At 42.7% G+C, this 144,179-nt stretch overlaps 1 protein-coding gene and 1 pseudogene across 4 annotated transcripts; both read right to left on the reverse strand.

The window, feature by feature from the left end:
* Positions 1 to 47,671: 47,671 nt before the first annotated feature.
* On the reverse strand, positions 47,672 to 102,498 carry LRATD1 (LRAT domain containing 1). Of its 4 annotated transcripts, none has more exons than XR_016395518.1 (3): positions 102,336 to 102,498; positions 100,183 to 101,371; positions 47,672 to 98,476 (listed from the first exon to the last, which is right to left on the reverse strand). XR_016395518.1 is itself a non-coding variant. In XM_022554166.3 (2 exons), exon 2 carries the CDS (start codon positions 101,333 to 101,335, stop codon positions 100,454 to 100,456), a length of 882 nt encoding a protein of 293 aa, XP_022409874.1. In that variant the 5' UTR covers positions 101,336 to 101,371; positions 102,336 to 102,498; the 3' UTR covers positions 99,301 to 100,453. The 4 variants fall into 4 exon arrangements, 2 of the variants coding, with proteins under 2 accessions (XP_022409874.1, XP_089779550.1); XR_016395517.1 differs by lacking the exon at positions 47,672 to 98,476 and adding an exon at positions 99,301 to 99,784; XM_022554166.3 differs by lacking the exon at positions 47,672 to 98,476 and having other exon boundaries at positions 99,301 to 101,371.
* Positions 102,499 to 140,448: 37,950 nt separating this feature from the next.
* On the reverse strand, positions 140,449 to 141,443 carry LOC149747807 (cytochrome c oxidase subunit 7B, mitochondrial pseudogene; annotated as a pseudogene).
* Between the last annotated feature and the right edge of the window lie 2,736 nt (positions 141,444 to 144,179).

The raw sequence follows: 144,179 nt of genomic DNA on the forward strand, positions 1-144,179 counted from the left end.
GCACGAGGACAAACATCACAAGTTAAAGTGCGTACGTGTGGGTGTGTGAAGGAGACAGGGTGTTGACACAGGAACACACGATAGATGCACAGCGCTGAGCACAGAACAAGCACCCGAATACTTGTACAGCTCCCTTCTTCCTCTCCCTTCTGGGTGGAATCTTTCAGGACTGCAAATACCAGATGCCCTGAAGATGCCTCCACTGCAAGAGCTGATACAGGAGAGATACAGACAGTAAACCCTGGCAGGGGCAGCAGACATGCCACTTGGCAGAGTTTCTCTTCGGCTCCAAAATTGGCCTTGTGTCTGACCCTAAGACTCCTGACTCCCTCTGAAATGGCCTTCAGCGACCTGTTGTTTGAGCACCATTGTCCATTCTTGGTGCCAACAGCAAGTTTCAAAGGTCTGTTATAGGCCCGACCCATCCCGCATTCTGGCTCTGCCAGTCCTATTTACTTCTCATCTCTGGCCCCTCCAAACGGTTATTCCCTTAGGAGAATCATCTTGGAGGAACTACCTAACTTCATTTGGCTTCAGTTTTTTCAAAAGCCCTTCCTGTTCTGATATCTGGGGCTACAATATCATTGCCATCCCTTGAAGGCTTTTCCACACACAGAGCTCCTTCTAGGAGCAGAGCAAATGATGGTACTTTGGACAGTGACCTGAGTCCCACGTCATCCTCTGGGAGGCCTCTTTGCTTCCTGCTGTAGAGTTCCTTCTAATCTCCCAGCCCATGGGTAAGGCTGGACTGTGCGCCTGGAAGCTTTCCCTCTACCTTATTGTTTACAAATCCTTTCAGGAACTCTCACAGTCCTGGCTTCAGTCATCCGTGATCAGAACATGCTGGGCTTCCCTGGTGGTGCAGTGGTTAAGAATCTGCCTGCCAGTGCAGGGGACAAGGGTTCGAGCCCTGGTCCGGGAAGATCCCACATGCCGCGGTGCAACTAAGCCCGTGCGCCACAACTACTGAACCTGTGCTCTAGATCCCTTGAGCCACAACTACTGAGCCCGTGAGCCACAACTACTGAAGCCTGCGTGCCTAGAGCCCGTGCTCCACAGCAAGAGAAGCCACCGCAATGAGGAGCCCGCACACCGCAATGAAGAGTAGCCCCTACTAGCCGCAACTAGAGAAAACCTGCGCGCAGCAACGAAGACCCAATGCAGCCAAAAATAAATAAATAAATTTATATATATAAAAAAAAAAGCATGTTGCTTTCCAAGAAGGAGTCTTTCCTTTAACGTTTACATGAAAATAAGTCAATGGGGGCTTCCCTGGTGGCGCAGTGGTTGAGAGTCCTCCTGCCGATGCAGGGGACACGGGTTCGTGTCCCGGTCCGGGAAGATCCCACATGCCGCGGAGCGGCTGGGTCCATGAGCCATGGCCACTGAGCCTGCGCGTCCGGAGCCTGTGCTCTGCAACGGGAGATGCCACAACAGTGAGAGGCCCGCGTAACGCAAAAAAAAAAAAAAAAAAAAAAAGTCAATGGATGTGGGGCAATTCTGAGACTTTCCCCTTGCCCTATGAAAAATAGTGTGTGACACAGATGAAAAATGACCTCTCCAACTAAGCCCACGTGGAAAATATTTGTTTCTCTCATCAGAGGCCAATCTACCAGCAGACAGATATAATGGTTTACGAATAATTCAGTTATGCTTCTCATGTGCCCATTAATATTGCTTGGAACAAATTTCCCCATATTACTGAGAAGAGAGTGCAACGGAAGGGAACACTCTGAAGGGAAATTGAGCATCCCAAGGCCCTCTGGCCATGGGATGGAGCCTGGATCCTGTGGAGACTTTGCATCCAGAAAAGTGACAGGTGTTTCTCACTCGTGTCAGGGTCAGAGCCACAGTGAATGTCCCTGTTCCTGTGTGTGGTCATGTCATCAACCAGTGATCAACTGACGTCTACTCCGCACTCTTCCCTTTGTAGGGCAGCCATGAAATTTCGAGCGTTGCCTCCATCCTCAGCTCCAGAAATGGGCTCTGATTTGCCTAATGAATCAGAGAAACCTTATTGCCTTGCCACGGTCATGGGTGTGGGCTTCCCAGGCCTAAATCAATCAACACACAGCTGTCTTCTGGCGATGGGGATTGGTTTTGTCACAGCCTCATGGTCCATTTCAGGTCAACGAGACGTGAGGGGAAATGTGTTGGGTAATTTGGGGTGTAACTTCCTACTCTCTCTGATCCCTTGAAAAAGACCACAGCCATTTTGCCTCTGTGAGCCTGAAAATGAACTGAAGCCATAGAGGAGGACACAGCTGCGCGACTAGGAGAGAAACAGCCCGAGGCACTGGCTTCAGGCAACCAGGTTTGCTCTACCTCTGGGCTTCCGATTATGTGACCCAAATCATTTATTCACAATTTATTGGTTTCTCTATGATTTGAAGCATTTAAAGCAAACGAACTGATGGAGGGAGGGCTTTATAGACTCAGTGGGTAAAGTGAACAGTGGGGCTGCCTGAGGACGTGGGAAAAGGCAAGGAGGGGTAACAGGAAGAGTGTGCTCTGGGAAATTGACAATTGCTCTAGTCTTTTCAGGAGGGACTGGACACTGGACATTGAGCTCCTTGAGGACTCCATGTTGTCAGCATCTATCCCTAGTGCCTAGCACAGTGCCTGAGTGTACTTTGTGGATAAATCAATCCATGAGTGAATAAATCAGTGAATGAATGGATCTTTTGTTGCTCCAGGCCATGCAGATTGGTAGGTACAGGAAGGGTTAGAAAAGGTGTCAGAGAGAGGCACTGGAGCAGTCATTTGCCAAGTTCAAGACTGAAGTGGCCAGCGTGAGATGACTCAGGTCCTCTCTGGTGACAGGATGAGCTGGACAGACTCTGAAGAAAGTGGGACACCATGACACCTGCGGTTAGAAGAGCAGCCTTGGAATTAATATTTGGAGAGGGGTACCTGTTAATCAAATTCATTTTAGAAGTGCTCTGTTAAGAGGCTTGCAGGCTTGACAGGATTACAGGTGTGCCTGGTAAATATGTTTTCCTGGAAGTGGTGGGATGGCTCAAGCCCTGTGGAGAGTGACAGTCCCATAAAATTACTCAGAAGCTGGTTCCAGGGGCTTGGGCCCAAAGACTCTCAGAGTAATTATAGTATCAACTGTATTATCGGTGCCAGCCAGGCCTCCTGAGAAGTTGAAAATCAATCTCTATCACTTTGCTTTTATTTCTTCACCAGCTGCAAGATAGAAATCAACTGGGGATAGCCTGGAATTTAACATGTGCTTATCTCTTTCGTGGGCATCATTGAAATCAGAGAGTTCAATTAAGTCCTCCAGTTGCCAATACAGAATTCCCCAGTTCCTGGAGAGAGGATTTGAGACCCTCCCCTTCCCTTCCACAACCCCTGGCGTTTCACTCCATTAATCATCCATTTTCTCCCCTGTTTCTGAGCCTCGTGCTCTGATTTACTTACAGCACAGAATCACACCCACATCTCTGTCTTAGCAAACACACTTCTGCTTCAACCACGTTTCTCTCTAGTTGGTGCCTCCTTTACGTCTCCACCAAAGTCCATGGAGATATTCTGGACCAAGGCTCTAGGTTTACAATCTCCAGTTCTGCACCTTCACTCTGATGCTGTCTGCACTTAACTCCTGGTTGCCAGGTACACTGGGGATTAACATGCTGACAATACTTGGATGGCCATGCAGCGATCATCAGACTCGGACCCTCTGCAGGACCACTTTCAGAGCAAATGGGGGAGAGTGTTAGGACCACACACATCATTTGACTCTCCCAGAAGAATAAGGATGAGGGATGCTCTAACAATGACAACAGTGGACATGTGGCCTGGAGAGGCAAACCACCTTGCTTACGGTCATACAGCATATTAGGACTTGAAACCAGGCCTCTTGACTCTAAATATTCATTGAGGATTCACTGTATACCAGGCAGCATTGTAAATATTTCACAACAGTAACTCTCATGAAAACTCTATAAAGTAGATACTACTACTCTTGTTCTCATTTTACAGATAATGAAGGTGAGGTACGGACTGGTGAGCTACTTGCCCAAGGCCACAGAGCTAGAAATAGCAGAGGTTAGATGGGACCCTAGAACCCGGTGCTTAACTCCTATGCCATGCTGCCTTTCCATTGTCTTGTCTTACTGTTTATGCCAGACTTTCCCAGCCAGGCTTTGTGACATGCTCCATGGTTAGAAGTAGTCCTGGATAATCTCCTTGGCTCCAGGGAGAGCTGGGGGTGGGGGGTGGGGGGCTTGGGGCAGCCATGGCTTCTAGACTGGTCCTCGATTGCTGGGAGCTGCCTTGACTCTTTACTCCAGTGGGTCACACAAAGGTAGTTTTCCATGTTCCACGTGACGTGCAATAATTTAATAAGTATTGTTCATGGAATGCAGTATTAACCTAAGCACTCTGCAAATATTTGTTGATTTATTCAGACAGCGTGTTAACGTGGTGTTGTGTGTAAATCTCAAAAATCTTAGAATAGCTGCTATAAAGTTTGCAGATGTACTGGGATGGGGTGGGGGTTGGGATAAGGGGAAGGAAGAGGTTCTGAAAGAGTATTCATTACACAGGAATCAGTGCTCATTTTCTATGTAAATACCTTCTCCTGAATTTCCCATAGGACTAACCCTACTCTTGGGGGAAAGCGGTGGGGGGGGGAGGGGTGGGATGAACTGGGAGATTGGGATTGACATATATACACCAATATGTATAAAATAGATAACTAATAAGAACCTGCTGAATTCAATAAATAAATAAAGACTGACCCTACTCTTACTTAATATTGTAAAATGTTCTCTTGAAATCAGTCACAATTAATTATACAGAATTCCCATATAAAATGAGATTGCTTCTGAAACAGAATTACTGCATACAGAAAAAGGTCAGATCATGTAGTTATTTTATAGTCTCGTGTTAGCTGTTTGCCCCCAAGACAGAGATTTTAACGATTAAGGGTATCACTAAAAGCACAAGTTGTTGCTAATTAATATAATACATAATCCCCTTAATTCCCCCACATTCTAGGCTACTATTACAGTTAAAAATACCACTTAATAGTACTTAAACCTTTAACAATACTGACAACACTACATTTGCGTGGAATCTGTAAAATATTCTCCTATCTAATATCTGAAATGAGGGTTTGGCATTAATAAGTATATCCTCAAATGTCCCTTGGAATCTTCAGTAATGTGAACCTCTCTATGAGCCTTTCCACGAAACGGCACTCCCCAGATACAGAGTTCAAGCTCATCCCCAGGGACGTTTCCACTGCACGCACTCCCAGAATTGTTTTGCCATCTACTGCGAGGGAATCACTCAGGCCAATTTGAGCAGCCTCCAGAGGAGGGCTTCTGGGGGGTCGTCAGGGAGAAAAGGGTTCCAGAGAGTCAGGGGCAGAGGAACAAAGCCAAGTGCTTCTGTCCCTCAAGGGTTCACACCATCAAGGGCTTTGCTTCTCTTAGAAGGTCTGCTGTTACATTGTGTAAGAGGATAATTCTCTGATGAGCTCTTCTTGGGTTTGTGGAGGGAGTACAGCCATGGGGTGGGTGTTGGTCGGGATATAGTTCAGTCTGATTATTGGCGGGTGTATCCATTTCTTATGGCTAAACAAAGTACCACAAATTTAGTGGCTTAAAGCAACACAAAATCACCATCTTTTAGTTCTGGAAACCAGAAGTCCGAAATGTGTCTCACTGGGCTCAAATCAAGGTGTCAGTAGGTCTGAGTTCCTTTATAGAGATAATAGGAGATAATCTTTTCCAGCTTTTAGAAGCTGCCCACATTCCTTGGCTCACGGCCCCTTGCTTTTCAAAGCCAGCAATTTGATGATCAAGTCTTTCTCACACGGTATCACTCTGACGTTGACGTTTATGCCTCTCTCTCCCATATTTAAGGACGCTTGTGATTACCTGGAGCCCACCTGGATAAACCAGGATGCTCTCCATATTTTGAGATCAGATGATTATCAACCTTAATTCCATCTGCTACCTTAATTTCCCTTTACCACATAGTATAATATATTCACAAGTCCCTGGAATGAGGACATGGTTATGGGCGTGGCCGTTATTCTGCCGACCACAATGGATGATGGGTCTGGCAGCTGCAGCTTGACTTTTCGACCATATGGACCTGATACCATTCAGTCTTTCGCTTGGGACAACTGGCATGGTTGCAAGAGCCATTGGCCGGCTTGTTGATCGTCCACTGATGTTCTTGATATATCCAGAGAATTCAAGAGAAAACTTTAATACTGAGTCCAATTTGAACCTCTACCGCATTTTCCACTAGCCATGTCCCTCTGGTGTCTTGGGGTAACTTAGAGATTAGTACTATTACTACCACCACTAATACTACTTTTTTTTCTTCTTCCTATCTCCTTTTTCTATTAGCACCTAACTTTTATCAAATGAATACTATGTACCAGGAACCCTCTTAACTTCTTTAACAGAATTATCTAATTCTCATAGCAATCCTATGAGCTGGGTTTTACTTCCCCATTTTATATATGAGGAAACGGAGGCAACAATGCATGTGCCAAGCCCAGGATTGATATTATCATTTAGGTCCACACCTCCATCCAAAGAGACTCGGGGTTAGGGAAGATTAACACATGAGCTTAAAAGGAAGGAACACAACCTAACTATCATGATTCCACTCACCCCTCCCAGAGTTCTGCTAAACTTGCAGAATCCATGGGGCTCTCCAGCTCTATAGCATGTATTCAGTGTACATCCTCAGCCAGTCAGGAAGGTCTGATCTGGGGTACCTATGTCTCTCCTAAATGGGACTTCGCTTTTCATAGGTATGTAAAAGAAAGAATCCCAAATATTCAGTTGGATGGTATTACAATTCTCAGTAAGTCTCTAAGATCTACCTGGAATAAACTGTTGCAGGTGATGTGGACAAATATAGGCAAACTATCCCACAGAGTCATTTGAAGGGGCCTCCCTGAATTGAGCTGATTCAGAGTTCAGACTGAATAGTCATGCAAGGCCACCTGCCAAAATTTATGTTCTGTAATAGCAATATTATAGGTGCCCTGGACTCCTATCTCTAATGCATTTGGCTGAGAGTTATATAAATGTAGGCTTCTAAAGTTATATCAAACAGACAGTCCAGGTGGTAATGAAATGCTTTGGGTAAGTATAAGTTTATTTGCAAAAGGAAAATGACAAAGAATTGCTAAGGTTTGGAGGGATAATAACATACTTTATATTTAGCTAGTAACAGTCCTCCCGGAAGCTCCAATTTCTTAGACAAACATTACAGAGACACAGATCTTCCTGATGCCCTTGAAAGGTAAGTGGTAGGTAAAGATGTTTTGGTTCCTTTCTGGTGAAGTGAATCGTGGGGAGGCTGCCTGGTCCAGGGAAAACTGAGAAGGGGGAAGGACTGAGCACAGCGTAGGTTTCCCAACCTCAGAGCACTGGCACCTCATCCATTTGGTGAGATTATACCATTACTACTCTTAACAGTATTAATTATTTACCAGATCATGCAGGTCTCCAAACAGGAATGGGCTTGGAAAAAATAAATCATGTTGAACTCAGATACTTCTAGTTTTTCTACTTCTGAGTCTCTCTGGTTATATTTAGAGGGCTCTTAGGCACTGCTAGGGCTGCTGTAACAAAGTACCACAAACTCGATGCCTTAACACAACTGAAATGTATCCTCTCACAGTTTGGGAGTCTAGAATGTGAAATTAAAGTGTCTGTGCAGCCATTCTGACTCCAAAGGTTCTAGGGGAGGGTACTTCTTTGCCTCTTTCTAACTTCTGGCAGTTGTGAGCAATCCTTGGCATTCCTTGACTTGTAGATGCATCACTTCAATCTCTGCCTCTGTCTTCACATGGCATACTTGCTGTGTTTCTCTGTGTCCACATTTCTCTCTTCTTATGAGGACACTGCTCTTTGCGTTAGAGTCCACCTAATTCCAGTATAACCTCTTCTTGACTTGATTACATCATTACATCAAAGACCACAGTTCTAAATCAGGTCACCTTCATGGGTACTGGGGGTTGGGACTTCAACATGTCTTTTAAGGGGATACAATTTCTCCCTTCAGTGACTATCTGATCTACCGAGACTCCATCACTGCAAACTTCTCTATGTGACAGTTTGAGAGAGACACTGATTGTAATAAATGTGATAATCTTGATTTCTTTTGCTCAGTAACCCAAGTTAACACCCAGAGCCAGGTCAGGCCTTGGAGGATGTCAGCTTTGGAGCAAGACTCCAATATCCATGACAACATCTTCCTTCCCCTGGTGATGCATTCAGGGGCAATTTCGTGCCTAGACAGAGGAGAAGGTTTTAAAAAATGATGCTGGAAGAGTTAAAAGACTAAAAAGGAGGAAAAGAGAAAGAAGTCACTGCCCAAGAGCAGGCCCAGTTCTTGTGGGACAGATTCCCACCCCAGGTCTCTGTGTTGAATTGCTATGAACCAGCTTCCATCACCAGCCTGGCTGAGGAAGTGAGCAACATTTGAGATGGGCGTCCATCATCCCATCCCCTTCAGTATCAGCAAACCAGTCCTGTATCAAGTCAGATCACCAAAAGCTACAGGCTTCACTCTCGTTACTCTCACACCTGTAAACGTGTCTCCAGAGAAGGGCTATTTAAGAGAATGTCCTTTTCTTTTATTGGGGGGCTATATAAGAAATGACTGGCTAAAGCATAATTCTATATCTTCTATAAAAATGCTCTTGAAGAGAGCATCCCTTCCATAGTTCCATGTGCCTTTTCAAGGCTTTCTGTAACAACTGCGTCTTAAAAGTTGCTGCCAGAAAAAGGTTTGTCTTTCCTGTCACCCTGCTTTTCTCGTTAGCAGGGAATGAAAGCACTAACAATTTGGAGGTTTTATGGTTGTTTGATTTTTGCTTTTGTTGTCAGAAACCCACAAGTGTCTGAGTCTCTACTTTCTACCAGATGTAATGCTAGTTACTTTTGTATTGCCACTCACTTGTCAGAATAAAAGCATCATCTTATAAGAGGGCTGGGTGGAAGCAGGCCTCTGCTATTGTCCCTTCCCTGCCCAGGGGACCAGAACTTGACTCTACCAGCCAAGTAGGGACTCCCAAGTCCAGATACCTCAACAGAATGATACCCAGAGTGGCTCTTCAGTATTCTGAATGTTACATAGACTTGGTTGAAAGTGGGCAAACCCACATTGCGGAATGAGAAATACGTGCTGTTTCGGCACGTATATAATTACATGAATCATAAAGTATTTTTTAAAAGAGGTATAAATGATACATAAACAGGCCAGAAGGGTTTTGGCTAGATGTCCTCGTGACAACCAGTTGCCACGTGACCAGTCTTTTGCTATTTCTCCTCGTCTGTAAGGATTCCATGCAGCCCAGCAGTGTCCTACAATTTAATGCTTCCAATTGCTCTCAGAGGCAACACTGTCTCCACAAAAGCTGGGGTGTCTACATTTCAAGACAGCCTCTTATGATTATATACTTTGTGTAGGGGAGCCCACAGACAGTTGCCCAAAGGCTGCTGAAAGACAGCCCAGTGCCTGAGGCAGGACATAAATCTACACTCATCTACACTTACCTTCCCCCTTGTAAATCATAGAGGAAGCTTGTGTGTGTGTGTGTACGTGTATGTACATGTGCGCAGTCGGGAGCCGTTCTATTCCCCATGAGGAAGCATCTCCAGCATTTGCTGTGTACAAATTCATTACCCCCACCTCTGCTCACACATTCTGTAGCATGTAAACCAGATTTTACTCTGAAACATCAAAGGTCTGTAGAATTGAGTCAGTGAAGATGAAATAGAGCCTATTCATTCATTCATGCGTTCATTCATTCATTCACTCAACCATAATTCTGTTGAGCATGTGCTAGGCACCAAGCTCCATGTTAACCGTTAGGGTAAAATGCTGAACATAAGTAGACATTCAGTGGGGGTAACAGAACTTAATTTAAAAACTATGATTAATTAATCACACAAATATAAAACTGCAACTGTGACTAGTGCCATCAAGAAGAAAATGATGCTAGTAGGAGCCACCAAGCGGAGAAGTGACCTACAAAGTGAGTTAAAGGCTGGTGGGAAAGCAGCTCACTCACAAGACAGTATGTTTTGAGAGCCTTTAAGAGTGAGCCAGTCCATAAGCACACGGAGTGTGTTATAGTTTCAAAGAATGCCAGTGATGGAAGGGACCTGGTACCTGCCCTTCGTTTTACAGGTGGGAAGGCTGAGGCCAAAAAGGCCACCAACATAGAAAGTGTCACCCAATGCTTCTTATCCCCCTTCCTGATTTTTTTTTTCCCCTAAATCTTCCAACGTGTAGGTATACGTGTGTATATAAGTGTATACATATGTGTTACATATTTAGGTAAATGAACATACAACTTAGTTGATTGTTTATTATTATCTTTGTTTACATCCCCTGTCCTCCTCGAGGACAGAGATTTTTGTTTTTATCATGTGTTGCCTCTGACCTGCTTGGCTGTAGGGATGTTTGGCACATATGCAACTTTGTATGAAAGCACTGAACCCCGCTTGCAGTAGGTGTTTAATAACTGCCACTAAAGCGGTCACAGCTTTGCTGAGATCTTAAGAGCATGCCTGTGTTCTCTTCTTGGTTATCTGGTTATCCCAGTGCAGTGAGGGTTGAGACTTACCATGCTGAATACCTGAGCAAAGCTGCTCCCTTCACCTTTTGGTTTGAAAACCAGTTTAACCAGTTGTGTGTTTTTTTTTTTACACCTTTATTGGGGTATAATTGCTTTACAATGGTGTGTTAGTTTCTGCTTTATAACAAAGTGAATCAGGTATACATACACTTATGTTCCCATATCTCTTCCCTCTTGCATCTCCGTCCCTCCCACCCTCCCTATCCCACCCCTCCAGGCGGTCACAAAGCACCGAGCTGATCTCCCTGTGCTATGCGGCTGCTTCCCACTATCTATCTACCTTACGTTTGGTAGTGTATATATGTCCATGCCTCTCTCGCGCTTTGTCACAGCTCACCCTTCCCTCTCCCCATATCCTCAAGTCCGTTCTCTAGTAGGTCTGTGTCTGGGGTAAGACAGGAATAAAGACTAGTTGTGTTTTGAGTCTGGGAAAGAGGCGTCTCACCATCCTTGAGTCAGTAACTAGGAAACACAGCATCCGTGTGCGGGGTCCTCACACAAAGAAGCCTGAGGGGAACAGAATGGTCAGAACACAGAGCCGGTTCCCCAGTCAGGCCTGGTTCTGGGTATGGAGATGGGGGCCGGCTGTAGCTGGGGGTTCAGGATAATCAGGCAGTACTGGGCTTACATTTAGACATGTATTTGGCTGCAAGCTACAAAAACACAACCCTACAGTGGCATAAAAAATTCTCAGATGGCGTGAGGTCTAGACCTGGGACATTGCCCAGTGATGTCCTCAAAGGTGTAGGCTCCTTCTGTCTTTCTTCTCTGCCACCCCGATAATGTTGGCTTTTCTCCTCAGCCTGCTGCCACCTGGTCATGAACATCCCACTGCACCTCATGGCTCATGTCCATATTCCCAGCAGGAAGAAGAGAGAAGGGCAAATGAGTGAAAGGGCCAACTCAGACAAATCTGTCCCCCTGAGAAGGAAAGCAAAGCGTTTCCAGAAGGTCTACCCAGTAAACCTGTGGATACAGCTCACTGACCAGAATTTGTCCCATGGCCACCCCCAAAGCCATCAGTAACTGAGGGCAATGAGAAACCCACCAGCGGTGTAACTAATCATGATTGATGATTCATGATGGAGTAGGTCCACCCTCCTGGAGGTCATTAGGTCTCCTCAGTTATCTGAACAAATCATGACTCCGCTAAAATAAAAGGGCACAGGGAATGGACTTTTTGCAGACACTGACAGGGTCTGCCACCGTGCTCCAGGACCATCACCCCCCAGGGCCCTGTTTGTTCCAGTCTCTGCCCCTCACCTGGGTTCTTGCAAACTCTGGGGAGCCTTTGAGCAAACTTCTATTGCTTGTTGCACAGAAAGCACCCAACTGGGATCCCAGTTTGGATTTTCTCATCCTTCCCCATAACCTCTCATGATATTGGCTCAGACATCTGTTAGAGGTTCTCATTCTGAGTGTCTGCATTGGACCTGATGCCATCTATCATCAAAGCCAAGTTCCAATTTATAGCAATAATTCCACAGAGACAACCTGGGGCTATGGAGTGCCCATTCGACTGGGGTAGAAAGCAAACAGAGAAACCTGAATAAGACTTCCGCATTGACCCCTTGCTAGCTTTGTGATATTGTACAACCAGCATGCTCTCTGATCCTCAGTTTCTTCTCATCAAACGGGGACACTGTGAAGGACCAGATCGGGTAACAGGTTTGGATGTGCTTTGCCGAGTGAAAACACTGTCATACAGTTGAGACGGTATTTTACCTAAGCAAAGACTTCTTTCTGTTTTTGTCCTGCATTTCTGTTTTGAAAGTGGGGTGTTGTGGTGAGAAGGAGACTTGCAATTACAGCTTAAAGCGTATGAGAACAGAATGAAGGGATGAAGCAGAAAGAGTACTGGACTCGAAGTTAAGAAACCAGGGTTCCAGGCCTGCCTCTTGCTGACAGTGTGACCCTGAACGTCTCCCATGCCCTCTCTGGGTCTGTTTCCTCCTCTGCAGTGTACCTGCATCACGGATTTATGGTGATGAGTAAGGAAAGCTAACCAAACGAGGCACTCACGGGGGGCCTAGCACACAGTAGGTGCTCACTAAACATTTGTGGAGCTGATGCTTGTTGATAGATACAGTGAGCCAGTGCATGGTTGGCGACGGCTGACGAAGTTGGGTAAAGTCATTGCAGGATCAGGGCAGGAGAGCTCAGGAAAAACCATCTCACAGAGACCAGTCTTAGGCAGTGGGAGTAGAGGCTGCTTTGAAAGCCCACTCAGAAGTCTGTCCTGCCAGGGCTGTCTGTCCTGTGCATCCTGGCTGGGTTCTTTTAGTTCCCCAGCATTCTGTGTGGTTTGCTAAGGCTTCTCTCTCTCTGCCCAACTCAAGGTAACTCGGCAAGCATCAACAGTCTCTTTTTTCTGCTAGTGAATATGAAGTAAATATGAGAACAATAATATTAGATCCCTGCCTTAAAAGGATTGCCATCTAGAGGGATGGGGAAAAAGTAATCGGTGAGGCTCCATCCTCTGCCCTAAAAAAGGAGAGCACTTCTTCACTGCTGTCGTCGCTGTTTCTATAATAGTGCTTGGGACAGAGTATTCACTTGATAGATATTTGCTGAACAAGTCATTCTAGGTTTGAATTAGGTATTCACTTTAGCAGTCTCCAGATTTTCTCTTCTGCATTGGGAATGAACAAAAGGATGTTTTCCATTGGCAGTGGTGACCAGGCTTATTCAAGCATTAGATTATTGACATTTTAGACCTGAGCTAAATAACAATAATTATTTTAGAAGATCTGCTATTTTCCAGGTACTGGCCATATGCTTTACAAATATTCCCTCTTCCTCGCCTCACATAACCTAAGAGGTAGGCTATGACTCTCCTCCTTTCACAGGTGATGAAACTGAGGCAGTTAAAGTTCAAAGGCATTCATATCCCAAATCCTCTTCTCCCCAATGTGGTAATCTACTTGGTTTGGGGCAGTGATGATCTCACTCCGATGTTCGGGTAGAATTGTGTCCCTACAAGAACTTCAGCCTGCATTTCTTCCACTGGAATGAGTGTATGAGTGTAATTCTTTCAGTACCTCCTCAGTTCAATTAAACCAACCCAGTCTGCCTGATCCGCCACTTTTTGAAAAGCTTATGGGTGGTACAGTGTACAAGATTATCACAACAGCCACAAACCCACAAAATTTAGAGAATATTAGAAAAAAACGCAGCCCCCTCAGCTCTTATAGAAGCAATCTCAAGCAAGATTATGTTTCCAAAATGAAATAAACAATAAAACCCAGACGTACACAGCTTTTGCCAGTCAAAGACCAGAACAAAGATTTAGCAGTATCTAGAGGAAGAAAATTATTCAGAGACAACACAAACAACAAAACAGCGGCGTGTTTCAGTGAACTTGCCGGATGCCATCCTAGCTGTGTCAAGGGTCCAGAAATCAGCTTACATGTAGGGTAAATGCAAGAGGAAGAAGTGTTTCTTCAGGGTTTGAGGAGTAAAATATTTGGAGCAAAGCCTACGTGTTATAGACAGCCCGCTCTTTCAGAGAGTAACGTGGGGAATGGAGACATTCCTAACTTCCGGAAAAAATGCGGACATTTCCTTTGGTGGCACCCCTCCCCCATAATCAGGACTTAAATACTTACGTAAGGTCCTCTTGTACACACACCACCCCCCCACTTCAGGTTCATCCAACACCTTTAAATGTCTAAATGCCTAAATCCCCACTTTCTCTTTGAGTCCTGGGCTCCTCTGTCCCCAGTTCTGAATGCATGTGGGTTTGGCTGGGGACTACGCGCTGCCCTATTTTGAGCAGACATGCACGGGGGAGGGGCCAGGTTCTACCTCCCCCCTCCCCGCATTCTCCATGTTTGGCCCTTCTCTCTGTATTGCCCCGATCCCTCTGCAACCCAGCACCATACTGGCTACCGCTACTGCTGTTTCCCTCCCTAAAAGACTGCAGCTTCCTCTGGTAGGTTCTGCCTGGCCCTCACATTTGTCTCAGCAAAAGAGTTATATATATATCATTTGTAAAGTATACCTAGTTTTTCTAACGCATTCAAACAGTGCACATATATATCCTGGGGATGTTCTTGAGAGGCAGGTATAGTGAGTTCAATCCTACCTAAGAGGAGGGGAGGGGAAGGAGCTAAATCTTGTTATGGAGAAGTATACCTAACGATGCTTGACATTTTCTGCACGATCTTTCCCATCTTCTTAGCTAGATTTGTTCCATTGTTTCCACATCTACTTGACATAGCTCTCCTAGTATTAAAGGGTGGGTTTCCCAATTGTCCTTATTATGAACCTTCTTTTACAGCTCTCAGAGGCATCTCTTGACAGTACACTGGATGTGGGCTCCCTCTGCAGTGGAGTCGCCCCAGTGTGCTCCTCGTGTTCTTGTCTCCTATCAGGGGGAGAGTATCCCTCTGTCTTCCTATTCCATGCGGGAATGTTGACTCCCGGAGGCATTGTTAGAATAGCATTTACAGCTCCTTTTGTCATCCCCCTATACCTTGGCAAAGGGGGGAGAGTGATTTAGCTCATGGGTGGAATTTTGGGAGTCTGACATCTTTGGTCCATCTTTCTCATTTAAGCAAGTTTAAGGTGATAAATAACACCGCTCTCGATATCCAGGCCTCGTCCTTCCTTGAGGCACTGCCCTAATTGCAATGAATGTTAGTTTTTCCTCTGTTCTTCCATGTAACAAGCCTTTCGAGGGGGAGATTCTGTCCCTGCAAGGGACAGGAAGGAGGAAGGGGCAGAAATAAGGATGTCTGGATAGATCTCACTGCTCTGCCTTTGCCTGGGCAGGTAAGTTCAACTACTTAGAGGTGGCGAGGTGTTGTATGGGGATACATGGGATATAGCAAAAGCTACGTGTGGCCAAGATTAAAACTATGTTCTCCAACCCAGAGCCTCTAGCAATAACTCTAATATATATATACATTTAATCCTGAACTGATACATGTTTCAGCTGGAGCTCAGAAGAGAGAGGTGTGATTTATTTACCCCTTCAACTCCAAACAGCATTTCCTCTGCTGGGATCTCCCTGGATCTGAGTCTCCTATGCTGATAGAGTAATGGTTGAAAGGCCCCTTTCCTATCTTAAAAGAAATGCTGTCTAGACATATCTCTTCTTCCTTTTCATATCTGTTCAGCCAGGCTTTGAAGCTCATAACCTTTCTCCTAAGGAAATCCCTCTCTTCCTCCAGCTCAGTCAAGACGTCATTCTTCATTTTTCCTGTACTCTCCCATAGCAGTTCTTCTGAAGGAAACATCTAAAACCTTTTTTTTCTCCCCTTTATGAGCCAATACCATTTTTCCTTTAGTCCTTGATTAAATCTGATTTCTAGAGACTGAGCATTCCAAATATTTACTTCCACTGAGTTTTTTGTATCTTAGAAAACCCAGCGAGGTGTTTTATTCTCTTAAATGATAAAGTTCCCTGTAATATTTGGAATGCTCTTGGGTGAAAGCACTGCAAAATCCAACTTAATTTGGATTAAATAACTTCATTGCTTCGCATATCTGGAAGTCCAGAGGAAATACACGCTTCAGAATGAATACAACCAGGGGTTCCGGCTCTATTCTGCCTCTCTTGGTACCGCCCTTCACTTTGGGTTGGTTTCCTTCTCAGCCTGCTCTCAGCAGTTTGGCCCTCATGTACGACAATGTCTAGAAAATGAATGGATCATCATTTCTGGATATTTCACTTGAGCTAGTCCTTGAGTCAAGTCCACTGACAGATGTGCCCCGAGTCTCCCGGGAGTGGTGGGCAGAAGCATCCCTGCTGTGCTCTCTCACTGGAGGTGAGCTGGAGGCAAAAGGATAATCAGTGATATGCACTGCTTTTGACTTTATTTAAAATTTTGATGTTTTTGTCCATCGTGGATTTTTGCGTTCATTTTTATTTAAAGATATTGCAGCAAATATTATTTATGTTTATTACTGGGTTGTTTGGTGCCTCTTAAATTTTGTACCTGAAGCAAGTGCCTCACTTGCCTCAGGCTGGTGCAGGCCCTGATGGCTGCAGCTCAGCACAGCTGATGTGGCCTCAGTGCAACACTGATGGATTTCTAGGTGCAGTGGCTGGAGCCCTGGAGCAGGAGGCCTGCAAGATGCATTGTCGTAGTGATCATGCCCTCCTTGGTAGGAAGAGGTGACAGAACTGGAGAAAACACCCATTTGGGAGGACATTGTTGGTCATAAACAGCACGTCGGAAAGATACAGGAAGTGTTGGTGGTGTTTCATTTTGGATGAGCTGAGAGGCAGACATGCAAGAAGAGCCAGAGAAGAGAGGCTGGCAGGAGGTGCCCTGAGACATCTTTGAAAAGACCCCAAAGAAGAAGAAAGCAGTGAGCTGTATATTGCATTTAAATGGATTTAACTTTGAGGTTTTTAGGGAGTGTCATCACTAGAACAAGGTGCCTAAGTAAATAGAACCCATAGTTGAGGATTGGTCCCTCTTTGCAGGAAGTTACATTTGGCGGGGAGTAGACCAGTGGCCCTTGTCCATAGGCAGTAGATGACCCTGAAGATGACTTTTCTACTCCGAAACTCTAAAACTGACCTAATAGTTCTAAGTCAAGGTTGGATTAATAAGTGTTTTGAGAGTACAGCAAAGTTGACGCGTGTGTGACTCCAGATAAGAAAGCCATGACTTCTCTCTGGGAACAAGGGGAGGACAGACGCCACACTTCCTTCAAGAAACGTGATTCACCTCCTTCAGCTCCATAAGTGTAGGGATTGTTTCTCGCTTCTGATTAGTACCTGGTTACCAGCGTCCAGAACAGCAGAGGGTGGCGCACATTAGACAATCGATAAACGTTTGCTGAACGGACGTATGATTGAATGAACGTTTGAAATGCCTTTAAAATAGGCGAGGCAGAGGCAGCATTATGAGCAAAGGCACTGGAAGTGCAAGAACATCTACCCATGTGGGAAATAGTGGATAGGATAGCGCAGGCCAGAAGGAAAGAGAAGAGAAGGGAAGGCTGGGCCACATGGCAAAGGGCCCAGGAGGCCCAGGCTGAGGGGTCCTGCAGAGAATGGTGAAGGGCTTGGCTGGTCGGAGCCAGGTCCGTTGTCAGTGGTAGCATTCCACTGCCACATGCTGTTCACTTGGGATCCGGTGGGACTCTAGTGAAGTCAAGTCCACCCTTCCCAGGTCTGCAGAAGGAGATGCACACCTGCTGCCACGCCCTTTCCCTCTGATGCTTGATCTTAGCTCCTCACGCACCCTGGAGTGCTCAGCCTGTATACGCGTCTCTGTTGATTGAGCAATTGGCTGGATTCGACTGTTCGGATTAGAATTATAGAGTGGAACTTGACCCAGGAGCAGATGCATGTTTCTGGGTGATCATCTGTGTTTCTGAGTGATCTGTTCAGAGTTGAGCTTGTATTGGGAGGTGTCTCTACCCCTCAAGAGAAGGAAGAAAAGACTCAAACATTTCTAAAAATGTTCCCTCATTTTTTCAATTTGGAAATATAAAAGCAAAACAATTATTTTCTTTCTGTTTGAGAAACTAATATTGAAAGGAAGCCCAAAGCAAATAAGCCTCTTTGATCCGTGTTGTGTGAGGATCATTAGGTTTTCCCTTCACACTCATGGCGGAAGCTGCGGGTACCAAAGTCCCTGACGTTTCTTCTGAATCTTGTTTAACCCGCAGACCAGCCTCATCTCTCTGCTCCCCATAAGGCTGATACCTAACAATGTCCGGTTGGCAGTCGTTGTGCATGGTGTGCCTGGCCCTTTTATTTGGCTTCTCCATGGAGCACTTTTCAGATCACTTCCTTGGCTTTGTACACCAGCCTGTGGACACCCAATGTGCGACCTCCCATGTTCTTAGACATCTGGGACATGACGAGCTAGTTTGGTCCCCAGGATCCCTAGACTCTTCTCATCTGGGAAGAAAACGTAAAAAAATAAAATGGTCATAAATCTGAATTTCAAGATTAATAAATCAATAAATAAATTAATTAATTAACTTTTGTGCATGATACCAAAGTGCATCAGGTGGCATAAACAACGTTCCTGACAACCCCATTGGCTCTTAGAGCAGTTGTTTATCTCCTCTGAGTCTAGGTAAGATGATCCACGGCTCCTGTATGTCAGACAACCGGCAACAGGGCAGATACTGATTCCAATCCTTCCAGAGGCCATCAAGTATAGATGTTATTGCCTCCAGCTTATGAATGTGAAAACTGAGGTTCAGGGAAGTCTTGCCACTTGCCTCAGGTCACTCAGCTGGTGAAGAGTGGTTCTAGAATTCTAATCCAAGTGCGTTTGACTTCTGTGTCTGGCTCTTTGCTATCCTCTAGATTTCTTCCAGCTGAGTGACAATGAGGGGGTAATTTCTAGGAATATCATTGCTATGCGTCAGTTTAGGTACAGCCATCTTTTGATCTGATTACTCACTGGACATTGGAGCAGTGACCATCCCTGCCGGAGGAGCTCACTCAAATAGTGTCGGCATGGTTTCCACTAGAGCAGAGTAGCATCTGCTTCAACTTTATGGATGAGACCATTCAGTCGAGTTTTATAATTAATTCTAATTAGCGCTCCTGTGCTTGCTTATTCTTCTGTTCTTTTTAAACCTGCAGCTGAATTGGTATCTGAAAAGATTCAAAGCCTTCCTTAATAACTTGGAAAGAATCAAAGAAATTTCCAATTTGATCGTTGCTATTAAAACCCCACTAAAAAGGCAAAGCAGGGAACTATCCCTGGAGATCACGTGGAAAGATGTTTGTGTAATATAAACTAAGTCTACATGGTTTCTTGTGGCAAGGGATGATAGACTCACCATGAATTAAAACTATATGGCTCTGGCGTCTTTCAGAATGGACTTTATTTTTCCGTTTAAGAAGGTCACTTTTAGGATCATTCCAGGTACAGGAAATGATGTTTTTCCTTGGCCTTCATGTAACCAGTGGGTGTGTCACTTATACAAGCTGATCACTGTGTAATGTCTTGTGCTATTAAAAACTATATGCCCTTAAATATTTATAATGAGAAAAGTAGTATTCAGCATCTTACATGTATGTCTCTACATACATCCTCTAAATGAATTGAAGCATGTGTTGCACCCCTGCCACTGAAATTTACCTTCCCATTTCAGTTATTACATTTGTGGCCAAGGAATGATGGGTCCGCAAGGAGTATTGTGACCCAGATTCAGTTTCCATATGTTCACTGCTTCCCGGGGTTTTCATATCCATTCACTTGCTGACGATTCACATGTGTGTTCATATTCATATAAAATTAAAAGTCTCATTATTGAGATTTCAAGAATATATTAAAAGAAAGAGCACCTGACCGGACTTTGGATGACCTGAGTTCTAGTCCTGGCTTTGCTGCTGACTTGCTGGGGGCCTTGGGTAAGTCTCTTCTAGCTTCATTTTTGTCATCTGTGAAGTGAGGACTTGGGAATAGACAGCATATTTCCTGCAGAGCATAGGGAGGTTCAGGTTACACACCTGACAGGCTGGAGGAAAGACAGCTGCAGCAACTTGACGCAGTTTGGCCAATGAGATGTGCTGAACAAACCATAGGCAGATGTGATTTTCCTATTTGGGGTGAGGATGGTGGTTAGATTGTGCCTTGTGGCTGGGACTTACTCAGAAGGAAATGGATGATACCACTGTCAGTCATCCTGGAGCAAGAAATGCTGTGGTTCTTAGTACACAAGAAATGCTGTGGTTCTTAGTTCTTAGAGGGGAAGATTTTCTTATTAGTGTAGGTTGAATGTCTATGTCCTCCAAAATGCATTCATTGAAATCCTAGTGCCCAGTGTGATGATAGTAGGAGGTGGGACTTTGGGAAGTGATTAGGTCGTAGGGGTGGGGCCCTCATGAATGGGATTAGTACCCTTGTAAAAGGGCCCACAGAAGGCTCCCTCCCCTCTTCCACCGTGTACGTACACAGTGAGAAGACGGCTGTCTATGAAACGAAGGCAGGTCCTCATCAGATGCCAGATCGGTCTATGCATTGGTCTTGGATTTTGTAGCCTTCAGAACTGTGAGAGATAAATGTCTGTTGTTTATAAGCCACCAGTCTATGGCGTTCTGTTACAGCAGCTCAAAGAGACTAAGACATTTATCTATGTGAGCTCTAAACTCACAGATGTGGAGATGCCTAGAAAGAGTCTTGGATAAAGGTAGAGTTGACAAGAAGTGGGGCAGGAATTGGGTGGGGATTCTAAGGCTGGGTTTGTGTCAATGGGTTTTGGTTACAGTTTCTAGAAAGTACAGATTATCCTCTCTGTTCACTTAGATCCTGTGGTTTTCAATATGTTTTCTTGACATAACTTGGGTCTGAGCTCTACTGTGGGAAATTAAGGACATCAGTGTCCCCTCCCTATGACACAAGCTGGGGTGTCAGGGAGGCCGAAGCTGCTAGGACAGAAGTCAGCGGCTGCAGAGGAAGCAGCATGGAGACTAATCCAGGAGGCTGGGTGGAAGGACTGGAGGAACTTTCTTCAGGGCCCATGAGCTGCAATCCTCTAGGAAGCTCTGAGACCTAACAGGTGTGACAGCAGATGTGTGTCTGGGGAGGCTAGAGAGGTAAGCTCATCTTACCCACCCTGCTGAAGATCTTAGCTTCCATTTAGGAAATGGGAGGTGGCCAGAGTCTTTTGAGCCAGGTGGCAATATGTCATATTTATATATTATAAAGGAAACCGTGGAGGCAGTGTGGAGAGGTACTGGGCAAGAGAGATGGAAAGGGGTACAGTGTCACCCTTTGCATCCTATGCCAGGCTTCATAAATGCCAGGAACTCAGTTTGGGGCTTCAGATGTCTGGAGTAATTGGTCTGGTGATCGACACCAGGTCATCCAAAGCCCCTCCTCCCTCTAAACTCCTCAGCAGGGAACAGTTAGCTCATGACTCTAGGTTCGCATTTGACATACTGGTAACCGTCACTATTTGAAGCCTTCTAAAAGAAAGAGTGAAAATACAATCTGTGTGTGCGTGCGTATACGCACGCAAGCCTAGGTGCACACTGTCTGCCCATGTGTGGGCGCCCCCAAATGTGTGTGTGCTGATTGGATTTTACAGCCTGAAACCACAAATGCAGGATGAAGAAGGTGCCAGCCCAGGAGTCAGAATACCTGTGCTTTTATTCTTGCCCTGTGCCAATTAGCCATTCAACTCTGGGTAGATCACAGCTTACCTAGGACTCTCCTTCCTTCTCTGTCAAGTGAAAGTAGGGAGTGAACTAGACTTCTAAGAACCTTATCAGATATAACATTTTTATTTTATAAATAATTCCTTCCATCAGATCTTAGAGCCGGCACACAGTTTACAGGTATTGTGAATTGTTTAAATTCTGTGACATGCTATTTATTTTATGTAAGAAAAAAAATAACAGAAAAAGAGGGAAGACTATATGGGATTTGACTGTGGCAGTTTCATTTTTAAAAATGTTTTCAAAATGTCATGAACAGCACAAAATAATCTAAGCAAACAGCTTAGGTAAAAGGTAGACCTTTTACCATGGAAACCATGAGACAATACATATTGCGCTGTGGAACTGACAGTATGAACACGTAACACACTGTGGGAAAATTTCTGCCTCACAGAAGACTTGGAAGAAATAAGGTCATTTGGTATCGGCACATGAATAAGGAATGAAGGTCTGAATTCAGAAATAGGATATTACATTCACTTATATTAAAATAAAACAAAGTTTGATAAATGCTAGAGCAAAATATTTCAACAGCAGCAGTATTGAGATTCTGGACCAGATAGTTCTTCATTGTGGAGGCTGTCCTGTGCATTGTAGCGTGTTTAGCGATGTCCCTGTTGGCCACAAGCTCAATGCCTATGGCATCGCTTCCCCTCGTCCCCAAATTGTAGAAATTAAAAATATCTCTAAACATTATTGAATATTCCCGGGAGAACAAAACTACTCCCACTTGAGAATCACTGTCCTAGAGTCAAGATTTTTTTTTTTTTTTTTTTTTTTTGCGGCATGCGGGCCTCTCACTGTTGTGGCCTCTCCTGTTGTGGAGCACAGGCTCTGGATGCGCAGGCTCAGCAGCCATGGCTCACGGGCCCAGCCGCTCCGCGGCATGTGGGATCCTCCCGGACCGGGGCACGAACCCACGTCCCCTATATCGGCAGGCGGACTCTCAACCACTGCACCACCAGGGAAGCCCTAGAGTCAAGATTTTTAAAGAGTAAGTAAGCAGAGGATTTAGAGCCAGGCAGACCTGGGTTTGGTTCTTAGTTCTGCTGTTTACTAGCTGTTTAACCTCAGAAGAGCCACCTGTCCTTCGGAAGCTTTGGTTTTTTCATCCGCAAAATGGAGACAATATTGACAATCTCCCAGTGTAGCGTAAGGATCAAATTAGATAGGATAAAAAATTTAAAGGGTCTGGAATATAGGTGCCCAGTGTGGGAAAGCCATGCTAGTGATGAATAGGAAAAATGAGAATGCAAGCCCTGCTCTAGGTTAGGAAAAGGCACAAATCACAAGTAGTTGTTGGCATTTATATATGGATACAGGAACCAACATCGCAACACCAAAATGATCACTGCACCTTTAATCACAGTAAAGAAAGCAGAGGTGATATTTACTGTGTACCCACTAGGCCTCCAACACTATGCTAACCCCTTTATAGTCGTCACCTTCTTTGGTCTGTCAATACGTCTTTGTGGTATTCATTTAGGAGACCAGTTTTCAGATGAGATAATTGAGGTTCAGAGAGATAAAGTATCCCATCCAGAGTCTAATGTCAGATTTGTATAGTGTCAGAGCCCGTGATTTCACTTTCCCGAAAGATGAGATTGGAGGCCAGGGATACCATCAGTGAAATCATTATGTTTGAATAAGAGGAGCATTAACATGAATTTGAAAGGGGAGGACTTTGCCAGCGACGTATCTTGCTTGAACATAAATCGTTATAGCTAAATGAGTTTGTTTCAAGACACTGAGTTACAGGGACCATGACAAGTGTTCAGAGAGGTATGAGACACAGTGTTCAGAATACAGAGCCTGTTTTCCAGCACGGACTCGCTGCATGAGCAAAGTTAATGCCATACAGTTAATTTATTCTAATGTACAATTAAAAATCCAGCTAACTAGATTCTCCTTTGTCAGCTTTCTTCTGCAAAAGCTGTGTCTAAGAGAAATCTTTCTTCCGGTCCTCCCTGGCCCCAATCTTTCACGCCGGTAGAGGAGAGAACCCTGATTCATGGGTCAGAGAATTGGGTTGTATTGCTTTTGAAATATTGGTGCATGGTAGGAGTGGTTTCCAATTACAGCGGACTGAGTGCACAATCACAGCACTGTCCTATTTAAATAACTGCTGAATCGCCAGGGCTGCTTTCCTGTTTCTAGCTCCCTGAACAAGTAAATAATGGAAAGAGACAAAAAAAAAAAAAAGAAAAATCAGCATTTGTGATAAATAACCATACAACCTGGTGCTGGAGCCTCATTTCTTGATCATATTTCCGCCACCACCCCAGCCACTGTTTTCCTAATAGAACTCTGAAATACAAGCTGCCTTTGTATATAAAACTTAGAATCAAAACTTTTGTTTGCGCATTTAGGAATGCTTCCAGCAGCATGTTGCAGTGAGAGATAATACCGACTTTGGAGTCGGACAGACTTAGCGTCCAATCCCAGCTGTTAACAGGCAACATTGTCAGTGGAAGTGTTTGCTACTTTTTGGAGTTTGAATTGCATGGGATTTGAAGTCAGACCAACCTGGTCAGGGAACTGAATATCTGTGAGCATCTGTAAAATGGGTAGGTCATCATACAACTTGCAGGATAAGAATCAGGATAAAGTATATGAAATTGCTAGCATAGTTCCTACTATATAGCAGTCATTTAATAAAGGGACAACTATTGTTTCATAGTTATCATCAATTTCCTTATTAGACATAAACATATTATCTTTCAATTTATGTTATAAAATGTACAGAGCTGGTAAAATGCAAGTTATACTGATGGCAGATATACAGATGCGCTTCAAAAGCAGGAGAATTCTTTGTGGACCAGAGGTTGGCATTCTTTTAGGAATGACACATGGAGTTTGTGAGTTGTATTATGACACGTGGGTGACAGGGCTTGTTGGTACCCATCATCCAACACTTAATTACTTGGGGGAGATAGAGGAGATAGGAGGGCTGCGTGGGGGGTTGATGGGCATGGGAGCACAGGCTTGCTGCCCGCGTGCCCCAGAGTCACCGAGATAACGGGGATGCTTTTTGGTTTTTGGAGTATAGCTGATTAAACATGTATCCATTCTCCCCAAGACTCCCCTCCCAGCCAGGCTGCCACATAACATTGAACAGAGTTTCCTGTGCTATACCGTAGGTCCTTGCTGGATATCCATTTTAAATACAGCAGTGTGTACATGTCAATCCCAAACTCCCTAACTAAGGTAAATGTGCCTTTTTGTTTTATGGGGCTGCGCTGTGTGGCACGCGGGATCTTAGTTCCCTGACCAGGGATTGAACCCATGCCCCCTACGTTGAGAGTGTGGAGCCTTAACCACTGGACCGCCAGGGAAGTCCCATAAGGGGGATGCTCTTTGATGACACCTCCTCTGACTGACAGGCCCAGGGAGGCTGAGGCAGGTGTGCTGAGAAGGCAGGAGGATTTAACGAAAGGGTCGCAGAAATCCACTAGTAACCTGATTTAAAGGATTTGGTCCAGGCCAGGTGTTTGAATCCCTGCTACATCATGCCAGCAAGACATCTCCCAGCCTCTGCCTGGACATCTCAGTGGTGGTGAGGTCACTGCTTCCTCAAGTGATCAGTTGTAAACATCAGGGAAGAAGAGATTTCTTCTCTAGCTGGAGCCTGGCCACGTCTGCCTGTTTTGCATTCTTAGGTTCTTGTTCTGACCTCTGGGGTCACCCAAAGTCAGTCCATTTTCCCCTTCATGTGAGGCCTTCTAGATCTCGATGGCACCTGTCATTTCCCCTGCGTCTCACTCAGCATCCACAGTTGTCTGATGGCTTGTCAAGGCTGTGCTGGAAGTGAAACGTACTTGGAATTACAGTGAAGGGCTGGAGAAGCTGTAACGTTGGGTGGAACTGGATCTGGCTTAGAAACTGGTGATCTCTGTACTTCCCATATGCACCTGAGCACACAGAGATATGTCCTTGTTGGCAGAAAGAGCCTGGGAGGTGGACCTGCATGACCTTGCTCCTGTCACTTGAGCTGTCCATGCGTCACTTCCTATGAAACAGGGGTAGTAATATTTCCTAAATTTGCAAAGCACAAATGAAAAAATGTGTGTGAAAATACTGTGTACATGGCCAACCATCTGACACATGATAGTATATACCTAATGACAATGGCTGAAAACATTTCATGGTTATCTCCTTTTTCTTTAATTAGTCCCAGAGAAATTTCCCAGAAGTGTTGCTAACCCAAAGAGTCTCCTCAAATTTTTGCTTTTGCTCTGATATGTTTGTAAAAGGTGTCATGCTGGGTACTCGACCCCGCACACAGACCGCAGATGGCTTTGTCACTGCCCAGGCCAAATGTGGCGTGAAATCATTCAAGCTGGAATTTAGGTCAATCTCCTCCCTTAATGATGAAAAATCCCCACAGATTTTCCATTGGAAACACAAAGAGGGTATGTTTTCTTCCTGTCACTGGCATGGGCTCATTTTGCTAAATAGTGTTGCTAATTCATCTGTGACAGCTTTGATGTTGACCTGGAAATTGGCTACAGACCAGCACCAGGCTGTTATCACTTGGTCACCAAGAACTCCTTGACTGTGGAGGATAGAATGTTCTGCACAGTCCCATGCTCACACCCAGGTCTTATGCTGGGGGCCGGGGAACAGGGGGCAAAGTCCAGGAGTTCCCAGGTCAATGAGAGACACAGACACAATCACAGTAACCACGAAAGTGCTGGAAGAGAGCTTACACATGATCTGGGAAAGGAGTGACACCTCCCACCCCCAGCCAGGGCAGAGGTTTCTCCTCTCCCCCGGACCCCACCTCGATGATTTGTGTATGCCTCTGTCCCCTGTCACGGCATTTACCCTGTGGCATCTCTGAGTTGATCACATACTCCCGTCGCACAGTGCACCCTCAAAAGCCAGGTCTCCTGATTGGTCTTCTGTGAACAAGCATGGTTTCTGACATAGCAGTCGATAACTGTGCAGTGGATGACAATTGAGATTGAAGAAATAGTTCTTGAAGAAACTTCTGGAAGCTATATCTTAAAGAAATAGAATTTCTATGAGCTCAAAAGCATAGCGATGACATTCCAGGTGTGAGCACCTTGAGTAAAGGCTGGGAGATGGGAGAGCCTGACTCCTTGGGAAAGGCCTGGCTCAGGGGCTGGGATCCGTGCTCACCATCGTTTGTACTGATAGAACGCCTGTCCTGGGACGTTGGGCGTCATTCAGAGCTCGTCGATCAAGCTGAAACTCTTGGAAGATGTGTGTTGTCTGACGCCCTTATGAAGATGAATTCCCTGAGACTCGAAGTAAAGAAATTGCTAAAGTTCACAGAGCAAAGTGGCTAAACTGGGATTTGGGGTCCCTTGGCTCTGAAGGCCATTGCATCACATCACTGACAATAAGGCACCTGAGATGTATTTATTGAGGTTCACTGTCAACCTGAACTTCATACACTTCTCAACCTGCCTCCCTTAAACATACACATGCCCCACCCTGTGCTCTATTCTGAGGGAGTCTTTCTCTGGAAGCTGTTTTCCTCAGTCTCATCTTTATACAACATATTCTAATTGGAGATTGACTCAACAGAGAACCTCGGAAACCACTGACTTATGCTCTTTGTTTACACCTAGGGAAGTGAGGCGCCGTGTGGGTAGTGCCTGGCTGAGCGCCCCTGAAAGCAAGAAGGGCGAGGGTGAGTGAATCCAAGTTTCCTAATTGGGTTTATTCCAATTACCTCTGCATACAAAGGATTCCGGAGAATGTGTGGTTCCTCTTCAAAGCTGCTACCAAAGAGAGTTTAACAGATGGCAGGTATTTTTAATTGTAGAAATTAAGGACACTCTCCTTAGATGGGGAACCTCATTTTGGAAAATTGAGTTTGATGTTGACAAAATATCTGACTCCACTCATCTGTTACTACAGTTATTTACAAAGTACCCACGCCTGGTTTCCCCTAGATTCTGTCCTTCAGAGGCATGCAGGTATCAGATCAATCCTGTTCCAGTAGGTCCCAGGCCACACATGCAGAATAAACAACCAAATGAGTGAATAATTTTTGAATACCTCTCTCTGTGGGGGCATAAGATGCAGGGCCGTGGAGGCTGTATAAATCACCCAGGACCTCCTCTGGCCTCCAGGGCCACACTGCATCTACTGTGGGCCCGATACTGTGAAGGGCATTCTCATATTTGTTATCTAATTTAGCTAGCTGAGTGACCCTGAGAGATAGAGATTAGTTCCCCTATTTGCAGATGACTGCAATATGGCATTAAGGGTAACTAAGAGATGCGCATCTCATAGTGAAAAATCAAGCATCTGGTACCTTTTAGCAGTTTGAAACAGGTGAACAGAAGGTGAAAAGCATTAAGATGGAACAGAGAGTGTAAGAAAGAGTCGGCAGGGGGTTAATTCAACTTCAGTTGGAAATAGGACATCAGGCCACTTCTTAATGCTGCTGCTTCCTTTGGAATCACTGAGACTGTTGTTTCTGTTACCCTGTAATTGCTGATAAAGTTCAAGAGAGAGGTGGTGGTCTGTGTGGTAGGGGGACACAGGGAAGAGGAGTGTGGTGGGGCTGGTTGGGGGCATCACCCCAATGGATTTGACATCTGGCTCTGAGGCCCAGAACCTGGACTTTCTTGGTACAACCACGGACAGCTGACACTGTGGCCAAACCCTCACTGATGTCCTGAAAGAGTAGCATACAAACAGATGCCAATTTAACCCGATAATCAGAGATGTCCTTTTTCAAGTAAGAAGGTGACTGTATCCTTCATCCGGGGCACCGCTTCACCTAATATCAAGGTAATCTGGGAATTTGTAATTGGCAACAAGAGTGCTTGATGAGCTTGGAATTAAAGCAAAAGAAGGTGATCTATATAATCTAGGGCTTGGAAAGCTCTGGCTCGGAGGCTAAATCTGACCCACTGTCTGTTTTTGTCAATAAAGTTTTATTGAACACAGCCATGCCCGCTTATTTACAGGCGGCCCTGGCTGTTTTCATGTTAGAGCATCAGAGTTGAGTAGTTGCAAGAGAGACCACGTGGCCTGCAAAGGCTACCATATTTACTATCTTGCCCTTTACAGGTAAAGTTTGTCAACCCCTGATCTAGTCCACAGGAGACTTCATGCACCTTATTTCTTGTTTCCGTATCCTGTAATTCTATTTCTCCAGATCTCCCAAATCTCTCTTCCTCTCATTCACACAGCTTTACCTAAGAATCTTGGAGAGCTGCAAATGACGATCTCCAAATCAAAGAAACTTGGGCAAAAAAGGAGGGCTTGATTGACTCATACAGCACATTCAAGGCTGAGTTGGCTTTATAAACATCTAAAGTTAGAGACTCTTAAACCATAAACCACTTTTTTATTCTCCGAACCTCTGTTTTTGTTTTGTTTTGTTTTCTGTGTCACTTTTATTCTCGCCTGCTATAGAGAGGCTACTTCTCATTGGGAGGAGTGACTGTTGGCTGCTGTGGGTCTTCTTTTTTTAATTAATTTTTTATCGGCATATAGTTGATTTACAATGTTGTGTTACTTTCTGCTGTACAGCAAAGTGAGTTAGTTACACATGTGCATATATCCACTCTTTTTTAGATTCTCTTCCCACATAGGTCATTACAGAGTAGTGAACAGCGTTCCCTGTGCTATACAGTAGGTTCTTATTAGTTATCTGTTTTATATATAGTAGTGTGTATATGTCAATCCCAATTGCTTTGGGTCTTGATATGTGAAGGGGTTTCCTTCCCCAGCCCAAGGTTGAAAAGTCTTAGCAAAGCCTTCTGATCGGTCCAGCTTTGGTCATGCACCCATTCCTGGGACTGATCACTGTGGCCAATGGTGGAAGTTAGTGAGGAATCATCCTGGGTCCAGTTCGGCTCCTGTGGACGTGGTCTGGTAGCAGAAGAAGGAACACAGCAGATCCAGGGCCTGTGGACTGAGCAACTTCATCACACTGAGCATGACTCACAACCGATCTCCTCCAGCCTAGCCTTCTTCCTTCAAGCGCTTGGCACATCTCTTCACCCCAACTGCAAATAGTCTCCTCGTCTCAACCAGTCCGAGGCCTCCTGGGTACTGCAGCTGGGGGATTGCGAAATGCAATCTGATTGCGTCCCTAAACTTAAGCTTAACCCGCTGAGATCATTTCCACCCCCATCCCCTCCCACCATGGTCTAGAGACCAGAAGGAAAACCTCATGACCAGCTCTTGCTTACCAATTTCAGTCCTTCTCTTATCACTTCCTCACACACACCCTTCACTCCAGACATGTAGATCAGGTCCATATGTAGTTCCTTACACATGTCTGTGAATCACATGCTGCTCTCTGTGCCCAGAATATTCTGCCACCCTTATTCATCTAGTGAACTTCTGACTCCGAGCCTCCTCCTTAAATCCTTGGGATGCCCCAGTGGGGTGGATGCTGCCCTTCAGGCCTCCCACAGCCCTCTGTGCTTCGTGCTGTCGCGGGCTGACCACACTGCACCAGAGTTGCCAGAGTTGCACCAGAGTTTGTTGTTGTCTCCATTTACTGTGAGCTCCAGGACAGCAGGCCCATGCCGCGTGTCCCTGTGTGCTCACACGTGGCACCAGGACCGCTGTGGTTATTTGCTGCATGAAGCACTTCTGCTCCCCAGACTTCCCCAAGGAGATGTCCTCTAGTGACCAATGCCCCCATACACACCAATTTTCTTTTCTCAATTCTTCCTTCTGTGCTCACCATTTATTTAAAACGGCATATTCTTTCTTTCTCTCAAACCTCATCGAATAAGTTCAGGTCAAGTAGCAGCTACGCTGAACCTGGTCTTTTCTGTATTTCCTGGTTCTTGGAGCCAAACGTACCTCGTCTTCATTCCCAAGTACCATCTAGATTCCCAGCTTGACTGGGAAAATAATCTGTTATGGTTTGGTTTGATAAAAGAGATCCCAGTAGTTTGATACACACACACAGAAGTAGGTGTATATCCACGTAATTATGTAATGTGTGTACACACATTCTGTAGTGTACAGATGTCACTAATCCTCAGAAATTCCTCAGATCCAGATTGGATATTTCCCGGTGATTCTTTGGAGCCTATTACAAAGCCTAACAGAATTAGAGCCTGGGGACCCCCATTAAAGAGCTGTACATTCTACTTATTTAAACTCTATACGTTTCAAAATTTGAAGAGAATAAGATATGGAATCACAAGTCCAGGATTTGAGTCTTGGCTCTCCCCTTTCCGAGTAATTACAGAGAAATGTTACTTAATTGCCATGAGTCTTTATTTCTGCATTTATATAATAGTTACCTCTCACAGGTTAGTGACCAAATTTAAAAGACAACATAGAGGGAAGTGATTTATAAACTGTGAAATGCTATAACAATATCGGTTATTACAAATACAGAAATCTAAGAATTCAAACATGGAATATTTAACGTGGTCTCCACGGGAAATATCCCCAGCACAGTCTGATATTTCCCCCGACGAAGTATGGTGTGGAGCGTCACAGGTAACTTAATTACCTGGTGGATGACAGCTTTAGCAGTGCTTCACAACTGCCGTCTGAGGATTCTGGCAGGTTTCAGACCGAAACCAGACAGGAGCTAACAGATGTGTCTGCCTCTTCCGGGGTCCCATCACTGGGGACGTGCTGCTGCCGTTCTGCCTTTATCTCGGGTAGTTTGGCCTTGAAATGTGACTGTGCTTTTGTGAAACTCCCCCAATGGAAGCTTTATCATCTTTATTTTTCCTAAGGATGTCCATTTTCCTAGACAACACCATGCTGATCTGCGAGAACAAAGATTCTCTGTGGAGGATTATAGATGCTCTGTGAACAGGAGAGGTGGAGATGTGTTTCTTTTTTTAATATAAATTTATTTATTTACTTATTTATGTCTGCTTTGGGTCTTCGTTGCTGCATGCAGGCTTTCTTTGCGGCGAGCGGGGGCTACTCTTCATTGCAGTGCGCGGGCTTCTCATTGCGTTGGCTTCTCTTGTTACGGAGCAAAGGCTCTAGGTGCGTGGGCTTCAGTAATTGTGTCACACAGCCTTAGTAGTTGTGGCACACTGGCTCTAGAGTGCAGGCTCAGTAGTTGTGGTGCACAGGCTTAGTTGCTCCAAGGCACGCGGGGTCTTCCCGGCCCAGGGTTCAAGCCCGTGTCCCCTGCATTGGCAGGCGGATTCTCAACCACTGTGCCACCAGGGAAGCCCCGAGATGTGGGTTTCTAAGGACTGTGCACATCTCAGATGGAGCCACCTGACAGGTCCTAACAATGAAGGCAGCTGTTGACAACGAAAAGATCGTGCGACTAGTCATACTGTCTTGTCAGCGATGCTGGGATATTTGTGGAACAGCTCAGAAGACTTCCTTTCCCCCAGTTTGGAAGAAAACCAACTTAAGCACGGTTTGGAAGGAGATAACAGGAAGGAGGTGGTGAGCAAGGAGGTCAGAACTTACCAGATGTCTCTGGGTCTCAACATTTGCTCATTTGCCTTGATCATATCAGTATTTATAAATAACTTGTGTTTTTACTTCAGCTTTAGATAGCACTTTAAAATCTACTACACACAGGGTGATACTGGGAGCTAATGATGTGCAAGGTATTCTGGGAAATGTGCGTACTCTGCCCCCTGCAAATGAGAGTTTTTGCAAGTGACTGTTATTTCCCATTCTGAGCTCCAACAAGCACTAGGCAGTAGACCCAACACGCACATATGGTCTGTGCCCCATCAATATTAAAAATGCATTAGTCAGTCTAAGTTTTTCTTTTGTATTTTCTAAGACTTGTCAATCACCAATGATTAGATTCTATTTGTAGAGAAAGAACAGCTTTAAAGTGACAAAACCGGAACATTTCTTCAGATCCTGGGAAGGGCTGGCACTTAAAAAAAAAAAAAAACCAATGACAACATTTCAAGTGAGTTGTCTTGGATGTCTGTCAGATTTGGAGATGCACTGCTCTCCCTGAGTTTGTGCATCCCAGATGGAGTGGTTTCTGTAGGAAAAACAGTCATGGTTATATTCAGGAGAGCTTACTTGGCAAGAAAATTATGATTGAAGTGATGCTATTGTGACATAATGTAGGAGTTTATAATTGCAATTTGTTATGAAACAGTTGACTGAATCCCAAGGATGGGTATTTTAGTGCTCTGTGGAGAAAATGGAAAGAAAGGCGTTGGCAAGGAAGGCTGGGGAGCTCTGAGGAGTCCTGGCTCTTGGTATGTACCTTGGTGAAACCACAGCAGTCCCAGGTCTGCCCCTCAGTCTCATGGGTCTGGTAACTCAACCTTACCAGTGTCCCAGAGTTGACCATATTTGGGAAGTCCAGTTGATACTGAGTGAACTCAGGTATAGAAAGTGGGAACAGTGTAGTTACCAGGAGAAATAGAACTGTCAGACAGGCCAGTCCTTCTTTTTGACTTAATCAGCAAACTCCACAGGAAGGCCAGATTCCCAGCAAGCCTGGCATCAAGAGAAGGCAGACAGTTTCATGAATAGCGTGTAGGCTCATGCATCCACCTTTACCGCGCATAATGCTCATTGTCGTGATGACGGAATCATCCTTTAACTGTCCAACGGGCCACCTTTGGCCCTAGGGGACTGTGGACGGCCCATTCCAGTGTCCCCCTCAGCTGCTCTTCCTTCCCTGGCCTTCTGTTGTTGACATTCTTCCCAATACAATCCCTGCACCTTTCGTTCATTGTGATAACACTTCCAGTTACATTAATATTGGGACCGGGCCAATCATTTGGCATCTCTTCAGAGTGGTACTCCTCAGATATTTGCTCAGCACTTCTTTAGAGGAGAAGTTGAACTCTGTATAGGGGAGGGGCTGGGAGGCCTCCGTGGTTCCAGGCACCTCCTCTCTGGCCCAGCCTTGCCTTTCCCTCCCAGCCAACAGTGCTCAGTAGAAAATTGGATCTAATTTCCCGAAGAGGCAGCTTACAGGTCATCTCTCAATATTATTAGTTGTGTCTGGCTTAACATAGTAGTCCCTCTAACCATATACTCCTCTATGAAAGAGATTCTACTAGATGAATTTCAGTTTCTTTTAATACATGCATAGACACGCACTTTTTTTTTTTTTTGGCTGTGGCGGGTCTTCGTTGCTGCGCGCAGGCTTTCTCTAGTTGCGGCGAGCGGGGGCTACTCTTCGTTGCGGTGCGCAGGCTTCTCATTGCAGTGGCTTCTCTTGTTGCAAAGCATGGGCTCTAGGCACACGGGCTTCAGTAATTGTGGCACATGCGCTCAGTAGTTGTGGCTCGCGGGCTCTAGAGCGCAGGCTCAGTAGTTGTGGTGCATGGGCTTAGTTGCTCCGCGGCATGTGGGATCTTCCCGGAGCAGGGTTTGAACCTGTGTCCCCTGCGCTAGCAGGCGGATTCTTAACAGCTGCTCCACCAGGGAAGCCCTGACACACATTTTTTATCTAAGGATATTTCAGAACATTTTTGAATCTATGCTATAGGCAGCTACCTGCTGACTCGCTCCTGACTCCAACTCAATTCAGAGAGAATTCTTTGCCTAGCCTGGGAACCCTTTGCTCTATTTATGATTTAAAGTGAATAGACTTTGCATATCTCTAAAGCCTGGGGATTTATTTTACTTTTATTTAAAACAATCATTCCGACACTCATTTATCCATCCATGCAGCAAATATTAGCTGACCACCATCTAGGATGTGCGCAGCATGAGTTAAATATATAAAGAAGGATAACACACAGTCAGTTCCCCAAGAGCCATGTCTGTGGAGAGAGACAGGTGGTAAACAGGTCGTTGTAACTCAGTGTGGTGAGAGCAGCAGTGGAGAAATGCCGGGAAACTTGGGAAAACAGAGAAAGGCATCTCACCTGTGAGCCACAGGTGGGCTGGGCTTGGAGAAGCTTCCCAGGGGGGGTTGCTTGAGAAGTAGCATCTTAGAGTAGAAACCTGATCTTACCCATTATGAGCTGAATCCATAGTTTAATTCCAAAGGCAGCATGAGCTTTCTCTTTCCAGTTTTCACCTTGGGGTTTATCCCACTCTTGCCTAAGCACTTCCCATGCTAGAGTGAGAACCACACTGGGTGGCAGAACTCCTGGATCTAATAATAACCACTAGTAGATGTCCAGTACTTTACTGTTTATTAAACAAATCTATGTTCATTATCTCATTTGATTTTCCAAGTAAGCCTTATGGCAGTGATTCTTCGCTGCAGTGATTTTACTCACAGATCACATTTGGCATCGTCCGGAGACACTTTGGATTGTCCTTCGGGGCGCTGGGAGGTTATTACTGGCTTCTATTTGGCAGAGAGATGCTGCTAAACATCCTACACTATACAAGTTATCCCCACAACAAACATTTATCTGACTCAAAACGAGGTTGAGAAACCTTGCCTTGGGATTATCTCCATATTTGAAAAGAGAAACTGAGTTCTGAGGTCTAACTCTATCTATATTAGCTGTGTGATCTTTGGCAAACCATTTACTCATGAGCTCTAATTCTCCTACTCATAAAATGAATATCTATTTTTAGATTGAATGATCTATAAAATCTTTTCCAGATCTGAGGTCTGTGAGTCCATGGATTCAAATGTAGATTTCAACCAGCAAATAAGCAAACAGAATTTCCCTCCTGCAGAAGTTACCATTGTAGTATGCTGGTGCTCAATGCAGTGTTTTATCTGAACAATAAATAAAGGGTTCACTCAACTAGGCACTTGGGGGTGCCTTAAATGTATGTGGCTAGGGTGACTTTCCAAAAGGCACCTCTCTCTGCCTCCAGCTTCCCCCACCCCGCCCCTCTCCTCCCCACCAGCAGCAGAAAGTGTGAGTTCAAGTTACCCTTAGGTCCATCTAGAAATTTAACCAGGACAGAATAACCCACGGGATGACAATGTGGTTTCCAGAACTTGTTGAGATGGTTTAAGATTACCTGTGTCCTTCAGAACCCACCCCCTACCTCTTTCCACACAGATTTTCCAAACTCTCCATCCCCTGACCACCCGCATATCCCACTCTCAGAGACAGGTGACTATGCCATGGTGTTTTGGGAAAGAGGTGTGGAGAGTCGCCTCTTTGAAGTTAAGTCAGTTGCTAAAATACAGTGAAAATAAGAACCTCAGCTCATTGAATTCTTATTGGGTACTTTCTATAGAACAACCCTGAAAGATGAGTAGTAGTCTTTCTACTTTACGGATACAGAAACCGAGGCTTGGAGAAATTAAATAACTTGCTGTGATTTTTTTTTTTTGCTTGTTTCTTTGGTTGGTTTCGGAAGGGAATAATGAAAACTTGACCCATGATGTGAGTGTTAAATTGGAAACTGTTAAATTTATCGTCCAGATGAGATGGAGGGGAGGGTGTTTGTTGAGTAATCTTTACAAGACGTTTGATCCATATGTGCAACAGGACTGATGACAGAAAAATACGGTCTTTATAAGCCTAAATTTTCACACTTACAAAATTGAGGTAATGATTCTTGTCTTAGAGGTTGAATGTTATATGTTAAATGCAAATTATGGAGCCTAGAATATAGTAGGTGCTCAACAAATAATGATGGCTATCATTACTGCTACCTGTTCATTGGTGCAGATGTGATCTCTAATACCTTCAAAGCTGGGAAGAGGCAGATAAATTGGAAGAATGTTGAATTATGATACATGAGGTTGCTCAGCATCAGCAATTTTTATACGTGGGAACTAATTCCACTGAATCCCCCAGCAGGTCTTCTCGGTTCTGCAAGTTCATAGGGGTTGCTCCATGAAATTTATGTGGCAAATTCTTATTCAATTGAATTCAGAAATTGAGTCATTTTTTGACCACATTATCTGCCAACTTATTTAACTCCCTTTGTTCCCATTCTAAGTTCATTCTTGAAGGGAATGTTTCATATTCAGATCTGATAAAAATAAATCTAGTTCTTTCTCTGCATTGGGTACTCAGCTAGGCATTGTCATTCATTATTTGGGTTCCCATGGAGATACTTCCCAGTGGGACTACAAAATTGAGGGCTCTTATTGATCCTCAACAATTTAGTACCCCCTCTGAGAAAGAATCTGACATCAGCCTCTCTCTCCTGTTGCTGCCACAGGAAAAGCAAGAGCCAGTGGAGAGGGAAGGTCTAAGGATGGAAATATTCCCCAGTCTGCCAAAAAGCATTGCCCTCGGTCAACACATAGAGTTAAAGAAAGTTATAACCACTGACATGAGTGATTTCCAGTTACAAAGGCAAGGCCTTGCTTTTTACTAGCTAAGGGATGCTTAATGAATCAAAGTGGATAGAATTACTTTGCACGTCTGTACATATATTCAGGTGTTTTCAGTTTTCTCAAGAGAAGCTACACAGGATGGAATCATGCTCCCATCCCTAAATCCATGTTCACCCAGAACCTCAGAATGTGATCTTATTTGGAAATACAGTCTTTGAAGGTGTAATTTAAGTGAAGATGAGGTCATATTGGAGTAGGATGGACCCCAAATCCAATATGACTTGTGTCTTTATAAGATAAAGGGAAGACACAGCAACATAAGGGAGATCCTTACACGAGGGCAGAGGCAGAGATTGAAGAGATGCATCTACAAGCCAAGGGATGCCTAGGATTGCTGGAAACCACCAGAAGTTAGGAGAAAGCCATGGTAGGGATCCTTCTTCTGAGTGCTCACAAGACACCAACCCTGCCAACACCTTGTTTTCATACTTCTAGCCCCCAGAACTGTGAAATGATAAATTTCTGGTGGTCTGGCCATCCAATTTGTGATACTTTGTTACAGCAGTCCTGGGAAACTCATACAGAAGTCTTGTTTATAAAACTTCAGTCAAGAACCTTATTGAGGTGCTTTGGAACCAGAAATAGTTGAACTTTGATGGACCCAATGATCAATCAAAATTCACCATCATCATCTTCTAACAGGTACCATTTTTCTTTAACCTGCCAGGATACCTGCCATACAAAACAATGTCACAGAAACCTTTGAGTAGAGATTGTTTCATGGATGGAAATTGCCAGTTACTAGAAAGTTATCACAATGTGCTCCCCAGCTTAAAATTCTCCTTGGGTCTTCATTTAACTGTTGTTTTGTTCTTCAGTTGGCCTTTGTTCTAAATTGAACTTGAGCAAAAATAATGGGATTTGATATGACAATAAGATACTGGTCCAGTTTTCTGTTACCAAGAGAATTCAATTCATAGTGTGAAGAGCGCCATTGGGTCGTGCTGAATGTGTCCCAAGTTATGATTAATGTGTTAAAAGAGAGAAGGTGTTTTAAAGGAGGTGCTTATAGTTGAAATCCTATCCAGCCCCAAAACAACCAAGAAAACAGTTCTTATCAGAACCACCATCCTAGTACTGGACTTCAAATCTTTGTTCCTTTTGACTCTATAGGAGACACAAAAGAAAACTAAGTCATTTAAAACTCAATACTGGGGACAAGTAGAACATATATGCAACTTTAGAGTTCTTGAAGGGGTAGTCTGTTAGGAAATTGGGATCTGGGAAGAATGTGGTACAGTTTGGGGACTGGTATTTGGAAAAAGGGTGAAAAGTCCAGGGGTTGGGTCGTTCAAACCCATGGCATTGTCTTTAGACTTTTCTGTGTAGTCAGGTAGACCCTGAGCAGAAATGAGGAATACAGGGAAAGATGAGGAGGTGAGTGCTGGGTTCTTGAAATCACTCTGGTTTCTATCTGAGGAGAGATATGGAACGTAGATGCGAAGCCTCGGACCTCTAAACATCCCCACTTTTTTCTCATAGTGTAGCTGAACTTGATAGTCTCCTGGGATTGTAAATACATGGTGAGCACCTGTAAAGCATCTTCATACTCATTTTCTCATTCGACCCCCCTCCACCCTCACACATACACACAGAAAACTGTGGGTAATTATCTGTACCATTGTTTTACCTGAGACTTGGAGAAATGAATTTCCCTTAATCACACAGCTATTAAATAAATGATTTGATATTCAACTATTAATCTGGTTCCAAATCCTAGTTTTTCCAAGTGTACTCTGTCATCTTGAAAAATCCCTGGAAAGCTACTTCTTTTGACTGCTCTGAAAGGCTGATCAATACAAATCTAATCTCTGGGCTAGTCATGAATACTAATATAGCACTAGCAAATAACCTAGGGTGGAATCATGATTTTACTAAGATCTATCAAATTTATATCTTTTCTGTTTTGAATGTCAACAGACACACATTTTAATTCCCAAGGAAGTCTCCCTCTTCCTCCAAACAGGCACATTTCTTTACAAAGATCTTTTAGGGAATGCAGAATAATTTCTACTGACTATTTCACTGAAGGTGATCACATGGGAACAAGGGATACAACTGTATTACTCTGAATTACCTTGGAGCTATAGATATGGCACATTTCTCCATGTAATTGAACACAGGGTGAAAGCAACGGTGTCACAGATCTTAAAATGTCAAACCAACTTCCAGTTGTTGGAACTTGTACTGTTGGACTTCTCTGTAGTAATTTAATTAGTTTAAATAAAACATCATTAATTCAAGGCTTTGGAGGATGAATCCTGGCTCAGCACTTTGAGCTGAACAAGTGCTTCATTAACATGAGGTTAACTTCATTAGCAACTAGTGAAGATACTCCAAATAAATGAGATCATGATATTAACCAAAAATAACACTACTGTGTACCAGGCACGCCATATGCGTTACTGCCTTTCATTCTCATAAAACGTTATGAAATGAGGTTGGCTCTACTCACATTTCTTTTTAATCAGAGATACTTTAGGTAAGAAACGGCAGGGTTAGGAAAATTTAGAAATGTGCACAAGAGCCCACAGCTAGTTCCAGAATTCAGACTCTCATTTATCTGACTCAAAGTGCATGCTCTTAACCCAGATATAAGTCCAAATACAGGTTTGCCCTGCTCTCTAAAAGAACAACATTCCTAAAACCTTTCGTAAGCCAAAATGATATAAAGTGAAGAAGCAGTTACCTTAGGACACATCTTGCTAAGGAATGCACCAAATAAATCCTGATAAAGATGCTCACAGACACATTTCAAAGCCACGGCAGCTTGATGCTGAGATGCCGCGTGCAGTTCCTGGGGAAGGAGCTTGGCGATGTCCGTCTCCCTGCTTGGACACAGTCTGCCTCTACAGCTCCTTGCTGCAAAAACCAACACTGCGTGCTGTTTTTGCTTTTCTCCTTTTGTAAAAGTGAAAATCCTCTTCTGATTTCTTCTGGTTAGCGAAACAGGTACTAAGGTAGGTCTCTTGTAAGAACAAAGTGCTGTAAAGTGAACTTTCGAAAAGCGGTAGACACCTGAGGACTATTGACCTTTTGCCTCCTCCTAAGTGGCTGAAGTGGTAGATTGGGGAGGCATGTGGAATGTTAGAGGCCATGTTACTCACTGCTCGGACATCATCCAAAAAATATTTATTGAGTAATTATTAAGTGCCAAGCACTATGCTGTTCTCTGGTGATGCAGAAGTGAATATGACAGATACGATCTCTTATCTCTAGAAGAAAGACACATCCTAAAAGTGATCACACTTACAATGAACTGAGTGGTGGTAAGTAGTCTAAAGTAAAGAACCGAAGACTGGAATTTAGAATAAGATCAGGAAAGATGGGGCGTTATCCCTGAGAGGTGACACTTTTGCTGAAGGATGAGAGAAGCTGGTTGTGTGAAGGGTTGAGGTGGGACGTTGTCTTCAAGGCAGAAAGAACAGCATGTGCAAAGGCCTGGGACCAAAAAGAGTTGGGCATATTCCAGGGACAAAAGAGAGGCTAGCGTGACCAGAGCAGAGTAAGGATGGGAGAGAGGCTTGACATGGGATTGAGAAGCAAGCAGAGCCCGCTTCATAGGGACATTATTCTTTCATAAATGAGTCATTTGAGGGTTAATCTTCATTGAGCCTTTCCTCTGCAGCAGGGGTTAGCACTCTTTTTTTTGGAAAAGGCTAGATAGAAAAGGGTTACGGGTCTATGGGCCTGATACAGTCTCTGTCATACATTTTCTTTTTTCCTTTCCCTTCTTTTGGTTAAAACCATTCTTGGCTACCAGGCCATTCAAAAACAGGCCAAGAGCTAGATTTGGCTCACAGACCATAGTTTTCTAATCCCTACTCTAGAGAATGGATCTTATTTTCCTGTTTCTTTGTTTGTCAGGTATTTTGGATTATATCCAAATCACTGGGATTTTTATGTTGTGAAACCCTAGATTCTATCATAGTCTTCTGAAGAACGTTACACCAAACTTCTGGCCTCCAGAAATGTGAGAAAATAAAGTTTTGTTGCTTAAGCATTTAAGCACCTCAGTCAATGTGTTATGGCACCCATAGCAAACTAGCACAAGGCGTGGAGAGAAGGGTTCTACTATTTTTTTCAATCTGGAAAACAGTATATATTTTTTTAAAGAGAGTAGGTAGCTGGGAGGGAAAAGACAATGAGTTTTAAGGGCATTAATATTTATTAATTGGTCTCTTCATTGATTATACATGGAGACTGACCCAGTCTAGGAACTCAACTGAGGCCAATTCTAAAGTTGCTGGCAATATGTAATTTAATGTGTGACACGGCATCTTGCAGGTGACCCGGCCTGATTTGTGCTCCTACTTCATTTTGATCAGGATGAGAAGGAAATTTCACTACTGTAATGTCAGCTCAAGGTTGAAATATTACTGGGCCCTTCTCCCCCTCCAGTGTTTTAATAAAGGTACTACGGCTGATCAGATGGGAAGCATGCTTAGCAGACCTGCGGCTGCTTTTAACTTACAGAAGTAATTGAGATTTATGAACTCCTTATTAGCTCCTTAAAACAAAATGAGGAACTTGAAATTCCCATCTGTCAAGATTAAGGAGGGAAGAATTTATTTTTCCCTCCTTAATCTTGCCTCTTAAAATCTTACTTTAATGAAAATGATCCCTTTTCACCCTTCCCCTTTTCTATCACTTGGGAACAATACCCCCATGAAGAGTTAAAAGACGGGTTAGGAGTAGAAAAATGGAAAGCCTGAATCTTTATTTTCAATTCTGCAGATATGTTGGGCATTTAGTATGTGCCAGAAATCCTGCCAGGCTCTAAGGATACAAAGATGACTTAAACAAGGCGCTTGATCTCAGTTCGAAGCAAAGTTCTGACTTCAGTTCATTATGTTTTGCACCTACTACGTGTCCAGAAATTTAGATCATTTTCTCAGCCTTCAAAATTATTCTTCAAGGTAATTTTCAAGAAAGATAAAAATTGCCCAGGGTCAAACAGTGGTGAATGTGATTTGATCCCAGTTCTGATTCCAGATTTCTAGAAGACTAGACTGTTCTTTGGTTCAGGCATCACAGATGGCTTCCACGAACCTTTGAACTCTGGTGTCAAGTCAAACCAAGCAGAGCTGGCTGGCTACCGAGAGGCCAGCAGTGTTGGAGTTTTGGAAGTTCACCTGGGGAATATGGTGCCTGGTCAGATCTGCAGAGGGCTGTGGTGTGTGTGTGTGTGTGTGTGCATGTATGTGTAGGAGATTTTTCTCCAGTCCTGTCTTGCAGTGGATTTTGGTCTTGCCTGTGCAATTTCTCCCTGGAATCTATTTTGTGAAATATAATTGAAATCGAAACGCCAGTGATTTTTAATCATACTCTCAATTTATATCTCATGTAACCATATGCCAGTGTTCTCAGAGTGTTACAGGGATATGAATTATGCTGAAATTGGATTAGGCAAATACACATTTTCCTTAAAAAATAGATACCCAGAGCAGTAATTTAATTCCACCAACTGTAAAGATTCTCTCAGAAACACCCTGTGTGTTTTATCAGCAGCTCATTGTGAATTTTCTTCTGGGCTACTTTCTCTGCTTTTTCATTTTCTTCCAGAATCCACTGTATTTAGCAAACGTTAGCCACTGTAGGAAGTCAATTTATGTCGAAACCATCCCTAAGTATAAGGAAATCAGGTTTTCAGAGGAAACTATCAAGACCCTTCTTCCATTCTCTGATTTTGGGGGAAGCAAAAGAGAATGCACTTAAGTCCCATTTTCCTTCGAGTAGATTCTTAAGCTATATCACAACTTGAGTATTTAAACAGTTATTAGACCAGAGCTTCAGATCCTAATAGGCTGTGCGACAGGCATTACCTTATTGTTCTCTAATAGCATTATCGTGTGTCGAGGACACTAATGTGAGCAAACCCTCCTGAAAGGGTGTGCTCATTCCAGGGATTGTCACTCTTTACATTCTGTTGGAATAATTTCTTGCTACTAACAAAGGCAGAGGTTTAAATATTACGATTCTGATAACACGAATTCCAAGTGTGGGTTTTTTCCCTACACCAGGAAGCAGTTAATTTAATTCTGACACTATCTCCCTGGAGGCAGCTTCAGATCTTACAGGTTAAAGGTTCAGTCTCACAAGACTGCCTCCCCAGTCCCCTGCCCCTTAAGGCGCCAATAGCAAAGGGACTGGCTATAAATCAGAGGTTCCCAGACACCCTTTTCAGGTTTGATTACTTTACTCAAGCAGTTCCCCACACCCAGAGAAACATTCTGCGTACTAGACTACCTGTTTATTTTAAAGGGCATAACTCAGGAACAGACAGATGGAAGAGATGCATAAGGCAAGGTATGTGGGAAGGGGTGAGGAGTTTCCCAAGTCTCCACCAACCCAGAAGCTCGCAGAACCCCATCGTTTTTGGGTTTTTATGGAGGCTTCATTACATAGGCATGTTGATTAAATCATTGGCCACTGGTGATTAAACTCAGCTTGCTCCCTGGAGGTCAGGCGTGGTACTGAAAGTTCCAACCCTCCAATCACATGCTTGGTTCCCCTGGCAACCAGCCATCCTTAGGTGTAGTCCAGAAATCACCTCATTAACATAAACTGAGGTGTGGTTAAAAGGGATTTGTTATGAATATCAAGACAACTTTATCCCTCTTATCACTTAGGAAATTTCTAGAGTTTTAGGAGCTCTGTGGCAGAAACAGAGACAAAGACCAAATACACATTTCTTGTTCTAAATCACAATATCACAAACATATAGCAGGAAAAGAAATAATATTGGAGCATAGAGTCTTCTGCAAACAATTCACTGGGTATCTTACCTATTGCTTCCGCAGTGACCCTGTGGTGGGCGTGGTTACAGTTGTGGCTTCTGGAGCCAGATGGCCTGAGTTCATATCCCTGCCCTACTCCTTCCCAGCTGTGTGACCTTGGCCTAGCTACTTTTTTTTTTTTAACATCTTTATTGGAGTATAATTGCTTTACAATGGTGTGTTAGTTTCTGCTTTATAACAAAGTGAATCAGTTATACATGTACACATATCCCCATATCTCCTCCCTCTTGCGTCTCCCTCCCACCCTCCCTATCCCACCCCTCTAGGTGGGCACAAAGCACCGAGCTGATCTCCCTGTGCCACAAGGCTGCTTCCCACTAGCTATCTATTTTACATTTGGTAGTGTCTATATGTCCGTGCCACTCTCTCACTTCGTCCCAGCTTACCCTTCCCCCTCCCCGTGTCCTGAAGTCCATTCTCTACGTCTGCGTCTTTATTCCTGTCCTGCCCCTAGGTTCTTGGCCTTAGCTACTTAACTTCTCTGTGTCTCAGATTTCTCAACAGTTTGCTGTGAGGATTATATGAACTAACATATGTGAAGTACTTCGAATAATGCCTTGTACATAATACTATTGAACAAATGTTTTCTATTGTCATTGTAGCTCTGTTTAATTGGCTGAGTGTAATTGGTTGTCACAGGCAAAATAATGGTTCCTGGAAGCTGTGACTATTACCTCACATAGCAAAAGGGACTTTGCAGATGGGATTAAGTTAAGGATTCTGAGATGTGGAGATTATCCAGGATAATCTGGGTGGGCCCATTATAATCAGGATAATATGGGAAGAGAGGGAGTCAGGAGGGTCAGTTACAGAAGGAAATGTGAGGAAAGAAGCAGACGTCAGACTGTTATGATTGCTGACTTTAAAGGTGACAGGGAGTGTGAGTCAAGGAAAGCAGGCAGCCTCTAGAAGCTGGAAAAAGTAAGGGAACTGCTTCTCTAGAAATTCTGGAAAGAATGTTGGCAGAATGGCAGAATGTTGACAGAATGGCAGCCCTGCCAACACCTTGATTTACTGAGACTTCTGGTCTCTGGAGCTGTAATATGATGAATAATCAAGATGTGTTGTTTAAGCCACTCACTTAGTGCTAACTTGTTACAGCAGCTATAGGAGACTAATACACTAGGCTATTCACAAACGTTCGATGGTCCCCTGTTGCTTCTAACATGAAACACAGGCTGTATAGCTGAAAGTTCAAGTTTCCTCACGCTATGACTCCTAGGCCACATTTTTTACTGTTCTGTAGCAAAATGGATTCTTTTTCTAACTTGTCTCCTGTCCTACAGTCTCAGTCACCACATATGCATTTTGGTTTTGCCTGGAAAGTTCTTTTTCTCCTCTCCCTACCAAAAAATTATTTTCCATTCTTCAAATCCAAGATCACATGCTTCCGGAGCCTTTCTAATCCTAGTTGGCCCTTCATCCCGGCTCACAGATATGCACTCAAGGGCCTAGCAATGTGTGGGTCAAGCTGACTGGTAGATAATATTCAGATAGCCAAAGCATGAGTGGGTTCAACGTGAAACCTCTGTGATCACCAGCTGGTGCAGGTGCATGGGAGCACCTTGCTGACCTCAGGCCTCTGGGATATTCTCAGAGTCTAGGAGTTGAGCTTGAGACTTTGAGCACTTGGCTTCGGAGGCCTGAGGCTTGGGCAGTCGCTCTGCATCCCGGTCCCCATGAGGGTGGCCAGGCTCTTTCTGGGTTCCAGCATCAGATCCCCAAGCTGGTGGCCGGAGCCCCGCTTGCCTGCAGAGGGGACCCCCTACCACCTCCTTCTCCCCCTCCCACAATCCTCTCGACTTACAAAGTTCCAAGTTTTCATTTCACTTTCAAGATCAGATGTATTCATTGAAACATGGCACCTCACAAGGATCTAAGCCCTGCCTCCTTCCCAGCTGCTTTTCCCACCTGTCCTCCCTCCCACCCCACCCCCATGCACTAGGATCCCTTGTGAACGCTCATCTCTGTAAAAGAAACAAAACCATTATGATGTAATTTTAACATGAAAATCACTTCTTTAAATTGAGAGGTTGAGATATGGAAGTGATCACGTTAAAAACATAAAGAATCTGACTGATTCATTATAAAATCAGAGGCTTTTTTTGGTAAAGAATAAAAGAGGGTCAGGCTGGGACTGAGAACCAGTGACCTAGGGATCAGAAACAAGCTGTGATATCAGTTTTAATGGGGATGGGTGCTCCAAAATCATCAGTTCAGCTCAGGGGGTGAATGTAAAGACAACTGAAGAGAGAGGAAAGAATTTACTCAAGGTCACCCAACAGTTAATGTCTAGACCCCTGACTTGATCCTTAGTTCTCATCTACTTTCCTGTCTACTTACAAAATGACTAATTCGTATTTTCTTTACTTCTATCTGATTCTATCACCTCTCTTCTAGGTGCAGCCAGAAAATGTCTAACAACTCTAATTTCAGGTACTGACCTTGGAAGAGATAAAGAAATTCCACATTATGAACAGAATCAGATTTCTGTTCAAAATTATAAGCTATGTTAATTTTTTAAAAAGAGACCTTCATAAAGTACATAGAAAATTCTTTCAAATTACTGTCATAAATATAATTATCAAATGTGTATTGTTCTTGTTAAGGAGGTGGTGGTAGAAAGTAATGTGGACTGTCTCTAAACATATTCAAAGTAGATGTACAAAAGAAAAAAAACAAAGTAGAAGTACAAACACACACACACATTCTGATCAGTAGAGTGAGCAAGAACGCTATTACCTCTACAGAAGTGAACTCTATATTCATGTGGCCTAAGGCAGGGGAATACTCTTTGAGAGAAAAATTACCTGTAGCAACACTCCCCAGAGAGATGGCTTACCTTAGGCTGTTGAGACTCAAGAATCAATGAAGAGCTGCAGTGGATATGGGTCTCCAAATCTTGACCCTCTTTGTCAATGTCCTCCCTCTCTTTCTGAAAGTCCAAATTGATTGCATAAAGAGAAATTAATTTTTCAGATTATAAATTCTTCGTCTTCACAAATATGGGTGAAAAGCTGAATACGATGGGAGGTTACCCATCTGTGCCACAGTGAATGATTTTTAGTAAGATATCTGCAGAAAAATGGTTAAATTTATGCTAATAAGAAAAATAATAAGCTCAGACTCCCTCCTTTCTCAGTGATTTACATTAATGGAAGTTTAACAACCAAACAGATATCTACCCATAAATTATTCCACTGTAGATCCAGTGGAAGTCATCATAAGAGTAAAGAGAGATGACATAGGAAAGTCAACTCAGCAAATATTTACTGAACATCTATGAGGAGCTGGGGATTGCCGTCAATTTTGAAGAGACAGAGGTGAATAAAATAGAGCGTCTGTTCTCAAGGAGTTCACTGTGCGAGACTGGAGCAGCAGGTTTTTAATAAATGTTTATAGAATGAATGAAGGAGATTTCATTGAGGAGCGAGACAGGCACACAATTATGATGCTGTGTGAGGAGACCACTGACCGAGTGCACATAGAGTACAAATATACCATCAAGGAGTGATGGAGTTGAGGGAGGATGTGGAGACGGACAACAGGGAAGACTTCGTGGGAAGCTACTCTGGAGTTACACTGTCAAAGATGAAATCAGGTCTCCAGTGCAGAAAAGGTGAGGTGGAATCAAGAAAATCTTGCCCTTCAGCATCCAAGTCTTCACTAAACACTACCTCTGCTGCTTAGAAGACGATACCTGCTGACAATCATTGAGGAAACTGCCCTGTCCCCCCATCCATGCTTCTAAAGTGAATACAGCACCTTTTGCCTTTGGCCACATGGAGAAGAAACTCACGTATGCTTCATCGAAGGAATCGCAAGGCCCCACATCTCGTAAACTGCCAATTCCTTGAAAAGTTCCATGTGATCTTTTACCAGTGAATTTACTTGTATGCTCTGTTTCCTCCCTGAAGTGTACTGAAGGATATTTTTTCCTTATTTCTAGAAGTTTCCAGTCATCACCAGAAGAAACTTATCGGAGATATTTAAACATATGCATCATCACTTGTCAAGAACCTCTAGTCTCTCATTAAACTGGTAGTAAACAGACAGGCAAAGTGGTAACATAAGAGTAATAATTGTCTTTATTACTTTAGTCAAATTAAGTTGTTTTCTACGAAGAAATAAATTATCTTTTCTTAGTAAAAATTTAATCTTTCAAATTAAAAACAAATTCAGAACTAAGCCAGTTTTATTTCCTTTGATAAAGTTTTAACCATGGTGGTTGAGGTTGTGGTGTCTGGATATTATTAATAGAGAATCTGGAATCTTAATATAAATCCCTAGGAATCCAGAAGGTTGTCAGCAGACTGGGTCAACCTTAAAGAAAGATGTCTTCTGGGCAGTCTGTTTCCTGACAGTGGAGTCTTCTTAAGGATGTGTCCTCAAGTTGGCTAGTGTTTACCGGACTTCCTTGGTGGCGCAGTGGTTAAGAATCCACCTGCAGGGGCTTCCCTGGTGGCGCAGTGGTTGAGAGTCCGCCTGCCGGTGCAGGGGACACGGGTTCATGCCCTGGTCCGGGAAGATCCCACATGCCGCGGAGCGGTTGGGCCCGTGAGCCATGGCCGCTGAGCCTGCGCGTCCGGAGCCTATGCTCCGCAGCGGGAGAGGCCACAGCAGTGAGAGGCCCGCGTACTGCAAAAAAAAAAAAAAAAAAAAAAAAAAGAATCCGCCTGCCAACACAGGGGACACGAGTTCGATCCCTGGTCCGGAAAGATCCCACATGCCATGGAGCAATTAAGCCCGTGCGCCACAACTACTGAGTCTGAGCTCTAGAGCCCTTGAGCCACAACTACTGAAGCCCGCGTGCCTAGAGCCCGTGCCCTGCAACAAGAGAAGCCACCGCAATGAGAAGCCCGCGTGCAGCAATGAAGAATAGCCCCCGCTCGCCACAACTAGAGAAAGCCCGCGCGCAGCAATGAAGACCAATGCAGCCCCCTAAAAAGGTGCCTATTGTTTACCAAACTTACCTCTTCTTCTTAATATTTAACTTTCCTTCCTAGAAGTAAAAGCTGATAGGAAAGCTTATTCTTTGTGTTTTTCTCTTGGGTACATAATTTTATTCTTGCCTCTTTGGAGTCTTGATACCTCAACCCTTACGTCTGTCTTTTTACACATCAGTTCAGGATATGAGATCCGAAGAAACTAAGCATGTATTATCCCTATATTCATAATAAGATAGAACTGCTACATGCCAAAGTTCATTCCATTATTTCAGTTTCTGTTCTATGACTGAAGTGTCAATTTAACTATTGTTGGGTGATTTTCCACATCTTAATTTCATAAAAATATTGTTCAGTTATTAAGTAATTTAAGTTGACTAAGGGAGAAACTTTCTATCTTTTAAACTTATTTTTCTTTACTTCTATTCAATTCCACCTACTTTTTTCTAGGTGTAGCCAGGATATGTCCAGTAACATGAGACCTCAAATTCCAGATCCTGATTCTGAAATCTCAATTTCCAAATCTCATATAGAATTTAGTTTAAAACTTTCTGTATTTATCTTGTTAAAGGAAAACTGGGTGAAGCAATTTTTAAAATTTGATTATTCAGTATTTCCTTTTTTATATTATATATTGCTGTGAGACTCCTAGGTATTTTGGGCAAAATCAAGGTACTTAAGACAGCTTGTGATAGAGCGTTCTTATTGTGACTGAGATTCAAAAGCTTAAAAAAAATTAACAGCTTAGGGAAGTGACTCATCCTCCTGGGTGAATAGAAGTGAAGTTTTTTTTCTAAATGTAAATGTTTTTCTTTTTTTTTAAATGAGGCATATTTTTAAATCTTATGCTGCACAAGCTGAAAGCTCTGGAACTCTACTTCCGTTTCTGTCATGTAAATTCTGTGAATGGGCTTAAAGGTCCTGATTCTGTAGGTAGGACCAGCAGGGGCACTTGCAGTCACATCAAAATCCCTGAGGAAACTGTTTTTTGGCAAAGAAAGGGATGGGGAGAGGAGGGCTGGGGTGAGAAGAGATGGGTGATGGGTAGGAAGGGACCTTGAAAGATCGGATTTGACAAGAGCTCTGAAGTGCTCCAACAGTGGGAACAGTTTGTGTTCCTCAGGTTTTGGATTTTTAATTGAAATTTGTTCTTTTTTCCTCAGATGCTTTTAATTTGATGTTTGTGTTTTCTAAATATTTGGTTGCATTCCAAAGTCCCTGTTCGTCCACAAAAGTCCCTAATCTTCCACATGGGAAATATTAATTGGGACTCTTGTTAGTTGGCTCCTTCAATTCTACAGTATTGTTCCTCTAGCTGACTTTTTCAAAATCGGATTCTTGAGTGATGGGATGTTTTGGATAATGGTCAGAAGCAGACTTTAATTTTGTTCTTCTGTTTGAGAAAAAAACACCTTGATGTATCGTAAATGGATCTAGCAAGTGGCCAAGGCATAATTTAAATTTTTCCTTTTACTGTCATTTTTGCCACTGATTTGAACTATAGCTTATATTTCCTAAACATTGGTTTAGTCCCTTTTGCACTTAATTTGAAAACAGAATGTTAAAGTTATGAAGGATATCAGAGCTCAAACAATCTAATCTGTCTTCCAAAATAGGAATCTCATCTGAGAAATAATGTAGAATGTGATAGCTCTGTGTTTCATAGACTTATTGTCTGGTCTTTAATCTTGGAGATTTTTGACTATCTAAAGACAGCTATAAGCCCTCTCCCCTAAGACATTGATATTTGCATTCATATCACAATTTTAAGGGATTCATCAGACTTTTGGACCCCATTCTGGACCACCTAAGGTTTCTGTAGGTCCCAAGTGAAGGACCCCTCCTTGTACTCAAACTTCCACAAAGTGGTCATCAACTCTCCTCCCCTCAATTCTTTCTCCAGTAAGAAAGAACCTGTGACTTTCTCAAGTAGTTCATTCTATTCTTGATCTACTCCTTAGAATGGTCTTCCTTTTATCAAGTCAAAATGTACATTCCTTCAATTCTACCAGAGGTCCCTTTTCTACATATTGTATTCCTACGAGACAACTGATTCCTCTTCCCTATGACAACTCTTCACATATTTGATGACAGAATTAATAGCCAACCTTAGGTCTTGTTTTAAGTTTCCTGAATCTGTCCAGTCCTCATTTTACTTAGTTTTCAATTTTTCTCACTAACCTCACTACTGTAGCACAGGAAAGATTTGCAAACACAGGTTATGAGTTTGACTAGCTGGTGGGAGGTCAGCCACAGGGTTGATAGTTTCCATGCAAGAAAAAGGTTTGCAGAGCTCTTGTGACTTAAGATAAGCAAAAATGTTTCAAGGTTCCCTGCTAAGAAATCTAATAAGAATTGTGTGTTGGCACAGCTGTAATCTGTAAACTCATATTTCTGGGGGATGAAGACAAAATTCTGACAATAGCCATGTTAAAGGTGACGCACAGAATAAACAGCAATGTATTTCTAAGCATTCTTACAGATATACAGTACACATTCAATGGCAGGCCTGCCAGTTGGTCCATAAAAGACTGAAAAGGACATTGTTTGAAGGCAAAGGAAAGGAAGTATTTTATGTTCAAGAAAGATAAGTTTTAAAACTAAGAAGCATGATACAAGGTTCAGATTCCAGCTCTACTCCTTAGGAGCTCTGTGAAATAGAGCAAGTTGTTTGAGCTTTCACATCCTCAACTGTTGCATCAGGAATAATAAAGCAAAAGTGGGGGTAACACTACCACTTCCTAAGGTGGTATTTATATAGTCTACATTAAACAATGAACAGTCATTACTGTATGGTTACTGATATTTGGAGGGAGGGGTATAGAGATGGTTACATTCCCTTCCTCCTTTCCTCAGTTTAAAGCATTACCCTTTGCAAAGCGCTGTGCCACTTATTCCTTCATTTGATCTATACCTAATTCCTAAGAGATGGGTGGGGCAAGAATTATTATTCACATTTTCTTATGGTGAATCTGAGACACAGAGCAGTGTGTGTGCTCTGATTGTAAAGCAAGTATATAGCAAAAGCAAATTTAACTCCAGATCTATTAGGTAAATAAATGTAATTTCTCCATACTTCTGACTTCAGAGCTTTTATAAGAGGAGATTAAAATTAAAATTTCCCTAGAGACAACAAGATAAAATAATACCCAGAAGGCCAAAGCCAAGTCATCTGCAGAGTTTATAAAAGAAATGGTTGAGAACTTGTTCATGGGCTCCTGGCTTCATCAGTTACCTGCAGCTACATGAGATGACATTTGAAAAGAAGTTAGAATGGCTTCCAGTCCCGCCCATGGGGGAGTAAAGCCTGGGAATTGCTCTCCCACTGCAGACAACTAGGAACTGGTCAAAATATATGAAACAGTTGCTTTAAGACATTGGGCAACAGGCCATGCAAGACTATGTGATCTCTGAGAGAAGGGAGGCAAGTCGAGTGGGCCACGTGATCACCCCGATTTTCTGTGGAGGCAGTTTCCAGATCCCAGCCCCGGGAAGAGAAGCCTAAACAGGGTCCCGAATTTCCCTGAATTGGTAAGACAGAGACGGAAGAGCTCTGCAGACGCATCCCCTGAGGTCTCTGTCTGAGTACTGATGTACCCATTCATGGTGTAAAACACCATGAGGCTGAGCCATGAGAGCTCACAAAGGGCTGGGAATAATTTGCATTCCCACCAGGTTATGGGAAGAGACCTCATAAAACAGAGAAGTGGGTAAAGTCCTCAGAAGGACATAGCCCTAGTACTTAGTACAGCCTGAGTTACTTAGTTTTAGACTAGAAACTGCTCTAGACACACCCTAACAAACTTACAAACAAGTCTTGAAAGGATCGGTCTTATCCTAAGTCATGTAACTGATGCAAAATCCAGCGCCCAACGAACTAAAATTCACAATGTCCAACAGACAGTCATGAATTACTTGGCATGTCCCAAATCAAACAAGAGGGGATTTACAGTGATGAAAGAATGAAGATACATTTTCTTGAGAAAGAGAAGTTGCTATGCTGTGTCTCTACCCTCTCCATACCCAGGGGGAAGGGAAAGGAAGAAATCTCCTTCACAACCAGCCCTGTGTGTGTATGTGTGTGTGTGTATAGTGGTGTGGAGGTGCAACCAATGGACCACTTGGAGAGTTTTAAAGAATTTCCTGCTGTTGAGAAAGTTCAGGTGGCTTTGGGCAGTAGGATAACGAAGGCTGTCTTGTACTCCGGAGTGTCAGAGCAATCGATGCAGGCAGGTTACCTATGAATCAGATATGGTGACATGAGAGAGAAGGCCAGTGTGTGTGCTTTCGGTTCCTGTCCAATAAACCACCCCAGAGGACCAGAGTGTTTCCAGCAAGAGGTAAATGCCAGAATCCGGGGAGCTAAAAATGGACTTGCTCTGTCCAGGTCAAAGAATGATTTGGACAGAGTTCTGTACCATGGGATTGCCCATTATAAAGGAAGAGTGATCTTGACTCTCAGCCAGACCAGAAGGGAAGAAATCATCTGTCAAGTACTTTTCCTATCACCTGTTTCTTCTCTCTCTACCAGCTTTCACCCAGGCAAGTTGGAGAGTGTAGTTAGCTCGTAGAGAACAGGATGAATGGAGAAAGAGCTGACCCCATCACACTTCCTTCCTTAAAGGGAGACAACCATAGGACTTAGCCAGGGGGAGGAGGAAGGAAACTCCAACCTTTGCTTAATAACTTGAACTGGGTGCATTCTAACTTCTGTATGAAGCTGGGTTTGTGATTTAAAGTGAGAAAATCTGTCACCTATGAGTGAGCCAGAAAAGACATGGAATCTGCGCAGTTTCCTTCTAGTAATCAGAGAAAGATGAATGCTGTTAAATACATTTTTTTTTTTTTTTTTGCGGTACGCGGGCCTCTCACTGTTGTGGCCTCTCCCGTTGTGGAGCACAGGCTCCGGACGCGCAGGCTCAGCGGCCATGGCTCACGGGCCCAGCCGCTCCGCGGCACGTGGGATCTTCCCGGACCGGGGCACGAACCCGTGTCCCTTGCATCGGCAGGCGGACTCTCTACCACTGCGCCACCAGGGAAGCCCTGTTAAATACATTTTAAAGGAGAAGTGGGAGACAAGCGAAATAAACACAGAACTCTGTAGTCAATCAACCAGTTACATTTTCTAAAGCAAAACAGAGTCATGCCCATCAGTGCCTATTGAGGCTTTTTGGATACACCTACTTATGAGTCTGTCTGTTTCAAATGAATACTCCATCCTGCTGATTCTAACACTTACTATGTGCATTCTGCATCTGATAATAAGTAGGATTTTGTGATAAGAAACGGTTCTCAAGGGTGGTGCAGTCTTGTAAACAAACATACTGAATATATGTGCTATGTGCAACAATAAAATCTTACCTAGAGAAACTGATTTTCTTTTTTTTGTCCCACTAAGTTATACTCTTCATTAAGATAAATAATCAAAAACTGCCTTGATATAGGGGTAAGAAAAACCTGTGATTTTTATTTGTTTTTTAAGAAGCTTAATAAAAACCATCTCCCTTGCTGGTAAGGAGAGCTAGTCTGGGGGGGAAAAGAAAGATTTCTTAATAAGTCCAGGGTCCAATGAGAGAGAAGAAACTATTCCATCGCCTTCTCCCTCTAGGCTGAGTAAATCCTAGAGTTCTTGGGCAGTTTATGGGTAGGGATAGGGTAAGGAGAGTAGGGGAGGCTGTGAAAACCTCACGTGGAGGACAATGGACTTTTCTGGAGGAAGAGACTTGGGTGGCTCATGGGAAAAATACTAGAGATGTGATTATAATTCGCACAGTTCTCTGGGAGAGCAAGGTTGTGCCTGTTATATATAGAACTGCAGAGAAAGAAATGACTAGCATTGCCCATAGATTGGGGGGTGGGGAGCTTCCAAAGAACTGATCAAAATAAGCAGCAGCCTGCTGCACACTCTTTGAAGGCAAAGTCTGGCCTTCTAGCGCTGGGAGAGGTAGCCAGTGGCCAGGACATGAAGGTAAGGACTTTGAATTTCATACTGGGTGTGATGAGAAAACTTGGAGCGTTCTGAGCAGAAAAGAAATCCAATCGGATTTGTGATTTAAAAAGAGCATAAAATAACATGACTGCTAGGTTGATAATAGAGTGTTGGGGGCAAGGCTGTGAAAGGGAGACCAGTTAAGAGTCTATTGCAGGATTCCAGGCAGAAGATGGTAGTTCCCTGAACTAGGAGTATAGTTACATAGAGTTTTATAGAAGAGTGAGAAGTAGTCGAATTGGGATGTATTTTAAAGGTAGCTCCTCTGGGATTTGTTGATGAATTAGACGTGGAGAGTGAGAGCAAAAGAATAAAGATTCAGGCTGAGCAGTAGGTGAATGGGAATATTGTTTACCTTAACTGGGAAATATTAGGGGAGGAGCAGGTTTGGAGGGTACGTCGGAATGATTCAATTTGCTCAACACAATGGTTTTAGGATTACAATTAGATAAGCAGACGGAGACAGTAGTTTGATATGGGAGTCTGGAGTTCAGAAGAGAAATCTGATTGCAGATATAAAATTGGGAGTTGCCATCATATGGGAAAATAGCATTTAAAGCTATGATTCTGGATGAGGTGTGCAAAGGAACGTGGATAGGTTGGAACTAGAAGAGCAAGAGAAATAAACCCTAACACTTCAACATTTAGAGAGCAGGATAATAAGATTCAGCACCAAGTGGGACAACTAGGTAGAAATAGACGAGAAAAGAATTTGTCCTGAAACTCAGTGAAGGCATATCTTGAAAAGGAAGACAAAACCTAATATGTCAAATGTGGTTAAGAATCGACCATTGAGTTTAGCAGTAGGGAAATGATGGCAATGGCTGTCTCAGTGGCGTGATGGGTATGGAAATCTGATAGGAATTGTTTCAAGGGAAGATGGAGGAAAAAAGCTAAGGATAGTCAGAATAGACAACTACTGCAAAGGGGAGCAGAAAAATCAGGAGGTAGATGGAATGAGGTTTTATTTTTATGATAGGAGATCTTATAGGATGCTTGTATGTAGATGAAGGTAAACTAACCAAGACAGAAAAATACGATGACGTAAAAGAGAAACATGAGAACTGCGGAAGTAATATCCTTGAGTTGATGAAAAGGGATATGATCAAGTCCCTAAGAGAAGGCAGGGGAATGGACAGCATGTCCGCTGTCACAGGAATGAAGGGAGGGTGTATGGCCATAGACTGGGCCGCAATTTCAGTGCTGTGCACTGTCGTGATGGTTCAAGTTAAGCTGCCGTCTATCCAGACGGATCAACACTCATGCTGTACCAGTTGTTAAGATTCTGTGAGATCATCATTAGGTGCAAGTAGTGGGTAGGTTTGTAGGTTCGTGGTGGAGAACAGAGACACTTCTTGTGGTGGTTCTAGTTGGTTAGTGAAATAAGATGTAAATGCCAGCAGCTGGGAGAAAGAAAGGACTCGAGTTTTGAGATTTGAAGGAGGATAAGGTAGGAAACAGTGACCTTGGAGAATGAGAGAGCCAGTGAAATGTATTTGCGTTTGGGGCGGCATTTAAGGCCTACTTGAAGTTTGTGATCATGAGTTTAAATTGAGATTCAGCAGCGTGAATGTGGGTTTTTTTCCCTTTAGCTGTTTGAATGCGAGTATAAAGTAGACTGAGAGTTGGGTTTAACCAGTGTTGTCGTGTTGTCAAGTCTAGAGGGAGGCCTAAGAGGGTTGAGAGCTGTTGTGAGAGAACTATGTAATGATGGGTCAGCGATTAAAGCCAGAAGTGAGGGCACATAAGGAGATGGGTTATAGAAAGATAGTGAAAAGGTGAGAAGGTCAATTGCTTTGAGATTTTACTGGCCTCAGGGAAGTTTTGGAGTCAGGCTACTGAAGGAGGTATTGTGTGTGGTGGTGGGGAAACATGTAAACAGAGATTGGGAGACTTAAAATAGAAATTTTGGAAGAAGTATGTTATCAACAATGACAAAATCTAAGGGTGTAACCATGAGAGTGAGTGATAAATGAAGTAGAAACGGAGTTTCGGAGGTAAGAAATTGAGACCAGTGTGTTGGTTTGATCGCCTGCCCATAGTTTGAAATCACCGTGAGTGAAGATAGAAGTGGAGAGGTAGAATGACCTAGAGGTCTTCAAATGGATAAAAGGGAGTGAGGTAGAGGTCAAGGGTGAGCTCTCAGGGAAGTACAGTAGGTGAAACCATTTGCATCAAAATACCTGAGGGTTTTTAGGTGAGATGAAAGAACCAAATCAGGAAGTGTTAATGGGGAACCTGGGGAACACTTAACCCTAGCTCCAAATCCTGTAATAAGTAGAGCGTAGGAGAAAAGTTACCAGCAGCCAGTTAGGGCCACAAATATAATTCCTCGCCCCAGTGTCCAGTGAACTGCAGAGATGAGCAAGAAAATTGGCATCGCACTAACCTGGATTCAACTTCCACCTCTTCCAGTTACCAGCCTTGGACAAGTTCTTTAGTAATCTCTCTGAGTATCAGTTCTGTCACCTCCAAAACGGATGGATGAAAAAAGTCCAAGATTTCAAGCCCTCCCAGGTGTGGATACTGTCTTTGATGATTATAACCCCTGATACGTGCGTATGCTCTAAAAAACATTTCCACATCAATCACTACATTATAGTTTTGAAAAGACTTCAGAGGGTCTGACTGGTCCAAGCCAACAAGTAATGTTGGCTTTCTACCACATCATTTTAGGGTGGCATTCTACCACCCTTTCTACCACATCATCTTAGGGTGGCATTCTACCACCCTTTCTACCACATCATCTTAGGGTGGCATTCTACCATCCTTTCTACCACACCATCTTAGGGTGGCATTCTACCACCCTTTCTACCACATCATCTTAGGGTGGCATTCTACCACCCTTTCTACCACATCATCTTAGGGTGGCATTCTACCACCCTTTCTACCACATCATCTTCCTTGTGCCTCTGATTATTTGGCTACTTGTGTGTGTTTTACGAAAATAGACTTCGCCTTATGCATCCGCCTTCTCCCTACGCTCCTTTATGGAGAAAATCAATGAGTCCAAAAGACAAGTTTAGCTTTGGTCCATCAAGAAGAAAAAAAAATGCTCAATCAGTTGGATTTGGTGAGATAATGTGTGAAAAAGCTTTGGGAGCTGTTAAGTGTTTTTTATAAAAATGTAAAAGTAAAAATGTAAGGTGGAGTTTTTTTTATAGACAGGATGGTACAGTAGAGGTTAGAAAAACCAGAACCACCAACCTGGGTCACTTGTAGCCAGTCTTTCTCTGGATATCCTTTCTTGGCTTAGGTTTCCTCATCCATAAAATGGAATCTATGATACATTCTCTCCTGTGTCCCATTCCAAAGGGGTCTTATTTCCTTTTGTAAATAACTTAAATATCTTCAATTCACTTTTAGCATATATTTCACCTTTGAAAGTCCTTTGCACTTGTCGTGGGGTTTTTTGTTTGTTTGTTTTCGTTTTTGGCTCCCTTCGTGACTAAGCACAGACCAGCCAGGATGCTCCTGGAGGGCAGTTTCTGTTTTTGCTGCATTTCCTCATTTAGAGGATAAATTTAACTTTCCCTTCCCAATACTGCGCTGTACACAGTTGGACTTGGCATCTTTGCTGAAAACTGTGAGTCATTTTTTATAAACAGGGATTGTCGAAAGTGCCTGATTTCACATTATAACAGCAACAAATACAGAAAAAGCCCCAAACTGAATGAACTAAAAATTTTCAGATGATCTACAAAGAGAAGAGGTGGGGAATCACAGTCTTTGGAGAAGTCTCTTGATTGTTCAGGTCTCGGTTGTTTCATATTTAAAATTTGGAGGATAAGAGGAGTATAAAAGGTATACCACCAATCTCATAAAAATCATGTCATGGTTATTGGGCAATATTATTTGCAGATGTTACATTACTCTTCTCCTGTCTCTAAAGTTTTTTTTTTTTTTTTTTTTGCGGTACGCGGGCCTCTCACTGTTGTGGCCTCTCCCATTGCGGAGCACGGGCTCCGGACGCGCAGGCTCAGCGGCCGTGGCTCAAGGGCCCAGCCGCTCTGCGGCATGTGGGATATTACCGGACTGGGGCACGAACCCGTGTCCCCTGCATCGGCAGGCAGACTCTCAACCACTGCGCCACCAGGAAAGCCCGTGTCTCTAAAGTTTTATATGTGTAATAGGCTATTAGTAAGTCTATTTTATTTTATAGGTTATTTACATTATTGTACTTCAAAAATAAATCATTTTTTTTAGAAAAGAAAATGTTATATATTCAGTGTTAAAATTGGTATGTTTTAAAGTATCGGTAGAATAATGTCGAATAGTGCAGAAAATTTAATGAAGCAACCGACCAGACCCGGTTCAGACGGTGCTGGGTGATTGCGTATCTACTGGGAATGTATTATTTTGGGATGGGGAAGATTTTGTTTAGGAGCTTTCCATCTCTAGAATGCATCAAAGTGAACATTGTAAGATAATTTTGTGGAACAAATGGAAACAATTATGTACTCTGTGAACTATAAACTCATAGAGTGTCACATCTGTGAAAATGTAGATAACCTAGGGAATGTGCTACGCCAACTGAATATAATTTTACATAGTCAGAGCTCAGAGGAGAATTCAAGTGATCAAATTCAACTGATTCTGTGGAGGTTTCATACCAAAGGATGAGAATGCTGTGACCAGCTTTGGTAACAGCAGGAAACTAGCATGGTATTTTAAAAGCAACAAGAGGTAGGGGTTGAGGTAGCTTTACCTGTTGAAAGTGACTCATTATTAAATAACAATTATGTTATTATAGCAGAATTATATGGCAGAAACCATGAGTTGCTTATCCAATATCTATTGCCCCTTCTTTCTTCCCAATAGAACCCTCATATTACACAGAGCAACAATGTATTCAACTAAAGGTCTCCCATCTGAAGTCAACCCCTTTAAAGGCTTTTCCAAAAGTTTCACCCTTCTGTTGCCTCACATATGTGCCTTTACGTGCCACTTACATACAGATATATTTCTCTAGCTACAGAGAAAGCCAGGAAATGGTCTTTTGAGCTCAGATATTATGAACTAGAAGAGGACGTAGACGTCATATACCCTAATGTTTCATTTAGAAGTTGAGAAATCGAGACCCAGAAGAAAGGACTTCATTTCCTGGCTTTCTTTGTATCTAGAGAAAGGTGATGTTATATGCCTGGTGGTAGTGGAGTGGCCCTTTTGGCCCTACCCTCTTTTCATTCTTCTGGCATGAAATCCAGATGTGGTAGCTGAAGCTTCAACGCTACTTTCTTACCATGGGAAATTCTTGAGGATGGAAAGCCATGTGCTGAAGATGGCAGCCTAGAAAGATTCAGAGTTTCTGAGAATGGCACACAGCCTTGAATTGCCTGCATCTCGACTTATTTTAGAGATTTCCATCTTGTTTAATCAATGTTTCATAAGATTTTCTTGTTAAATGCAGCTGAACCAATCTGAACTGATACATAACCGTGAATAAAAAAACTAGAAGAAATATAAATTTAAACCAAAAAAAAAATATATGAGAGATCTCAGAAGAATCCTCTTCTCCAGTTCTTAGAGGAAAAAGAAAAATGAAAAAGGTTTATTCTTTCTGAGTGAGAGCAGAGGAACTCTCCATGGTTCTGCCTAGGGAATTTGGGATGGTGGGAACCTCAAATTGTGTTTATTTGGCATTTACTGTTTTCAGTGTGTACTTTTTCTTTGGAAACTTCTTGAAGAGGAAAGATGGTAAAAGGCAGAATAAGAGAGTTTATGTTCTCACCTAACAACATCTTGATAACATATTTTTAATGATAGCTACGTTGTTGGTACCCATTTTGTAGTAATTCATATACAATGGCCTTGCAAAGTGAGGGCTGCGATCTATAATCTTCATTTCAAAAATGCTAAGAATCCCAGACATTTTAAGTACATTACTCCTGGTCATAATGGTAATAAGTAACAGGTCTAGAATTTAAACCCGGGTATGACTCTGAAATCTGAGAACTACTTATGACAGTACATCATTGAAAAATAAACCAACCTGCCCTTTATTGCATAACTACTGTGTGTCCAGTACTGTATCAGGCGCTTTACAATGATTTTTTTTCAATCTTTAGAATAATGTTGTACATAATAAAACTGAAGCCCACAGAGATTTAGTAGTATTATCAAAGCCACATGGCCATTATATAGAAGAGGTAGGATTCAAACCCAGCTCTTGCTAGCCCCAAAATATATACTATTTCCATTACAAAATAAGGGTCTTCTCACAGGAATCTAGGCAGTGCACAGCTTGAGCTCTAGGGACTGGGGTCTTGGAATTGAGGTCAACTTCCAGATGTGGCATAGCATTTGGGTGAGATACGGAGAACATACCCACTGACATAGAGGCCAGTGTGCAGAGCTGGAGCTGTCTGCATCCTGTCTGTTTGGTAAAATTGTGCCATTGAAGAGGGTGAGTGATTTCAGTTATGGGAGAAGAGGGGAGGGGCTTGGCGTCTCTGTTTGTGACCAATGTTTCAAGGACACTGTATCGAGGTGGAAATTCTAGAAAAGAGAGACCCTGAGGCCCAGAGCAAGGCTGCACTCCTCTGCTCTCAGCAAGCTGCTTTTAGACAAAGGACCTTCTTTGAGTCACTCTCCCATTCTGTGGTGCATTTTGCAGGCTTTTCAAGAAGTTCAAACTAAATTGGAAAGCCTGCTCTAATAATATGAATGAATAGACACTTAATGACAGATAAAAATCTGCATTATACTGCAGAGTGGGAGCATTATACTCCCAGAATGGGAGTTAGGAAACCTCCTTCTTCTCCCTGTTTCCCATCAGCTTCTGCATGACCTTGGACAACTCACTTTTCTCTGGATCTCAGTTTCTCTGTTTGTAAAATAAGCCATTATTAGGTAGTGGGACTGACTTCTCTCAGTTTTCTGAGGACTGATCCAGTTTTAAAACTGAAAACCCTACTTCCTGGAAGCCATCCCTCACCCCCAGTCTTGGGCAAACCAGAATGGTCAGTCTCCCCAGCATTAGAATACGTGACGTCAGTGTCCCCTTCCCATCCCAATCTCTGACTCCAAGTCTTTCCCTCTGTAGTCTTGGGTTCCCATCTGTAAAATTCTTGATTTGGTTTCACTGAGGGGACTAAGGTGTGGAGTCACTTACCATCCTGGTTTCCAGTCTTAAATCCCATGTCCTGGGAAATCCCTTGGTCCCAGGCAAACTGGGACAACTGGTCACCCTGCGGACAAGGCCCATTCCTGCCCCAACCTCCTAGACCTCTCTGCTGCAGGCACAGCCACATGCACTACAGTGGGCTGGGCCTGACCTCACCAGCCTGATTAACCCCAGGTTCTCAAAACACTGTGAACAGGAAGGGCTGAGCTGGCAGTGTTCACAGGCTCATGGTAAGATTTTCAAAGATTTCTCTTCCCAGGCAAATCTATACAAAACTATTTAATAAGACCACAATTAAATCAATGCCCTGATTTCACCCATGTGTTTGTACAGGAAATTAGATCACGTGGTTTTCTAATGAGGGGCTTTAATCAGGCTCAAAAGTAAGAGCTGGTGCTGGACTCGTGTGAATCAAATTATTTCTGGAGATAATCCTGTGGTCCTCAACCAAATGGCAGACAGTATGAAGGAGGAAGGAGACTCAACCTAGCACTTCCAGGATAGAGGTCAATATAGGCAAGCTGACTTGGTTAGTCTTAGGGTTCCTTGGGGGTGCAGTAGACATAGCCTGGGATTTGGGGCAGAAAACTTGGGATCACATGCTGGCCCCACCAGTTACTTGGCCTGGATGCTTCAGTTGCTGTGTTTGGGCCTCAGTTCAAGGAACCTCACTACCTATCTGTCTAAAGCGATGAGAGTACAGTGGTGGCTTGTATTATTGTTCAAAATATTCCCTGCTGCTCCCTGGGGTGCCTCTCCCTAAGGGGACACTCCTTGTATGGGGATTATCCTTCCCACCCATTGACATCAGGCTTAGCTGTGTGATATCAAAGGGGATGTGAGCAGACGCTTTGGGAGGTAGCTTGTGCTTTGCCATCAACTCTTTCCTCTCTGCAGCAAGACCAGTGTATTAGTTTGCTAGGTTGCATTAACAAAGTACAGCGAACTGTGTGGTTTAAACAATAGGAATGCCTTTGTCTCGCAGTCTGGAGGCTGGAAGTCTGAGATCAAGGTGTCGGCATGGTTTCTTTGTAGGTTTGTGAGAGTCTGTTCCATGCCTCTCCCTGGCTTTTGGTAGCTTGCTGGCAGTCTTCGGCATTCCTTGGCTTGCAGATGTATCACCTTGATCTCTACTTTTATGTTCACATGGTGTTATCCCTGTGTGAGGCTCTGTCTCAGTGTACAAATTTCCCCCTTTTGTAAGGACACCAGTCATATTGGATTAGGGCCCATTCTAGTGGCCTCATCTTAACTTGATCAATTTCAAAGATTCTGTTTCCAAATAAGTTCACATTTATAAGTACTGATGGTTTAGGACTTCAGTATCTTTTGGGAGACACAGCAATGGCACAGATAGGGCTACTCTGTGAGCCTGAATCCTGGAGAGGAAATATTGTGGAGCAGAGTGACAGCCAACCCATGCTTGGACATGTATATGAGCAAGAAATAAATGTTTGTTGTTACAAGCCTCTTTGATTCTTTTTCATTCTTATTGCTGCAGCGAAACAAAAACAGCTCCATGGCATTGTTGTGAAAATGAAATTAGATAAGGTCCATGAAAGAGCTTTGAAATTTGCATATTCCTATATGGAAGTGAGGAGTAGGGCTGATGATTCTTTTTCCAGTTCCCAGCCCACATCATAATGGAATTTCATCTTGTGATATTGAGATCCCCAGTATTCAACTGGAAAGGCATTAAATTCTGAGTCAGAAGGTCGTTCTGACCTTGGCTCTGGCGATGCTTGACATTGGGCTGGCCCTTCTTGATACTGAGGTTTAGTGTCCCCATCCATAATATGAGAGATTTGTATTGTAGTTTTCGTGACTTCAAGGGCCCCTTCCAACTCTGATATCCTGTGCTTCGCTCACATCCGTCACAATTTGTCGGATGGCTCAGATCGGTCTGGTTTGGCCCAGAATCATTTAGCTGCCAAATGTGTGGCTTTTGGAGGCACGTTGTTTGTTTTTTTTTTTTTTGAAGGGCAGCTGGGTCTGAATAGCTAATGGATTTAATCAAAGAGGCAGTAAATACTGCCTCATGAAGATACGACTGTGTCAAAGAAAAAGAATTATTTCAGAAATCTCCACCCCAGGAAATGAATGGAATTGTCTGCCTGAGTGAGAAGGAGCTACAGAATGCCTGCCCCAGTGACTGGGGTTTCTTTGAGGAACACCAGGCTCTGGGAGAAGTGGCCAAGTGTGGTCTGCCTCAGGGAAAATGAACAGCCTTAGACCGCTCAGCCCACGGGGGAGTATTTCCAGCTCTGATTTTAACAACCTTTATGACCTTGGGCAACTCAGCTTCTGGGAGCAACAGTTTGCTCAACTGAAAAATGGGACTAAAAACAGGTGCTCACAAGGATCACAGGAATTGAGGTCAAGTACATGGAATACGGTTTTGGAAATTTGACAGGTTTTGCAAATGCTCTTTTTGAAGGAGTGCATGGTAAAATGAAGAGTGAGCTTTGGAGTATGCTGTGGGTTTTAATCCTAGCTCTCCCAGTTACCATGGGCAAAGCACCTGACCCATCAGACCTCAGGTTTCCTCATCTGTAAAACAGAGATAATTATTCCTACCCCATTGTGCTGTTGGGGGGATTAAATGAAATTTTGTAAATCTCCTAGCAGAGCACTCTATGTATATCAAATGATTGTCATTTTTATATTTTATTGACTTTCGATAGCCTTGAAAGTAATATCAAATGTTAAAATTAGTAAATTTTGGACATCTCCCAGTCCATCATTTTGCAGATGAGATAACTTGGATACAAAGGGAAACTGAACGTCTTTCTCAAGGTCACACAACTAGTAAGTTATACAAGTGGTACTAGAGCCCACACTTCCTAACACCATTTTTGGTGCTCTTTCTACTTTACTACACTTCCAGTGAATATATTTCATTCCAAATATGTGGCGTCAAAAGGTTCTATCACATATAAAACCCAAACTCAGAACCCCTAGGCCCTATCTCCTCATACCCTTTCACCGTGTCACTCCAATGTAGGTGAATTGAAAGGAATTGGCCAAGATGAGTAAGTTAGAACTTCCCAGGAGGTTGTGCTGATTGGTTCTCGTTTTAATCTTGATGAATAATATGTACTTGTCATAGGATAAATATTTCACAATTTGCTTATTTTCTTTCATGTTCGGATATTACCTTTGCGCTGTTGAAACATTGCTAAGATACTTGGTAGCAGGCAGGGATAGGTTAGGGCCAGGGTGAGGGAGGACATTACACCCTGCTGAGGGAATTCTTGTGAGGAGCCTTCACAAATTATTTTATGTTCTCCTTTCCCATCACCACGGGTTCCCCAATTCAACTCACCACATTCTGAACGTCTCTCATGAAATCTTATGCCCTTTTCTGGGACACTCAGAAATTGCTGAGGTAGGCGCTGATTCGAGTGGTGATGAGGGGGTGGATAATTAGGAAATAATACTCACTTGCTCTTTTTCTCTCCTGTGGCACCCTGCTGGCTCATGATAAAAGATCCCTCACTTTTGGAAGGCTTGAGGAGAAAATGCCTATGATTTTCTCCACTTTAGTCTCTCCTCCCCAGAGGAGAAGAGATCTACATGATTGATACCACCTAGGAGTTGGTCCTGAAGATACACAGCCCCCCCTCTGCTCTCTCCTGATTGCAGGACATGTGTGTCTGCAACTCCTCTTCCATGTGATGATAAGTCACCGGGCCAGGCTCTGCCCCTGGCCTGGGAAGCCCTAGGTCCTCCTGGAACTGTGACCGAGCAAGTAAATTCCACTGCAACTGTAGTGTTAGGGAAGGAGTTGGCAGAGAGAACAGAATAGAAAGCACATTTTGGCCTCCAGTCCCAGCCAACTCCGACATCGCTGGTCCAATTTCACCTGCAAACAAGCTGACATTTTGATCCTGACTCCTATATATGTTTCTCAGTAGGTTCTGAAGCCCTTTCAGCTTTTCATTTATTTGGCTAATAAATATTTGTTCACAGGGATGGAGAGAAAATTGAGACCTGGTCCCTGCCCTCAAGAAAGCCATGGTCTTGATTATGTAGAGAATTAGGATATAGGGTGGTGGTCCCAGGATTTGTACAGTATGCCATAGGAGCATAGTAAATGGGGTATCTAGAGTGATTTTAAAAGCTGGAGAAGGCTTCCAGTAGGAAGACATGTGACCTGAGCACTGAAGATAAAGGAGGCATTAATTAAAGGAAAACATATGGATTGAATGGGAAGAAGATATTCTAGGACATAGTAGCCTGCTTGAAAGTGTCATGTGGGAGCACTGGGCACTTGGGGTATTGTGAGTAGTTCAGGACTGCTAGGACTTAGAGCACAAGCATAGATTATCCTCACTGGGTTCCAAATTCAGTTTAAGTGCTTGTTATTTATACAAAGAGTGATGGCTTATTCTCTCCTCCTCCCAGGATCCTCTTTGCTTTATCTCATTATGATTGAGTCGATCACTTTACATGGTGTCTATCTGTATGCTGTACATGTCACTGGAGTCTGTTTTTTGTTTTGAGCCTCACATCTTTCTGCTGTAGACGGAATTACTGAGTTCTTCACCCATTCCTGTATAATTTGGCCATTCCCCTAACAAAAGACAGCGTATTTCCCCTGGCTAAAGCCAAGGCACGCGCTTTGCTTTCCCCAACGGCCTTTTAGTAGATGTGATAGAAGCCAGGACTTGCAATATGCTTGTGCAGGGGGCCTTGCCCTCTTGCCTCTCCATCATCGCCTTAAGATCCCTCTCCCCACTTCGCACCAGGCAGCTACATCGCTTCTGCCTGCATCCAAGAATGAGACAGTTGGAGCAGATCTGAAGATCTGTACCAACTAGACCCAAAACTTAAAGCTCAGCTGCCTGGGCAATTCTAGCCAAGGTCAGCCCCACCTGACCTGAGGATGAGAAGCAAACCCAGCTGGGATCAGCAGGGCCACTCACCTATAACTATGAGAGAAAAATAAGCTTGTTGTATGCCTCCAAGATGTGGGGATTGTTTCTTACACAGAAATGGCTGAAATGTCCTCCATATTTCTTTGGCCTATGTTTGCCTAAGGAATTGCTTTGCAAAACTTTCTAATGCTCTACACCTAGCTGACCAGGCATTCCATCAATCCTTCCTTTTCTAGCTATGTTCTTCTCTGTGAATCATTCTATACAACCACAAAGCTCATTCTCCAAGGAGACCCTGGTCTAGAGACAGAGGGAGAACAGACACATCAATGAAGCTCCCCCTCCAGCTGAGGAGATAGGAAATAACAGTGGATACAGAGAAATGTCCAGGAGTGCTGTGAAAAGTAAAATGTGGAATGGCTGTGGCTAGACTGTCCATAGGATGCATAAGTCAACAAACCCCGGGTGGATCTGGGGTGGGGAATGGGCCCTAGACCCTTACAAAAGAATGATTACAAAAGCTTGAGGCCAATCTCATCTTCTTGTGCCGTTTCTGTTATCCTTCTGATCTTAAGCACAGGATTTTCCAACTCTGCCCTTAATGTGTCACTTGTTTTCTGAGGCTTAATGCTTTATCTGTCAAATGATGCAAATCCTTACATATCACAATGGTTTTGAAATGGTTGCGTGAAATAATAGATACACATATACTCTGGAAAACCCCAGAAAAGTATACCATTGTAAGAAGTGATCATTGTTCTTATTAAAAGTATTAAAAAGCACTTGGAAAAAATATATAGAATTTTTACAAAGTTAGAATACTATTATTTTGTTATAATTTACCAAATTCAGTTTTAGATAATAGCTTTCCAGATTTGCACAGTACTGAACTGGTAGCGTGACATGGTTTGCATCTGTTATTCAAATTGATCTAATTGACACCTCTGAGAGGTCCTCATGACCTGGGCAGAATGGCAGCAGCAAACCTCTCCTACTAACTCCCTTAGGGGTGGGGAGGGTCCTCTCAGGAAAAGGGGTAAGACATGGAAACTCAGTCCTCTGCCATTCTCTGTATTGAGCAGAAACCTGGGTGTTGGTTCTCAGTGCCTCGGGAGGCCTCTCACACATGGAGGCTAGCAAAGATCATCACTGTGCCAGCCACCCGATGCTTCTGCCCACTGCTTCCTGGTGCCAGAGTCTCCAAGGAAAACACAACACAGTCAAGCGTTGGATGGACCAATCTTTACTCACACAGAGAAGAGACAGAGCAGGATCAGCTTTGGTACTGGATGTCGGTCTTCCATGGCCAGCGGGTCCCTCCAGGCAGCCACCACAGGGAGATTGACTTGAATGCACGCTTCTTGTGCCACAGTAGAAGCACTCGCCCCACCCCTGGAGTATGAGGTACTGAAAGCTAAGGGCATGGTGAGAACCACTGAGGCACACTCTTTTTTTTTTTTTTTTTTTTTTGCGGTATGCGGGCCTCTCACTGCTGTGGCCTCTCCCGTTGCGGAGCACAGGCTCCGGATGCGCAGGCTCAGTGGCGATGGCTCACGGGCCCAGCCGCTCCACGGCATGTGGGATCCTCCCGGACCGGGGCACGAACCCGCGTCCCCTGCATCGGCAGGCGGACTCCCAACCACTGTGCCACCAGGGAAGCCCTCTTTTGTTTTTAAATTGAAGTATAGTTGATACATAATATTATAGAGATTACAGGTGTACAATAAAGGGATTCATAATTTTTAAAGGTTATACTTCATTTATAGTTATTATAAAATATTGGCTATGTTCTCCATGTTGTACAATATATCCTCGTGGCTTATTTTATACCTGATGGTTTGTATTTCTTAATCCGCTACCCGTATATTGCCCATCCCCCTACAACTCTCCCCACTGGTAACCACTAGTTTGTTCTCTATATCTGTGAGCCTGCTTCTTGTTTGTTATATTCACTAGTTTGTTGTATTTTTTAGATTCTACAAATAGGTGGTATCATAGCCACACTCCTAAGTAGAACAAAGGAACACTCATTGAGCCTGCAACAGGGAAAGATATTCCCACACAAGGTGATAAGTGTGACACAGACTGCGTGGGCTCTTTATCTTGCGGGAGGTAAGGAAGTTTTCCAACCCAAGGTCTGTTCTGTGTCTAAGTGAGGGTCAAAAGGCTACGCATATGAAACGGCCTTTCCCAACACTCAGATGCCACAAACGTCACCACCCAGCTCCAGCCTGCCGCAGCACGTGGGGCTTACCGCGTGGATGTGAGGGATGGAGGAGGATGGGATTATAGGGTGGGCAAGTCAGTCTTAGCTTGAGCCTTCGTCTCCCTTCCAGCGTATGGAGAACAAATATGCTTGCTAATGGTCTGTGTCTTAAATTTTTTTTTCCCTCAAGATGTTAAAGGTCCAACCTCAAGGTTTAGGGGTGATAACAGTAATGGCAATTGGTGTACTTTAGCAAGTCCTAACTAAATTGTTCTTAAACTTGGCTAAGAAGAAACTGTGCAGGTTATTATCTGTTATTCCAATAGTATATGCAACACTAGGGGTTAATAATAGTTGAGAAGTACATCAATAAGAAAAGCAACGAAATATTAATAGAAGACTATTTAAAAGCACTATCTAAATAATTCCTGTTTAAAGGGGAATAAATACTGTATTATGCTTATCAGAAACTTCATAAAATAAAGAAAACACATAAGAAAAGGTAAAGAATGGGACCAAAGCTGTACACATAGTGAAATGAATAATATTGACAATTTCATTATTTAATTGAATTGAGTTAATTAAGCATGAAATTTAGGGAATTTTAGTAAGTGCAAGAGCAATAACAATATTAAAGGAACCACGGGGGGAAATGGGAACATAATCAGGAGGTGATGAATTTATAAAAACGAGGGTAGAATTGATAAATTCAAAATATGATTTAAAAAATTTTTAGACTAAGAATAAATCATGGAAAGTTCTATGCTAAAATGTTTGATTATCTCAGAACACCCCTAATTTTCTGTGAAAACATATATGACTTAAAATGATTCAAGAAGAATGAAAAGCCTGAATAAACCGTGGAATTGAAAAAAATTAGTAGAAAAATTATGCCTCTTACATGATCCCAGGCTTGGACAGTTTTACATATCTTATATTTTCATGTAATACTTTCTATGCTGTTGAAACTGTTCCAAAGCAGAGAAAAGCTGGAAATAGTCACAGATTTATTTCACCAAAACCTGACATTGTTAACACAGAAAAGGAAACCAGAATCTCACCTGCAATTTTGAAAATAGACTAGGGGAAAAAAAGCCTTTATAAAATGCCAAGAAATTGAAATCTAGAATGGTATTTAAAGATAGTATACCATGACTGCATTGGTTTTATTCTCGGAACAAAACACTGTTATAAAATTAGTTGTATTATTTTAATACATCTTGTTGATATATTAGAGAAGGAACATTTTTAATCAACTGATAAAAGTGCTGAGAAGTCATTTAATGAAATTCATCACCCACTCATTTCAGATTAATGAGAAAAGGAAAACAACAATGATGTGTAGTGAACTGGGAATATAGAGACACTTCCTAAACATTATAAAGAATATCTAAAATCAAGAACTAACTGAATACTAATGTTGAATCATTACACACATTCCCATTAAAATTAGGAACAAGTCAAGATTTTTTAAAAAGCTCATTATCACACCCTTTCAAGAAACTTTAGACAATTCAGTAATATATGCAACAGATATAAAATTTCAGTGATTAGAAAGGAGAAGTAAAACGATCAGTGGTAGAAAATGGTATGATTGCTCATACAGTAAACCAAAGGTCATGAATTATCTAGGATATCCAAGAGAACCTGTTCAAATGATGAGGTTTTTAATTCGAAGTGGTTCTAATCTGGAATAATGAGTAAATAGCAAAGGAAATTTTGAGGTTGAGGGAAATCTTGAATGTTTTTCCTACCAGCTGTTAAAAAATATTTTAAAATGATAATGATTAAAACAGCATGCTGCTATTGACTTATTCAAACAGATGCCACACACAAACTGGCTAATTGGAGAAGAGTTTAAAAAAGGGACTACTGACAAACAAACATGTGAGCAGATTTTAGAGAAACTGAAAAGGGCTTATGCCGTATCCAGGCCAGCAACATTCGAGAGCCCTTAGGCTTGAGTGGAGGGGAGAGTAGTTACAAAACCAATGAGAGCTGCACAGTGGGAAGTGGACACTGACAAGGGCAAGTCCTTCAGCAGAGGGAGAGGCCAACCCAAGGCCACGTGACCAGGAAGAAGCCAAGGCAAGAAATATTCCAACCTCAACCCTCCTTCCTCTGTCTCCTGTGATATCTCCCAACTGGAAGCCAGGGTGTAAAGGAGCCATTTTTTGTTTTTTTTTCCTGTTAATCTTTCTTTTTTGAAAATGTTCAGTTTTCAGGATTCTTTTTTTTTTTTATTAAACTTAAAATTTTTGTTTTGAATAGTTGTAGATTCATATGCACTTGTACTAAATTTGGCAGAGAGATTGTGTGTACTCTTTTGTTTCCTCAATGGTAACATCTTGAAAAATTATAGTAAAACATCATAACAAGGAAATTGGCATGGATACAATTCACCAATAGTATTTAGATGTCCCCAGTTTTACTTGTACTTATTTATGTATATGTTATTTACTTCTATTTGATTTTATCATGTATAGGCTCATGAATCTACCACCAAAGTCAAGATGCAAAACACGAGGATCCCCTGTGTTGCCTGAACATAATCACAACCCCTTTTCTCCTGCCCCTTGATTCCCAGACCATGACAACCACTAATGTTCTCTTCATTTTTTTATGTCATGTCAAATGTTATATAAATGAAGCCTGTTGATGCAGTCCATAGAGGTCAGCAGATAGGGGATGGCCAGATTGGGACAGACTGCATAGATCCAGAAATCCAGAGAGTACATCTTGAATGGCAACTGAAAATATCATGCTAAATGCCAAAATTGACAAAGGACGAAAATAGATAGTCCAAAAGTAAACTCTAAAATATTTATTCAGGGCTTCCCTGGTGGCGCAGTGGTTGGGAGTCCGCCTGCCGATGCAGGAGACGCGGGTTCGTGCCCCGGTCCGGGAAGATCCCACATGCCGCAGAGCGGCTGGGCCCGTGAGCCGTGGCCGCTGAGCCTGCGCGTCTGGAGCCTGTGCTCCGCAACGGGAGAGGCCACAGCAGTGAGAGGCCCGCGTACCGCAGAAAAAAATAAATAAATAAATAAAATAAAATATTTATTCATTCAACAATTCATTGAGTGCTTACTCAACACACCAGGGCACTAGCATAAGTCAATAAGAAAAGCAAGATTATTCAATAAATGGCACTAAGAGTTGAGTAGCCTTTGGAAAAATTAGACCAGTTTATGTGCAGAACTGTGCAAATGGGCTCATTCAGCACCCAGTCCCCCCTCTTTCTAGCTTGACTTCTTGTACCATAGAGGCTGGGAAGCCTAAAATCACAGGCTATATAATATAGTAATTGATTTGCTCCTAATGTTAACAGGAATGCTCCTAAGAGCACAGATTCTGGAGCCAGACAGTCTGGGTACAAATCCAACTCTGCCATCCATTAGCTGTTTGGTATGGAGCAATTACTTTCTGTGTCTCAGTTTCCTCATATGGAAAATGGGGACACAATAGGATCTTGTAAAAAATAGTTAATATCTGTAAAAGCACTGAGAACAATGTCAGGCACTCAATAACTATTGCATAGCATTAGCTATTATTGTTCTGCTTCTCAGACTCCCATGCAGCTAGCATTCAGCATTTGACAAAAGTTCTATCCAGGAGCTATAATTATGTATCACTGGGAAGGCAGAAGTGGGCACCGTGAAGTGGCAACAGTGCCCAGGAAGCTTGTTCTTGTGGCAGAGACACTTGATTACTCTGGGGTGGTGGTTGTGGACAGCTCTCCAGTCCCCAGCATCCAGCAGTAATGGATTCCCCTAGAATGCTCCCATGATGTGATTGGGAGGTTTTGTTGTTTTCTTTTTGTCTGTCTGGGTTTCTGTCAACTGTTTGGCAACCAGCCCTCCTGGTAATTCAGTAAATTACCTTAAACTCCTTAGTAAATCCCTCACTACCTAAAGCAGCTAAACTAGCTCTATGTCTGACCAGTTCAGATCATTGCCTTATGTCAAAATAAAACCCAGATAATTAAGGATTTGCTTGTAAAAAGTCAAGCTATTTAAGAAACAATTAGAAAATAAATGTCAGCTCTTCAGTGACCTCAGCTTGAAAAAATGAAAAACTGTAAATATAGAAACACTGGAAGAAAACCTTAAGAGATTTGACCACATAGTTTATATGTTAAAGATCATAACTAAAATTAAAATACATGTAGAAGGTCAAGAAGATTTCAAGAGATTTGACAATGGTCATACTCTTAACATATTAAAGTTTATATAAATTATTATAAAAATATTAAAGCAGCAATAAAAATAAATCTAAGAAACAGCATCAGATAATTTATATCAAAATAAATGCAATATATAAAAAAACATGTATTTACTGGTAACTTGAAAATGCAAATTAGAGCAAGGAACCATTTTTCTTCTTTGACAAATTGGCAAAGAAGCCAAAAAAAAAAAAAAAAGAAAGGATTTATCCTTATCCTGGCAAGGAGGTAGGATATCTCATTCTCTGTTACTGGGAATATGAATTGGTAAAATCGTTTTGGAAGACAATTTGGTAATATTTACCAAGGCATTATGCAATCTACTCCTGGCTTTAAAAGCAGGCCACTCAACCATGCTTCAGGCTGTGGCTGGTACATACAAAACAGCTTGAAAATAAAATGTTTCAGGCAACTGCCTACATCCATTCCTGGACTATTCTGAGTGTGGCCTGCTGCAACTCTCCATGGCCACTGAATCCCAGCTCCAAATACCAACTTTGGAATCAAAAGCTTTTGGACCCTCAGTTATACCAAACTGTCCAATCTTCTATGGTTTTCAGATTCAACTTGACATCTCACCCAGTCCTAAGCCCTCAGTGCTCTAGTTCCCCAGCATCTCCTTCCATGTAGGAATGATGTCCCCTCCAATTTGCCCAACCTCATCGCAACGGGCTGGCCCATCCAGCTGGCTGACTTCCTCTCATTCCCTCTTCCTCCTCCTTCTCCTGTTAGGCATGGGATATTTGAACAGCCTGCACTCTAGATCCCAAGTTGATTAATTTTTTCCAAAAGCTAAAGTTAATACTATATACCTTCCAGAATAAGTGTAATTGAAAAGGCTTCTTACATGCTAAATGGTGTTTTTTCTGCATTTTGATACTATCGTGTATGATTGAGTCACTTATGTGCTGTCTCTTCTTGACCACTTTCAAACATGTAGTGTCTTTTACTCTGTTTTCTGCAGCATCTCTCTAAGCTTTTGAGGTGATTACCATTCCTCTCAAATAGTTTTGGATCCCTCCTGCTCTGGGGAAGTAAAATTCCTCCCTTCTCATTTATGAATCAATGGATTTTGTGAGTTCCTGCTTTAGCAATTTATTTTTTTAAATTTAATTTATTTTTTTATACGGCAGGTTCTTATTATCTATTTTATACATATTAGTGTATATATGTCAATCCCAATCTCCCAATTTATCCCACCACTACCACCACCCTGCCCCCTGCTTTCTCCCCTTCGTGTCCATATATTTGCTCTCTACATCAGTGTCTCTATTTCTGCCTTGCAAACCAGTTCATCAGTACCATTTTTTCTAGATTCCACATATATGCATTAATATATGATATTTGTTTTTCTTTTTCTGACTCACTTCACTCTGTATGACAGTCTCTAGGTCCATCCATATCTCTACAAATGACCCAATTTCATTCCTTTTTATGGCGGAGTAATATTCCATTGTATATATGTACCACATCTTCTTTATCCATTCGTCTGTCAATGGGCATTTAGGTTGCTTCCATAACCTGGCTATTGTCAACAGTGCTGCGATGAACAATGGGGTGCATGTGTCATTTTGAATTATGTTTTTCTCTGGGTAGATGCCCAGTAGTGGGATTGCTGGGTCATATGGTAATTCTATTTTTAGTTTTTTAAGGAACCTCCATGCTGTTCTCCATAGTGGCTGTATCAATTTATGTTCCCACCAACAGTGCAAGAGGGTTCCCTTTTCTCCACACCCTCTCCAGCATTTGTTGTTTGTAGATTTTCTGTTGATGCCCGTTCTAACTGGTGTGAGGTGATACCTCATTGTAGTTTTGATTTGCATTTCTCTAATAGTTAGTGATGCTGAGCAGCTTTTCACTTGCTTCTTGGCCATCTGTGTGTTCTTTGGAGAAATGTCTGTTTAGGTCTTCTGCCCATTTTTGTATTGGGTTGTTTGTTTTTTTTAATATTGAGCTGCATGAGCTGTTTATATATTTTGGAGATTCACCCTTTGTCCATTGATTCCTTTGCAAATATTTTCTCCCATTCTGAGGGTTGTCTTTTCGTCTTGTTTGTAGTTTCCTTTGTGGTCCAAAAGCTTTTAAGTTTCATTAGGTCCCATTTGTTTATTTTTATTTCCATTACTCTAGGAGGTGGATCACAAAAGACCTTGCTGTGATTTATGTCAAAGAGTGTTCTTCCTATGTTTTCCTCTAAGAGTTTTATAGTGTCTGGCCTTATATTTAGGTCTTTAATCCATTTTGAGTTTATTTTTGTGTATGGTGTTAGGGGGTGTTTAACTTCATTCTTTTACATGTAGCTGTCCAGTTTTCCCAGCACCACTTATTGAAGAGGCTGTTTTTTCTCCATTTTATATCCCTGCCTCCTTTGTCATAGATTAGTTGACCATAGGTGTGTGGGTTTATCTCTTGGCTTTCTATACTGTTCCATTGATCGATATTTCTGTTTTTGTTCCAGTACCATACTGTCTTGATTACTGTAGCATTTTGGTATAGTCTGAAATCAGGGAGTCTGATTCCTCCAGCTCTGTTTTTTTTTTTTTTTCCCTCAAGATTGCTTTGGCTGTTTGGGGTCTTCTGTGTCTCCATACAAATTTTTAAGATTTTTTTTGTTCTAATTCTTTTAAAAATGCCATGGGCAATTTGACAGGGATTGCACTGAATCTGTAGATTGCTTTGGGTAGTATATTCATTTTCACAATATTGATTCTTCCAATCCAAGAACATGGTATATCTCTCCATCTGTTTTGTGTCATCTTTGATTTTTTTCATCAGAGTACGATAGTTTTCTGAGTACAGATCTTTTACCTCCTTGGGTAGGTTTATTCTTAGGTATTTTATTCTTTTTGTTGCAGTGGTGAATGGGATTGTTTCCTTAATTTCTATTTCTGATATTTCATTGTTAGTGTATAGGAATGCAAGAGATTTCTGTGCATTAATTTTGTATCTTGCTACTTTACCAAATTCATTGATTAGCTCTAGAAGTTTTCTGGTGGCATCTTTAGGATTATCTATGTATAGTATTATGTCATCTGAAAACAGTGACAGTCTTACTTCTTCTTTTCTAATTTGTATTCCTTTTATTTATTTATTTTTTCTTCTCTGATTGCCATGGTTAGGACTTCCAAAACTATGTTGAATAACAGTGGCGAGAGTGGACATGCTTGTCTTATTTCTGATCTTAGAGGAAATGCTTTCAGTTTTTCACCATTGAGAATGATGTTTGCTATGGGTTTCTCATATATGGCCTTTATTATGTTGTGGTAGTTTCCCTCTATGCCCACTTTCTGGAGAGTTTTTATCATAAATGGTGTTGAATTTTGTCAAAAGCTTTTTCTGCTTCTATTGAGATGATCATATGGTTTTTATTCTTCAATTTTTCAGTATGGTGTATCACATTGATTGATTTTCATATATTGAAGAATCCTTGCATCCCTGGGATAAATCCCAGTTGATCATGATGTATGATCCTTTTAATGTGTTATTGGATTCTGTTTGCTAGTATTTCGTTGAGGATTTTTGCCTCTATATTCATCAGTGATATTGGTCTGTAATTTTCTTTTTTTGTAGTATCTTTGTCTGGTTTTGGTATCAGGGTGATCGTGGCCTTGTAGAATGAGTTTGGGAGTGTTCCTTCCTCTGCAGTTTTTTTGGAAGAGTTTGAGAAGGATGGGTGTTAGGTTCTTCCCTTTCATCACTTTAAATATATTGTGCCACTCCTTCTGGCTTGTAGAGTTTCTGCTGAGAAATCAGCTGTTAACCTTATGGGAGTTCCCTTGTATGTTATTTGTCATTTTTCCCTTGTTGCTTTTAATAATTTTTCTTTGTCTTTAATTTTTGTCAATTTGATTACTATGTGTCTTGACATGTTTCTCCTTGGGTTTGTCCTGCCTGGGACTCCCTGCACTTCCTGGACTTGTGTGGCTATTTCCTTTCCCATGTTAGGGAAGTTTTCCACTATAATCTCTTCAGATATTTTCTCGGGTCCTTTCTCTCTCTCTTCTCCTTCTGGGACCCCTTTAATGTGAATGTTGGTGCATTTAAAGTTGTCCCAGAGGTCTCTTAGGCTGTCCTCATTTCTTTTCATTCTTTTTTCTTTATTCTCTTCCACAGCAGTGATTTCCACCATTCTGTCTTCCAGGTCACTTATCTGTTCTTTTGCCTCAGTTATTCTGCTATTGATTCCTTCTAGTGTATTTTTCATGTCAGTTATTGTATTGTTCACTTCTGTTTGTTTGGTCTTTAATTCTTCTAGTCTTTAAACATTTCTTGCATCTTCTCGACCTTTGCCTCCCTTCTTTTCCAAGGTCCTGGATCATCTTTGCTATCATTATTCTGAATTCTTTTTCTAGAAGGTTGCCTAACTCCACTTCATTTAGTTGTTTTTCCTAGTATTATCTTGTTCCTTCATCTGGTACATAGTCCTCTGCCTTTTCATTTTGTCTATCTTTCTGTGAATGTGTTTTTTGTTCCACAGGCTGCAGAATTGTAGTTCTTCTTGCTTCTGCTGTTTGCCCTCTCACTTTAGCAATTTAGAAACTTCCTATCTTCCTTTTCTCCAAATTTTGAGCAAAATATGAATTGTCTTTAAATGGAGAAAAAAGTGGTAAAGGCACTTTTTATATTTATCCTTTATTCTTCACTGTAGCTGCACTTAATATAGGTCATTTTGTAATGGTTAATTCTCTGTAGAAGTCAAAATGAACTCTGAAGAGCTAGTGAATGGGTTAGATTAAATGGCAAGTATAGCCAGTCTGACAGGTATCTCTACTTTGTCACTTCAGCAGCTTTAATAGCCTTTTTGAAGTATTCTGTTGACTGTCCTGTGGGGGGAGAGGTAGCTGTGGGATATTCATCTGAAGATTGCCCACTTTAGAAGTTAAAATCGGAGAATAATCCCTTAGAGGTGACTTACCTCACTTTCTTAAATGCTAAAAACAAACAAAACAAAACCAAAACCAGAAAACATCTCTCTGGTCACAATCAGCTTTCTCTTACTTTAGTAAAGTTTTCATGTATATCAAATATCACAGTAGCTAGTCCATATTTGTGTTTATCTAAATTTTTACTGAGTAAGCTTAAATAGACCCTATTAATCAAGAAACAAGAAAATGAAATGGTAAAAATAACTTACAGCCAGCCAGACTGTGCAGAAGCAAGTTTCATTATTGCTGGAGGCATATTCGTTCAGTCAACAGAAAGTTGCCAAATATCTTCTCAGTGTCAGTCACAACACGTTGTCAGGGGAGGGGAGAGGTGAAGCTTCAATGCAGGAAGTGTTACAGTTGAAATGGGCATAGAGTGTTATCAGAGTGGAGCAAGGTGGTGACCATTACTCTGGAGAGTTCTGCAGAGTTTTACAGATGACTTTTGATGTAGAGCAGGAGGAGTCCAACCAGAGAGTACAAAAAGTTTACTGAAGAGAATGGGAATGCTGGAGAGTGGAGATGGCAGAAGCCATGGCAGAAAGGCAAGGGAGAACGACTTCTTGGGGCAATTTGTGGTAATGAGTACAGCCTCTTGAAGGACTTCTGAGCAAAATAGATCAACATCCAAAATGTGTCCAAACCCTTCTATCCTTTAGTATCCTTCCTAGATGACTACATATAATGTAAAAGAATAATAATAATAATAAAAAAACAAGATGTGCAAAGCAATTAATAGCAGGTATTTAAAATAATAAAATATGAGAAACAATCTCCAAGTCCAGCTATTCAGAACACTTTATATGAAAATAAATATTATAAAATAAAGAGTTTGCAGTTTCATTAGAATTAGGAAAGATTGCGGCACGTGAGTATATAATGGTGTGGCTATTATGGGTATAGCTGTACAAAACCTAAAAGCAGAAGGATTAAAAGTAGGAAAGAATCATAAATGTTGTCAAGATAGGGAGTCAAAGTAAGTTCTTTGGTTTTCATTTATAAGGTTTTAGGATGGTTTAATAGTCAGTTTTTAAAACAGTTGTTACAGCCCGCAAAAGAAGAAACTTCAGTCTAGTGAATTCTAAACTGCTGGACTTGGACTTGTACCTTGAGTCTAAATTTCCCATTTAGGGTAGCAGTCAACTATTAGGCAACTATAAACATTGTTTCCAAGTGCACATGACACATTCACCAAGATATACTCTATTGGTCATAACTTAAGTCTCAATACATTTCAAAGGATTGAAATCATACAGAAGATATTCTCTTTTCAAACTGGAATTAAACTAGAAACAGTAAGCTATCTCGAGAATATTTGCAAACCAAGGAACGTACTTCTAAGTAACTCTTGGGTCAAAGAAAAAGAATAATAAACGCACTAAACACTAATTATTAGGAGTGAAGGGGGCACATCACTACAGAGTCTACAGATATTCACAGACAATGAATATACATATAAAAACTTTATGCTAATGAAGTTAACAAATTACTGAAATGGACATATTCCTTGAAAATCTTCATAGGTGATTGTCATGCACAGCCAAGTTGATAATCGCTGGTCAAAAGGATGCCACATATTCATGTGACTGGTATCAGGCCAATCGTGCAGTACATCCCACCGTTCCTCCAATCTGCTCCCATCTCTTTCTGACTTTAAATCTTTAAGGGTTCTAGTTTGCCCACAGGATAATTTCCCTTTTTTTTTTTTTTTTTTTTTTTTGCGGTACGCAGGCCTCTCACTGCTGTGGCCTCTCCCGTTGCAGAGCACAGGCTCCGGACGCGCAGGCTCAGTGGCCATGGCTCACGTGCCCAGCCGCTCCGCGGCATGTGGGATCTTCCCGGACCTGGGCACGAACCCGTGTCCCCTGCATCGGCAGGCGGACTCTCCACCACTGCGCCACCAGGAAAGACCCCTGTCTTCTTAATTTAAAGATTAAAAAAAAAAACGAAAAAAACCCCCACATACTTCATGACCTGTTTCTTACTTACTTATCCTGCTTCTTTTCTTTTCATTCTCTCCTGTATCTTATGTTCCAGCTATAAAACATACTAAAACTTAATTACCACATTTAATTGATTCTAAAATATACATTTTTCACATTTCCATATCTCTGATATTGGGATGCATTTTGTGATCAGTGGAATCATACAACTAATTTGCACATTGTTTTTGTCTTAGTGGTACCTATAATAATAATGAAACATGCTTAGATGTTATGCTTTTTTTCATGCGTATTTGATTAAACACATAGAACTCTATCTGTCTTGCTCCTTTTTCCTTATTTTATGCAACTGAGCTGAACTCTCAACAGTTATCACAAATGTCATCTCCTATTTCAAATTTTCCTTAACAAAATACTGCTATTTATTGAGTATCTATTATGTTCTAGGCTCCATGCTACATACTTTGCTTACGGCATCTCTTTTATGTATTCTGGTCACTTGATGAGCAGGAGGCATTATCCGAGGTTCCCAGAGGTTAACTAAGTTTCACAAGGGTCACACAGCTCACTAAAAAACATGGCACAGTTGGAACTGAACACAAGTCTGTTTGCTCCTAAAGCCTTTGCCCTTCCTATGACACCACAATGCCTTTCCTAACAAGGCCCTGTTATTTTTCAAATTAGCCGTACTTTTATCAGGGTTCTTACAGTATCTATTTCACTGTATTGTAATGATTTTTCCTATCTTTCTCATTTATTAGGGAATAAAAATACTTTATTACTACATCCTTAAGACTTAGTCGAATGCCTGATATATAGCAACACCAAAGAGTAAATGTTTTAACAAATGAATGAATGAGGCATCTTGACTGTGAGATTTTCCTGGTTCTTATGCTTCTTCCAACCACACACACTAGAGATAGCATCAATGACCCTGGAAAATTAAACAATTTATAAATAGGATTATAAGCTAGAATTTAGAAGCCTAGACTCTTAAGGCAGTGGTAACAAATGGCTTTCATCCCCATACTTACTCTTAACTATTGAAAGTTTATCAGAGTACTGGGCTCAGTACTCTGAGGCTGTATTAGCTCAGTGAGAAGTACAGGGGTTGATATCTGCATTGTCTGTCTTTTCTGGGCAGGGGAGGAGAGAGTGGCAGTGCTCCTATATGTGTTCACCATCAGCACTTGAGTCAACCTAGTTCTCTCCATCTTCGGGGCCTTTACAATTGCTGTTCTCTCTACTTGGAAAGGTCTTCCTCTAGATATGACTCTCGGTCACTCCCTTATGTTCTTGAAAATTCTGGTTACATATCCATTTGTCAGAGAGGCAGACCCCACCATTCATTCAAAATAGCACATTTCCCACCCCATCACTCACTATACCTTTTTAGTACTCTATTATTATTTCTTGCACTTATGGGCATTTTGCATTATATGTGTTTTTTTGTCCACTTATTGTTTGTCTCCTCCATGTGAGCTCTATGTGGGCAGAGACTTTGTTCTGCTCACCCAGGCACCCCAAGAGTACCCAGCACATGGTCCATGTTGAGTCAATAACAAAGTCATCAGTGTGGTAATCTTTCTGTCCTTTTCTCTCATAGCCATTACAGCAGACAATCAGTATGAGAAAAGACACCTACTGTCCTTAGAGAATTTCTTATGTTTAAGGTGGATCAATTTGTAAATTGCATCGCCTTGGTGTCTGATATATTCTGGATCTCTGACCCTTTACAATTCTCTTATTCTCCTCTAACTCTTATGCCTCTTACCTACCTTTCTCTTTACTGTTCTTTACCATGAGAGACTTTCTGTTTCTCCAACAAGAGAGAATTTCAAGACTTGTTAACTCTCCAGTCCAAAGGACAGCCCTCTTTATTTCCTAAATGGATGATTTTAATGATTTCAGATGATTAACCCCTGCATTTTAAATCATTTTCTTTCCCAAGTATTTCCTATGGAAACAGTCCACCAACCAGCCCAGATTATGGTAAATTGGGCTGATTGGCCAGCATCTCAAGGTCAGCGTGGGTAGCAACTCAGACGTTGAGTTGTTTTTCTTTCAGTGTTGGGCCTCCTGCAAAATGCAGAACCAAGTTCAGAAGAGAAGAAAAGCAGTCCTGTCTTGAACGTTAACATCAAATTAAAAAAACTTAGGAAAGAGGATAGTAGAGTTGCCCCATTCAACCTCTATATTACAGACACTCTCCAACCACGGTGCAAGATTCCAATAACACATTTAAGCAGTACATCAGTTAGAATATAGTTTCTGTATCTTGTGACAAAAGTCCAAAGTGACAATGCTTTACACAAGATAGGAGTTATTTTGCTTTTTTCTAGAGGTCTAAGCTTCTATGGCAACTGTGTATCATGAATCTCTCAGGACCCCAGGCTTCCTTTCTCAACATTCTCTAATATTCCAAGGGAGTTGTCTCTGTCGACAAGGCCACGTTACTCACTACTTCATCTACATCCCAGCCAGAAGGAAAGGGAAAATAGAGGTGGAAGGACACACCGGTCCCTTTAAGATCCCGGGCATGATGTTGAACATGTCATTTCTACTCTCCTCTCATTTGTTAGAACTTGGTCACATGAACACACCTAGGTGCAGGGAAGGCTTTGACACATCGTGTTCATTCTTGGAAGCCTTGTAGACAGCTAAATATGAGGGTTGCTTCTGCTATAGAAAGAGAGAAGGGTTATGGGCATACAACTACCAGATTTTGTCACAGGAAAAGAGGGTGGATTTTTTTCTAGCGTCAAGAACCATCTGTGGAATACTTGAAATTCTTCTTATTGATCTCACTTGTGGTTCGATGTGTGTGATGGAGCAGTGGTTTCTAAGACAACTAGCTGGTCATTTAGATGGAATCACTAGAAACTGTTCCTCAATTTTGTAGGTTTGGAGATATATGGGCATAGATTTATGCAAAACAGACTCTCAAAAGTTTAATATATAAACCAGATAAAGAATGTGATTTAGAATGAGAAACATATATAACTGTTAATTCACATAGGTTGTTTGTGTCAGGATCATATGGGAAGCTACTAGGAAAGCCAAAGGATAACTGGGAAGTTTTGCTGGTTGAGTATAAAGAACAAGAAAAGGAACCAGCTCTTCCTAACATTCAATAAAAGTTCATCAAAAAGAAGAAATTTAAGTGACTTCCTGGAAGCTCTTATAATAAATACATCGTCTTAGAACTAGGAGGGTATTTAAAGATTGTTTAATTTAGACTCCAATTTTTAGAGATTGAAAACAGAAGTTCAAAGTGGGGAAATGACTTGCAGCAAAATAAATCTCATAGTTCATTAGAGGCAGAACCAAGGCAAAAACAAATCAAACCAAAATAAAACAAATCTCCTTATTTCCAGTACAAGCAAGGATTTTTTTCCAGTTTAATTTACACTGGATGTCTCTCATTGCTTCATTTAGTTAGTCATTCATTCTGCAAGTTTAAACATTAAAAAACAACAGAACTTATTTATTTAAGTAGAGAAAAACACAACCCCATTGTTACCACCCAGATTAAGAAATAGAATGTCACCAGCACCTCAGAGGTCCTCCTCATGCCCCTGCCATTCTACTCCCACACAAAGGTAACCACTATCCTTATATGTAACACTATAGATTAGTTTTGCCTGTTTTTCAACTTCTTTTGGTCAACATTAAGTTAGTGAGATTTATCCATATTATTGCATGTAAGTGTAATTCATTGATTTTTATTGCTGTAGAATAGGCCATTATTTGGACACAGCACACATTATTAATGCACTCTACTGCTGATAGAGGTTTGAGTTTTTCCCAGCTCTTTGCTATTACTAATAATACTACTATTAATATTCTTGCACACCTCTTTTGTTACACCTATGTATGCATTTCTAGGGTCTTATACTTGTGTGGGATTGCTGGGTCATATTGTATGAGTGTTTCTAAATGTAGTAGAAATGGAAATTGTCCAAAGGGCTGGTATCATCGTAAATGCCCATCAGTAGTGTTGATGACATTTGTTGATAGGGTTCCAGGAGTTTTACATCCCTACCAGCCCTTGGTATTGTCAATTTTTTTCATTTCAGCTTGTGGTTTGTGCATAGTGAAAGTAGAAATAATAAGAACTTTCCTTAACTCAGTAAAGAGTTTCCACTAAAAACCTACATCAAACACTATATTTAATGTTGAAATTTTAGAAGCTCTTGTTTTAATATCAGGAATGATGTGAAAGTTCTCGTTAACATTGTTGGTATTTAATCTTATGCTGGGTGTTCTATTCAGTGCAGTAAAACGAATGCAATGAAATAAAAGAAATAAAAAAGAGTATTGAGGAAACTTCTGAAAAGGAAGTAATGAGAGAGGATCAGTCCTACTGCCTATTAAAATCACAATACACAGCTATAATAATTTATATAGCATAGACCTGAAGCATTAAAAGACAGAGTGACCAATGGAAAATAATACAAAAATCAAGAAATAGACCCACATATATATACAAAAAATGTAGCCTATGATATAGAGGGCATTTCAAATCAGTAGGGAAAGATGGATGGGTTTATTCAATGCATAGCCATTATGATAATAAACTTGGATTCATACTTCACACCAGAATAAACTGTGAATAAATAAAATATTTAAATCTAAAAAAATGAAAATATAAACCTACTGAAAGAAAGTACAAGAGAATTTCTTGAAAAGAAGGACCTTTCTAAGTAAGTTACAAGATACACGATTGATACATTCTATTCCACAATAGTATGGCAAACTCATCACAGTGCAAGCAAAAATATATACAACTCATTCATAGCCAAAGGTGTAATTAGTCCTCTGTTCATAGGCAAAGGATTGATTTTCCTAAGATGTAAAGAGCTCCTATAAATTTCTAGGGGAAAAAATAGACAATCTTATTTTTAAAAAAGTTATTATAGTTGACAAAGTTTAGAAGTAAAGAGAAAGATTTAAGATTGTTGGATATAAGATTGATACATAAAATTAATAGCATTTATTTATCAAAATAGAATTTGTCACCAATTTTATCTTATTTAAAAATTTTATTGGAGTGTAGTTGATTTACAATGTTGTGTTACTTTCTGCTGTACAGCAAAGTGAATCAGTTATACATATACCCACTCTTTTTTAGATTCTTTTCGCATATAGATCATTACAGAGTATTGAGAAGAGTTCCCTGTGCTATACAGTAGGTCCTTATTAGTTATCTATTTTATATATAATAGTGTGTATGTGTCAATCCCAATCTCCTAGTTTATCCCTCCCCCCCCAACCCTGCTTTCCCCCCTGGTAACCATAAGTACTGTGTCACCAATTTTAAATAGGTACATTCACATTAAATATAGCAAACTAAAAGATCTATGACTCAAACTAGTAAAGAAAACCACAAGATTTTCAGAGACAAAAATCTAAAATTCTATTAAAAATGTAAATATATCATTAATATTTATAATATATAAATCATTGAGAAAAAACTAGGATCCTCTTAGACAAATGGACAAAGATATAGATATGCAAATCAGACTAGAGAAACACAAATAACTAACAAGCATATGAAGAGATTCTCAAACTCACTGATGTTTAGGGAAATGCAAATGAAACCTTGAGCCACTGTGAGAGTGGGATAATTAGAAAGTTGGATAATGCCAAGTGTTGGTGGAAACTGTGGATATAGGAACTTGCGTGCTCTGCTGCGCAGGGTACGGATTGGAGCAATCACTCTGGAAAACAATCAGGTAGTGCTTAATCCAATTTGATTTACGTCTGCTCTGGGACCCAGCATTCTCTCTCCAGGTATACATCTTACCCAGATCCGTGGAGGGCATGAACAAGGAAGTTTCTCCCCAGCACTGTTGTTGTAATAACAGAAGTAGAGGCAAGCTAGGGGAGTCCACTGGTCAGAGAATAGAACAGTATAGCAGGATGGATGCACAGGACAGAATATCTGGCAGCGCTCAGAAGTCATGGGCTAGATCTACATAGAACAACATGGATAGATCTAAAAACAGTGTTTGATGAAAAAAGTTAGTAATAATATGAGGCCCATAACACAGTATTATTTGTGTGTGTTTAACATGTGCACACAAAATAAAAATGCATGCTTACATGACCACATACAAGTAAAGGAGTATATATATCAAGCATATTAGACTGCTCTCCTATGGTAAGCAGAGAGGTAAAGGGAATGATTACTAGAAATAAAAGGAAATCAATCAATCAATCAATCAAGTTTTCACAGATCAATGTTGATGATGTGCCATGAGCATAGACGTATGATAAACCCCACCCTCCACAGCTGAGCATCCTTATTTATTAGCTCTTTTCATGAAATTGTGTGTGTGTGTATATCCTGAAATCTTTCATATCCATTTACCCAGTAGCTCCATATCCAGAAATATATTTTAAGGAAAGAACTCAAAATATAGGAAAAAAAAGTCTACTCAAAAATACTGCAGCATGGTTTTCAATACTAAACAGCATAAACAATGCAAAACTTAATGATAAAGATAATGGTTAAATAAACTATGACATATCCACTTAATATAATAATTTGCAACCATTAAACTGATGTTTACATGGAGTTTGTATTGATACTGGTGATGCTTATAGCATATTAACAAGTAAAATATATAATATACAAATTTATTTCTATGAATACAGCTAAAATGGAGATGTTATTTAATAGCATCTAAATATTATTAGAGGAAAATACATACAGGTGGATAGTGATTTTATATGGGTGGTAGGACTATGGACAATTTTTCTCTTTCTTCCTGCATTTTTCAAATATAATTTAATGAATAATTATTACCTTCAAAAATGTAAGACAAATTATACCAAGAAAAGCAAGCATTGCTCCCAGTTTAAATGCAAATTTCCTAAGAAATATGACCAATTATGAGCTGTCAGTACTTTTCCTGAGCACAAGGAGACAGAACAACTTATGAGCCCCCAGGGCTAGGGGGAAGCCAGTGGATGCTGGTTTCTTTAACGTGAACAGAGGTTAAAACTGGATGCTTTGACAAAGCCACTGAGATAGAAAAGAAGTGGAACCCTATAGTGAAAACTAGAAAAACACTACTGTAGTTGGCAGAGAACTGGTTTACAACTCTTAAACTCACACTGAGGATATTCAAAGGGAGAGGATGTTTTAGGGGCTGCACCAGCAAGTCATAAGTCGTTCCTCCCACCCTGCGCCCCAAAAGGAAGTGGGATGGAGCAATCCTGCCTGACCTCAAGGGTAAAGAAGTTAACTGCAAGCATGGTGCCCATTAGCAGCACGGAACACAGATAAGAGTGAACTGGTTCTCTATGAAGGATGGGAAACCAGTTCCTGGAAAGTCCTCTGACCACAGAAACACACCCACAGGTGGTCCTTATAGGGTTCCATGCAGCTTAGACATAATCACTGAATAAAAAATTGGCTGGAGGTATTTGTCCTTCCTTTAATAAGAATAGTTACTATTTCCATTTAAAAAACACCCCCATTCATCTTCCTCAGAGTACTTCTATTGGGATGAATTTCAGTAGCCCTCTGATTTTTATCAAAAAGGTTTTGAACATCTACTACATACTTGAAATTATGCTAAGGGGGATAAAAAAGAAGTAAGACAAGATCCATTCTCTCCAAAGATTTACTGTCTACGTGGAAACAAGGCAAACCTATTCAGGAGTTAGAAAACCTGTAATCTCAGTGGTTAAAAAAAAAAAAATTCACTTGATATCTTAACTGAGATTCACCTGATTCAGCTGATTGCTTTTTATATGCAAAACACTGTGGGTGGACAATTTTACACCCATTTTAAAATTTAACTTCATCCTAACCCTGTGATTTAGAGCTCATGATGTCCTTTTCAAAGGCGAAGGAGCAGGAGCCCAGGGCAGTGAGTTGTCCAAGACCACACAGCCAGAAAGCAAGGAGTCAGATTTATAGCCACGCGGTTTTCAAAATCTAGCGTTCTTTCCATTATGCCATCCTCCTGCTAGATGGTTTACTTACTGAATTGTATCTGTTCTGGTCTCTTTCGATCTCTAGTGAGTTCATGGTTCATGAGGAATAACTAATCCCATTCAGAGATGGAAATGCCATGGGTTGAATCATAAGATATTCTTTCATGAGACTGGCCATATGGATAACCATCGATTCACCGCGGTGTCTCATGGTAGCGCTCTCCTAGCTAAGTTAAACAGGCCTCTTTACATGTATAAATATGTCCTTCAGCCAGATCTCTGCAGGTCCTGACTCATGCCTTACACTGCTGCTAGGGCCAGCCAGCCACTAAACAGCATTAATTTGTGTATTACAGGCTATTGACAGAAAGATTTCATTACAATCATGCGAACATTTTTTTAAATCCAGAATTTTAGACTTAGAAGGAATTAGAAACATGGCATGTATTTATTTGTTAGTGGTGGCGTTCTACCCATTTTTGAGAGATATTTCCCCCAAACATTATAAGCAGCATCATATTTATTGAACAGTCCTCTGAGGATTGCCTTGGACCCTGGTGATAGATACAGACTCCCTGAATATCATCCAGTGGGTGTGTCTCTCTTTCTCAAGTTCAGGATGAAAAACAAAAGAATCACAATATTGAAGCTTGATTCCGTTTTGGCTTTTAGACATGCATTTGAGATTCCATTCCAGGAGACAGAATATCAAGTCTAGGTGATTAGTGTATGTGTTATACGGCTGGTCCAGGGTTTGAATAGGTTTGTATTTTTGAATACCCTAATACGTACTTCTCTTAGATACGTTACTTTGAAAAATGAAGAGTTCATCTTTTAAAATTTTTTTTGTTGAAGTTTAGTTGATTTACAATGTTGTGTTAGTTTCTGGTGTACAGCAAAGTGATTCAGTTATATACATAGATGTAGTTTTTCATATTCTTTTCCACTATGGTTTATTACAAGATACTGAATATAGTTCTCTGTGCTACCCAGTAGGACCTTGTTATCTAAGAGTTCATCTTTGTTCGTCAACTGCCACCAGAGGTTTAATCTAAACACTCCCACATGTTAGCTGGAAATATCGTATGTTTTCCTTATGAGAACGTAGAGGAAGGAGACATTTGGTTATTCCAGGAAGATCTTGTGAGATACAAAAATGTAGTGGCTTTGGATCAGAACACCTAAATTAAAGCACTGGTTCTACTAAATACAAGATGTGTAACACTGAGTTGGGTGTTTGCTCCCACCAAGCCTCAGTGCCCCTGTTTGTACACAGGGGATAGTAAAACCTGACTGACACAGGTTGGTTGTGAGGATGACAATGGACTATGTAATCTACACTTCTCTGAGCAAACGTCAATAGTTATTCTTCTGACGATGTCAACTTATTTGCCTCCTTAGATTCGTTATTATAGACAAATCGAGTATTTAGGACCCTACTGTAGGTAAAGAAAGAGTTTGCAAAAGAAACAGAATCACCCTGGCTTTAAAAGGTTGGAGACTTAAGATATTATGTTAGTATTTGTTACTTAAAATTACTCTGATGGAAGGATTCTTGCTCTAAGTAGCCCATATTAAATTCCAAATGTAGCCCTATTGGAAGAATAGAACTATAACATTAGCAATACTCCTTGAGGGGTCTTGTCAAATTGACAGATTTGACAGGCAGACAAATTTAATTTATTAAAATATTCCATATGGCATTTTTAAAAGACAAGGGTTTTTTATACTGTAAATGGACTGTTTTCACAGCCTTATTAAAATAAATGCATAAAGTCAGCTGTTTTTCTTTGGAATTCATTAGCATGAGATTCGACACTTAAAGAATTGCAATCCAGTCACTGGTACTTGTATACTTGGACATTTTGGCTATTTCTCAATCTTTGTTTATAATCTAGGATGTCTCCCTTTAAAGCAAATGGGAATTGCACATAAGAAGGAACATTTTGCCTGTATTATGTGTTCAATTTCACAGAGATATTTACTGAAATTATTAGAAGCATTTAGAAAGCGGATGCTTTTCACCAAAGGCCATTGGAAACACCTGAGTAAAATGTAGGGTTTCTTTAGACAAGAGGCTTAAGTTTGTTTTTCTTCAAAGAAATGCTATTATTTGTATTGAAGGAGTATTGTCAAAGTTAATAGATTTCCTGGTTTTTTTCCAAAGGTCATTTTAAAATTAAACACAAGATGTTATAAATTGAAATATTTATACAGATGGTGAGCCAGCATCATTTCTTAGAGTTGTCAATTTCCTCTTAGCAAGAGTTTCATCTCAACTATTAATTCTATCTTGGCAAAATGGTCTTCATCTTGACACATTTTTGCACACTGCATCTGACCAATGTCCTCATGGCTTCTGACATTTGGGCTGTTTTTTCTCTATAGCCCATCTTGTCGCTCAGGACTGACCAGTGGCCCTGTCCTCCTGGCTGTGGCCTTGGCCTTTCTTCTTGAGTGAGAGCTCCGTCTCTCAGGAGGCCTAAGATCATCACTGCTTTGGGCCCAGCCTCACTCCAAGAAGCCCCTCATTTGCACAGCTTCTCATTAGGGAATTTGTCCTAACCCTGTGAACTAAATCTTAGGCAACCAGTGCATCGATCAATCAAGGATCTTGCCTACAGAGATGTGCTGGAGGTGAATTAACTGGTAAATTAAATGCTAATAACCTGTCAGTCTCAGTAGTTCCACAGCAAAAGGGCATTGCCTCAATATATTTAAATCTCAATTCTATAGAATTTGTAGGACCAAACACTCTAAAAATAGCATTTTACATAAAAATGACAAAAGAAAGTCTATTACATTTACATAACATGAAAAATTGGTCTATTTTCTCAACTATTAATAAAGACTAAACAAAATTGTGTAATTCTCTTAAAAACATCATTCGGATCTTCTATTCCAGTCAATGACTTTCATTTCCTGAAGTTGATGTCTACTTCCAAATGCTTCTTCCTTTGGCCTTCTACGGTATTTTTTTAAAAATTATATCTTTGCAATGACCTATATTCCAGGTTGTAGTGGATTATGGCTAATAGTGTGCCTGTCTCCTTTACCAGATTGAGTTCTTGAAGTCTAGACCGTGCTTTGTATCCACATGACCTAAAACAAGGCTTGCCTTTAATAGGGACCCAATAAATGTTTAGGGAGTTGACCTCCATTAGAACATTAATTTAAAAATAGCACTTTCTGTTCTTGTAGAAGAATAGTCGCCTTTGAATTAAGCTAACTGAATTCGATTAAGCCAGCATTGGTTGAGCATCTAATATGACCAAGATATTAGCTACTAAGGAACCAAAGATCAAAATATCAAGATCCTTGCCTCAAGATAGAATACTATTTCAGAAGGTAATCTGCTTCCCATTAACTTAAATAAATTGTATTTGACATAGGTTAGGGGCTGAAAATCAGAATATGAAATGGGTGGAATGAATGTTAAAATGATGGGTGAAGAGCCACAGGAGCTCAGTGAGAAAGGAATAATTTGGCCCGCTGTTGTCAAAGTAGAGGGTGTTTCAGGAGAAGGAGAGTCTTCATAGAACAGCTGATATGTGAACTGCATCCTAAAGGGTGAGGAGAATTTTGATACAAGGTCAAGGAGGGGAGAAGGATGTTCCACGCAAATGAAACAGCGTGAACAAAGGCATGCAGTGACATGGCTTTCGGAGAGAGGTAAGTGGTTTAGCACAGATAATGAGAATGTATGGTAAGGGGTCAGAGGATGAAGCTTCAGAGGCTGGGGTGTAGGTGGCAGAATGGAGGAGAGCTCAAAGATGCCATGAAGTCTAGATTTTATCTGGGAAGCTATGGAAAGTCCTTGAAGTCTTTAAGGATATAACACAGGCAGAACATATCTGGGCTGTCAAGCACTTATTTTGTTGGTCTGTAGAGGGTGGAATAACTGCGTCTGCTCCCATTGCCTTGTGTAGACCCTGTCTCATAAAATTATATACAGATAAAACAGATGCACACGAGGGGCACTGATTTTTTAAATCAGAATGGTGAGGCTGCATAATGAAAAATCTCGTCTGCTCTCTCCTCTGGAAATTGCTCTCTGGGCAAAAGCAATGTTTTACCATAACCCGTATTTACCTGTATTTCTAATCCCAAATTAGTAATCTTTCATTCTCAAGATGTGCTCCATTCTTAAGTTTTAACACTTCTTTTCTCAACAGGATATTATGGTTTAAAGTCTCAAACTAGAATGCTTTTCTGAAGTACAGATAATTATAACCATCACCAAAACCATATTAAACTATATTAATTGTATTAATTGTCCAGAGGTGCTAAAGAGAATAATAATTCCCTGGAAAAGCACGGGATGCTCTTCCTAAGAGTTCCAGGGAAAATATAATATATAAAACCATATATATTTTATAAGACATTAATTGAGTTACATTTTTAGTGCTCATTTGCATCTCATATCATTTCAAATTATTCTAGCTGTTCAACCAGCCTGGAGGTCCAAACATCACCTATCAAAGGGGGCTGGTTTTCCTCTGCTCCCTCTGCTGGAATACTAGGCAAGGGGATCCTTTTCTTCCTTCCACACATGCTATAGGCACATTTGCTTAGTCTAAGATTGGGAGAGATTTTACTTCCCAAAAGGGAACAGGACTGGGGTTTTCAGTAGACATTTTCTGTACTGACTTAACATGGCTTTCGAGGACCCATTTACTGAAGTGGCCCATATGGGAAATGCCTTGTCTCATCTTCACGTCTTACAAGTCACTCCTCCGCTGCCTTCTAGATCTGCAACTCTCAAAGCTGTCTCACCTAGGCAGAAATTAAATTACCAAGAGGAAAAAAATCTGTATTTCCATCATAATGAAACTCATGAAGTTCATTCATTAAGAAATGCTTGTACAGGTATAAACAGGGCAGAGAAAACTTTTCAACTACATAAGGCTGATCTTCCATCATTTGTAGGGTAATATAATGCAATGTAGACTCCTCAGAATTCCAGCTAATTTTCTAAATAGAAACGAATTTTCTACTGCATGGTTCTCAGGGCGAAGTACGTATAAGTTAATAGGTCTTTATAGCCCATTCAGAGTGAGCTGGTGGGCCAATGCTCACATACATACGGAGCAGCCAGCTCTTCTCCCTTCCCTACTTCTTCCATGCGTCCAACAGACTCTAACTGAGCGCCTACCACAAGAGCTTGACTTTGCAGCTGCAAGAATAAGTAAGTCCCAGGGCCTTTTGTAACAGAGCTCAGTGCAGGGAGAGACAGGTGTAAACAATATTTATAGTCGAGGCAAGTCTGGGGGAGCTGTAAGCAAATTCAGTGGGAACACACAGAAGGAAATTACTAAAACCATGCTAGGGGTAGTTTAGAGATAGGCCAGGAAGGGTGGTTGAATACGGGTTTTCCATTCAGGAATCAAGAATGGCCATTAGGTAAAGGGGAACAATGTAGAAAGTCATGAAAGGATGAATGAACACTCTATGTTCTGCAAAACCCTGTGAGTCGAGAGAAATGCAGCTGGTTGTACATAGGGGTCAGACCATGGAGCACCCTGACTGCTGCCCCCTAGGACCTTGGCCTTTATCTTGTGAGCAATGGGCCTGTATTGAGAAAGAGCGCTATGGCTGCAGGTGTTTGGATAGAGAAGCCGGGGGAAAGGTGAGGAAGCTGTGAAATAGCCAGGTGCGAGGTGAGGACCCAGATTGGGATAAGTAGCAGGTGGGATTAAAAACAGTGGCGTAGGGCTTCCCTGGTGGCGCAGTGGTTGGGAGTCCGCCTGCCGATGCAGGGGACGCGAGTTCGTGCCCCGGTCCGGGAGGATCCCACATGCCGCGGAGCGGCTGGGCCCGTGAGCCATGGCCGCTGAGCCTGCGCGTCCGGAGCCTGTGCTCCGCAACGGGAGAGGCACAACAGTGAGAGGCCCGCGTACCGGGAAAAAAAAAAAAACAGTGGCGTAGAGTATTTTTGGTTGTACGGGAAAGTATTCATCATACCCCCCAAGATAAAGGGTGGCATGTCCTATAAATATAATCAAAAGGGTATAAGAATAGAGACACAGGAAACACTCCCCCATCCCCACCTACACATATGCACAGCCAACTCTCTCAATGACTAGGGAGCCTGTGAACTCTCCTTCTGAGGCTTTTCTTGGACTGTATGCTCGTTCCTGGACCTGAATCTGGCCATAAAGACACGTGAACAATCTGATAAGACTTCCATGATGTGGGTAGGAGATGTGTCCTTTGTTTGTCAGCTCTGAAAATGCAGAGGCCTCTGTCTTCTTAGAGATGGTGAGGTCTTCCCTGAGTAGGGCTGCCAGGTAATATATTGGACAGGAAGTTTTGTTTGAATTTCAGATAAACACATCATTTTTAGTCTAAGTAAGTCCCAAATGGTACATGGAACATACTTATACTAAAATGATTATTCCCTTTTTATCTGAAATTCAGAAGTAATCGAGTGGCCTGCATTTTTATTTGCAAAATGGGGCAGCCCTATCCTTGACCTTAGTTAGCCTCTCTCTGGCTCAGACCCTGGGCAAACACTTGTGCTGAGAAGCACTATTAGAAGTTGGGAGATGCTTTACAGAATCACTGCCAGATCTGCTCATTCCCCAGGAGAATCTGATACCTGAAAACAATGGGCTTGGCACTGAGCAAAGAGCTGGCGTCTTGTGGGACTGCTGGAGGGAAAAGTGACTGAATTTTAGAAGAACTTCTTTGTTAAAGCAAATATCAGTGTATTTCTAATAAAGAAGCCCTCGAGTTTACCATTGTGGCCTGAGTAGAACGTTAATGTCTGTTTCACAGATTGATGGCAAGAATTTCCTTAGGAAGCATACGAGCAGTAAGATCTTATATGATCTTTCCTATTTTTTGGAACACTGAATGTATTATAGCTGAAATTAACTTCTGAAGCATTTATTTTATGCTTAAAATTTAAGTCATTGGCTCTATCCACACCTACTATTTTACAAGCCTCTCCCCTTTGAACCAAATTAAGCTCAGAACTCATGTTCACATTAAAAAAAAATTGGATTATAAAAGCCAATGGGCATAGCAATTATTTGGAAATGTTAATATATGAGTAATGTTTATTTAGAAAAATACCCATGACCAAATTCCATCAAATCTAATTTTTCCCAGAGAGTTAAGGTAACAATCTAGTAGGTTTCCCCCTGCACATCTGAAGAAGATTTTTAGCAAGAGCTTCAATAATAAGCTTCCTTCTGAAGGAATAATCTTGTGATTTCATGCGAGAAAAATCTCTCCTTGAGGTAAATGAGAGATGAAGTTGTGGAAGTTTTTGTCAGAATTATTATTTCGCTTTCCCCTTTCCAAGCAAATGGTAAGAGAACATTTTCTCTTTGGATTCTTTGATAGTCATTTTTTTGTTTTTGTTTTTGTTTTCCCTAGAAGCAAACAGAACATGCAGAATACCCTTTAACTGAAATCAGCCTTAAGCTTCATAAATTATATTTCTGTGAGCCTTCCGAGGTGGGAAACCCCTCCAATTTCTGTGAAAGAAATTTAAGTTCCCTTACAGACAAGCCAGGTGGTGGGATTTCTGGTTTTCCTAGTGATCAAGTATCACTGAAAACCATGTAAAGTAGAGAAATGCCACAGTCTTATATTTATTGAGCACCTGCTATGTGCCAAGCCCACAGTATGGGGAACTGTTCATCTGGGTGCTGCCAATGAATGCAATAATCACAAAACTCACCTCCAGTAAGGGCAGAGGAGATTATTTTTCCTTTTCCCTAACGTATTCAAATGCTTAAATCTCTTATATTGCAAGTTCAAATGAGGTAAACATACAACCTATGATTTATGAAATCAGAGATTTTATAAATTATGAAATGGTTGGAAAATAAGATCTTAGCTTTCTGTCTTCAGTTCGAATGGAGAACAGGTATCCCCTGTTGAAAAGCTTATTAGCTTATTTTATCATCTCATAACCTCTCCACTTCATCTTGTGTCTTCTTTTGCAATTACTTTATAATCTTTACAGCTTTCCTTTGAATCTTTTGTCAATTTTAGCGAAACAAGGAACATAGTTTTCTAAAAGTGAGACTAAAACTAACTGCAACTCCCACATTTTCTTCTTTTTGTTTATGCTTCGTTTTAGGCAGAGCTGCCTTGGTGTCCCAGTTACTCATTAGCTATTTTGCACCCTCGAATGTTTCCTCCTGTTTTTGTAGATCTCAAGTCACTCTCCATTTTATTTTTAAATAGTTTGCATGTGTGTGTGTACATATATCTATATCTCTGAATGAAATCACAATTATTAGCTATAGGTAGAAATGTATTTATATATATGTGTACACCTGCACATTTGCATATATGACCTGTGTAAATTATTATATGTATGTATACATATACATGTATAAGGATTATAAATGTGTGTATATATAAACACACGTACACACACATATATATATATTCTGCTAATAGCTAGTAATTGTCCGCAAAAATATCGAGTTGGATCTCAGACAACCATTTTCTAAACACAGTTCTTAATGTTTCCAGAAATCTGGAAGCCTGTGTTTTTCACTTGCAGACCCTTTATGCACGTGGCAAATCATCTCTGAAAGGCCCACCTAACTAGATTCTCTTCATTTGTCTAAAAACGAGAAAGCAGAATGATTTAAAAATAGACATGTAGATAAAAGTAAATCAGGTAGCTCTGTTATGTTTGTACAGTTAGTATTAATTTCACTGGAATTTGACCCTGCTCCATTTATTGGATGCCAAAGACACTGAATTCTTAGGGATGTTGAAAGCACACACACAACATAATAAGGTAATGTTTGAAAACTGTTAGGATAAACGGATCACTCAGGTAATTCTTTTGTAAACACCAGTAGCATGCTTTTCTGGAAAAGAAAATATTATTCAAACAAAAGTGTTCACCACAGAAACATGACACAAAGAGGAACATAAACATCAAAATTCTGAAAGTCTAGTAAAATCAGGTAACATCACTGAACTTACAGCTGCACCTGTGTTTGATGTTCTAATCTGGCACAAGTGTTTTATAACTTTCAGTGACTTGATGGTACTGCTTCATTTAATAAAATACAGTCATGACAGGCATTTAAATTTTTAAATACTGAGGAACTTTATATCTATTTGGCTCACTAATATACTTTTAATTTTTTAAAAAAGAAATGCAATACATGTAACTTCTACAGAGTTTTTTTTTTATATACAAAGATATACTTTGAGAATAACAGTGTTTCAGGACTGGTTTTGTTTAAAGTAAGCCTAACCTCCCTTCTCCCCATTCTACCTCCTTTTTTTTTTTCCTTAATTACCAAATGTGTAGCAAAGCAGTCCCTGAAGTAAAAATATTCATCTTTTTTTAGTAGTTTGCTTTTCAGAATCACCTTCTGAAAGTGAGAAAGGATGGGGGTCTATGGATAGTTTTCTTCTGCACCACATCACTGACGGGACCGACCACCAGCTAGGCCACACTCAACATCATGAAAGTTACTATGAAGCTCTGTTCTCTCGAGGATAACGAAAACCCAGACTAAATCCCTGACTTCTATTTAAACGTCAGGAGGCTTTTGGCTTAGTTTCTATAACTCTGATAACATCCAGAGACATTATATCTGCTCATAATAAAAATCAAGTCTACTGGTACCATCTTCCAAGAGACCTTCCACCTTCTTGCTGTCATTCCCGTTGAGAACGTCCTAAAAATAGACACGTTTTCCAGGATAAAATTATTAGACAATATCTTGATAATAGCCTCTTCATGCTGTACTACAATTAGAATTATTCTGCCACTGGTTATTATTAACATTGACCAACAGATAACAAATATTTCAGGAGTAATATAAGGAATATACAGACCTTTCAAGTTCCCTTTGTAACTAGTGTTTTTCTATCGTGAATTTGTAGAAGTATCACCATCAACCCAATCCTTAATAGACCAATATAGTCATGAGGGCTACTTTGCCTGCCAAACTCTTATTTTTATTGCTAATCTAGTCTCAGCAAGTGTCAAGCTAAGCCTCTGTTATAGTGACCCTCTTAGTAAGAGCAAAATCAGATTATGTGCCATCAGAGGAAATAAATCTCAGGTGTGAGAGACCATTCATTTCTTTTGCTAAAGTCCCACCCTCTGAGTGACAGGTAGAAGACAAAATGTCAAGAAGGAGTCCTGTTCGAACAAATCCTTAGGATGGTATTTAATACAGCAGAGAGCCAAGATACAGTAGGAGGACACAGTAAAGAATGTGGGCTGTGTAGATACAATAAAGAATTTCGGTTTAGGATCCGACATCTGTTATTTGAAAGGGGAATAAGTTAGGGAAATAAATGATTTCCAGTTCTCCATACATGCAAATGTTAAGTTAGTTATTACAAAAGTTTTGCTGTTGTATGTGCTGAAAGAAAAGCATAGGCATTTAAACGTTTTTTTTAAAAATAAATCACTCAGTAGGCTTAAGAAAAATACTCTAGTTCATAGTTCATTGAGCTGACCTTTTGAGTCAAGATCAGGGAATGAATCCAGGCTGAAAACCAAAAAACAAAACAGAGATGAATCATTTTACCATGAAAACAAACAAAAGAAAGGCATTTCCAGTCGCAGCTAACCTCGACTAGTTTTTATTGCATTGTTTTTGAAATGCCAAGAAACTGGCTTTGACCGTAATATTTGCTGTCCAACTAAATCACAACTGTCAGTAGGCGACTGCTTGCAACAATGAGCTAAACACCGTTATTTGACAAATTCCCCTGGAAGGGACGGGACGTAGATGCTGGAGGTGTGTCTGACACACATTGAATCAAGTAACAGTTAATCAGGCTGGGGCTGCAGCACAGAAGAGAAGTTGGTAAGTCCTTACCCAAGGAAGGGGTTTCAAACAGCCTTAATTTTTTGAAAACCGTACGATCGACCTGATCCTAGAAGTTCTTTCCGGTTTTCAGGAATGAATTGTGGGACTGGCTAAAGAGAAGAGGGAAAAAGCCACCAATTCTACATTCGTTTTTTAAGAAGATCGGGGGGAGAGGAAGAAAAATAGAAATGCAAATGTGGAATGGTAGTGGTATACAACATCGAGAAATTAACATCATGGAACCTGCTAGCAATTTCCACCGAAGCAGTAAACCCCTTAACTGATGGAGATTCAGCACAATATACACATGGATTAACAACTCCACCATTACTAGGGCTGCCGTTAAAGTCAAAAAATTAACTACAATATTCAAAAACAGAATTCTCATAAGGTTTGAGAAAAAGAGTGAAAAGGCAATGTTAGCTAAGCTCTTAGCTAAATCCACTCTTAATGGCCCCCAGTATTTAAACTATCATGGATTAAAGCCATGAAAATAAAAATTTCAATTTGAAATTTTATTAGCATGCTGCTAAAATGGTCAATAAAAAAACATCAACACGATAGGCTTTGTTGACATATTTGGACAACTGCTTTCTCGATTTTAAGACTTTATTTCCACTTCCCCACCTTCTGAGATTTCTGTGTTAGGAAAAGCCAAACTAAATACACTGGCTATGGTGCTGTAATAATGCTGGTTTCTGGAATGTTGCCATGTCTTTCCCCTCCGTCTCCTCCAACCCCTTTAAAACTGTGGTTATTTTTGAAACGCAGCCCAAGGTGGAGCCTTCTAGGGTTGAGAACAAGCGCCCTTTTCACAGATTCAAGTTCGCGGACACCTGGTGAGCCTTCTCCTGGCCGGGGGGCGTGGCCGGCTCGCCTCATCAAATTCGCTGCGCCATTATCCTCCGGGGACCGGGAAGGCATCCCTTCTGCCAGCAAGGGAGACTCACAGGCAAATGCCGGTGGGGAGTGGCGTTCGCTTCCCTAGGTGGAAAGAACGGGAAGCAAAACAAACACTGTCTTGCTTAGCCCGGAGCCTGGGATACAATGTCAGGAGACCAGGGACTGGAGAGCTGAAAAAGTCCCGGGCAGCCTCGGGATAACCCGGAGTCCCGAAGTGCTTGCTCCCTCGTGGAATTATTCACAAGTGCATGAGGGACAGGCTCGATTTCTTGGAAATCCTGCAGTCTGGGGACACATCCATACTAGAGCTGAGCTGTGCCCTGAAAGGATCCATTCTCACCTCCCACCGGTCTGTGTGTGCACGTTTGGGGCGGTGATGGTCCCTTTCTAGTAGGTCGGGTGTTAGTCACTAGACCAGTGACTCTTGGGGGGAGGTCTTGTCCCTGCTTCCCTCGGCCCGTTCTCCTCTCCCCACTTACAATTCAAGGGGCAAGCGCACGCTGGGTCTCCCAACACCATCATCACCACTGGGGGTCTCAGCCGGGCGGAGGCGGCCCCTTCAGTCCCGGGGCCAGTTCCTGGGACTACCTGCCACTTGCCAGAAAGATGCGAGGCTGCAGCCCGGGCGCTGGCCGCTGCGGGTGGCCACTCAAGGGGGTCGGGGGGTGCTGAATCACCGGCCTGGGAGCCCGCGTGCGGGGGAGGGAGCGGGGCGCGGGGAGGCTGGAGGGGCGGGCGGCTTCCCCCAGGCTACTCCTTGTCGTCCACAAGGTCGGCGAGCTCCTGGAGCACACGCAGGCGGCCGCTGGCGTCGATGCGGCGCTTCTCGCGGATGAGGTCTTCCAGGCTGTGAAACCTGGCCGTGTGCACCTTGTTCTCACCCAGGTGCACCTTGAGATAGTACTGCTGCTGCGGGGTCTGCGTGCCGGCCGGCACCTCCCCTCCCGCCTTGAACTCCCGCTTGCCGAAGCGGCACCAAGCGGCGAAGCTCTCCGAGCTCGTCCAGCAGATCTCCTCGCTCTTGAGGCCCAGGTGGCCGCAGGCGTTCTGCACCACCAGCTCGGCCACCAGCGGGCGGTAGCGGTACCAGCTATTCACCACCCGGCCCACGTTGGCCGCGCCCGCCTCGTACAGGCTGTCCTGGCGGATCTCGCCTTGGTGCAGGTGGATGATCTGCCCGCCGCCCACGTAGACGGCCCAGTGCGGGGCGGGCGCGGGCGGCTCTGGCGCGGGCTGCAGGCACAGCAGCTCCAGCAGGTCGCCGGGCTCGCAGAGCGCGGGCAGCGCCGTGACCGCGTAGACGCTCAGGTCGGCGCCCTGAGGGCCGCCGCTCATTTTGGAAAAGATGCATTCCTGGCCCCGAAAGGCGGAGAACTGAGTTTCGTTGAGGACCAGCTGGTGCAGCAGGTGGTGGTGGCGGCGACGGCTAGGGCTCTCCGGGCAGGGAGCGCGGCCCGGGGAGGCCTTCACGCCAAACTTGTCGGGCTGGCCTCGTTCGTCCAGGTCCTCCTCCTCATCCGAGAAGAAGTAGGCGACCCCGACCCGCAGCTCGTCCTTCTCGATCCCCGACGGGTCCCCGGTGGGCAACTCGCTGTAGCTAAGGTGGGTGATGCGGTCCAGTTGGTTGCCCATCAATGACGCGGCGAGGCCGGGGCCAGAAGCGGGGATCTGCGGAAGCACAGAGAAGACGCAGAGACACGATCAGAGTCGCGCTGCCCTCCCCAGGACGAGCCGTGCCCCCGGGACCTGGCCGCCCGCGCGCCTGTACTGGAGTCAACCGCCTCCCCGGGGCCAGGACCGGCACGGGAGCCAGCAGTCCGGCGGGCGAGAGCGGACGCCGCCACGCAGCCTCGGACCTTGTACCGGAACCCGGCCCAACGCCCACAAGAGAAGAGGCTGGAGCGCGGGAGGGCGTGCGGGGTCCCAGTGGGAAGGACAGCGCGGGGTGTGGCAGCGTGGGAGTCGGGACACCCAGGAAGGGACGGAGGGGTGAGTTGGAGGAAAGGGGGAGCGCCTCGGGCTCCAGAGCTTGGAGCGCGCTGCGCTCACATTTTCAGCCGCCCCCCTCCCCAGCCCACCTCTCAGTTTTACCCTAGGTCCGTGCTCCTCCCCGAGAGCGCTTCGCGCAATGACCATCGGACACGTTCACGGGCACCCACTTGACACCAGCACAATTTTGCACACTTGGAGTCCAGACACCGACAGGCTGGTACACCGGTGTGCTGATGTCACGTACAATGACAAACCTTCGCGACGACACACTCAGACCCCCACCTTCGTACACTATTCCAACCCCACGCTGGCACGCTCGCCAGTGCACGTACACCCACGCACCCGGGCACACTTGCCCACACAGGCAGGTGCACTCTGCCCCTTAGTTCTCTCGCCTTCTCCCCAGCAGAGCCAATCTGGCTGCGCCAGGGCGAGGCTGCTCTGTCTAAAATAACCTAACAAAGAGGCAAGGGGAGGATGGGGGAAGCCAGTGCGGTTTGTGTGTGCCGGTGTGGGTGCGGGTTGTGTGGCGAGGCCCACTTTCAGCCAGAAGTCCCCTCTCCCTCCTACCCGGCACAGGGTCCAAACAATCGGACGAAGAAAACACGTTTCCAAGGCAAAGAAAGCTGCCTCTTCGTACCCGTGATTTCCCTGCTCCCGAAACCCCAAACTCCTTTAAAGTCTCCTGGTCCCCATGGGTGCTGCGGAGGTGGTGGTGACGAGCGTGTCCTGGGCGGCGCGTGGGGCTGCGGCTCGGCTCTGCCCCGCGCGGATCCGTGCGGTGCGGTCCCCGTCGCGATGCCCGTGCGCCTGCCGGTCCACGTTGGCTGGGGCGCCTGCTCCACCTGGGCAGTCCCGACTCCGTTCTGGTTTCCTACAGCCCAGCCGACGACTCTAAGTAGCCAAAGCAGCTGGCTCCAGGGCCCGCCCCCGGACGCGCTCATTGGTTGGGGCCGATGCCCAGGGCTCGTCAATCTCCGCCGGAGGGGGAGGGGAGCAGGGGCGGGTCTCCAGCGTGCGCCCCGCCCCGCCCCGCCCCTTCCCGCCCCGCCCTGCCCCCGCACACCGAAGCGCGCGCCGCCCCCGGGGGCTAGGTGCGAGCGCCGGCCGGGAGCGCGCGAGGGGCGGGGCGCTTCCGTACGGCGGCTCGGCCCGCTTCCATCCACCAGCTTCGCCTACCGATCGTGACTGGGCGCGCCGTCCGCCCGCGTTCTGTGTTCCGGGAGAACAGACTCCAGCGACGAAGCTGAGTCTGAGGGTGGAGAAAAATCCCCAGTGCACCCCGAGCCTTTTGCGCGGCCCGGGGCGGGGAACGACGTTGTCAGAGGCGGGCACCCGGGGCCCTGCTGAGGACCCCTGAGCCTGGGTTCCTGAGGGCCCCTGGGCTGGTCCTCGGCGCACAGACTTTTTCCTGCCGGCCACCGATCCCTTTGAAATTGTGCCTGCGGTGTTCGGTTCATCTCCTTTGACCTGTGTGAAGCTGCTGACCCAGCACTGGCGCCTGGTTTAAAAGGAGCGCGGTGTCAAACGCGAATGAAAAGGCGGAGCCTTGACCACCCCCCTCCCTGACTGGGCCTGAGTTTGGCCTCCAATGGTCTGTCTGTGAAGGGGGCGCATCACCAATGTCGACAGTGGGACATAATCTTGCTTCCCAACCCCCAGAACTGCCATTGCTAAGGGATTTTTGTTTGGTTTCGTGGGAGAAGACTGTCCAGCAGTAATTAATGATTGCATTCCTGGTTGGAAAGTTAATGAATGTGCTCTGGATATGGGATGCTGAAAGATGACTTTCACACATGTGAAATTTTAGCTCGACAGTTCAAAAAGCTTATAACGTTAAGTCCTAAAGAGTTCTTAGACATCTAGTTCTACTTTCAAGGCTGGGCTCCAGCAGCTTCTCGGTGGAGCCTACTCTCTTTACCCAGGGAAAACTGGGTGCTTCCTCTTTGTGCCCCCTTGGCATCTGGTACAAACTCTTAGTGCTCTCATCCCATTTTATTACACATCTCTGTTGACTTTCTTCCTCTTTAAAAAGTGAATGCCTTCGGGATTGACTTGTGTTCTACATAATTTTGTATTCTGGACCTTTTTAACAGTACTGGTATAGAATGGATTCCATCAGCAGTAATGAAAATGAAAACAGTCAACAGGTATTGACCACTTACAAGTTGCTAGGCACTACGTCTTGGTGTTTAAGTAAATGACTTAATCTCCCTGCCTCTGTAGGGGATTCACTAACATCCCCACTGCAACAAACGAGAAACTGAGGCCCAAATACCAGCGCCAGCAACCTATCCAGGGTATATGGGATTTCAGGACCAGTCTTTAACCTGGCTCTACTGTTGGTTGAATGAATAAAATCGTGTTGCATAAGGTAAGAAAACTGGTGTTCCAGAGAAGTTAGCTGATCGGCCCCAGTTTACATGAGGACTGTTACATATTATAAAAAATTTTTTTGATAGATGATTCTGCTTAAGTATTCTCAAATTGCAGAGTCTCCAGTTCATGTTTGCTTTCTGAAGGCCTCTGTATACCCCACAGTCTCCAAATACAGTGATTTATCAGATTAGATGGTTAATAAGTATTGATGGAAAAAGTGGCTTTAAAATGACCATCTGTATATATTTGATGTGCATAAATCTTTTAAAAAATTTTGCCATTGCCCACGTGCAAGTTACGAGAATACCAGTTGCCATCCTTGGAACTGACCACAGCTTGTGATGACCTTTTTTATACTTGCTATAAATAATAAACAACTCATTTTGGCCCTGAAGTCCAGAGAATCGAACAAGTGGCTTCAGAGATCAAAAGTGAGTTATTGGCCTGGTTATAAACTGGACTTCAGGGATCTCTGCGAGGAGTATCTGAAGAGTTCATTACTGGTGTCAGAGAGGAGCTCAGTGGAAGTAGCTCAGGGCTTGACACTGAATAATTTTTTTATCCCCTGTCCATCCCAAGATAAATCCTGTGCACAAACATTTACAACATATTTGCATGGGATGCTGTGTTCTCTCCTACCTGTCCTATTCTGCCCTGCTCCAGACTACAGAGTAAGCAGGCTGCTCTTCTTTGCTTAACTTCCCTTCATTCAAAAGGATAATTAACATAAAATGTTGTCAGGGCTTTGAGATACAGTGCCCAAAGTTTGAAATATCAATATGCAATATTTTGAATCTCCTTTCCAAACCTTCCCCCTGCCAGGATAAAAGGCTTACTGCTTTAGTAATCACTAGGGAAAACAAATGCCCTGAGAATCCCCTCTCCCCCCCCAGCCCCATGGTCCCCTTGAAACAGAAGGCAGAGAGCACATTAAGTCTCTGGGGCATGGGGAAGAAAGAACTAAAAGTAAACTAAGGAAAATGCATCTACTCTTTTTGACATTTTGGCAATTAGAAGGATAACAAAGTAAGAAATAGGCCAATCAGATATCTACATTAGAAAACCCAATTTTTATTTGCATTACAAAATATTGTTTGCTAATCGTTTTGTCTATTATTTCTTACCCCATCCTGCCTTCTTTCACACTGAGGAAATACAGTGTCACCAGAGGCAGAAGACAGTCATCAAAAGAGCAGACTCAAGAAGCCAACTACTGTAGTTTGAATTCTACTTCAGTAGTTTGGCTGTGGGTAACTTTGAGTAAGTTACTTAACTTTTCCAGGAGTCAGTTTCTTCATATGTAAGTTGTGGGTAAATAGTATCTATCTCATTGCGTTGTTGTGAGTTCATGCAGGCAGGTATGCTTGGCACATAGTAAGCTTTCAGTCAATGCTACATATTATTATTGTTGTTGTTGTTGTCGGAAGAGGGGAGAGAGGAGAGGGTCCCATGTCCTACTTGTTATGATGACTGTCCAGTTCTGCCTCTCCTTTGCCCCAGGCAAAAGTTAACCCTAGATGAAGTGTCCAAGGCTGTCCCTGGCCAGAGTGTGGCACTGCTTCTGTCTTAAGGTGGTGATTGCTCTGTCTATCCTGAGACTAATTTAAAGTCTGCAACTCTGTATAGATTTCTGTGTGTGAGCCCTGGGGCTGATTACATCCTGTATCCCATAGTATTTTGAATTGTTTTTAAGTGAATACTTCATGGTTTGAGGAATATATATGGACAGTGGTAAGCAGAGGAGTGATAAGGAGTCAATTATACGTGTGTTACCTTTTCTTTTGCTGCCATCTGGTGTATCATCCTCCTTATTTTCCTCTTGATTCCTTCTTTAGCACTGTATGAAATACTTTCTCCCAGATTTTACTGACCAGGTCCTTGGCTCAAACTGTCATCCTTTAAAATTGGCCCTCTAGGTAGGTGTTCAGAAGGAGTGTTCATCCTCTCCATCTGCTTTATATCATTGCTTTGCTAAAAATGTTTTTTCTGCTTTTAACTGTACGCCCATGTTTGTTTCTTTCTTTCTTTCACACCTCAAAAACCTACAGAAATTTCCGGAAGAAAACGTTCCTTTAGTGAGCAGGGAAGTTTATGTGACTCAGAAGATTGTGACCTCTTGGGAGATAAAAACGTCTGCTCCTCTTCGCGTGTGTAAACTTAAGAGAGTTGTCATTTGTTATTGTGGTTGCAACAAAATCAGAGACAGGGGTAAATAATCCCATTCCCTTGAAGTTACATATTTTGTTGTCTGTATTCCCTCTAGGTTGTAAGATGAACGAGGTCAGGAATCATGTCCATTTTGCTCATTTTATCTTTGTACTACAAGCACAGTGACTGGCATATGGTATGCACTCAATACATATTTGCTAAATCCGTACAGAACAAATGAATGAATGAGTCTAGATTACTCTCAGTTATAATGTCTTTATGATTTTCTATTTTGTTGTTTTATTATATGAACCTACAGCTCTTCAGTGCAACAATTTTAAGCAAAATATATTTCAAACATACACAAGTATTGTTCAGTACAGCTGCCTGTTGTATTGCATGCCCGAGTTTAGCATTTAACCTTTTGGGAACCGTCCCTTTGCCTGTCCTTGACTGCGTTAGGCAGTCAGCATACTCATCCTGATATCTTCTAAAGAACACCCTGTACCCATCTGGGGCAGGGGCAGTGCAGTGGCTCCACCAACCCCATTTCCCTTCCTTCGGGGCACACAGCTGAATGACATGTCCCCCCACAATGTGCCCTTACGTAGGTAGCATGTGATGGAGTCTGGCCAATGGGATGTGGGTAGAAGTTTAGTAAGCCACTGACAGCCTTGGCTCCAGAAGCTGAAACCATGAACACGACCTACTTTGCACTTTCTTTCCCCATTTGGCCATATGTAGAGGATTCATGGTAGAACTCCAAGGCTCTGAAAGATGGAGGCACCACTCGATGGAGGGAAGTGCGGGTTCCTCAGTGACTGTCTGCATTGCATTGTGATGTGAGGGAGAAACAAGTCTTAATGAGTTAAGCCACCCAAAAAATTGTTGTGGCTATTTGTAATGGCAGTTAGTCTATCCTGATAGGTATTCTCTCCTTTATTTTAGACCTCTGTTGGAACACCAAATATCCCATCCTTCCCTCTGCCCTTTCTGTCTTAGTGTCTGTTCTCACTGTTAAGATGTCTTTCCATTCATGGGATTCCTGCAAGGTCCATATCACCCAGTTGTGTTTTTTTATTTTTATTTTTATTTTTTTTGTGGTACGCGGGCCTCTCACTGTTGTGGCCTCTCCCGTTGCAGAGCACAGGCTCTGGACGCGCAGGCTCAGCGGTCATGGCTCACGGGCCCAGCTGCTCCACGGTATGTGGGATCCTCCCGGACCGGGGCATGAACCCGCGTCTCCTGCATCAGCAGGCGGACTCTCAACCACTGCGCCACCAGGGAAGCCCCCGTGTCACCCAGTTTTTAAAGAAATCAACAATGGATGCATCTGTAGTACCCTCTAGGTACTACCCCATGCCTCCCTACTATTTTTTTTCCTCTAAATTTCCATTCGTTTTGTTGTGACTAACTTACCCATCTTTCTAAATATCTTACCTGCCCTTCTACTTCTTTTGGATCACAAAAATGGCAGCTAGGACTAAAGAGATTCCTAGTGACCTGCTTCCCCTTAACACCTTTGCACGCACTGACACTCTGACTATCCATTTCTTACATGACCTCTTCCAAGTTTGGCTTCCACATTTTCACATTTTCTGAGTTCCTTCCTATAACTGGATGTTCTTATTAAAGTATTTTTAGTGGCTTCTTATCATTTTGCCATTAAAGACTCGAGAATGTTCCCCAGGTAAAAACCTTCAGCACTTGAAGGTTTAGTATTTTGCTGGACATGGATTATACAAAGATGTTTGAGCCCACTGTTAGTCTCTCCACTGTGTTCTCTCCAGATTTTAGGAGAGTGCATGCCTTTTGCATGATAGTGATGGCGGAGCTCTGGGCGGCCCTGGGTCACTTTTACACATATGCTGTTAGCTCTGCCTTCTGAAAATGTCTTTCCCCACCTGCTTCATCTAGCTTTGATTCGAAATTTATAATCCCTTCATGCATCAGGTCCTCCCATTTGTCTGTCCCCTCACCATTCTAATTGAGAGCGTTTTTTATGCTCCCATAGTTTCATGTATGTATTGGTCACGAGATGTGTCAAGACACTTATAAAACCAAATTGGTATCATTGTTAGATTTTCTTCTCTTTCCTCCTTCATAGACTAAGAATCATTTGAGGAAAAGCCCCAAATCTAGTTCAAATCTGTAGTCCCTTTGCCGAGCATGGCGTTTGGTGCTTAATGGATACTTGTTAGATGCACCTTGCCTGGCTCAGTGCCTGCATGAACAGTGGTCACTTTCATTTACTGAGCTGGCAGTGTTTGTTTTTGTTTCAATTTTCACCAACCTGAGTACTCTGACACCTGGTACATGTTCTAAATTAGATGATGTACAAGAAGGTTTGCTCTTGGATATACAGCATTGGGTTTCCAAATTCTCCTCTGGCATCATCCGGGACCCTGATACAAATATAGATTCCCAGGCTCTTTCCCGGATGTAGTGATATAATCTCAGGATGGGCTCTAGGGATCTGTGTTTTAAACAGTCTCGCCAAGCCTTCTAGATGCAGCAGAGTAATTACTCGTCAAGCTCTACTCAAATGTAAGAAATTATTCTTATTCTCTTGGGACAGCCCTTGAAGACAGGTGCTTAATAAATACTTGGAATTAGGTACTCTAGACATTCTGTGGTCTATCTCTGACAGAAGCGAGCCTCCTTTTAGACTGCTCGTACTAAGCTGGTAAATGTATATGTTTTCATTCAAAGGTGCGTGAAGTCAAGTGGTTTTTTAAAAAGTTATATTGTAGTCGTGGGGCAGAGCTGAGGATTTTTCTCCCTTTTCTGTTGTTTGAACTCCTGTACTCCAGTTCGCTGTGCTAGTAGGCTGTGGTTAGAGCAGAAACGTGAGTGAACAAGGAAACTCTCTGCTCCCAGGTGGTACATTCCTTGTTTGGCTGCTGACTGATTGACTGATTGATGAAAATCCTGGGTTTGCTTTTCGTATTGCTTCTGAATTCCCCTCCTATTACTGTTCCTTTTCTGGCCCCATTCCTCTCAAAGACCAGTTCATCCCACCACCGGGCTCTGACTGTCATCCCCTCGTGCCTCACTCTTTCAATCACCTCTTCTCTTCACCGTCATTTATGATCTTACTTATGCTATTAGCTCCTTGCCAGTTGCATGTAAACACGTTTAAGTCTCTCCCACCTTAAAAACATTCCCTGACTGGGCTTCCCTGGTGGCGCAGTGGTTGAGAGCCCGCCTGCCAATGCGGGGGACACGGGTTCGTGCCCCGGTCCGGGAAGATCCCACATGCCGCGAAGCGGCTGGGCCCGTGAGCCATGGCCGCTGAGCCTGCGCGTCCGGAGCCTGTGCTCCGCAAGGGGAGAGGCCACAACAGTGAGAGGCCCGCGTACCGCAAAAAAAAAAACCCCAAAACCCCCCCCAAAAACCAAAACATCCCCTGACTATACATCTCCCTTGAGATATACTCCTATCTTGAAAGAATTGTCCTTACACCTTTACCCCACCCCGCCACAGGCTGTCTTCTGCGCCCATCATTCCACTGAACAGCTCTCGCCAGGGAGACAGTGATCCATTGGTATTGAACCTGATGGATACTTTTGGGTTCTTACCTTACTTGGCTTCCCAGAAGCGGGTGATGCAGCTGACAGCTTCCTCCGTATTGACGTAAGTTCTTCTTTCACTTTCCACTGTACATGCTCTCCTGGTTTCCCTTCGCTTCTCTGGCCGTTCCCCCTACGATGTTTTGTGGACTCATTTCCTTCAGTGTGTCCTTTCAATATTGATTTTCTTCAGAATTCTCTCCCCAGCTTCTCTTCCCGATACGTTCTCATCCTGTGATCTTGTCTGCTGCTTTGACTTTCATATCTTACCATGTCCTGACTCCCTAATGGAAATCTCCAGGCTCCGTCTCTCTCCTGAACGCCGGACCCAAGTATCCAACAGCCTAGAAGACTTGACCCTGTGGCTGTCCCACAGACACCAAAAGGGCAGGATATCCCAAACTGAGCACAGCTTTTATCTGGAAGCATGTGCTTCCCCTTGTGTCTTTCCTTTTGGGGACAGGCACCATTGCCCTCCTAGTTTTTCGAGCCAGTGCCTGGTCATCATCTATCAACTTTCCCTCATCCTCAGGTCACAGAGGACCATGCCACCTCCTGCTGTTTCTCCTCAGTGAATATCTCTCATCTTTCCTCTTTAGTCCATTTCTGCTGCTGCCCCCTTAGTTCCAGTCACCAGGAACTCCCATCTAACTCACTGCCACAGCCTATGAGTTGTTTCTTCTGACCCCAGGATTGCTCCAGTCATCTCCCACACTGTAACCAGAATGATCTCCCCTTTTTTTTAATTTTCATTTTATATTGGAGTATAGTTGATTAACAATGTTGTGTGAGTTTCAGGTGTTCAGCAAAGTGATTCAGTGATACATGTATTATACATGCATCTATTCTTTTTTCAAATTCTTTCCCCATACTGAGCACAGTTCCCTGTTACAGTAGGTCAGAGTGATTTCTAAAATGCCCATTTTGTGGGTGCCTCCCTTGCCTGACTCTCCCTCCACTCCTCAGTAACTCTACATCGATGTGAGGAAAACATCCCGAGTCCAGGCGGCGGCTTCAAGATCCACCCTTGCTTGCCGCTCCACCTCGTCTTTTGCTATCCACCCTCTTGCATCTTGCTTCAGCTTTCCTAAATTCAGCCTGTTCGTTGTTACCTTGTCCCCTGCTTCATTGCTCTTTCTTGTGTTACTGTTTCTGTTCCCTCTGCTAAGATTCTTTCCTCCAATCTCCCCCTGGCAAGAAGGTTTTTTAGGTTTCACTTCCTCCTTGGTGGCCCCCTCTGACTTACCACATCTGCCTTAGGTTTTGTTCATGGTGCACTCTGGTCTTTCCCGATTATATTGACGCTGCCTAGTTACTTATCTATGTCTATGAGCTCTTTAAAAGGAGGAACTGTATCTGTATGCTTCCACCAGTATCCCCATCACCGAGTTCTTTCCATTCTGCAGGGTGGAAGTTCAGTGCACAGGTGTTGAATAATAGAATTGAATGGATAGTGATAGCTCTTGGGAATCAGAGGAATTCTCTCTGTCTCTCTCTTTTTCTCCCTTTCTTTCCTCTACCCATTCCTTTCCCTTCCATTTAAATTCCCCTACAACCTATACCACAGAGCAGGGCATCTCTGGTAAACTTGTAATAAATACATTGCTAATTGTTAGAGACACTTTAGAATTTAGTAAAAGGGGAAAAGTACTTATTTTAGAACAGTCAAGAGTGAAGTAGCCTCTTAGGTTTACATTTCACTTGTTCTTTAGGGCTTTTCCTTCTGGCGTCGTGGTGCATTGTTTTAACTGCCAATGCTGATTCATTTTGTTTTCCTTGCCCAGTAATTACATCGATTGTAATGAGATATTTATTTATTTCCAGTTGTCAAAAGTTTGGGTCTGACTACAGACATAGCACATAGTTCATAAAGTATGGCTTCTATTTAAAACCATATTCTTAACATACCACTGCTATTAACACGTACTCGGCCTACTTCTGAACTACCAAGGGCAGGGGGCTTCAAGTGCGCCTGTTCTCCCGCTCCCATTCCATCATCCCTCTTGCTTTACTGTTGCCCTAATTGCTCTCCACGTCTTTGCCTTGGATCCTAATATCTGAACTTGTCCTCTTATCGTAGGGCGGGTTTTATGGATCGGTTCTCTTTTAGAGTGGCTAGATTCTGATGCTGGCTCAATTATTATTAGCTGTATGGCCTTGGGTGAGATGCTTAATTCCTATGTGCCTCAATTTATCATCTTTAAAATGTGAATAATAATAATAGTATTTTTTCCTTTAAGGGGTTTTGGTGAGTATTAACTGAGATAATACATTAAAAGCACCTAGCCCAGAATTCTGTCTGGCCCAGAAAAAGGTCTTAGTAGCTACTAGGTGTGATTAAAGAATTCTGCCCTACTGGGCTCATAGCATTTTCCTTCTCCATATTTCTCCTTTATAATATTCTGTATTATTCTATTATGATGATTATTATTATACTGGAGCTCATATTGTTACACCTGAATATTAGACCCAGAAGATACATTAGATACTGTCCAGAACGTTAACTTCATGTTTGATTGAAAAAGCATGTTTTGAGCATGTACTCTCAACCGGGCATAGGGCTTGGGCCTGAGGATTCAAAGGTGAAAAGGACACATTCCCGGTTCTCAGTGGAGCTCTTGTTGTATGTGGAGATTTGGCCGGATATAATCCAATGCAAATGAACGGAAGCAATAAAATGTTTTAAAAGCATGTAAACGCACGGAGGAGGGAATTATTAACTAAGGGAGAGATCGGGTGGAGGTTGTCTTACAGAAAGGCTTTGCAGAATGAATATGATTTTTTTCCAAGCAGGAAAGAGTGGAGACCTTTCTGTGAAAGGGAGCAGCATATGTAAAGGCTCAAGAGTCATGAAAAATGTGGCATTTCCAGAAAGCCTCGAAATGGTTTGGTATTGGTAAAATGTGAAGTAGAAGTGGCCAGGTCAGGAAGGGTCCCTTATGTTTTACCATTTTAGAAATGGTTTTTCGGAAGGTCATTCCGGCCCATAGTGTCAGATTTATACTGAAGGAGAAAGAAGCCAGAGGTGGGGAGGAGATGGATGGGGATGTGGCGAGAGATCACTCGGGCTTCTAGAACAACTACCATAGGCTGGCTTTGACAACAGACATGTATATCTCATGGTTCTGGGGGCTGAAAGTCCAAGATCAGGGATGCTCAGCAAGGTCAGGTACTGGTGAGAATCTCTTCCTGGCTTGCAGACATCTGTCTTCTTGCTGCGTGGTCACATGTTGCGGAGAGAGAGAGTGAAAAAGAGTGAGAGAGGAAGAAAGAGCTTTCCTATCTCTTCTTAAGGGCGCTAATGCTACCATGAAAGCTTCACCACCCCCAAGGCTCCATCTCCAAATGCCATCACATTGGGGATTAGGGTTTCCACATATGAATTTTGGGGTGGCACAAACGTTCAGTCCATGGCACCAGGTAAGCAATCCTGAGGGCCTGGAATAAGGCAGAGTTAGTGGGGACATAGAGGCATGTGTGGCTCTGAGATATCCATAGGAAGTAGACTCAATGGGGATTAGTGACCAGTGGGATAATTGGGATAGTGGGATGAGTTGCATGACTTCAACTCTCTGGATTGGACACCTGGGTTGTACCTGGGGTTACCTGGACAGTCTGGCTTCACAGACCACAGTGCTACTCAGTGAAAAAATATTTCTACTCCTTTTCCTATAGCTCCTAACTCTCCAAAATATGATCCCCCCCCCCCCAAGCTGCTTCCAAATACCTGTCTTCCATTAGTCACTCACAATTGTTCAGCAGGGCTTGTTTTCTTACTGTTCTCTAAACACACACCACTCCTTCCTGCCTTTGGAGCTTTGATTGCAGTGTTCCTTCCAGCTGGCCTCTGCTCTGTATTCCCCTCTTAATCCATCTTTAAGGGTGACTCTAATCGTACCTCTCTGGGAGAACTTTCCCCAGCTGCTCAGAAGGACGCTGCTGTCTGTTCCACCTGCTTTTCCCATACATTTCATTGGTTTTCTGTGGCAGATACAATGCTGTGTTCTCATTGCTGTCTCTCTTCCTGGATATGCAGGGACATTCTTTATCTCCAGCTTCCTTGTACTTAGAATTCCACCCCCGTGCCCAAGTCCTCACTGATGGGAATGTGAGCAGATGTGCTGTGTCCCCTATAGCCCAAGGCAGCTAAAAGTGCCTCTCCGGGTTTTGACTCTTCTGTCAGAGCGTTTTGAATGAGGAACTCTAAAGTGGTGACGTGAAAATGGAAACAACCAGGGATGAGAGCTGCGTAGGAGAGAGGATTGACTTTGAGTTACATTTTATATAGATGACCAGAAACAACACAAAAGCTTTCTTGTGCTAAACTACGGAGATCTGGGGATTAATTTTGTTAATGCAGCAGATCAAGGTCTATCCTGACTAACATGGCCGCTAATGTCTGGTGTCCTCTTGTGGTGTAGGAACAAAATCAGGGATCCCTTTTAAATCTCATGCTGTGCTTTTCTTGTTTTCTTTGGTAAGTATCTTTTGAATGGAATTGAACATTTGATGACAATGAAAAAAGACTTTCTCCGATTAGAGATAAGGTGATAACCAAGTGTTTACACTTTTGTTTGCCCCACTTATTTTTTTTTTAAACGCTTACCTCCTTGCAATTAATGCCTTATCTTATGTAGCTGAATCTGTTTCCTTCGGTCAGCAAATGAACAGTGTTAATTGGTTAGAATGTTCCACTGAATTGTCCCTTGCATTTATGAAGAGAGACTGAAGTGATGAAAATTATCTGCTTCTGACTATTAAAGTCCTTTGGTAGATGTAAGCATGCACTTGTATTATTTTTTTTTTTTTTGAGGGACACAGGAATGCTGACCTTGGCCAAAGTGTTAAGTGTTGCTAAGCTACTGATGAGATTGGGCCCCACCTTTCCCACTTGTGTATAACACAATCTTTTATTGCATTTTCCCTTAATATCTCTATTTTGGTGAAATGCTACCAATTTGAAATGTGTATATATTGCCTCCTGCCCTTGAGGACCTTCATCCAAATGAGATGTTTTAATTAAAATGAAACACTAACAATCTCCTCCGGCCCTATTTATTTTGTCATCGAAACCCCATGTCTCCATGAGACTGATTTTTCAAGTTTATTCTCTTAAAAGTGATTTTAGAAATATTACAAATAATAACACATGACTGAAAAGCAAAGGAGAGATTCCCTCTGGATGACAGTAGCTATTTATAAAATCCTCAAGTTGTCTTCTCCCAGGTTGAAATACTAGTGGAATTTCTCAAGTAATTCTCAGGAGTAGTTTCAATAGAGAATTTGAAACCATAGCACTTTCTATTTTGTTTATGTTTTCTTGTTGTTAAATACAAGTTGCATGTTCAAACTGAATTCCCTCTTCCGATTATGGAAAGCGTATGCTTATAATATAGGCTTTGAAATATTCTTTTTTTTTTTTTTTTCCTGCTGAAGTTTCTTTCTGGAATGCAGGAAGAATGACTAGCAAGTTTTCCTTCCTTTGGTCAACTCTGTTGTACTAATAAGAGGGACCTGAATCTGGAGTGGGAATCAGGAGATTTGAGTCCTTTCTTAGCCATGAAATCTGTGGGTGGCTTTGAATTAGCCCGTGTTATGGTACTTGTTTATCATGTGATTTAGATGGGATCTAACTCCATTATAAGGGTCAACCAGGAGTACACATGGAAATCAATCAGAGAACATATGTAAAACCCACATTCCTGGGCTCCATTCCAGACCTGCTGAGCCGGAATGTGTAGGATGGGGGTGGGTGGTGAGATATTAGGTAGCTTTTCAGGAAGCCAGGCTGGCATGGACCCATAAACTGGCATCCTTTGGATGCAGGCATTAGGTAGAGGTTTGGTGATGAATGGGAGAGGGAGGGGTCTGGAGCCATGATTCAGAGACTCTGTGGGGACTTAGAGGCAGCCCTGAGTGGCTGAATGGCTGCAGACATGGAACCGCAGGGCATGGAAGGGCTGGTGCTAAAGCTAAGCTGTACTTCCTTTACCATCTTGACCAGGATCTGTACGTGTTTGTTTGTCATGCAGTGTGCATGTATGTGTCTGTTTGTAGTGGCGATGATTGTTTTTAAAATACAGTGTTTGGGGCCTCTTGACAGTTTCCTAGCTGCTCTGTGGATGGGGTAAAACTTCTGCCCTGACTTCGCTCAGTTGTGTGACCTGGCTTAAATGGATCACTAACAGAAGAATTATAAGGGCATGGTGAGAGTAGAACCAGGCTGTGAAAATTGTCAAACCTGCCCTTTGTCAGGTAGTCAACTCCATTCAATCCAATTTAAATCAATAATTATCTCTAAGTGCCATCCTATGTAATGACTCTTAAAGTATAGGTGTGGATGGAAGGAAAAGGAGGGAGGGAAAAATGAATAAGCACAGTTAATGTCTTTCTGGACTGGTAAGTGAGCAAAGCTAGATTTACAAACAACTATAAGATAATGAGGAGTGAAAGGCCCAGAGGAAGTACGGACTGAACAACGGGATTCAGAGAAGGAGCCGTTAATTGTGGCTGGTCACGCAGGGGAGGCTTCCAGAAAGGAAACTGTCTGCTAGACCAGAATTCTCTTGTGCTGATTTTGGAAGGGTCATGGAATAAGATTCTACTTACAGTTATTATGGTCTCTTTTATTTTGTTTTGCTCCAAAGCAATGGAAAATCCTTCCTCCTAATGGACTAATCTAAGAATGAGACACTGCTTTCTTACCCTCCCTGAAATGCTTGTATGCACTCTTTTAGAATCATTCTGTCTTATTTGTGGTTGTGTCATTTTGTCTTGTTGAAGGCAGTGCGAGGGTCTGCTTCTTCTTCTGTGCCCTTCCTCTCCTCATTGAGCTGGGCACACAGTACATGCCAAGTTAATGCTAGTTGAATAAACAAAAGCATGATTAATGTAGATCAACGGAGTGATGATTAATTGATGAGGACATTGATAACTAGAATGCATTTTATTTGGAAGAGATAAGGGTACGTTAATCACGTCTCTCCAGCATCACTCTGGGCTAGGTCCTGGATGGTAGTGGCTCCCCTTTCCAGACAGAAGAACTGAGGCACAGAGAGGTACAGTGGTTTGTTTCGATTGCATAGAATGCAATGCAACTCCAGTAATAAATACTGATAATTAGCCTCTTTCACTTGCATGTCAGTTTACTGTTCACAACGGTATGAGGTGGGAGGCACAGGGATTATTTGAAATTTATAGGGGAGGACCTCAGGCTCAGAGAAGGGACGTGTCAGGCAGAAGGTTACGGAAGGAGTTGGTGGCTCAGAGAGATAATGCTACAATGAACGAGACACATTCATAAGTACTGATAGGTCCTGACAAAATGCTCTGGATGAATGGCTTAGAAATACATAAGGAAGGGGGTGGTCCTCCAAAGGAAGACGGGATTTGGATGGATTGGTGGGTGGAAGGAACATGGAACTGGAGCTCAGGAGATTTGGGTGTTTGTCCTGGCTCTCCCATAGATGTGTTATGTCAGCTGGGGAAGGTTACTGGCTTGGTCTTGGTCTGTTTCTTTACCCACAGAATGAGAGAAATGGGTCAGGTGATTTGTAAAGTTACTTGTAGCTCAAACATGCTGACTCAAATATATAGAGATACCATATTGGAAAATAAGGACAGGATAAATTATTTTAGAACAGCAGCGTATCTTACTGATTTTGGTGATTCTAAAACTTCTTTATAGGTAGCATTATGTTTAAATCAAATTATCTGTCTGAGATCCTACGATGTCGGAGCGTATAAAGATGATTGAGAGATGCTTGAGACGTAGCGTTAATAAAAATAATACTGTTTGTAATATTTTTCAATGTCACATGACCATGGCATGAAGGATGAAGCACTGTCTCTATCTCGCAGGCTCTCTTCTTCTCTCCTGTCACCAAGTGTGGTGATGGAATAGGAGTTGGTCACCTTGGCTGCACTAGGTCTATGATCTTGGATAAATGCTCAGTTTCTTTCTTTAAAATAGGAATAGTATGACCAACTTTGCCCCTTCCCTTCCCATGTGATTCTTATGAGGATCACACGGGATAACTTGTGTGAGAGCATTTTATAAACTGTAGAGTGCAATCCACAGATTCTTATTACTGACTACACATGTTCCTGGTCTCCTGTCATTCATGTGGGTTCGGGGACAGGGACCAACTACCCTTGACTAGATTACTGGACTCTAGCTTCAACGTTGGGCTTAGGGAAAACAGTGAAACTATTTCTGTTAGTTTTATGTAAATCCCGGAGTTTGCTGGCTTGCTTCCCAGAACCTCATCAGAATGGAGTATGAACCCACCCAGTTGGCCAGCCCGGAATGGAAAGTAAATACCATTCGCACCTCACCTCTGCTGGGAGCTTAATTAATGGAGTGTTACTTACCTGCCCTTATTACCAGCCCCTTTTCCTTATCACTGTGTGCGACCTTGAACAGGTCACTTCCTCTCTGGGCCTGAGTGCCTTGCTCTTTCAAATTTTAAGGCGTTAGACAGGATGATTTCTGGGTTCTTTCCAACCTCTTAATTCAGCAGGGTTTTTAAATGAAGGGTTTATTTACGTATAAGACAGTCAGGGACCCTCCAGTGTAATTGTGCTTGGAGCTAGTACTTCATTCTGCTACCAGGGGAGGGGGCACGGGGTGGCCTGGTGCTGACTTTTTCCTGTTCCGTACCACCACCCACACCCCCAGCCCCGCCCAGCTGAGACAAATGTGCTTGATTGGAGCACAGCCCTGTTGTCAGATGTAATCATGAGTCCCGCTGTGCACTCAGGTGACACCAGCTCCAAAGTCTTGAACATGAGCTCTTTAGCAGCTGTGAATCAGAGAGCTCTGGGCAAAAATTAGAGTCAAGTCCAAGGCTGCTGTAGCACTAGAAGGGCACTCACTAAGGCTCCTGGGTCCACTGCCTGCCCCTGGAAGGCAGCTCTGCCTTTTACCTGTGTGGGCAGGGCCATAGCACTGAACTCTGTACTCCAGTGTCGCCTCCCTAGGAGGGTTGGTCATTGAGCACCTACCAGTTGGGGAGCTTTGATAATCAGGTAAGATAATGCATGAGCCTAGGAGGTAAAACCGAAAGAAAAGCAAGACCATTATTATCCTAACAAGAGCACAGTGGTTTCTACCGGGTTGGAGGGAGGGAAGGCCACACTCCCCTCTGGTTCTGGCTTGATTATGTTCTTTTGATTTTAGCTTGGATGGCATTTATGTGGCAGATCACGTCCTGATTATTCATTAAACATGTGCTGTTTTATGCATCTTTCTGTGTCCATGTTTATGCACAGTTTCCAAGTGTGAAGATATCAGATAGTGCATGCAGAGCACAGAAAGCACCTGGCAAAATGTAAGCATTTAGTAGATGTTTTTACTGGCGCTGTTGTCACCAGCTGACTGTAACGAGCCATAAATGAAACACTCCTCATTTCACAATCAGGCCTCATGGGCTGAAGGAGTTCAAGGTGAAGAAATGGCTTCATATGCAGTTTTGTGATCAGATGTTGAGTTCCAGCTCTATCTCTGATCCTTACGTCAGTAAGAAAAATTTGTTTCTATCTGAGCCTCATGCATATTCTCCCTCTCTCTCTCACAGACGTTAGTAAGGCCTTTGCTGTATGGCCAACACCACTGGGTATAAAGCCAAAGATGAAATGACAAGGGATTTAGCCTTTTTGAGGGATTAGATGTCTGCCATGGGTAGCAGACATGTAAACAGATCAGTACCTTAATGTGTTTCTCATCTGCAGGCCTGAAAATGTATTTTGTAGGCATGTAGCACATCCTTGGAAATGACAGTTCTCATTTTAAAAAAGTACAGTCAGTGGATTCAAGTTAGCAAGTCTGTGGGGCTGTGGGTTTGTAAACCGGCTTCTGAAGGACAGGTGTGATGGTAATTGACAAAGCAGAGTGGGGAGGACGTTTCAAATCCAGTTTTTACATTTCAAGCAGAGTGATTTTACCCTCCCCTGGACATGTAAAGGGAAGGGCCAGTGGCATAGACTGAGCTGCCAGGGCAATATTACCACAGGTGAGAAAAGGTGTGCTTACCTGCCCATGTATGCTGTGTCTCCTTTAAAACATGTTTGAACATTGTCACTTTATAGAGAACCTCCTGGAATTTCAGAATAAACCAACTCCTTGTTTTTATAATCAAAAAAAATAAAATAATTTCAGCCTCCCCAAATCACTGAAATTTGTATTAGTACTTAGTTGTGGATTTCCATCTTTTATGAGGTAGCATTTTTTAAAATTTATTCAATTAATTTATTTATTTTTGGCTGCATTGGGTCTTCGTTGCTGCACGTGGGCTTTTCTCTGGTTGCGGCTACTCTTCGTTGCGGTGCACGGGCTTCTCATCGCGGTGGCTTCTCTTGTTGCGGAGCATGGGCTCTAGGCATGTGAGCTTCAGTAGTTGTGGTTCACAGGCTCTAGAGCGCAGGCTCAGTAGTTGTGGCGCAGGGGCTTAGTTGTGCCCTGGCATGTGGGATCTTCCCAGACCAGGGCTCGAACCCATGTCCCCTGCATTGGCAGGCAGATTCTTAACCACTGCACCACCAGGGAAGCCCCAGCACTTTGTTTTAACATAATTTCTTCCTTAAGTGTGTTATTTAATTGTCTATGTACATTGCTAATTCTTTCTATGTCAGCGTTTCACCCTTTCATCTTCCCAGTAAAGAGCAAAACTACCTTTAAAACACAATGATACTGTAGGGGATGCTTTCCTTAAAATTAATATGTAAGTCAATTCACGAAATGAATCATGGGACTCTTTTTTTTTTTTGGCGGTACGCAGGCCTCTCACTGTTGTGGCCTCTCCCGTTGTGGAGCACAGGCTCCGGACGCGCAGGCTCAGCGGCCATGGCTCACGGGCCCAGCCGCTCCGCGGCATGTGGGATCTTCCCAGACCGGGGCACGAACCCGCGTCCCCTGCATCGGCAGGCGGACTCTCAACCACTGCGCCACCAGGGAAGCCCCCATGGGACTCATTTTAAAAACTTTGGTGTATATGCTAATCCCTTGTTCCAGAAAGTTCAGCTAATGTGCCTGGATGCACAGCCAGCCGCCTTTTCACCAGGAGCTCAGTGGAGTACCAGCTCTGGTGGTAGGGCATCCTTATCTAGGGCAGACCAGGTTGTTTTTTCTAGCCCTTTGCAAAATGCAAAATACACAACTGCTTGTCTTCTAGATACTCCCACACTCCTTTTGTACCTGGATACTGCTTCTGGGCTCCCTCCCTACCACTCCCCACATCCTCACTGCCTTCCTGCTGGACCTCTTGGCCAGATCCCATCCCTCCAATTGCTGGACCCATCTTCCAGTTTCCTCTAGGAGGACCCCTGCTCCTTCCCAACTTCTCCTCCTAAATTCCTTCCTCAGTCATCTCTTTTGTCCACTTGGCCATGCCACATACTCCATGAATGCTCTGGAAGATCAAATGGCTACTGTGACAGTCTCAACCCTCAGGGAGTCAATGGACCCGTGGAGGGAAAACTTTGAGAATCTGCTGAAAAGTACAGACACCTTTATAGGAAAAATTACATGTACATCACTTTAGAAAGTCCTTGTAATCTCTGAATTACAGCACCCAGAAGCCTTGTGAGAACTGACATAATAGAAAGATGTGTGTGGTAGAATTGAAGCACTTCCCAGCTAAATTCCTATTCATTCAGGGTTTGCTCTCTGAGTTATACGACAGAAGAAAACATAGTAGATTGTGATAAATATAAAACAAGGTAGAATTAAAACAAATGGATAAGGCATATCACTACCTGACGCTATCAGAGTAAGGTATTATTACCTTTAACCAATAAGTAGTTGATGTAAAGACTGGTGGACTTAACTCTTCTTTGATGGACATTAGTAGTATCACCATTACCTGCTTCTCCTTCCCTTCCAAACACACATAATGACTGTAGGCCTTAGCCTCCTTGCACTTGGCTGCGACAGTGTGGTTAGTCTTGGAAGTGACATTTGTCACCCCAGGCTGAGACAGTGACAAGCCTACTTGCAGTTCTCTGGCCCGCAGTTCTCTTTCCCTGTCACGCAGGAGGCTTCACGTTGAGACGATGCGGTTACACAATTGAAGCAGGCTGCATTGTTGAGCAAATGCAAGGATGCCACTCAGACCTAAGCCAAAATGGGCATGAATGAGATAGCAACCTTTATGCAATTTTTGGAGTTGTTCGTTCCTGCAGTATAACCTGGTTTACCTCAGCTAATGCATCTGCCACGGGGCCTGGTACAGAAGAAGCGTGCTGATTTCCATGGGTCTCTGACTTGCCGAAGCGATGCTTCTGAGCAGCTTCTTCTTTCTTGTGTATGCTTCTTGTCGTCCTTCTCTATCTAGAGCAGAATACAGATGTCAGCCACATCCATGCGTCAAAATAAAAATAGCCCCGTTTTGACTTCTCTAGTCCGAAATGTTAGTGACTCCCATTTTGGAGGAATAATTGGTTCCAAGGTGCCTTGCAGCCATTCGTAGAAATGTGTGTTCTAGTTGGTTCTTTCCCCAGGAAATTGCACGAATGGCTTGAGGGAAAGAAGAGAGTCAACACTGACCACTAATGTGATTAATTAAAGGACTTAGCATAAATGATCAATGGTGTTTACAGGTACCTTAGAGGGATTAACGCTGGTTAAACACTTGGGTAGAGGAAGCAGATTAATGAATGATTCAGCGGCTGGGTGGGAGGGGTTGGAGCATTTTTCAGTGGAGCCATTAATAAGCACCTCTACCTCCACATTACAAGTGAGGGATCTCACTTTAATCCTTTAAAGCTTTCACTCTCTGTAATTAGGTAATTAGTTTAGGGAACAATATAACAAATACACAAGGAGAAAGAAAACGAACAAATGCATGTGAATAAGTAAGAGCCTTTTATTTTATAACAAAGCAGTACTTTCTGGTTCTTTTCTTGGTGAGGTGTAGCAGTCTTCCCAGGAGGCTCACTGCTTTTCCACAAAGATGGGGTCCAGTTTTGTGCCCCTAAACAAAACACGGCAGGTCGTCCAGACCTGGGAACCTCATGGAACTCCATTAAGTGCCTTTCAGCTCATGTCTAAGCAGGCTGTTAGAGGAGAGCTACAGCCTGGGCCCTGGAAGGCTGCCTGCAAGGTGGACACCAGACCTTAAAAGGGCCTTGGCTAACTCTCCTTGATAAAAGACTACCTTGCTGTACTTTGTGTAGCACTCTGATTTTGAGGCCTGCCCCTTCTCTCTTTTTCCTCCCTTCAATTACTGGCTTCTTTATTTCTTTCTCTTTCTGTGACCTTGTCTTGCGTTCACAGCAGGGCTAGCTGCTATGAGATATTTAAGACCTTGCCTTTGAGAAGTTTACAGTTTACTTGAAGTTTGAGGAATAAGACAGAGACATGAGAAATGAACTCATTATGAGACAGTATGAGTTTTGTACCAAATCAGTGAGGCACGCAGTGAGGTCTACACGGGCCTTCAAAGCACCGGCTCCAGACCCATCTTTTCTCCTTTCTGCTTCTTCTAACCCTCTTGCAGCACACACCTTGATTTTCTTCTCCAGATCCATGGCCTGTGTCTGCCACAGTACAGCTTTGATCTTTGGTGATAATCAGGCCACAGATCGTTTTTAAAATATATCATTTTGCCTATGTGTAAGTCACATAAGGACAGCAGTTATTAACCCGGAAAGATAATTTTCAAAAAAAGGCTCAAAAAGTGTGATGAAGAAATGGCTGATTATTATTTATTTCTTGAGTTGCAAGTGATGGGACATCTTCTTTGAGAGAATGAACAGAAAGGCTAAGAGAACCCACAAAACAGAGAGATTAGATGGGTTGGAAAAGCAAAGGCCGTGGTGAGAGGTTTTTGGCTTACCCCTAAAGGAGGCTACGTCCTTAGACAGAGACTAGTTTCAGTTTTTAGGTTTTTAAGACTCTTATTCTGTTACTTGTCCCCGAAGCAACTATGCAAAGCTCTGCTGGTTTCTTTCTTTCTTCCTTTCTTTCCTTTCTTTCTTTCTTTTCTCTTTCTTTCTTTCTTTCTTTCTTTCTCTTCTTTCTCTCTCTCTTTTTTTTTTTTACAGGGAAGTGAATTATAGTAGTTAGCATTTATTAATGCTTAACGTGTGCTAGACTTTCTTCCTTCCTTTCTTTCTTTCTTTCTTGCTTGCTTGCTTTCCCTCTCTCTTTCTTTCTTTCTTTCTTTCTTTCTCTCTCTCTCTTCTTCCCTTCTTCCTTCCCTCCCTCCCCCCTTCCCTCCTTCTTTCCTCTCTTTCAAACACTTAACATGAGATTTACCCTTGTAACAAAATTTTTAGTGCACAACACAGTATTGTTAACTACAGGCATGATACTACAGAGCAGATGCCTAGAACATGTCTATGGATGGAAGAATGGATAAAGAAAAATGTGGTATACAGCATAACGTTATTTAGCCTTTTAAAAAAAGAAGGAAATCCTGCCATTTGCAATAACATGGATGGAACTGGAGGACATCATGCTGAACGAAATAAGCCAGACAAAGAAGGACAAATCTGCTTGAATCAACTTACATGACAAATCTGAAATAGACAAACTCACAGAAGCAGAGCAGAATAGTGGTTACCAGGTGCTGGGGAGGGGGAAATGGGGAGCTGTTGTTCAAGGGGTATAAAGGTTCAGCTCTCTTGGTTTCTTCGTATCCCAGCAGCAGCCCCTTGACAGGGGCCAGGGACCAGGCCTGGATTCTCAGCCTCTGGTTCTTCCCAGATAGGCCAGTGCCCCCTGGAAAAGCGACCAGTCACCTCCTCAAGAGCTTTCAACTCTCATTCATGTTTCTCATGGCTCTTTCCCCAGTGATGTGTGTTTTCTTCCTGGGAGCTTGTGGAAAATCCCAGTCTGCTCTTCAGAAGGTTTGATTTAACCCTTTAGTCTCCCGCCCCATGTACCTGTGGAATTTAGTACATCTTTTTTTTTTTTTTTTTTTTTTTTTTTGCGGTACGCGGGCCTCTCACTGTTGTGGCCTCTCCCGTTGCAGAGCACAGGCTTCAGACGCACAGGCTCAGCGGCCATGGCTCACGGGCGCAGCCGCTCTGCGGCATGTGGGATCTTCCTGGACCGGGGCACGAACCCGTGTCCCCTGCATCGGAAGGCGGACTCCCAACCACTGCGCCACCAGGGAAGCCCTAGTACATCTTTTGATGGTGAAAACACACTCCTTGAGGCCATGCCATGCCCAATTTTGTCATTGCAGGTTTTCGCACTGACATCAGCTCCGCTGGTTTCTGTCTCACAGTAGAGGCCCTCTGCCTGCCCCCAGCCCAGGGTCTCAGCTTTCAGCCTTCACCCATGATCAGTAGACACCTCTCAGAAAGGCAGGACATCCCCAGTGCTCCTCTGCAAGGGGCTTCCTCCTCCAGAGTTTTACAGTCTTAATCTTATTCCTCATGGCTTCTCTGATTCTTTGAAATACCTGTTTGTTTGTTTCAATTTATCTTGCTTTTCTGATTGTTTTTGGTGGAATAATTGTGGTGTCTTGAAGATTTCTCTTTTTCTCAGAAGCAAAAGTCCCCAAAATGTATTTTCAAATTTGCTGGAGGTAGAGATCTAACATTTTTGCCTCAAAACATTACCAGGCTGTGTTGGGCAGAACCAACCAATCAACCAACCAACAAATAAATAACTTTGGGTGGAGGTGTCAAGATTTCACAACCAGTTACTATGTAGCTAAATGGGTATTTCTAAATCAACAATTGACATATAACTTTTTTATATATATATATAGCATTGAACAACTTCTTGGACCCAGTGGCAGAGCTGTTATTAATCTCTACATTAGAAAGGGATTTAAATTTCTTCCCTGCTCCATTTTTTTAAGAAAAAAAGACTGAACACCAAATACCACCTGTTTCACCAGTAGTTTTAAAACATACGAAAGAAATAAAAGGGAAAAAAATGAAGCTACTGAATACTTCTTGCAGGAAAGCAATCTTTCTTATTTCTCTGATTTCTGTAAGACCCATTGCTTAACTGAAACACTGCTCAACTTCGCTCTAGATGGCTAGCATCGTTTTGTGAGGAAGGAAAATTCTACTGTCCCAGTCTGGGTCTCAATGTGCCTGTCCCCAAAATGAAGGGGTTGGATTACATGAGAGCGAAAGTGTTTTTTCTTTGACTTCCTTTATGGGATGAGATTTCTTTTTGAGATTCACACTATTTTTCCTTAATAAATCAATTTGCACAACCACACTTACTTTTAAAAATTCCATATCAGTGAGTGTAATGCTTCTTCCCAGCCCCAGGTTTATCCATTATCTAGAACTTCTCTAACTTAGTAAAACTATAGTAGTACATTCCTAGTACAGAAAATCTTCATTATTATCTTTTATTCTGCTCTGCATGGCAGGATTCCCTTCAGAAACTTTCTGGGGCTATTCTAACGAGGACTCAAAACTGAGCAAAGCTTCATTCATCTGAAGCTAAGCCAAAGTTGACTTAGACTTTAAGTTGATGCAGTGATTAACTGGTTAGATGAAACAAACATTGAATAATACATATTTTAATGCTTAAAGACTGTAATTCATTTTAAACATCATATTATGCTTTATCTTTTTCTGGAAACTTTTAAGTGGCTTTTGAACATCAGAAATAAAATTTTGACCTCCATCATCTGTGATCAACAGACCCACAGATGTTCATCTGTCAAAGAGATTGTTGGGCGTTTCTTTTCAATGGTTGGGATGCAGTGCAGGCGGTCTAGATAGTCAATACAGCTACTCCATGATGTGTTATAATCCTGCTCAGGAAGCCCAAGGCAATATTCAGTGATTTAACTTAGGAGGCTTGGATTCTAGCCAAGCTTTACCATCAGCCAACTCAAAGACTGTCCAGAATCACATGTCTCCTCTGGGCTTGACTTAATCTGATCTGTAAAAACGTGATGGGACTTGGGGTAGGATGTTGTAGTCTCACTGGTTCTCAAGAAGAAACAGAGAGGGGATAATTTGACTTCCTAGGAGTTCTGGGAGTCGTGGAAGGCAGTTGCAAAGCCTGAGACGACCTATGTTAAACTTTCCACATAGAGAAGAACTGTTTCAACCCAAATGCTCCTGAGTCCTTTCCCTTGGGAGAAACACCAGCAAATGGGTGCTCATGTTGTTTTTCTGGCATTAGTATTCCTTTTTTTTTTTTTGGCTGGGCAAAGACATTTACAACACTTTATTTCTAGCACCTCAAGTGCTAGAAATCCTATAAATTGGTAGGAAAAGACAGTCCAATAGAAATGTGGATAAAAGAACATAAATAGACATTTCACAGAATGATAATTTTAGACGGCTAGTAGACATCTGAAAATTGAAAAAATGCAAATGAAAGCAAGAATGAAATACTATTTTTTTTAACCCATGAGATTGAAAATTAAAATGTGTCATGCATCCCTACATTGCTGGTGAGTGAATTGCTGGAAATTGGTGTGGGAAATGGCATTGGTATTCTTAAGAAGACTCCTATGGGGGCTTATTCTGTCTTTCCCTAGCAAGTTCACATGAATTCCCCTATTCCCATACTAGAGACACCTTTCTAGAACTCACATCAAGAATGCCCATCTATAGGGCTTCCCTGGTGGCGCAGTGGTTGAGAGTCCGCCTGCCGATGCGGGGGACACGGGTTCGTGCCCGGGTCCGGGAAGATCCCACATGCCGCGGAGCGGCTGGGCCCGTGAGCCATGGCCGCTGAGCCTGCGCATCCGGAGCCTGTGCTCTGCTCCGCAACGGGAGAGGCCGCAACAGTGAGAGGCCCGCGTAACGCAAAAAAAAAAAAAAAAAAAGAATGCCCGTCTATAAATTTCCCAGCTTTCCTTCTTCAGACTTCTCTGAAATTATGTCAGGATTGCAAAGGTTTTTTTCTCTAATCATGTGGTTATCAAGCATGTAAACTTGCTTCACTCTCTGGTCATTTTCATTTTCAGAGTCTGATAAACTGACTCTGGGTTCCTTTTTCTTCCCCCCAGAAGACAAGGTCATGGGAAGCATTTTCCTTCTGAATCGGAGTACTCCTCACCAAGCTAAAGTGCCTTTATTTTCACAATCCTTTTCAGTGATTCTTTGTTCCATGAAGCCTCCTCTTGACAGTCTGCCCAAGGGGCTTAGGATGAGGTTTGAGGAGAGTGGATGGGAGATTGAAGGACTCTGTCCAAGTTATTGAGCCAGGTTTTCTTGTTCAGCTTCCTCCTCCTTAACCCCTTATCCTTCCACAAAGGTGGACATGCCCTTCTCAGTGACTTCCAACCAGTGTTTACCAGTTTGAGGAAGTAAGGCACAAACGAAGGGAAATAAAACTTGCTGAATCTATCAATATCCACCCTTGACAACATCATGAGAGAAGTTTTGCTGCTTCTGTTGATCTCCTCCCCTTCCTCCTTCAGTCCCCGGTCCCTTCCCCCTCCCCTTAGTGGCTTCTCCCCTTCCCATTCCCCTTCGGCGGCACATCCAGTGTTTCCTCTGTGATTCTTCAAGCTCAGAGTCTCCTCTGGAACATTGTCTTGCTGGTTCTTTCAGTCAGTGTTTATGCCTCACATCTTCCCGGGTTCTATTCTCTATCAAATGTTCCATCTTAAAAGTTCAGGGCTGGAAGGTAACTGTGCAGTGATCTGAAACCATGACCTCATTTGACAGATCAGATCAAGGCTGTCCATATAAATATAAAGCGAGTCACGATGGTAATTTAAAATTTTCTAATAGCCACACTTAAAAAAATACAGTAAAAAGAAATAAGTGAAATTAATTGTATATTTAATCAACCCAATACTTCAGGAATAGTATCATTTCAATGTGAACTCAATATAAAATGTCCTGAGATATTCATATTCTTTTTCTCATTTTAAGTATCTGAAATTGAGTATGTAGTTTACATTTACAGCATACTTCAGTGAGGGCTAGCTGCATTTCTGGGGCACAGTTGCCAACTGTGGCTAGTGGCCACTGCTGAGATGGCATAGGACTATAGCAACAAAGTTTAGGGGGAGCAAATGACTCGCTTAAGGTCATAAACTAGTCGACAGCAGAGCCAGTCTCTTGATCTCTGCTCTGATGCTTTTCTTGAAACAATGTCTGATTCTGACAGTGATGATCCTTAGGATGTGCCTTGAAGTGGAAAATGGATTATATGAATCTAGAGTGATTTGGTAGTGAAAATCTATAGTGGTTTTAGTATAAGGCTAAAAAGAAGGTTATACCTTCTAGTAGCTTCTGTTTTATGACATTATTGTTATAAGAGGAAGATTGTGACCAGAAAATTTTATTTCCAGTGATATTGATGGACAAAATAAGTTAATTTGAATTGCAGTGTGAATATCTGTCTTCTTTCAGATCTATTTCGTTAGTCTATTATCTATGTCAATGTCTAAGTACTAGGAAATTACTGCTTATTTCCATGAAAATCTATCAAAATGTACATTTTAACAGTGGCTTGTATGTGGGGGGAGATCACTGTAGCTTCTCCATCTATGCTTAATGACCAAGCCTCAGGGCTTGGCCCTGGCTTTGCTTTTTTTTTTTTCTTTTTGCCGTGCCATGTGACATGTGGGATCTTAGTTCCCTGACTAGGGATCAAACCCGTGCCCCCTGCACTGGGAGTGCGGAGTCTTAACCACTGGACCACCAGGGAAGTCCTGGGCTCTGGCTTTAAAACTCCCATTATATTAAGCCTGTTTCAGGACTACCTGTGCATGTGGGACTCCATAGATAAAGCCTGGGGTGTCTAAAAGTTCCACACCTAATTCTGAAGTATGAAATTTGATTCAGGCCAAAATAAACATTCCCAAAATCTAAATTGAATTATATTCAAAGTGATTAGGAATCACAGTGAACTAATGTCTCTGGTACTTGGCTTGAAATCCTCACTCTTACTCGCCATATGCTCTTGAGGATATCACTTTCTTTAGTATTGGTGCCCTTTATAAATGGCAAGGAACGATATCTACCCTACTTACTATGTAGGACTTCATTGTCTAAGGTGTGTTTTAGACCTAGGGGATGCGCTATCAAAAAGGGATTCTATGGTCAACTGAATTTGAGAAATTCTGAATACTCTTAGAGATTCAAAATGTGTAACAGTATTTTAAAGACCTGGGTAGTCTTGCAGACAAAGAATTTTTAAATTTAACTTAACATTTCCTAAATGTTTTTAAGCCAGGAATTATTTGATCTTTTTCTCACCCACCACCTAGTCCATGGAACATACTTAGAGAAATGTTGTCATGGAGAATTTTAAAGGCAAAGTGGACAAAGATATATGAAAGATATTTTGATGTCTAATAATCATTTCTCAGGCATAAGCTGTTAAAACACACATTTAAGAGTGTCTTGCTGTCCCGATATGTACCTGCAGATTCCCCAACACTGCACTTTCTCCTGGAAACACACAAAGTTTAATATTACTACCTATTTGCTCAGCTTCTCTTGACATCAATTAAACAACAAATGTAATACGGTAAGAAAATTTTGGCCACACAAAAAGCCAGATTTCAAGATTCTAAAACCATTACATTCTTGAGTATTTCACCCCATACTCCCCTCTTTCTCTCCCTCCTCTCCTGTATCTTCCACTTTCTCCATCTTCTCTTCCTCCCCCCACTTCCCTTTTCCCTTTTCCTTCACTCTCTCTGATGACCCAACGTAGCCTTTTGGTCTAGATCAACTAAGTTTTATGAGCCCTTAGTTATTGAGAAGAGTGCTATGCTAATTCTGGGATCAAAAAGAGATATGACCTAGACATTGCTCTCAACACCCTTACTTTCTGGTAAAGAAGATGTACATGTAAAACATACTCTAGCTGAGTGTGACCCATGTAACGATGGGATTATCTCTAAGGTACAGGAAGTAGCCTTGACATTGGAGGGGCTGACCTTGCTGGGAAAGTTGGAAAGGACCTTGTTCATTGAATGCTTCATAAAGCAGGGGATGTCTGAGCAAGTGTGTCAGCAGTTCCTAGGCAGTCAAGGATAGGAAGGTGGATCCAGTAGAGAGGGCAGAGTGTGGGAAGCCACTGAGGCATGAAAGAACAAGGTGTACACTGGACATGCAAACCATCCAAGTAATTCATGGAACTATGGAGAGAGGCAAGCTAAGGTTACATCATGAGAGGCCTTGTATCCCTGCCGCCCTTTGGTGAGTGGCCTTCTAACATTTTTAGGCCTTGAAACTCCTTGACATTTTATCTGGAAGCCCAGAATTTGCTTGGCAGTTGGTCTAGCAGAAACAAGGCAAGGGATTTTGTACAGGGTACCATTTGAAAGCCACTGCAATGAAACATAGTCATATTTGTGTTTTCTAGCAGAAACTTAATAAGTTTTTGTTAGAGAATGAAAGTTTTCCCAAACGAGGGAAAAGGAAAGGGGCGAAGGAAAAGAGTCACTTTCTCAGATGCTATTTTAGATGAAAGGCCAGGATGCATCTTTCTGTTCAGTCACACATGGAAGCAGCTTTCAAGAAAAAGAAGTACTGGTGTACCTAAGCTCACTCTGCTCTTAAGTGTGCTGGAACACACTTTAAAAACAGTTTAGAACTAAAATCATAGGCATTGATGTCTTCTATTCCTTTGAGGACTTTTAGTGGCAGACGAATCTGAACTGCATTTATTCACGTGGGAGCAGAATTATCTTTGATTACCAAGTGCTTTCTGCTTCCGTGAAAGCTATAATAAACCACTGCTGGGTCCATTGGGGTAGGTGTGGGCTTGTGAAATCCAAGATGGGGAGGGTTTGGGTGAAAGGAAGTTTCTTACGAATATTATAAAAATTGGTTTGAACTTGAAAGCGTTAGAGAGAGAAAGATCTGGGTTACTTTTATTGACATCCCTGGGTTGGCATCCCTCAGGAGACAGTGCCATACTTACATGGGTGTCTTCCATCAACCTCCACCTGATGTGAAGTGTTGTTACATCTTTAGCTCCGTTCACGGCAATGCCAGAGACAAACACAGAAGGATATTCTGACCTGGCTTTGTCAGTTTTTTAATCCATATCTTGGCTCTTTTGTTTCATATAAACAGAAATGCAAAACTGAAGCCTCGGTATGTTTTGCCTGTTTCATTTTTAAATTCCTTTTCATTTTTTTACAAAGTAATTCATCTTCACTATGGGTTAGTTTAAACAACATATATACAAAAAGAAGAAATTAAAATCTACTGGTAATAACAACTCTAGAAATAACTACTATCAACATTTTCGAGTATATATTTATACCTTTCTAGATTTTTTTCCTTACACATTCATATTACAGTGTTTCTTTGAAAAATGAGATCATGTGGCACAAATTGTTTTGTTACCCACTTTCCTCACTTTAAATACATCAGAAGCAAAAATAATTTTAAAGTCAATATAGTTCGTTCTACGACATCGCTTTTATGTGGATGCGTGCTATTTGTTTATAAAGGTAGACCCCAATTTATTTAAACAAACTCTTTTTTTTAGACATTTGGCTTCCAGGCTTGCCCTATTAAAACAGTGCTAGGAAACATCCTACTAGCTAAATTTTGCCTTCATTTATCCTTGTCTCCTTAGAATAATCTACTCAAGTGGAATTTCTGGTTCAAAGGCTCTGTATACTGTCAACGCTGTTGGCATGCTTTATAAAACTGTCCTCGGGAATGAAGGTTATTCTTGTTTATATTCCACATGTGAATGTAGGAGGGCACTTATTTCCAATCAACATTACCAGTTCTAGTAAATATTGTTTTGGTCAGTTTAATACCATTTTAAATTCCTGGGTCTCCCTACTTCCTCCACCTGTTGGGTCTAATAGAACATGCCCTCCAAAGGATGGGGTGAGGAATCAGAGATACATGAGGTGAAGAAGGGCTGTGCAGGAGGGGCTCAGTGATGTGTTCACAGCTGATTTAAGTTCAGTTTGAAGATTCACCTCATAGAAATAGTTTGTTGATGGGCTTAACGTTGGAACTGTAGAAGCTGCAGCATGAGGAGGAGCTTATTTACAACCAAGGTGATTCTCTGCATCCCGAGGAAGGTCCTTCATCAGGTAGAGAGAGACGGATGCCTCCAGAACTCTGAAAGTCAGTTGGAAACAGTGCAAGTCAGACTGGCTTGAGAAGTGGTGCAGGGAATCCAAAAGGGTGGACAATTTAAAAGTAAACCTAATCATTGGCCAAAGCTTGGAAATAAAAAAAAAAAGAAAAACGATCCCCTGCTGGGCTTTTTTCACTGAACTACATTTTGGCATTGTGCCATTGCCCTGTATGGAACACTGCTTATTTTTTTCTGGTTTGAAAAGCAATAGGGCGGAATGGTGAACCATGTTGGGCATGGAGAGTCTGAATACTGGCCCTGCCATGTGCCAGCTCATTGAGTTTGAGTTATTCTCTAAGCTGTTTCCAGGTCTATGAGGAATGATGATGATACAATGTAGGGCTGTGTGAGGATTAGATGAGATAGTTTGCAGAAGTCAGCACAGAGCCTGGAATTAGTAACCCTCCCTCCACTGCAGCTGTTATGCTTACTTTGACACTGTGTCTTCAACTCACACAGAGTCTGCTTGGATTCCCTGAAGGTGACTCACGGACACAGAGGGCGACAAACTTTGTCCCACTATTTACCACCTTCCACAGTGTCCCGATGAGAAGAGAAAACGGGAGAACTTTCTTTCCTGTTTTGTTTTTTTTTTAACATCTTTATTGGAGTATAATTGCTTTACAATGGTGTGTTAGTTTCTGCTTTATAACAAAGTGAACAAGTTATACATATACATATGCTCCCATATCTCTTCTCTCTTGCGTCTCCCTCCCTCCCACCCTCCATATCCCACCCCTCCAGGCGGTCACAAAGCACCGAGCTGATCTCCCTGTGCTATGCGGCTGCTTCCCACTAGCTATCTACCTTACGTTTAGTAGTGTATATATGTCCATGCCTCTCTCGCGCTTTGTCACAGCTCACCCTTCCCTCTCCCCATATCCTCAAGTCCATTCTCTAGTAGGTCTGTGTCTTTATTCCTGTCTTACCCGTAGGTTCTTCATGATTTTTTTTCTTAAATTCCATATATATGTGTTAGCATACGGTATTTGTCTTTCTCTTTCTGACTTACTTCATTCTGTATGACAGACTCTAGGTCTATCCACCTCATTACAAATAGCTCAATTTCGTTTCTTTTTATGGCTGAGTAATATTCCATTGTATATATGTGCCACATCTTCTTGATCCATTCATCCGATGATGGACACTTAGGTTGTTTCCATCTCTGGGCTATTGTAAATAGGGCTGCAATGAACATTTTGGTACATGACTCTTTTTGAATTATGTTTTTCTCAGGGTATATGCCCAGTAGTGGGATTGCTGGGTCATATGGTAATTCTATTTGTAGTTTTTTAAGGAACCTCCATACTGTTCTCCATAGTGGCTGTACCAATTCACATTCCCACCAGCAGTGCAAGAGTGTTCCCTTTTCTCCACACCCTTTCCAGCATTTATTGTTTCTAGATTTTTTGATGATGGCCATTCTGACTGGTGTGAGATGACATCTCATTGTAGTTTTGATTTGCATTTCTCTAGTGATTAATGATGTTGAGCATTCTTTCATGTGTTTGTTGGCAATCTGTATATCTTCTTTGGAGAAATGTCTATTTAGGTCTTCTGCCCATTTTTGGATTGGGTTGCTTGTTTTTTTGTTATTGAGCTGCATGAGCTGCTTGTAAATTGTGGAGATTAATCCTTTGTCAGTTGCTTCATTTGAAAATATTTTCTCCCATTATGAGGGTCGTCTTTTGGTCTTGTTTATGGTTTCCTTTGCTGTGCAAAGGCTTTGAAGTTTCATTAGGTCCCATTTGTTTATTTTTGTTTTTATTTCCATTTCTCTAGGAGATGGGTCAAAAATGATCTTGCTGTGATTTATGTCATAGAGTGTTCTGCCTATGTTTTCCCCTAAGAGTTTGATAGTGTCTGGCCTTACATTTAGGTCTTTAATCCATTTTGAGCTTATTTTTGTGTATGGTGTTAGGGAGTGTTCTAATCTCATACTTTTACATGTACCTGTCCAGTTTTCCCAGCACCACTTATTGAAGAGGCTGTCTTTTCTCCACTGTACATTCCTGCCTCCTTTATCAAAGATAAGGTGACCATACGTGCGTGGGTTTATCTCTGGGCTTTCTATCCTGTTCCATTGATCTATCTTTCTGTTTCTGTGCCAGTACCATACTGTCTTGATTACTGTAGCTTTGTAGTATAGTCTGAAGTCAAGGAGCCTGATTCCTCCAGCTCCGTTTTTCGTTCTCAAGATTGCTTTGGCTATTCGGGGTCTTTTGTGTTTCCATACAAATTGTGAAATTTTTTGTTCTAGTTCTGTGAAAAATGCCAGTGGTAGTTTGATAGGGATTGCATTGAATCTGTAGATTGCTTTGGGTAGTAGAGTCATTTTCACAATGTTGATTCTTCCAATCCAAGAACATAGTATATCTCTCCATCTATTGGTATCATCTTTAATTTCTTTCATCAGTGTCTTTTAATTTTCTGCATACAGGTCTTTTGTCTCCTTAGGTAGGTTTATTTCCTAGATATTTTATTCTTTTTGTTGTAATGGTAACTGGGAGTGTTTTCTTAATTTCACGTGCAGATTTTTCATCATTAGTGTATAGGAATGCCAGAGATTTCTGTGCATTAATTTTGTATCCTGCTACTTTACCAAATTCATTGATTAGCTCTAGTAGCTTTCTGGTAGAATTTTAGGATTCTCTATGTATAGTATCATGTCATTTGCAAACAGTGACATCTCTACTTCTTCTTTTCTGATTTGGATTCCTTTTATTTCCTTTTCTTCTCTGATTGCTGTGGCTAAAACTTCCAAAACTATGTTGAATAAGAGTGGTGAGAGTGGGCAACCTTCTCTTGTTCCTGATCTTGGTGGAAATGGTTTCAGTTTTTCACCATTGAGGACGATGTTGGCTGTGGGTTTGTCATATATGGCCTTTATTATGTTGAGGAAAGTTCCCTCTATGCCTACTTTCTGCAGGGTTTTTATCATAAATGGGTGTTGAATTTTGTCAAAAGCTTTCTCTGCATCTATTGAGATGATCATATGGTTTTTCTCCTTCAATTTGTTAATATGGTGTATCATGTTGATTGATTTGCGTATATTGAAGAATCCCTGCATTCCTGGAATAAACCCCACTTGATCATTTACATTCAAGGTAATTATCGATATGTATGTTCCTATTCCCATTTTCTTAATTGTTTTGGGTTTGTTTTTGTAGGTCTTTTCCTTCTCTTGTGTTTCTTACCTAGAGAAGTTCCTTTAGCATTTGTTGTAAAGCTGGTTTATGGTGCTGAACTCTCTCAGCTTTTGCTTGTCTGTAAAGATTTTAATTTCTGCATCAAATCTGAATAAGATCCTTGCTGGGTAGAGTAATCTTGGTTGTAGGTTTTTCTCCTTCGTCACTTTAAATATGTCCTGCCAGTCCCTTCTGGCTTGCAGAGTTTCTGCTGAAAGATCAGCTGTTAACCTTATGGGGATTCCCTTGTGTGTTATTTGTTTTTGTTCCCTTGCTGCTTTTAATATGTTTTCTTTGTATTTAATTTTTTGATAGTTTGACTAATATGTGTCTTGGCGTGTTTCTTCTTGGATTTATCCTGTATGGGACTCTCTGTGCTTTCTGGACTTGATTAACTATTTCCTTTCCCATATTAGGGAAGTTTTCAACTATAATCTCTTCAAATATTTTCTCAGTCCCTTTTTTTTTCTCTTCTTCTTCTGGGACCCCTATAATTCGAATGTTGGTGCATTTAATGTTGTCCCAGAGGTCTCTGAGACTGTCCTCCATTCTTTTCATTCTTTTTTCTTTATTCTGCTCTGCAGTAGTTATTTCCACTATTTTATCTTCCAGGTCACTTATCCGTTCTTCTGCCTCAGTTATTCTGCTATTGATCCCTTCTAGAGTATTTTTAATTTCATTTATTGTGTTGTTCATCGTTGCTTGTTTCCTCTTTAGTTCTTCTAGGTCCTTGTTAAATGTTTCTTGCATTTTGTCTATTCTATTTCCAAGATTTTGGATCATCTTTACTATCATTATTCTGAATTCTTTTTCAGGTAGACTGCCTATTTCCTCTTCATTTTTTAGGTCTGGTGGGTTTTTGCCTTGCTCCTTCATCTGCTGTGTGTTTCTTTGTCTTCTCATTTTGCTTATCTTACTGTGTTTGGGGTCTCCATTTTGCAGGCTGCAGGTTCGTGGTTCCTATTGTTTTTGGTGTCTGTCCCCAGGGGCTAAGGTTGGTTCAGTGGGTTGTGTAGGCTTCCTGGTGGAGGGGACTAGTGCCTGTGTTCTGGTGGATGAGGCTGGATCTTGTCTTTCTGGTGGGCAGGTCTATGTCTGGTGGTGTGTTTTGGGGTGTCTGTGGCATTATTATGTTTTCAGGCAGCCTCTCTGCTAATGGATGGGGTTGTGTTCCTGTCTTGCTAGTTGTTTGGCATAGCGTGTCCAGCACTGTAGCTTGCTGGTCGTTGAGTGAAGCTGGGTGTTGGTGTTGAGATGGAGATCTCTGGGAGATTTTCGCCATTTGATATTACGTGGAGCTGGAGGTCTCTTGTGCACCAGTGTCCTGAAGTTGTCTCTCCCACCTCAGAGGCACAGCACTGACTCCTGGCTGCAGCACCAAGAGCCTTTCATCCACATGGCTCAGCATAAAAGGGAGAAAAGGTAGAAAGAAAGAAAGAGGATAAAAGAAAATAAAGTAAGATAAAATAAAAGTTATTAAAATAAAAATTAAAAAATTATTATTAAGAAAAAAAATTTTTTTAAATAAAAAACAAAAAAATGGAAGGACAGAACCCTAGGACAAATGGTGAAAGCAAAGCTATACAGACAAAAATCTCACACAGAAGCATACACATACACACTCACAAAAAGAGGAAAAGTGGATAAAATAATATATCTTGCTCTCAAAGTCCACCTCCTCAATTTGGGATGATTCGTTGTCTATTCATGTATTCCACAGATGCAGGGTACATCAAGTTGATTGTGGAGATTTATTCCACTGCTCCTGAGGCTGCTGGGAGAGATTTCCCTTTCTCTTCTTTGTTCGCACAGCTCCCGGGGTTCAGCTTTGGATTTGGCCCTGCCTCTGTGTGTAGGTCGCCTGAGGGAATTTGTTCTTCGCTCAGATAGGATGGGGTTAAAGGAGCCGCTGATTCGGGGGCTCTGGCTCACTCTGGCCGGGCGGAGGGAGGGGCACGGAGTGAGGGGCGGGCCTGCGGCGGCAGAGGGTGGCGTGACGTTGCACCAGCCTGAGGCGCGCCATGCATTCTGCTGGGGAAGTTGTCCCTGGATCCCGGGACCCTGGCAGTGGCGGGCTGCACAGGGTCCCGAGAGGGGAGGTGTGGATAGTGACCTGTGCTTACACACAGGCTTCTTGGTGGCGGCAGCAGCGGCCTTGGCGTTTCATGCCCGTCTCTGGGGTCCGCGCTTTTAAGCCGCGGCTCGCGCCCGTCTCTGGAGCTCCTTTAAGCTGCGCTCTTAATCCCCTCTCCTCTCGCACCAGGAAACAAAGGGGCAAGGAAAAGTTTCGTCTCTTCGGCAGCTGCAGACTTTTCCCCGGACTCCCTCCCGGCTAGCCGTGGTGCACTGGCCCCCTTCAGGCTGTGTTCACGACGCCAACCCCAGTCCTCTCCCTGCGCTCCGACCGAAGCCCGAGCCTCAACTCCAGGCCCCGCCCGCCCCGGCGGGTGAGCAGACAAGCCTCTAGGGCTGGTGAGTGCCGGTCGGCCCTGATCCTCTGTGCGGGAATCTCTCCGCTTTGCCCTCCACACCCCTGTGGCTGCGCTCTCCTCCGCGGCTCTGAAGCTTCCCCCCTCCGCCACGCGCAGTCTCCGCCCGCGAAGGGGCTCCTAGTCTGTGGAAACCTTTCCTCCTTCACGGCTTGCTCCCAGAGGTGCAGGTCCCGTCCCTATCCTTTGTCTGTGTTGTTTCTTTTTTCTTTCGCCCTACCCAGGTACGTGGGGGGTTTCTTGCCTTTTGGGAGGTCTGAGGTCTTCCTCCAGAGTTCAGTAGGTGTTCTGTAGGAGCTGTTCCACACGTAGGTGTATTTCTGGTGTGTCTGTGGGGAGGAAGGTGATCTCCGTGTCTTACTCTTCCGCCATCTTCTCCCTCTCCCTTCTGTAAACAACTTTAAATTGCTTTCAGAACAAGGCAGGGTAGAACGAAAGAAATAAAAGTAAAAGAAAATAAAGCTCATCACTGGTATTCCCACTCTGAGGTAAATCCTGTTTATATATTGTAACTTTCTTCCTTTCCCCTTCCTTCTCATTGTCTCTACGTCCATCTGTCCATGTAGCTTACCTGCAGGGAGGCGGTATGTGATTTTCACACAGCCCTGGTCCATAAACAGTTTCTTTCATCATAAAAAGTTCATTGTAAAATGAATTTTAATGGCCGTCTAGACCTCTATCATATAGATAAGCCACAGTTTATTAATTATTCTTCTGTCATTAAAATTTAGGTTTTCTTCCCTTTGCTGCATAACATATATCTTTATAACCGTGATCACCATCATTCCTTATACATTTTCGCATATAACCCTTTACTTTTGTTTGTTATAAGACTTTCATATACATTACTGGAGATCATCTTCTTCCTATTCAAAGAAATGAAATTAAAGCATATAACCATCTGTGCCTATCCAGCAGAGTTAGGAGCCAGGAGAGTGGTATTCCCTGCACCAGCAAGGAAGCAAGTCTATAAAACATGGAATGAAAATATCTTCTCCCTTTGGCACGGCAGAGAGCTTCTCCAGGGAAGTTGTTGAGGAATACAGATTAGGTTTAGGGATGAATCCTTGCTACCTGGTGCTTCCCCTTCCTCAAGCTTCCAGAGGCCGTCTCTGACGATTTCATCTAGGACGGGGGAGAGAAGCCTCGCTGGGCATGGCTTCTGGTGGGCCTGGGGCTCAGAGACTTCAGCAGACCTTCTTCAAAGACCTGATCCCTCCTTACCTGGTTTTCAGCCAAAGCTAGAATCTGACATCCCCAGATATTTCTAGGGTTTTGAGCGGGATATTTTCCCCATTCAGTTGGGCAAAGCCTGAAGGGCATTTTTAAACAGGGGATCTTTGAGTTTTCATTAAAGATTAGGAGCAACATTTTAAATTCCTCTGCCTCGGAGGTCCCTGCCTGTAGCTTCCATGCCTTGTGACCTGCCTGTGTATTATGGGAGAATGTTCCATCTGCAGCTACTGACCGTAGTTGCCCCTCAGTGTCTGTGGCGGATTGGTTTCAGGAACCCTCGAGGATCCCCAAATCTGTGGATGCTCAGCTCCCTTATATAAAATGGTGTAGCACAGTATCTGTGGGTGCAGAGGACCGACTGTATTTTGTTTCCCACCTGCTGCTGAAGTCAGACTCAGGTCTCCTTCAGAAACTACCACTTGTCTGCACAGATCCTTCTGGTGGGGATGAGATCTGTGTTGGCAAACACAGCCCTTGCTTGTGCTGTTTTCCAAGAAGCAGGTCTGGGTGGACCCAAGACTGGTGAGCTTATCAGCGGTGCCACCCTGAACACCAGTTATGACCTCAGTTTTCATGTCTGTGATAAGCAAAATACTCCTTCCTCGTGGTGTTGTGGTGAAGACTGAGATATATGTGGCTGAAGGACACATTGTTTGTGAACATGCCTATCGCTCGACCGATGCCTCTTTTACCATAATTATTCGATTCTGATTCAAGTGTTTGACCTGGGCACACCTGGGAGGAGTCTCCAGGGGAGCAAATAATTACCAAACACTTGGTCTGTGGCTGTGACCAGCCCCAGGGCCTTCTCAACAAGCTGACAAGGTAGATACTCTCATCATCCCCGTGTCCATCGAGAAGTTACAAGACTCATCCAGGTTTAGAGCTAGAAAGAAACAAAGCTACGGTTGGAACTTAGGCAGTCTGGTTGTAGAACCTGTTCTCTTGTCTACCCAACTGTACTGCCCAAAACCCAACAAATGGTTAAGAACGTGTTTCTCTTTAAAGATGCACTGAAGCCCTGAGTGCAGTTGGCCGTGGGTACCCCTGGCCTGGTATCGCAACCCACTGCCAGCCCGTATCTCTCCCTTCCCTCCCGCCTGGTCACAGTCCCATCCTGGATGGCATTCCTGTGCCACCAGCTCCATTTATTCCTGACACAGTGTAAACGGGAACCCATGAACATGTGGTACCACCAAGGTGTTTACTTCTCAGTAGAGCCTGGCCCCAGGACACCCAAGGGAATCAACCCCTCATGTTCCAAAGAAGGGGGGCCGTGACCCAGCACATGGGCTATGTAAACTGGGTCTTGTTCCGTGCAGGAAAATCCTGTGTGGATCCTTCCAGAAGAGACTGTCAAACTTTTATTTTTTAAATCTTCAATCATGCCATGTTGTAATGGGTACACAGTGCTTTTACTTGGCATCAGTTATGAGTTGGTTTTGAAACAATTCAGTATTAAACCAGCAGGGATGATTACTGATCTCTCCATCCCTTTGGGGCAACTCTACCAACAGGGGACAGGTTCCATTCTATTCCAATTTGTGTTGCTGTATATGCCCATCCGGCAACACAGAAAGTGGCTCCATTAGCTAATACAGCGTTACCATATTTGTCATGGAAATCAGGTGCCTGCTTCCGGTGGCTCTGCCTTGCCATTGTTTGCTGAATGCTTTGAACTCAGAGGCAACTTAGTGCATTTTTGGCCAGGGGAAACATCGTGGAGCTGAAGACAGAACTACAGCAACTGCAGCTGCTACTTTTTTGCACCTTCACATCAAGTACCCTTGCAAAGAGTTCTGAAAACGAGACTGTCAGACTTTTTGCTAAACTTCCAATTGTGGCATTTAGAGGCTAACTTTTATCCCGCAAAACTTTTGAACTTACTTAGCAGTGTTTAGTTCACAAAGCATCTTCCCCACTTCTCTCTGTGGGGTCACCATAGAAGGTTCATGAGGGAGGCCAGATTCTTCCCTCTGTCCCTGGCTCTCTCTTCCCCGCCCTTTGCTTTATTGAGTTCCTATGCTGGGCTAAGCTTTGAGAATTAAAAAACAAAAAGACAAATCTTTCCCCCTTTCCTGTTGAGTTCTCACAGGTTGTAAGTAGAGCTGTGCTTTAGAAATTGCGTCTCCCAATGGCCAAGCCAGGACACACTCTCCACTCAAGATGCCTTTCCAAACGGTCACCAAACTCTGCTTTCAGCATTGAGTCCTGAGCTCATAGGAGCCTCTTATCGGGATGATGGGCTCTAGGTCTGACCTTCTGTGTCCCTAGGGAATGGCTCAGAGCAAATTAACTTGCATCTGATCAAAATTTTCTGAGGTCATTGTTAAGACTGACAGTCGCTGGTGGTGCCAAAGTCACTTTTTTTTTAAAAAACTTTTTATTTTATATTGGAGTATAGTTGATTAACAATGTTATGTTAGTTTCAGGTGTACAGCGAAGTCACTTCTTGCAGAAACAGGAATGGCTAAAGTCAAGACCGGCGTGTCCTTCTGGTGCCTTTAAAACAGGACAAATCTCCTATAAACATAATTAATCCATTCATCCTTTAATTAATTTGTTCGTTCTGAAACAGGGATGCCCCCAATGTGGTAATGGAGTGTGCTTGCTGTGACCGCTCTGTCTCTAGAATACAAATGCTCACTCTCTCCCCTGTCCCCATCACACCAGCCATCAATACCGAGTAAAAGCCCCGAGAAGTATTCAGTCCTCCCCTATAGAATCTTCCTCGTCCCTGTGCTGGGTCTTGCAGCCAAGGGTGGAAGGAGCGGGCAGTTCATTTCCGGTTGGCAAAAGAGGTGCTAGTGGCTGAGAAGGAGTTGCCCTTGGTGAGTTGCATCCATGCACAGTAACTGGTCCAAGTACCCCTCCCACAGTGGCTGCAGACCCAGGACGTTGTCGTCATTTTCTGCTGCAGTGAGTTCAGTTTAGGGCTGCCCACTCCCCACTGTTGTGCTTAGGGGAGAGGGCATCTGATTGAAAGGGCACTCAGCAAAGATGTGGGCTGAGGCAGGCCAGCGGTGATGCTGCCACTTATTGGCATGGGACGTCAGGAATGCTGGATCGCAAGGAGGCGGGCACCAAGCAGGTCTCTCCAGCAGAAGCCTTGAGCTATCAGGAGGAGAGGCTCCAAAGGCTGACCCAGGTCAGAGACTGGGTCCACTGCTAATGCTTCTATGCTGGTCTCTCAGGTCAGAATACGGACAGTTTTAGCTCGACCAGTTAACCGTGAGTTTGCAAGCATTGCTACCTCCAACAATGTCAGAGCTAAGACATGTTCAAGCATTCGTTACTTTAGGAACCCAGAACCACCCCTTCCTTTCCCTTACTGAGGATGAGCTTTTCTCTTTAGAACCTTAAAACACAAAGGGTCCCATCAGATCTTCTCGCTCAAGAGGGTGGTCCTACTGGTCGCCCTTCTGAGTAGGCCACCCCAGGGGTTCCACAGAGATACTCATTCCTGCCAGTATTGTGACATGATTCGTCATACTCTCTTGAAAAAGAAGGAAAAGAAACACTATTCCCACAGATAATCTGCCACTGTCCATCCATTCATTCATGGGGCAAGCCCCAAGGGCCAGGAGCTTGTCAAAACACCATGGATATTCCAGACCTGGGCCCAGGGATGAACTCGGTCTTTTTCACATTTCTCACATTCCCCAGGATCTGCCTGGCTTCTGGCACCTGGACTTTGTTTCCTTTTATTGGCTGGAGCACAGTACTCACGGTTGGTGGCTGAAGTGAGTTTCTTCAGCTTGATGCTGGGCACGCTTAGGACACAGCTTGTACTTGACTCCTTGGCCCTTGGCCTTCCTGGTTCCTCTGGGTGGCTCCTCTGCATCCCCGGAGCCTTGAACTTCACTCTGGGGCCAGCCAGGCCTCCCTCAGCCTCCCGGAAGTGGCACAGCTTCTTGTGCTTCTGTGAGAAACGGTTCAGAGCCTGATAAACCCTGGGCAACACACTTTCTGAATTAGTTTATTTCTAAAGTGTGACTTTTGAAGTCATCTTTTCATGAGGGATGGGGCTGGGGTTTAGCTTACCTTGTTGGTAGATTATGAAAGATAAATGGCACTTGAGTCCGTTTGAAAAACGAGGACTCTCCCTTCTTTCCTTTCATCCCTACCCCCAGCACTGCCCAATGTCCAAAATGCCCTTGATCCCAGATGGCTCAATGAACCATGAACAATAAAATGTAAAGAATTTCTCTTAACAAAAATGAATCCTTGCAATGACTAATTTGAAAGAGCAATAATTTACCATGAGGGCTTCTTCTTTGAGACCTGTCTTGGTTACCAGCTAGGTAGGAGACCTGCACAGTCATTAACCTCTGGGACCCTCTTGTCCGCCCTTCATAAACAGAGGACACAGCATGAGTATTCTAAAGGGTTGTGCGTCATTAAGGATCAAACACGAACGGATAACCAGACCTTCGATTATATACAATTTCGTTT

Source organism: Delphinapterus leucas, chromosome 13 (genome assembly GCF_059928025.1).
Source record: "Delphinapterus leucas isolate spDelLeu-1000000601 "Yukka" chromosome 13, BTC_Dleu_Yukka2, whole genome shotgun sequence".
In the NCBI taxonomy this organism is placed as follows: domain Eukaryota; kingdom Metazoa; phylum Chordata; class Mammalia; order Artiodactyla; family Monodontidae; genus Delphinapterus; species Delphinapterus leucas.

Bases quoted from the DNA above. Each gene is read 5' to 3' on its own strand.
- LRATD1 (XM_022554166.3), bottom strand. From the start codon at position 101,335: ATGGGCAACCAACTGGACCGCATCACCCACCTTAGCTACAGCGAGTTG.